We start from the raw sequence: 144,179 nt of genomic DNA, 5'->3' as shown, positions 1-144,179 counted from the left end.
CCCCAGCCTTCCCTCTGAGGTTTGACATTCTGTTCCATGTTTCTATGTCTCTGGTCAACAGAGGTCTGAAACTATTAAATGAAAAATTCCAGAAGTAAATGATTCACATATTTTAAGTTGCATGCTGTTATGGAGTAATGTGGTGAAATCTTACACTGTCCTCTCTGTCCCACGTGGGACATGAATCATGCCTTTTTCCAGCCCATCCACTCTCTAACTCTACCCACCTGTTGGTCAAATTAGTAGTAGTCTCAGTTATTAGATCAACTATCAATTGTTTGCACTCAAGTAATCCTTATTTTACTTAGTAATGGCCCCTAAGCACAAGAGTAGTGATGGTGGCAATTCATATATGCCAAAGAGAAACCATAAAGTGCTTCCTTTAAGTGAAAAGTTGACTACAGTAAAATATATTGAGAGAAAGGGATACCACTTTTACATCGTTTTTATTATAGTATATTGTTATACTTATTCTATTATATTATTAGTTACTGTAGTTAATCTCTTCCTGTGCCCCATTTTATGAATTAAACTTTATCATAGGTATATACAGGAAAAGCATAATATATGTAGGACTGGTGACATCCTGGTTTCACACATCCACTGAGGATCTTGGAGGTATCCTTTGCAGATAAAAGGGAGATGTTATACTAGAAAATTCATTAATTTGTAATTTCCTAATTAGGTCATCAAATCCAGGCCACTATATTCTGAATCCAAATGATTATCATTACAATAAAAAAGGTAGTTTAAATGCATTTATAAAAATAAGACTTTTATTTCATATTTTGACTTGAAGGTGCTCAATTTAGTGAATAGTTTAATGAAAACAAATTAATAAGCATTTCTTAAAATTTGGATCCTTTTAAAATTACATGCTATGTGAAAAACATTTTCCAAAAGGTCTCAACACTCACCAAGGTGATAAATTGAGTGTCAATATTACCAGTCACAGCTCAGGAGAAATAATTTACTCCTAAATATTTAACTGCTTCCTGGTTTTGTATTCAAAATAAGCAAAATTCACAGTATGTTTCTGCTCAGGTTTATATTTTCCACTATACATTTTAAAAATTAGTTTCTAGTATTTACATTAGAATAGTAAACTAAGTTTTACTGATTTTATTTAGCTTTTGGAATAATGACCATAAAATAAAAACAAACACAATACAAATTATAAAAGAAAGAACACACACACAGGAGCTTGTCTGGAGCAATTCCCCGTAAAGCTGCTACTCAGATGTTGTTTCTGTTATACTCCCAAGTGTAACAGGCTTGGAAAATAATTTTGTATATTTTGAATATTGATATTAAAGCCATATTGATATGGGTCTTCTGAACACATATCCCTAGCATAACTGCATTTTAAGCACATGTAAAAAGTTATTTGTTATTTTTCAAATCTAGGGGAAAATGCTGTTATTAAGGTGCACTTTGTGCACCTTACTAAAGTCCCCAAAGACTAATTATGCTTTAGCTTTAGTGCTACTCATATGGTTTTTTGTGTGTTTAGGTTGTTTGAAAATATTGTCTTCCAACGTGTGGAGGAATCATTTGGATGACATTGTAAGCTCCTGATGCCAAGCTGGGAAATTTTCTTCCAAAGTCAGCATCTGGTTCTTTGGCAAATCTATTGGTGGTTTTTCTGAACCTCTTGGTCTGTTATATGTCTGGCTGCTTTTAAGGACCTTTTTCTAGTTTACTAAAGTGAAGGACTCTATATAAATCACTGAAACAGTGTATGTTGTTGATTTAAGTGCTAGCTCCATACATGAGATAAGCATAACAGTCAAATCTGTATGCTGATATACTCCCAGGAACATCTGTTTCTGCAAATGCCTGGGACTGCCTAAATGTTTGAGATGAATAGGCATATTATGTTTTCAATAGAAAAAAAAATATTTAAAAGTCATTGATATTTAAAAATGTATTCTTCACACATTTAGAAGTTAATTAATTGAGAAGCACTAAACAGAAGAGAGTTTTTTAGAATCTGCTAAAGCTATCTATGAAGTAATAGAAAAAAAATGTCCTGTGATCTGAGTTAGTACTAACACTTTAGCATATTTCTGTATTTTCTAAAAATACCATTTGTGAATAATGATTCTTTAGAATACAGAATTCATAATCAACAGAGCAGTTATAAGGCAGAATTATTTTCTCTCTGGGTAATTATGAGTAATATAATTCACTAATTTCTGACATAATGATAAATAAGAGGGTATACAAAAACAAAGGTTAATTTATTAGTATGTTTTCCTGTTTTTTTTTTTCTAATCATTAACGCTTGCCAAGTAAAAATGAAGTAAACTACTCAGTTTTTCTTATAACTCATCTAACCTGTGTTTGTTCAGTGTTTTACAGTCATCACAAACTATTTTAAATCCTGTGGATATAAACTAAAATACATGATGACCTCAAATTAAAGGAGCTTGTACTTTTATGATGCTAATATAGAACTTGGGGAAAGAAGGAACTGTAGAGAGACTAGCTGGGAAGAGAAGTTAACACATAACATAGTAAGCAAAAATCTATGGTTTGATTGTTACAGTATTACAGATGATCAGCTCATTCTTCCTTGAAAAATCAGGGAAGTTTCAGTAAGGAAGTGCTAATTGATCTGTGTCTGAATAAAGATTAAGAGGTTTAAAAAAAGTTTTAACTGAATATTTCACAAAGATGGAAAGCAAGTTGTAAAGGGAATGAGTTGTGAAAGTTTATGGTTTTATTAGAGATCAGATTCTGTTGGCCAATCTGTTCTTAAACTATGTGGCAAAATAAAGGCTTGTAAAGGCATTTTTGTGTTTCTACTTGAATTGTTATGCATGTGAAATCACCAAGGGACTATGCCTGGGCTAGGTTGCTGGAGGATGCGGGATCTGTGGAGACAAACCAAGTAGTCAAAGTCCCTCTAGCTAAAGCCAACCCAAACTAGTCAATAGTCAGCCTCACTAAAACTATCAATCAGCCAAGTGGAAAATAAAAGCAAAAATCAACCCCATGGAATTCTGACAAAATTGCTTGTAAGCTAAATAAGTGTTTTGTATTGATGGATTATTATTTGCCTCATGTAGCATGATTATCCCATCTAATAAAAGGGTAATATGCAAATTAACCATCACACCACAACAAAAATGGCCATGCCCACAGCCACAAATATGGAACTGCTCATAGCCACAAAGATGGCAGCGTAGGCCGGAGCCATGGAGCCGGAAGAGCGGGTGGGAGGCCTGACTTCCTTTGTCGCCGGGTGACGAAGAAAGCCAAGCCTCCTGCACACCCAGGCCGGCTGCTGAGGGAGACATGCAGGGAGTGCAGTGGGGAGACACGTGGGGAGTGAGCGAGGTTCCCTGTCTGGGGGTTCAAAATCCGCCATTGGTTCCCTTCACCGCTGATTGCCCTCCACACAGGTATCCTCCACGCAAAAGTCATTCCATGCAAATATGTCATGTCCTAATGGGTGAATCCTAAACCGAATGAGTGTCACATCTGGGCAACCTAACTCCCGTTAGAAAAAGGACCTGGGAGGAGGGATTTAGGAATCAGGAAGCCATTGTGACCTGCTTGGTCTGCGGAACTGCTGTCAAACACAGGCAGTCTGAGACCCTCCCAAACACCACCTGAGCTAAACCTGAGAACCAAGATATTTTCACCGCCCAAAGTTGATGGGGTTAAGGGGGCAGGGGAGCAAAGCAAGCAGAACAGCCACCTCAACCAATGACACAGGAGCCTAAGATAAGGCAGAGAAATGTCCTGGCAACCAATGCTCTCCTGCAGATGTGGTGCCCACACCCAGCTGGGGGAAGGGGGTGTGTACGTGCAGAATTTAAGGCCACTGGCAGGAGGGAAGCATGCCTAGGATTTTTTGTACCTGTCCCACAGTCGAGAAGCAGAGTCAGAATCAAGAAGCGAAGTCTTACCTCAGCACTGGGGTGTTTAAAAGTATCTAAAATAGCAGTTCCATCCCCGAGTCCACTGCCATGTTTGCCACAGACAGGAGGCATGCAGAAGACTTCCAGGGCAGCCCTATAACCTCGAGGGCGACAGCAGCTCTTGAGAGGGAGAGACTGAAGCACTTACGGTGTTCAAAGAGCTAGCCCTGCAAACCTTGGCCTCCGGAAGCTCGGTGCTGCTGGAAGTTGCTGACCCCACTTTCTCCAGCATGGAGAGGAAAGGTGGATACCATGGCTCCAGTGGTCCAAATCCTGTTGTTGTTTCCGTTACCTAGCCTCTGAGCCCTCCAGGACAGCCTCAGTACCAGTGCTGAGGAGGCTTTGGAGAAGGTAGTGGTGAGGAGAATGCTTCTGACTCTAGATACCAGTGAAACCACTGTCAAGAGCCTTTCTAGGGCTGGCAGGAAAATGCAGCAATGAAGGAAGAATAATGTCTCAAAACAAAGAGGTTGGTGTGTTTTTTTTTCTCATCAGCAAAATGTGAATATTACCTAAACCTTAGACTTTGTGAGAATTAAGTGAAATAAAATTCCAGAAATTAAATAACAGCCAGGCTGAAATGGATAGGTTGGTTAAGCATGAACGTGATCCTGTGCACCGAAAGGTTGCAGGTTCGATTCCAGGTCAGGGAACATACCTGGCACATACCTGGGTTTCAAGTTGGATCCCTGGTCAGGACTCCTAAGGAAGGCAATTGAAGGGATGTTTCTTACATTGATGTTTCTCTCTATATATCCCTCTCCCTTCCACTCTCTCTAAAAATCAATGGAAAATGAATTAATGCCATATCTACAAATGTGGATAATCTAAAAAGAAAAAAAAAGAAGTGGGGGGACCCTAACCAGTTTGGCTCAGTGGATAGAGCATTGACCTGTGGACTGAAGGGTCCCAGGTTCGATTCCAGTCAAGGGCATGTACCTTGGTTGCGGGCACATCCCCATTTGGGGGTGTGCAGGAGGCAGCTGATTGATGTTTCTCTCTTATCGATGTTTCTATCTCTCTATTCCCCTCCCTTCCTCTCTGTGAAAAAAATCAATAAGATAAATTTAGAAAAAGAAAAAAAAAAACAGGGTAAAAGAGGTTGAATGTACTGTATAATTTAAAGCGTATAAAATAATATAACTTTTTAGGAGCATATATGTTATCTATACTAATAAAAGGGTAATATTCTAATGAGACCAGACATCTTTCTGACATCCATCCAGACATCCTTCCGAACAAAGCCACGGTGGTGGGGGCTGAGGCAGAGGCCGTTAGGGGCAATCAGGCTGGCAGGGGAGGGCACTTAGGGGCCACTAGGTTGGCAGGGGAGCAGTTAGGCATCAATCAGGCTGGCAGGGGAGTGGTTAGGGGGTGATCAGGCTGGCAGGCAGGCAAGTGGTTGGGAGCCAACAGTTCTGGATTGTGAGAGGGATGTTTAACTGCCAGTTTAGGCCCATGGGATCGGGCCTAAACTGGCATCAGACATCCCCTGAGGGGTGCCAGATGGAGAGGGTTCAGATTGGGCTGAGGGACACCCCCTCCCCCGTGCATGAATTTCGTGCACCGGGCTTCTAGTGATAGCTATCACTACCATAGATGGGATGCTATAGAAGCAAAATATAAAATAAAGTATATTTGTGTACCTGGCTGGGTGGTTTAGCTGGCTAGAGTGTCCTCCTTTTGACAAAATGTTGATGAAATGATTTAAAAAAATGGCCTGTATCTGAGTTAATACTAACATTTTAGCATATTTCTGTATTTTCCAAAAATACAGAAGGTGTGGGTCAGATACCCTGTTGGGTCACATACAGGAACAACTGATCAATGTTTCTCAATCATTGTTTCTCTCTCTCCAATCCTCTTTCTCTCTGAAATCAATAAATATATCATTAGGCAAGGATTACATTATATATATATATATATATATATATATATATATACACACACACACACACATATATATATGTATATATATATTTAAATTCTTTATTGTTTAAAGTATTTCATATAGTATTACATATGTCTGCTTTTTCCCCCATTGACCTCCCCCTTGCCACTCCCACCCACAGCACATGTCCTCACCACACTAGTGTCTGTGTCCATTCGTTATGCTTATATGCATGCATACAAGTCCTTTTGTTGATCTCTTACCCCCCTTCCCCTGCCTTCGTTCTGATGTTTGATAGTCTGTTCGATGCTTCTCTGTCTCTGGATCTATTTTTGTCCATCAGTTTATGTTGTTTATTATATTCTACAAATGAGTGAAATCATGTAATATTTATCTTTCTTCGACTGGCTTATTTTGCTTACCACAATGTTCTCCAAGTTTATCCCATGCTCTTGTGAATGGTAAGAGTTCTATCTTTTTTACAGCAGCATAGTATACCATTGTGTAGCTATACCATAGTTTTTTAATCCACTCATCTGCTGATGGACACTTAGGCTGTTTCCAAATCTTAGCTATTGTAAATTGTGCTGCTATTAACATAGGGGTGCATATGTCCTTTCTGATTAGTGTTTCTGATTTCTTGGGATATATGCCTAATAATACCTGTACTCAGAAAACTACAGGACATTGAAAAAAGCGATAGAGGAAGGCATACAGAAATGGAAGAATATACCGTGTTCATGGGTTGGTAGAATCAACATCATTAAAATGTCCATACTATCAAAAGCAATCTACAGATTCAATGCAATCCCCATTAAAATACCAATGGCATACTATCGCAGAACTAGAACAAACTCTCCAAAAATTTATCTGGAATAAAAAAAGACCCCGAATAGCTGCAGAAATCCTGAGAAAAAAGAACAAAGTTGGAGGGATCACAATACCAGATATCAAGCTATGTTACAAAGTAACTGTTCTCAAAACAGCCTGGTACTGGAATAAAAACAGACATATAGACCAATGGAATGGAACAGAACCCAGAAATTGGCCAAAGCAATTATGCTCAATTAATATTTGACAAAGGAGGCAAGAGCATACAATGGAGTCAAGACAGTCTACTCAATAAATGGTGTTGGGAAAATTGGACAGATACATGCAAAAAAAAAAAATGAAATTAGATCACCAACTGACAGCATTCACAAAAAGAAACTCAAAATTTATAGAAGATTTAAAAGTAAGATGGGGAACCATAAAAATCTTAGAAGTGTCCATAGGCAGCAAAATATCAGACATTTATTGTAACAATATCTTTAGGAATACAGCTCCTAGGAAAATGAAAACTAAGGAGAAAATAAACAAATGGGACTACATCAAAATAAAAAGCTTCTGCACAGCAAAATAAACCATCAACTAAACAACAAGAAAGCGCACTGCATGGGAGAACATATTTGCCAATGTTATATCCAATAAGGGCCTAATCTCCAAAATTTATAGAGAATTCAGACATCTTATCGAAAGGAAGATAAACAATCCAATCAAAAAATGGGCAAAGGACTTAAATAGACAATTTCAAAAGTGGACATACAGAAGGCCAAGAGACATATGAAAACATGCTCAAAGTCACTAATCATCTGAGAGATGCAAATCAAAATGACAAAGAGATACCATCTCACACCTGTCAGAATTGTTATCAACAAATCAACAAATGACAAGTGCTGGCGAGGATGTGGAGAAAAAGGAACCCTTGTGCAATGCTGGTGGGAATGCAGACTGGTGCAGCCACTTTGGAAAACTGTATGGAGTTTCCTCAAAAAATTAAAAATAGAACTCCTATTTGACCCAGTAATCTCACTTCTAAGAAAAAAAAAATAAATATATATATATATATATATATATATATATATATATATATATATATGTATATATATTTTAAAGTGCATTTGTGGAGTGAAGTAGGAAAGGGCAGCAGATGTAAAGAAAATTATTGTACAAAGATGGAAAATATTAAAAAAAATATATTATAACCCAATTAGTGTGTCTCAGTGGTTGAGCATTGACTGACTTATGAATCAGGAGGTCATGCTTTGATTCCTGTCAGCGCACATGTCTGGGTCATGGGTTTGATCCCCAGTAGGGGGTATGCAGGAGGCAGCCAATGAATGATTCTCTTTCATCATTGATGTTTCCTCTCTCTCTACCTTACCTTCCTCTCTGAAATCAATAAAAATACATAAAAAAGAGGTTCTCTCCCTCTGAGAGCATGCCCATGCCTTTCCCTTTAAAAAAAATTAAAAGTATTATAAATTCTTGGAAAAAGAGCAACAAGACTGGTATTTAATGACAAGAAAGTAGCAAACCATATTATTCATTGACAACATTTTTGGTAAAATTTATAAAATGACATGAGCCAAAGGATTTCCCAAAAGAATATACCTCCTTCATGCAAATCTGTTTCCTGGGGACACTGACCAATGGCATTGGTTACATCTATACTCATAATCATATGATATTACTAGATATTATGAAGCACTAGAAGTAATGTAAATGTGGTTATTTATTTTCAGTAAATGATTATGTATATTATTATTAAGAAAAATAAATTCCAAAATGTTTAAGTTGTAGTATTCTATTTGACAAAGAAAGATAAAAGCAGAGAAGTGTTTGCTTGGCAAATGCTGACATGAACTGATTCTGTCATTTCCAGACCCTGCAGGTACTCATGCTATCTCTTGCTGTCATGGAAATTCTCATGGATACTTTAGAGATATAGTCTATTCACATTCCGGTTTTTTCTGTGGTTCCTGTTATGTTATTTAAGATAGAAATTAAAGTGCAAAAAAAAAAGTGCAGTTAAACTCTTCTGGTGTATTCTCTCCCGTCCCCACCTAAAATAATTACACTGCTTTGCATCCATTGGTGCAATCATTGTCTTATTTTATTTTTAAATTTTTATTAAATTTATTGGGGTGATATTGGGTAACAAAATAGTATAGGTTTCAGTTGTAGAAATCTATAATATATCATCTGTATATTGCATTGTTTGTTCACCATCCAAAGTCAAATCTCTGTCCATCCACATTTATTCCACCTTAGCCCTCTCTATCTGCCTCCATCCCTTTTCTCTCTGGCAATCACCTACTGTTGTCTGTGACTATGAGAGTTGGGTTTGTGTGTGTGTGTGTGTGTGTGTGTGTTTTACTTAATCCCTTCACATTTTTCACCCAGCCCCCAAAACTCCTCCCCTCTGACAGACATCAATCTGTACTCTGTATCTATGAGTCTATTTCTATTTTGTTTGTTTATTAGATTCTACATAAAACTGACATCATAAGGTATTCAACTTTCTCTGGTTGGCTTATTTCACTTAGATAATACTCTTTAAGTCCATCAATGTTGTTACAAAGGGTAAGATTTTCTTCTTTATTACAGCCGATTAGTATTCCATTATGTGAATTTACTGTAACATTCCATTTTTTGATGCATTTTGAAAGACTGGCTGAACTGGATACCTCACAAAAGCATTGTGAAAAACTGATAAAAGTTATTTATTTGCTTTGATGAATATCAATATATTGTTTAATTTTATGGTATCACATATTAACTTTAAGGAATTGAATAGGTACCACCATATACAAGAATTAACTCAAAATGTATAAAAGACATAAATGTAAGATGCAAAACCATAAAAAATTTAGAAGAAAACATAGGCAGTAAAATATCAGATATCTCATGTAGTAGAATTTTAGCCAATACATCTCCTAGGGAAAGAGAAACAAAGGAAACAAATAAACCAATGAGACTACATCAGACTAAACAGCTTCTGAACAGCAAAAGAAACCGTCCTCAAAATGCAAAGGGAACCCACTGCATGGACGAAAATATTCACCAATGATGCATCTGATATGGAATTAATTTTTAAAATATCTAAAGAACTCTTACAACTTAACAAGAGGGAGACAAAAAATCTAATTGAAAAAGGGCAAAGGACCTGAATAGACACTTCTCCAAAGAGGACATACATACTGATGGCCAAAAGACATATGAAAAAAAGCTCATTACTAGTCATCAGAGAGATGTAAATTAAATCTACAATAAGGTATAACCTCATACCTTTCAGAATGGCTACCATCAATAAATCAACAATAAGTGCTAGTGAAGATGTGGGGGAAAGGGCACCCTTGTACACTTCTGATGGGAATGCAGATTGGTGCAGCCACTGTGGAAAGTATGGAATTTCCTCAAAAAAATAAAAATGGAACTGCTGTTTGACACAGTGATCCCACTATTGGGGTATATCCTAAGAATCCCAAAACAGCAATCAAAAAGAATATTTAATTCCTATGTTTATAGCAGTGCTATTTACAATAGCCCAAGTGCCCATCAGTAGATGAATGGATAAAAAAGCTGTACTACATTTACACCATGGAATACTATGCAGCAGTAATAAAAGGATGATCTGTTATCCTTTGTGGCAGCATGGAGACTTGGAGAATATCATGCTAAGCGAAATAAGCCAGTCAGAGAAAGACAGGTATCACATGACCTCATGTGGAATCTAATGGAAAAAAATAAACTAAGACACAAAATAGGTTCAGAGACATGGAAGCATGGAACAGATTGACAGAACTCAGAGGGAAGTGAGGGGGGCGGGGACAGGAAGAGATCAACCAAAGAACTTTTACGAATATATTCATAGCCCATGTACACAGATAATAGGGTGGTAAAGGCCTGGGTTGGGTTGGGAGCCCAGTTGAGGGGAAAGAGGGGAAAAATGGGGGACATCTATAATACTTTCAACTATAAAAAAAAACACCTCACTGAGCTGTATGAACATGTATACATGCCATGTCAATTTTTCTGTATGTATATTATACTTCAATAAAATTTTGAGGAAAAGAAAGGCTCTAATTTTTTTTAAAAAATTAGTTTGAATTGTAACTCTTCTCTAAGATTGTGAAATCAGAGTGTATTGAAGGGCTTCAGAACAGGTCTCCCCAAGATGTACTATTGGCATGTAGATTATTTTGAACTGAAGACAATTGAGATATTGTGGTCTCAAAAGAAACTTTTACCTCTTCTTTAAAGAATTTATATTATGGGTTGCCCATAATAAGAGTTATTACCAAAAATAACATTTTTATGACCTCTCTATTGAAGGAAACTAATTACTCAATAGTTATATTGTCCCAAGTAGATCCCGGAAAAGGATCTGGGGTGTTTATCTAAGACGTCCCTTGAGATAAACTTTAACTGTGCAGGTGTTGGGACATTCAAATAGTTGCTAATGAAGAGGCTACTCTACGCAAGCAGGACCAAGGGCAGGCCTAGGATCGAAAAGACCAGAAGCTTTAATTTCAATTTTAAGCATATGCAAAATAATTCAACTAACTGCCGGAGGAATTACACCACATGAAACATATGCAGTTGTAAATCACACAGCATTTTATTACTCACAAAAGTTTCTGATGCTGCGGTGTACAGGCTTGATGGGATCCCAGTGGTGCTGTCCTCTGGGGTCCAGCAGCTGGGCTGGTTCAGTCTGGCATGCAGGGGGCCGGTGTTCCTCACCCGAGCACTCGGTCGCATCTCCATCTGGAGGTACTAGCCGTTCTTCTGTTGCCTGTCAGGGAGCGAGGCGTGGAGCAGTGTCACTTGCCGGACTGACAAAAGGACATGCCTTTGTGGCTGCCTCAACAGGCAAGCACTGTTGGCTGGCCAGGACCCATTTTTAAAGCCTGTTTTGTACCCACAGCAGGTTCAAGAAGATTGAAATCATATCAAGCTTCTTCTCAGATCACAGTGGAATGAAATTAATAATGAACTACAATAAAAACACCCAGAAACATTCAAACACATGGAGGCTAAATAGCATGATATTAAACAATGAATAGGTTACCAATGAGATCAAGAAAGAAATCAAAAACTTCCTGGAAACAAATGAAAATGAACACACAACAACCCAAAATCAAATGAGGGAAATTCAGGTGGCTATCAGTGAATTACATCAATGCACACATGTTAATCTTAAACAGGGCGAGGGTATACATGTGGTTATCTAGGGAGAGTACATCACACACAAATGGTTATCTTAGCAAATCACTCTGAGTCAGTTACTGAGTTCAAATCCTTATCTATGGGGTTCACACGCTTCAGGGCAGTGGGGAATGTGTCCTTAATATCACACTTTAAGTTTCAAGAAAGTTAACTCAAACCTTTTAAAACCTTTTTAACATTTTTAGACATTTTTAAACATTTTAAAGATTTCTATATATTACTATAACATTTACTTATCATTCTTTCCTATGAAGCCTGTGTTAGTTTCTCTATAGTTAGAAAAGCTTCAAAATTTAGGTGTAAAACTATGGATGTGGTTAAAAAAATAAATTAACCCTAGACCATTAATCATTTTTCATATTGATATGCTCCCTTCCCCCAACTGGTGGACCGAGTATGACGTAATCTGCGGCCGGACATTCCTGAGACATTAAACCACCAATCAGCGCATGCTGAGTGCTCTGGGCCCTACCCCTTCCCGTTCCTCCCCTCAAAAGGCATGTTCACCTCTGCACGTGTTGCTGTTGCCCCTTCGAGACAGCCCAGCTGGGTTCTCCTTCTCCTCTAATCCTGGTTTTTCTACCCTCTTTTGTAATGAATCTCGCTCGTTAGTGCAGAATAAACTTCCTCTTTTAGCTTGTCTTGGTCTCTGACTCTGTTTCCTGGGCCTCGAACCTTACATTTGGTGCCATAAAACCCGGGAGGGGCAAGCATTCCATCTGACTGTTCACGTTCCGGGGTGCCCCCCTCTTCTCTCCTCATGGCTCAGGACCTTCAGGCCTCTCACCCCTGCTTGGAAGCATCAGCGCTAAGTCCCAGCCTGAGCTGATTCCTGGGGTCGTTAAACCACGGCCCGTGTCAGAGATTGCCTCCCAGGCATAGCCCTCTGGGCCCCTCCAGGAGGGTTTCCAAACCTGGGGAGGCAGCAGAGACATCCCTGTTGCCCCTCTCTAGCCTTTTGGCCTCCATCCAGACTCTGGGAGGTAGGGGAGACGTCCCCTGCTGTCCCTCAGGTTCCCCGTCCATAGCCTTGGCTCAATGACTGGGACGCTGGTCCTTAGCCTCCAGCTATTGACCCCAGGTTTTAGTATGGGTAATCAAAAATCTAAACTGGATCCTAGCACACCTCTAGGGTGTCTCCTCACCAATCTGGGTAAGCTAGGCCTGTCCCAGGATCTGCATCCTAAATGCCTCATTTACTTCTGCAATGTGGCATGTCCTCAGTATGAATTGGAATGGGTCCAGATGGCCCAAAAACACGACTTTTGATTTTAACATCCTCACTGACCTCAGTAATTTCTGCCAGCAAACCAGGAAGTGGCCCTTCTCTCCCACCCCTCACTTTACTCCTCATGTTCCACTCATCAGATCCTCCTCGCAAAGTCTTCTTCACCCCATCAAACCAGTCCTCAGCCCCTTTCTCTGTCTTCTGACTCTTTTGACCCAGCCGATCTTTCATCTCCACCTCTTCCACTCCTGCTGCCCCGCCTTCTGCTCCCTCTCTTCCTCCTCCTCCTTCTTCACCATGGCTGCCCCTTTTCTGGCCAGTGGCACCACCTCGGGCTGTAAGCCAAGCAGAGGCCGCCGCACAGCATGAGAGTTGCCCGCCCGCTGCCCCACCGGCCACTGCAAACAGCTAAGTGAGATTTCTGTTTGTCTGTAGAAATTTTGGTTTGCTCTTCCCTATTGTGAGCAGCCGCCATGTTGGCCATATGGCTTGCCGCTCCCATGGGGGCCGCCATCTTGAAACAACAAGTTCAACCCTCTCTTTGAATAAAGTTACTGAGACCTCCCACAGCCCGCCCCCACGGGCCTGGCCTGGTGTGGTCATCCGCCACCATGCTCCTCCTCCTCTTCCAGTTCACAGCCCACTGCCTGCTCCACCAGCCCTTCCCCTAACGCCTTCTCAGACCTCAGTCCGAGATCTAGTGAATACGGCTTTTAAGGTTTTAATGCCCGTGAGGAGCAGGCAGAGTCGAATCGGGAAGCCTGCCTTCGACAGAAGGTGAACCTGCAAACCCAAGCCTTGGTTGCAGCTCTGAGGCCGACGGCAGCCACGCACGGTCCCAAGGGGACTGTGCATGGTGGGGGTGCAACGAGAGGATGAATGCCACCTGGAGGATGCTTCAAGTGTGGAAATGAAGGCCACTGGGCAAAGCAATGCCCCTGGCCCTGGGCTCCAACCAAACCCTGCCCGGCGGCGGTCAAAGCGGCCACTGGAAAAATGACTGCCCCTGGAAAAGTGACAGCCTCTGTGTCTCAGTGTAGAGGGGCCGCCCTTACAGGTCATGACCCGCCACTGGCCATGACTGAGGACTGGCCGAAGACTGAAGATGCCCAGACTCAACGACCCCCATCACCGTTGCTGAGCCCAGGGTAACGCTCAAGGTAGCGGGTAAGCCGTTCTCCTTCCTGGTTGATACGGGGGCTACCTTCTCTGTCCTGCCCTCCTTTTCAGGGCCATTTTTCCCTTCCACGATCTCAGTCATGGGTATTGACAGCAAATCACCCTTTAATGCTCTGAACACTGCTCTGGCCTCAGCGTCTTCTCACCCCACCCCTCCCCCACTCCACCCTTCCTAAAGAACAACTTTCTTGCTGGCACAAGCTTAACAGAAACTTAGATCTTTATCTCTAGGAAAAAAGTGACAGTTTTAAAATTCAAGCGGCTAGAGGCCTGGAAACAGGCTGCAAGGTCTGCTCCCTCCTCCCCCTGCCTTTTCTAAATATTTTAAATAGCATACAATACTGAAACATTAATTGCTAGACATGTTTAGAAATATTTAATGGAAGGTACGTTGAAAGAAAGAAAGAAAGAAAGAAAGAAAGAAAGAAAGAAAGAAAGAAAGAAAGGAAGAAAGAAAGAAATTCTAAAGTTAACTGTTGACAAGAATTGTAAAAGGACCCAGACGAACAGGTATCCTGACAACTCACCTGGACGGTCCTGCCCCAGGGGTTCAGAGACAGTCCTCATCTGTTTGGCCAAGCCTTACCCAGAGACCTCTGACAATGCTCGTTAGAACCCACCACTCTTCTCCAGTATGTAGATGATCTCCTTCTCTGCAGCCCCTCCCTGGACATGTCTCAGAGGCATACAGCTGGCCTCCTCAACTTTCTAGGGGACAAAGGATACCGTGTGTCCCCTGCCAAGGTGCAACTGTCAGCCCCCACCATCACTTACTTGGGGCTCTGTCTGATGTCCAATTCCCGAGGACTGACAGTTGACCAAACACAAGCAATATGAGACCTACAGCCTCCCACTTCTGCAGAACAGAGGCCACTAAGGAAACACCAGTCGGCCCCCTCTCCTCACCCTCCCTCATTCGCCAGGCTTTTTCTAAGCTCCGGGATACCCTTCTGGCATCTCCCTCTCTCTTTCTTCCAGACATCTCTAGGCCTTTCAAACTATTTACTGATGAAAGACGGAATAGCTATGGGGGTCCTCACCCAGCCTCTAGGGCCAGCCTTCACCCCCATAGCCTACCTGTCCAGACAGCTTGATCCCACGGTTCAGGGATGGCAGCCCTGCCTCTGGGCTCTGGCTGCAGCTGCCACTCTCACCAAGGAGGCCCAGAAGATCTGCCTCCAGCAACCCTTACAGGTCTTCTCCACCCACAGGCTACAGGATCTTCTGTCCCACCGATCCTTATCTCTCCTCGTCCCCTCTCGCATGCAGGAACTCCATCTCCTGTTCCTCGAGAATCCTGACATCTCCCTGACCCAGTCCCCAGCCCTGAACATGGCCACTCTCCTTCCCGCTGCCTCCACCCAACCTGTGGCAACGCACTCCTGCCCCGAGTTCGTCGAGGCCCTCACTCAACCTCGGGCGGGACTCTCAGATTTTCCTCTTTCTAATCCTGACTTAACTAAACTGCACATACCCTACCACCCACAATCATCGGGTAAGATCAAGAGGGTCAACGGCCTCCTTAAAGACCATCTAACCTGCCCATGGCCCTGACCGGAATCTGGGCTACACCAAGGAGCCCCACCTTCTTAAGCCTTTTTGAACTCCTATATGGGAGACCCTTCTTGCTCAACCATTGTCTCCCTACTGACCCTCCTCTCCTGGCTACTTATCTTCCATACCTGCCCTTACTCAGGCAACTGCTCCAGGAACATGCTGACAGGTTTCTGCCCAGGCCAGAACCAGCCAATCAAGACTCCCGAGGACCAGCCCTCCAGCCGGGGTACTCAGTCCTCCTCAAGAACCTTACCCCCAGGTTATATTTCAGCTCCAGGCCCAGAAAAGCAGCAAAACCAGACAAGTGACGCTGTGGCAGCCTCAGGACCAGCTTTTACTTCCCAAGTGACTCAAAAGGATCACTCTCGAGACTTCACCAACCAGTCCCTTGAGGAAATCATGCTGCTACACCCCTCGTCCAGCACAAAAAACACTCCCTGTTTTTCGCTCACTTACACATGGCTCCTCCCATCATTATACCCACTGGTATCTATTCCTTTAATTTTGCTCTTTGGCCCCTGTCTCATGCGCTGTTTCACTAGTTTTTTGCAGAAAAGAATGCAGGAGTTCACCAACCAGAAGGTGGGAGAGATCTATCTGTCCTTGAATTCAGAACCGAGAGACACCTATGTCACCAGACCCCTGGTAGACGCCCCTGACTACGCCCTCTCAGCAGGAAGTAGCTATGGACCTTCACCCCCTGACCTTGCCCGGACTCTCAACTTTTTTTTTAATATCAACAAAAGCCTGGAATGATAGATCCTCCCTTCCCCCAACTGGTGGGCGGAGTATGACGTAACCTGCATCTACAGCTGTACTTTCCCGAGACATTGAACCACCAATCAGCACGTGCCGAGAGCCCTGTGCCCCACCCCTTCTGGTTCCTCCCTGGGCCCCACCCTTCCTGTTCCTCCCCTCAAAAGGCGTGTTCACCTCTGCACGTGTTGCTGTTGCCCCTTCGAGACAGCCCAGCTGGGTCCTCCTTCTCCTCTTATCCTGGTTTTTCTACCCTCTTTTGTAATGAATCTTGCTCATTAGTGCGGAATAAACTTCCTCTTTAACTTGTCTTAGTCTCCGACTCCGTTTCCTGTGCCTCAAACCTTACACATATTACTTGAAATAATATAATATGTTTTACATATTAGATCAATGTATAAAGACTTATAAAAATAGTTATGAGTATCAATTCATTTGGATTTATAAATTTAAGGGAAAGATGCTTTATTAAAAGAAGAACCTAGCATTTTTATCTAATCACACTACAGTATTTGGTATTTGATAGAAGGATAAATAAGATTCAATATGACAGAGAAAGGATAGGTTAAATATTAATTTAGAAAACAAAAATCTTGATATATTAATATATGCTTTCAATTAACCTTTGATATATAGGATATTTAAATATTAACTAACATATAGAATCTTTTAACTGTTTTGTGCATAGCAGATTTAAAGATTAAGATAATTTATTATTTTATTTCAGGAAATCATTGGCTGGAATTATAAGATTTTTAAAATGCATTTAGTTTTGCTTGACATAATAACGTGTAGATTAATTTACTCTCTACACCATTTAAAAAATATTCTTCAAGATTAAAAATGGTGGGTGAGTAAGTGGATGCTGCACAGATATGCTCCAAGGACCAAACTGGAAATATAACTAAAATACAGAAAAGCATCCTGAATAATCAACAGAAGACTTCCTGATACCCAAGAACTGAAAGTGGAGACTGTATAGAGACGGGTAGGAGGGACGGAGATGAGAAAGTCTGGCAGGACACTGACAGACAGCACCTGAAGTTCTGGAGATATATATCAGCTGTGGGGGTGCCACTGAGAACTCTGGCATCTAATCCCCAAGCTGGGGCCCCCAGCAGAGAGCACCAGAACTGAGAAGGATATCCACATAACATCTAACTGTGAAAAGCAGCAGAGTTGCTGTTGGCCAGGGAGAGAAGGCTGGAAATTCAGACACCCTCTTAAAGGGCCAATGCACAAAATTTCCTGTCAAGCCACCCACCTTGTGCTCCTGCAGAAGGAGGGCAGAGTAGACTGGAGTTGAGTGAGCAGAATCCAGGATTGGGGGCTCTGGGCTTAGAACTCAGAAGGCAGACACCCTGGTTTCCTGGTTTCATGACCTCTCATGCTGTGGAGGTCATCTTCCTCACACAGGCATTAGCAATACAGGCTGCTTTGCCCAAGGGGAAGACAGTTGATCCACCCTATTGGAAAACACCCTGACCCACAATACAGAGTTCCTCATGCCCATTAAGAAACTGAGAATAGCAATTAGGCTCAAGGCAAAAGCAATAGCCCACCCTATTGAAAAGAACTCTCACCACAGCTGTGGATGATTGCATGAGGGCAATTCAGACAAAATCTCAGAGGAGGTCTCTGGAGGCTTTGAATCTTGGTCTGATCTAATTAGTCAGAAACAGCTTTTGACACTGTCCTGCACTAGAGATTGAAAGGTGTAGCAGAGCTACCTAATACATAGTCACAAACTCAAACAGGCAGCCAAAATGAGGAGGCAAAGAAACAACCCTCAAATGAAAGAAAAAGAGAATTCTCCAGAAGAAGAGATAAATGAACCAGAGATAAAACATTTGTCTGTTACAGAGTTCAGAATGATGATGATGGTAAAGATGCTCAACAGCATGAGAAAAGATGCGGTAACTATGAAAACAGAAATAAAGAATGACATAGCACAAATAAAGAACACATCGAAAGGAATACACAGCAGATTAGGGGAAGCTGGGGATCAAATTAGTGAATTAGAAGACAGAGTTGAAATACTCAATCAGGGAATCAAAAAGAAGAAAAAAAAAACAATTAAAAAAACAGGAAGACAGCTTAAGGGAGCTGTGGGACAACCTGAAAAGTAACAATATATGAATAGCAGCTATTCCAGAAGAGGCAGAAAGGGAGAAAGGGATGGGGAATGTGTTTGAAGAAATAATGGCAGAAAATATCCCTAACCTGGTAAAGGAAAAAGTTACACAAGTTCAGGAGGCACAAAGAACCCCAAGCAAGAAGATTCCAAACAAGGAGACAGTAACTCTAAAGGACACACTGGATCAGATGGGTTTAATTGACATTTATAGAACATTTCACCCCAAAGCAGCAGAATATACATTCTTCTCAAGTGCACATGGATCATTCACAAAGATAGAGCACATGTTAAGACACAAAATAAGTCTCTACAAGTTCAAGAAGATTGAAATCATATCAAGCATCTTCTCAGATCACAGTGGAATGAAATTAATAATGAACTACAATAAAAACACCCAGAAACATTCAAACACATGGAGGCTAAATAGCATGATACTAAACAATGAATGTGTTACCAATGAGATCAAGAAAGAAATCAAAAACTTCCTGGAAACAAATGAAAATGAACACACAACAACCCCAAATCTCTGGGACACAGCAAAAACAGTCCAGAGTGGGAAGTTCATAGCACTTACAGGCCTACCTCAAAAAACAATAAAAATCAACAATAAACCATTTAACCCTACAACTTAAAAAACTAGAAAGTGAACAACAAGAAAAGCCCAGAGTAAGCAGGAGGAAGGAAATAATTAAGATTAGAGAAGAAATAAATGAAATAGAGACTAAAATAAAAAGTCAATGAAACCAAGAGCTGGTTCTTTGAAAGGATAAACAAAATTGATGAACTGTTAGCCAGACTCACCACGAAACAAAGAGAGAGGACCCAAATAAATAAAATCAAAAACAAAAGTGGAGAAGTAACCACTGACACCACAGAAATACAAAGGATTGTAAGGAAATACTATGAACAACTACTATATGTCATCAACCTGGACAATGTGTATGAAATGGACAGATTTCTAGAAAAATACAATCTCCCAAAACTGAATCAGGAAGACTTAGAAAACCTGAATAGTTCAATAACAACTGAGGAACCTGAAGCATTAATCAAGAAACTCCCAGCAAACAAAAGCCCAGACCTGGATGGCTTCACAAGGGAGTTTTACCAAACATTCAAAGAAGAACTAAAACCTATCCTCCTCAAAATATTTCAAAAATCCAAGAGGAAGGAACACTTCCAACCTCTTTTAATGAGGCCAGCATTATCCTAATTCCAAAACAAGATAAAGACACTACAAAGAAAGAGAATTACAGGCCAATATCCCTGATGAACATAGATGCTAAAATCCTCAACAAAATATTAGCAAATTGCATCCAGCAATATATTAAAAAGATCATAAACCTTGACCAAGTGGGATTTATTCCAGGGATGCAAGGCTGGTACAATATTCACAAATCAATAAATGTGATACGTAACATAAACAAACTGAAACAAAAGAAAATCACATGATCATATTGATAGATGCAGAAAAAGCAGTGGGCAAAATCTAACACCCGTTTTTGATAAAAACTCTCATCAAAGCGGGAATAGAGGGAGCATACCTCAACATGATAAAGGCCATATATGACAAACCTACAGTGAACATCATACTCAAATGGGCAAAAGCTAAAACCATTTCCCCTAAGAACAAGACAGAGATATCCCCTTTCACCACTCTTATTCAATATAGTACTGCACATCCTAGCCACGATGATCAGAGAAGAAGAAGAAATAAAAGGCATTAAAATTGGAAAGGAGGCAAAACTTTCATTATTCGCAGATGACATGGTATTATACATAGAAAATGCTAAAGACTCCACAAAAAACCTTTTAGATTTCATACATGAATTTGGCAATGTAGCAGGATACAAAATCAACACCCAAATTTGATGGCTTTTTTTATACACCAATAATGAATACTCAGAAAGAGAAACTAAAAAAGCAATCTCATTTATCATTGCAACAACAAAAAAAATAAATAAAATAAAATAAAATACTTAGGAATAAACGTAACCAAGGAGGCAAAAGATCTGTTTTCAGAAAACTACAGGACGTTGAAAAAAGAAATAGAAGAAGATATAAACAAGTGGAAGAATATACTGTATTTATGGATTGGTAGAATTAACATCATTAAAATGTCCATACTACCCAAGGCAATCTAATATTCAATGCAATCCCTATTAAAATGCCAATGGCATATTTCACAGTTCTAGAACAAGTACTCTAAAAATTTATATGGAACCAAAAAAGACCCCCAATAGCTGCAGTAATCTTGAGAAAGAAGAACAAAGGAATCATAATACCTGATTTCAAGTTATATTACAAAGCCACCATAATCAAAATAGCCTGGTACTGGCACAAGAACAGGCATGTAGACCAAGGGAACAGAACAGAGACTCCAGAAATTGACCCAAGCCATTTTGCTCAATTAATATTTGACAAAGGAGGCAAGAACATGCATTGGAGTCAAGACTGTCTCTTCAATAAATGGTGTTGGGAAAATTGGACAGATACGTGCAAAAAAATGAAACTAAACCACCAACTTACACCATACATAAGAATAAACTCAAAATGTATAAAAGACTTAAATATAAGCTGGGAAACCATAAACATCCTAAAAGAAAACATAGGCAGCAAAATCTCAGACATCTCTCATAGCATTATGTTTATGGACATATCGCCCAGGGCAAAGAAAACTAAGGAGAAAATAAACAAATAGGACTATATCAAAATAAAATGCTTCTCCACAGCAAAAGAAACCATCAACAAAAGGAAAAGGGAGCCCACTGTATGGGAAAACGTATTTGGCAATGATACATTTGATAAAGGGTTAATATCCAAAATATATAAGGAACTCATACAACTTAACAGAAGGAAGATAAACAATCCTATTAAAAAATGGGCAAAAGAGCTAAATAGACATACAGATGGCCAAAAGACATATAAAAAAATGCTCAGTCACTGATCATCAAAGAGATGCAAATTAAAATGACACTGAGGTATCACCTCACACCTGTCAGAATGACTACCATCAACAAATTAACAAATGATAATTGCTGGCAGGGGTGTGGGGAAAAGGAAACCCTAGTATACTGCTGGTGGGAATGCAAAATGGTCAACCATTATAAAAAACAGTATGGAGTTTCCTCAAAAAAATACATATGGAACTGTCATTTGACCCTGTGATCCCACTTCTAAGAATATATCCTAAGAAACCCCAAGCACCAATCAGAAAGAATGTATGCACCCCTATATTCATAGCAGCTCAATCTACAATAGCTGAGATCTGGGAACAGCCCAAGTGGCCATCAGAAGATGAGTGGATAAAATAGCTGTCCTACATTTATACCATGGAATACTATGCAGCAGTAAAAAATAAGGATCTCTTATCCTTTGAGACATCATGGAAGGAGCTAAAGAGTATCATGCTAAGTGAAATAAGTCAATCAGAGAAAGACAAGTATATGATCTCACTAATATGTGGTATCTAAGTAAAAAAATAAACTGATGAACAGTGTGGATCCAGAGACTCAAAGCATGGAACAGAGTGTGGAATCTCAGAGGTAAGACAGGGGAGGGTGGGTAAGTGGGAGGTAATCAACCAAGGACCTTATATGCATATTAGAGGCCTGGTGCATGAAATTCATGCACGGGTAGGGTCCCTAGGCCTGGCCAGCGATCAGGGCCAATTTGTGGGGTGACCAGCGGGGCAATCAGGGACCCCTGCTGACACTTGCCTTGTCTGGCCTGGGGCCTGCAGGCTGGGGGCAGCTCCTGTGTTAAGCATCTGCCCCCTGATGGTCAGTGTGCTTCCTAGTGACCGGTTGTTCCACTGGTCGTTCTGCAGTTCAGTTGATTTGCATATGAGGCTTTTATTATGTAGGGTATGCATGGCCCATGGACACAGAAAATGTAGCAGTGAGGTCCTAGGGTGGCAGGCAGGGGCGGGCTGGAGAGGGCTATGGGGAAAAAGGGAGACATACTTTGATTCAATGATAAATAATTATTTTAAAAAACTTAAAAAGAAAACAAACAACAACAATAAAGAGGCAAAGTAATTTTTCCAAGTCAAATGGCAATTAAGTAGCATAGCCAGGATTCAAACTGTTAGTCTAACTATTTAGTGCCATTACATTAGTTTTAATGTCAAATAATTTATTCTATATAAATGATATAATGTACTTTATTTGGTTAAGTATTTACCCCCTGGAGTGAAGAGCAGAATAGAATAAAAGTTCTATCAGTTATTAGAAAAAAATATTCTTCAATTGAACAAAACATTTCCAATGTGTTATATGAAAACTCTAAATATAGAATATCTGAGACATTAAACTCAAGATGGATATAGTTTTGCAGTGTCTTTTAGTAGCATATGCATTAAAAGTCATTGTATTATTAAATCACATTATTCAATATGAAATATATATATACTTATGTATACTTTTTGGAAAAACACTAATGTTTGCTAGAATGTCCATGCTAACATTATTTAACACAGAGAAAAAAAATGAAAACCTAAAATATTCTAAGATTTTTAATGGAAATGTACAATTAATAAAACTTTAGTGGCACTCAAACATAAAATAATCTAATTCCTTTCTATTTTTCTGCTATATATTTGATCATGCTAAATATTGTTTATAAATAAAAATAGCAAACATCAAGACGCTTGCTAATCATTTTACAAATGCACACTCATTTAATCCTTACAATAACCAATAAGGTAAGTATCAATATTAAATTTTGATTTTTCAGGTGAGAAAACTAAGACAAAGAAATGTTACATAGCTTTCATATATTCACATAGCTAAAAAGTATCAGAGCAGAAAAAACAAAATAAAAACAAACTAACTCAAGTCTATGCTCAATACTTACACTGTTACTTTCTGATATATTACAGATAACCATACAATTCTAGGCTTAGAATAATTTGATTTGGAAAATGCTTCCAAATTCAAAATTTTTTTGTATTCAGTGAAAATCTTTGGTCCTGAAAGATTTACTCCACGTTTGAAAAATATACACATGCACACACATCAATGCATAAAAATTTAATTTAAAAAATATTCAGCCCTGTACTCTTGAATTCATGCTTTTTTTTTACTTATTTATTTTTTATTGTATGTCTCCTAATTGTTCTGAAAAGAATAATGATTTAATTCTGACTTATTCAGAATTTGGAAAATATAGATGGATTGTCTAAAAATCTATTTAAAAAGTCAAATAGATTATGTTTAGTGGAGTCCTTAGTGATTTTCTTGATGTGAATTTGTAAATGATTATACACTTTGAAATGAATAAATGATAGATAACAAAGTGCTTTTAAAAGCAACCCTCAAAGTACATGTAACAGGATTGTGAAATAGTAAAAGTTGAGCAGGGAGTAGTGTTATGCAATCTCACCTACAAGAAAAAAATAAATAAAAAATGAAATTGAATTAAAAATGTATAATGATTTATTAAGAACCCTATTTCTTTTTTGTAAAAATATTTTTTATTGATTTCTGAGAGGAAGGGAGATTTCAGAGAGAGATAGAAACATCAATGATGAGAGAGAATCATTGATGGGCTGCATCCTGCATGCCCCCTACTGGGGATCAAGCCTGCAACCTGGGCATGTGCCCTTGACTGGAATTGAACCCAGGACCCTTCAGTCCACAGTCCTATGCTCTATCGACTGAGCCAAACCAGCTAGAATGAGAACCCTATTTCTACAGATGAAATTTTAAAAATATATATTTATTGTTGAGAGTAATACAGATATCCTTCTTTTTTTCCTCCCATTGCTACCCTCCAACTGGTTCTTGCCCCACCCCAGGCCTTCACCACCCTATTGTCTGTGTCCATGCACCCTATTATGCATATAAGATCTTTGGTTAATCTCTTCCCACCCCACCCCCTTTTCCTCTTTCCATTTTCATGCCTCTGATTCTATTTTATTCACCAGTTTATTCTGTTCATTAGATTTCTTATTAATTTATTTTTATTTTTAGATCCAAATGTTGATAGATATGTATTTATTGTCTTTTATTGTTTATATTTTTATCTTTTTCTTCTTCCTCCTCTTCTAAAAGAATACCCTTCAATACTTCATGTAGTACTGTTTTTCTGGTGATGAACTCCTTTAGCTTTTTCTTGTCTGTGAAGCTCCTTATCTGACTTTCAATTCTAAATGATAGCTTTGCTGGGTAGAGTAATCTTGGTCATTCTTGCTGCTTTTAATATTCTCTCTTTGTCTTTGGCATTTTAATTATGATGTGTCTTGGTGTGGTCCTCTTTGGATTCCTTTTGTTTGGGGTTCTCTGCACATCCCGGACTTGTAAGTCTATTTCTTTCACCAGGTGGGGGAAGTTTTCTGTCATTATTTCTTCAAATAGGTTTTCAATATCTTGCTCTCTCTCTTCTTTTGGCACCCCCATAATTCGGATGTTGGTACACTTGAAGTTGTCCCAGAGGGTCCTTACACTATCTTCATATTTTTAGATTATTTTTTATTTTTGTTTTTCTGGTTGGGTGTTTTTTGCTTCTTCGTATTTCAAATCTTTGATGTGATTCTTGAGATTCTCTAGTCTACTGTTGGATCTCTGTATAATATTCTTTATTTCAGTCAGTGCATGCTTAATTTCTGATTGGTCCTTTTTCATATCCTTGAGGGTCTCATTAAATCTCGGAGGTTTCTAGAAGATTCTTGAGTAACCTTATAACTGTGGTTTTGAACTCTATATCCAGTATTTTTCTTTCATCCATTTCTTTCATTTGTGACTTGTTTCTTTGTCTCTGCACTTTGACTGCTTCCCTGTGTTTGTTTCTATGTACTGGGTAGCTGCTAAGTCTCCTTGAGTTGACAGAATGGCCTTTTGTGTTAGGAATCCTATAGGGCCCAGTGGCTCAGCCTCCCCAGTCACCTGAGGTGGACGCTCTTGGTGCACCCCTTTGTGGGCTGTTTGCACAGTGTTGTTGTAGTTAAGCCTTGCTTGCTGTTGGTATCACTGGGAGGAATTGACCTCCAGGCCAATTGGCTGTGAGGACCAGCTGTGTCTACACTGGAAGATCTGTTGCACAGGAGACACCCTTATGGGGCAAGACTTGCTTCAGTGGGGCTTTGCTGCTCACTGAGTCTGCCCCTTGAGTGTGTCTTTTATGGATGTAAAGAGTTGTAATCCAATATAGTCTCACTGGGACCACTGGGTACACTGGCTCTTGGATCTCCAAGGAGGTGCAAGGTCAGCCACTGTCTGGGGTCACCCAGCAGGAGCTACAGAGAAATCTGCAGATTCCTCCTCTTTGTATGGGTTTGGAGGTGCCCAGATGAGGCCCAGCTGTGAAGCAAGGCAGGATGCTGCTGCCAAGCAGTGGGCCTTCTTTTGGGAGCTCTGGGGCTCTCCGACCCAGCTGCAGTTTGACAGGTTTTAGGCAGAAAAAGGACAGGTCATTCATATGCAAAAGCCGATGCGCACAGCTTAGGTGGGGTTGTAAATTGGGTGGGGTGGGGTCTCTGGGAATCACCAGGGCAGAGCAAACAGCAATGGCTGCCAGTCAGCCCTGCACAGGAGAGGTCCCCGGATCTCTGCGAGCACCTCTGAGAGAAAGCCGCCCTCGCGTTCCTGTCCCGATGCCAGACAGTCCAGTTTCTCCCCATATGTGTCTGGGTCCCCCAGAGTCTCACCCAGAACTGGAGTTCAGAGCAAGCGGGAGCTTGTATCTCCCGCCCAGTTAAAAGAGCAGCACATCCAGGTGCCAGCACTTTCCACACCTTCGCACCTCTTACCAGTCTCAATGCACTTTCTTCACCTCTCTAGTTGTGGAACTTCCACTCAGCAAGCCTTCCCGCGGTTCTGGGTGGCAATTGTTCTGCCTTTCAGTTGTAATTTTGATGTGGTTGTGAGAGGCAGCAAGTAAAAGTGTTTACCTATGCTGCCATCTTGGTTCTCTCCCTGTATATTATTCTTTATTTCAGTCAGTGTATGCTTAATTTCTGACTCGTCCTTTTCCATTTTTTTGGCATTCTCACTGACATCCTTGAAAGTCTCACTAAGTTCCTTGGAGGTCTTAAGAAGATTCTTGAGTAACCTTATAACTGTGGTTTTGAACTCTATATCCAGTAGTTTACTTTTTTCTATTTCTTCCATTTGTGACACGTTTCTTTGTCTCCCCATTTTGGCTGCTTCCCTGTGTTTGTTTCTATGTATTGGGTAGACCTGCTACACTTCCTTGAGTTGGTAGAGTGGCCTTATGTGGTAGGTATCCTATAGGGCCTAGTGGCTTAGCCTCCCCAGTCACCTAAGGTGGGAACTATAGCTGCACCCCTTGGTGGGCTGTGTGCACTGCCCTGTTGTAGTTGAGACTTGATTGCTGTTGGTGTCACTGGAGGGAATTGACCTCCAGGCCATTTGGCTGTGGGTACCAGCTTCGACTACAGTGGGAGAGCTGCTGTGCAGGAGACACACCTATGGAGCAGGACTTGCTTCAGTGGGGCTGTGGGGCTCGCTGAGTCTGCCCCTTGAGTGTGTCGCTTCTGGATTTGTAGAGTTGTAATCTGGATGGTCTCACACTGACCACTGGTACACTGGCTCTTGAATCTCCAAGGAGGTGCAAAGTCAGCCACTGCCTGGGGCCACCCAGCAGGAGCTACAGAGAGATCTGCAGATTCCTCCTCTTTGTATCAGGTTTGGAAGTGCCCAGGTGAGGCCCAGCTATGAAGCAAGGCAGGCTGGTGATAGTGCCAGGTCTTGGGCCTTTTATTGATAGGTTTGGGGCTCTCTGACTCAACTGCAACTTGTTTGAGAGATTTTGGCAAAGTATGAAGACTGAGCAAGAACAGACCATTCATATGCAAAAGCCACTGTACATAGGTTGGGTAGGGCTTCCAATTGGATAGGGCGGGGTCTCAGGGAATCACCAGGGAAGAGCAAACAGAAATGGCTGCCAGTCAACCATGAGATCTGGGAGGTCCCAGCATAGGAACAATGACACTTGCGAGCACTTCTGTTTGGGAGAAAGTGGCCCTCTAGTTTCTGCCCCGATGTCAGACAATCAGTTCCTCCTCATATGTGTCTGTGTTTCCCAGAGCATCATCCTGGCGTTGGAGTTCAGAAGAAGCAGGGTCCTGTAAGTTCAGTTCATGTGCTGGCCCTTTAAGAGGAACAGCTGGGTCTCCAGCAGCTTCCCTGCCACTGAGCCCCAATCCCCTCTGGTTTTTGCAGCCCATAATTATGAGGACTTCTTTTCCAAATTCTGGAAGGCTGGGTTGGGCATCTGGAGTGGGGCTGGGATCCCTTGCTCCTCACAGGCAGCTGCCGCAAAGATAATCTCCCTCCCAATTAAAAAGGTAGCACATGGCCGAAACCAGTTTGGCTCAGTGGATAGAGCGTCGGCCTGTGGACTGAAAGGTCCCGGGTTCGATTCCGGTCAAGGGCACGTACCTTGGTTGTGGGCACATCCCCAGTAGGGGGTGTGCAGGAGGCAGCTGATCGATGTTTCTCTCTCATTGATGTTTCTAGCTCTCTATCCCTCTCCTCTCTCTTCCTCTCGGTAAAAAATTAATAAAAGATATTAAAAAAAAAATAAAAAATAAAATAAAAAGGTAGCACATGTGGGTGCAGGTCCAGCCTGGCCCAAGCCTCTGCCCCTCCTACCAGTCTCCATGTGCTTTCTTCTTTACTTCTCTAGTTGTAGGACTTCCATTCAGTTCAGGTGGTTCTGGATGATGGTTGTTCTGTATTTTAGTTGTACTTTTGATGTGGTTGTGGGAGGCAGTGTACCTACTCTCTACAGATGGAATTTTATAAACCATATTTTCTTAATGTAAATTATACTTGTATTTTTATGTTCTTAAAACAAGTTAAAAATAAACAAACACATAAACAAATGAGAAATCCCTCTAATCCTTCCATCCTAACTTGTCCAACATTCTTAACTCTTCAAGGGAAATTTAAACTACAACATAAATAATTTTTTTAAAGTAGAAATACCAAACAATCCTACTTTCTGCTTTATATTAAGTAGCCTGGATAGACATATTTCATAAAAGTTTTTGTTGTTGCTTTATCTGATAGCAGATAATGGGAAATTAGAGGAATATTTTACTTATGCATATAATAGCTCATATATGAACAAGCTTGTGATTGATTATAGTATGTAAATGTGCTCATTTGACATGTCAAAGGTAATATTTTTTCTAAGTGTACATGACCTCATTAACTCGAGAATTTTTCAGTCTCCATGACACATTTTAAAAAATTATTTTTTAAATCTGTCCATAGTATGGAAGTCATTTTTTCCTGATTCTGTCATTTCCAGAATGTGCAGATTTAAATATTTTTAATAGTATTATAATAATGTGTCTCAGAGACTGCAAAAGAAATTAACTTTGACAATTGGTAATAGGCAGAATCATCACCCTCATTGCAAACAAGCATCTGGCTTATCCATTTTCAAGTTCCTTTAGCAGACATAAGATTCCTTAGATTTTTTTTTTTAAATAATCTTGCCTTTTAGTAGATTACATTTTTCCAAGTATTGATTCCAACATGAGAGAAAAATAGTATCATCATGGCTATTTTTGACACCTTCAATTTCTAAACCTAAATATAAAAACATGATTTCTTTACTTTCTATAATTATGGTACAGCATTACTACTAAACTGTGAAGTAAGCCATTTTTCAATTACTAGTATTAATTCAGAAATACAAAATATTTTTCAAAAATTTCACATTCTAGAAGTACAAATAAATGTATGTTATAAATATATTGGTATTTATTTATTTATCTCAATTAAAGTGATAAACAAAGAAAGTTCACAGAGGTAACATTGCTAAATTAAATGTGTTCAGATTATATTGTTTTATGTCAATAGCTAAGTAACTATCAGTAAAGTCAAACTCTTATAAACAACAACTACAACAAAAAAGATGACAGATCTTTTTTTAAGTCATGTTAATGCTTTGCAATATTAACTCAAGAAGCCTCCCCTGGCTACTTTCAGTTATTTGTGTGTCTGTACATGTGCACACTTATAATGCCTATAAGAATACTTTATTTATTGAAATTATTTGTTTAGTTACCACCTACACCCATCTCCACATCTCACACATACACATGCACACTGTCCATGAAACTATGCTGAGCAATCAAGTGATTCTTGTTCAAATTTGCATATCAAACACTAAGCTCAATGCATGGCATTTCAAAAATGCTTGGAGTACTGTAATTTTAAAGAAAAAGCTCAAAAAAAGTAACTTTAAAATATATAAAAAATGTAAAACCTTAGTAATCAATTCATAAATCTTACAAAGAATTAGTGGTGATCAGTGCTGGATTAATGGATATGATGCTGCTTATGTCTTTGTAAATGTCACTCTTCAATAGAGACCCCAGGTTGTATAAAAGGGACATGCCACTAGTTAGTTTGGATAATCTGACCATCTGGTCTCTGTCAGGTGGAATAAGGTAGTAAACAAACCTCTGAATAAATGGAGAATACAATTCTTTCCAGACATGTCAGGTAAAAGCAAACAATGTGTTTCATGGTTAAATGTGCAACAGAAATTACCCTTTCCTAAGGCAGAATTATTAAGTTTATAATGTTTGGATGAAAGATGTATTGGATATTTAATGTGTATATTTTATCTATTATAGATATGACATCTAAATAAACAAAGCACTTGATGGCAGTGAAGAGGAGGCAGTTGATGACAGAATATTGAAATAATCAGAATAAACATCACTTTAGTAGAAATAGTAAATCTGAAGAAAAGCAAATATCATGTGCTCAATCCCTATCTTTAAAATTACAATCTATATGAGTTTAGCAATTTCTTTTAATATCTATAAGAGTAACAAAATTTGATTCATATATCTGTTGGTGGTTTGGGGGTAAAGATAAAGTAGTTTATGTTTATAGGTGCTGAATAATTATAATTAGAATGAAAACAAGTAGTGATAACCAGAGAAATGATACAGTCCTGGTTTACCTAATCTGCTGATGCCAATAGTACGGTATTAGCAGATCCTAACTACCAAATACCCTCACAGTTCAAATCACAAGGTTTCTTAGAAAACCATAAATACTCATAATGCCCATGAACAGAAAGTCACTGGCACACAGTAAATATTTTTGTTTTCTTGTATAATCCTTGTGTTGCCTCTTCCTTCTGGTAGATGATAGTCAAACCCCAAGTGATAAATCTCATTCATATCCAAGTGAATCTCAGGACTACTTAACTACCTTAAATATACCTGTCTTAGTTGTTTCTGGAGGGTTTACAGATGTCTGCCCTCATGAGTTTCTTCATAAAAGTCACTAACACAGACAGCTTTAGTGTACCCTTCATTCACACCAATCCCATAGGATGTTTTCCCTCCGCCTTGCTGTTGAGTCTCTGTTTGTGGCAATAAATCTCTTGAGTTTCATATGCTGAATGTGGTACTGAAGATGTCCATACTGCTTTTTATACATCTAGCATTTATTGCCCCATGGTGGCTACAAAGATAGTAAGGTGGTTTGGGTAATCTGACCATCCGGTCTCTGTCAGGTGGAATAAGACAGTAAACAAATTCTCTGCAAAGGATCGATCAACTCTGTATGTAGTTCTATATTATTTGTCACTTTTGTCTTGAGAATTCCTATAATTGAGTTATCCATTGCCAGGAAACCAGGTCACAAAACAATAGTTTAGTTGGACTGTTAGCCATTGTCACTTCGGAGGTTGAGGATTTATTCATATAAATTTTAGAGATATTATTTTAACAATTGCTATAATATTCCATTTGTCTTATGATACTTATTTTTGTTGATTTTGTATTTGTCTTTCTATATATGTGTATGTGGAGGAGGAAAACCTTTCTATGTTGTTCTGAAGAAAAATTAATGAGAATTTCTAATGCCACATCAATATGGCTAATTTATAAATTAAACTTTATCAAAAGTATGTATCTATAAGAAAAAAACATAGTATATATCGTGTTCAGTGCTATCTGCATACACTTGGGTCTTGAATGTATCCCATATGGATGGGTGGGGGAGGGTTTCTCTATACTGTTTAGCTTAAGTATCTTTTTAGCATACCATCATTTCTCAAATAAAGCCTGAAACTCACTTTGCTAGTTTTATAATTGTTCTTCTTTAAATCATTCTTGAATTATTTTTCTGTACTAAAATCTATGTAATTGCTACATCTATACTCCTGTAAGTCAACCTTAGTGTGTCCTTTTCATATTCATTATGTTTACCAAGCAATCAAACTATTTAATTTGTTTCCTAAATATAACCAGTGTTTACTTTTTTCTTGCATGGGCTCCTGTTATAGCCCACCAATTACTCTCTCAATTAACTTTGACCCTTCTATAAACCATGCTAACCAGTGAAGCAAAAAGAATTGTTAAACAGCAAAACTAATTATATGATTTCCTTACTTGAATCCTTACATTGTATTATCGTTCATTTTTGCATAAAAGACAATATACTGTACTTTGCATGGTCTATGATCTCCTACATAATGTGAATACTCTTCATTCTCTTACCTCAATGTACACATGTGTGTCTTCTCAGCCTGTGCTTCATACAATGACTTTCCATCCCAGTTTCCCTTTTGCCTCTGAATTTTCATATGCTTAGAAGGACCTCATCCTCCCCATTTTTCTCTATGTTTCTTCTTCTCTTTTTACGTTCCCAGATCAATGCTATCTTTTTTAAGGTAGCCTTAGAACTAGATGGGACGTTCCTCAATGCACTCACATGTCTTAGTTTCAACTTATTTCATTATCTAATACATCTGAGCTACACCGGACTCCTTCTGTAAGTACAAAGTTTGTGTATATCTACAATTGTTCTATAACAGCTGTTTAATAAATGTTTTAATGAATAAGGAAGTTAATAAAATAATGCTTAATTTCTTTCAAATATTAAAATTTGATGCATACATTACTTAATTTTTAAACAGTAACTTGGGAATGTGTGCGTGTTTTTTAAAATTGTGTAGCACACATTTATGGGAAAATACAAGCCCACAAACAAACATAATAATGATGGAAGCAGCTAGTGATACAGCAATCATGAAGTATGTGCTACTTGTCATAGAAACTGTCTGGAATTTACATTATAGCTTTATGTAAAATTATAGTTAAAGAGTGGTAAGTTTAAATTACATTGATTAGTGACTTTATACTGGTCAGAATTTACATTCAGAATTCTCTATAAAATCATGAATAAATTGGTATACATAAATGAGTAAGTGACTTATAAAAATTACCCTGTGCCATTATTTTTCAAAATAAATGAAATTGCAAAGTAGCACCCCCCCCAACACACACCATGAGGTAAGGATTCTCTAGTTAAATTATTTCACTGCATAAATCACCTGATTTAGCTCCCAGAGATAATTGTCCTGAGGTTTCTTTTACTTATGGCTTATGTATTTTTAAAATTTTTGCTTGCTGTAGAGAATTGGAAAGAGTCCTAATTATGCAAGACTTATAGCTCATATAAGAGATACATACTGTTTTAAAGGGGAACATGGGATTTATGAATTTGCCACAAAGGAAATTCTGTCTGAAAGATTTAATGGAACTGGGATTTGAACAAAATGTATTTGTTCTGTTTTTTTGTTTTTTTCTGATACCATGTTGTCAGCACCAATTTAATTATTAAGTGCCATGGAATCTCAGCATAAAAATTTTCTTCACACCTTGTTTGTTTTTTGTTTTGTTTTTTAATTTAAATTCTTTATTGTTTAAAGTATTACATAAGTCTCCTTTTTCCCTCATTGATCTCTCCCTGGCTGCCCCCATTCCCCAGCACATGCCCTCACCCCCACCCCTGTCTCTGTTAATTGGTTATGCTCATATGTATGCATACAAGTCCTTTGGTTGATATCTTACCCCCTCACCCTCCACCTTCCCTCGTAGGTTGGACAGTCTGTTCCATACTTCTATGTTTCTGGTTCTATTTTTGTTCATCCATTTACTAGTATGTTGTTCATTATATTCCACAAATGAGTGAGATCATGTGATATTTATCTTTGTCTGACTAGCTTATTTCGCTTAGCATAATGCTCTCCAGTTCCATCCATGCTGTTGCAAATGGTAAGTATTCCTTCTTTTTTACAGCAGTGTAGAATTCCATTTAGATGTACCATAGTTTTCTAATCCACTCAGCTGCTGATGGGCACTTAGGCTGTTTCCAAATCTTAGCTATGGTGAATTGTGCTGCTATGAATATAGGGGTGCATATATCCTTTCTAATTGGTGTTTCTGTTTTTGGGGGGATATATTCCTAGAAGTGGGGTTACTGGGTTAAACGGGAGTTCCATTTTTAATTTTTTGATGAAATTCCATACTGTTTTCCACAGTGGTTTCACCAGTCTGCATTCCCACCAGCAGTGCAAGAGGGTTCCTTTTTCTCTGCATCCTGGCCAGCACTTGTCGTTTGTTGATGATAGCCATTGTGACAGGTGTGAGATGGTACCTCATTGTTGTTTTGATTTGCATCTCTCAGATTATTAGTGACTTTGAGCATGTTTTCATATGTCTTATGGCCTTCTGTATGTCTGCTTTCAAAAACTGTCTATTTAGGTCCTTTGCCCATTTTTTGATTGGATTGTTTATCTTCTTTTTGGTAAGTTGTATGAGTTCCCGGTAAATATTGGAGATTAGGCCCTTATCAGATATAACATTGGCAAATATGTTCTTCCATCCAGTGGGCTTTCTTGTTGTTTTGTTGATGGTTTCTTTAGCTGTGCAGAAGCTTTTTATTTTGATGTAGTCCCATTTGTTTATTTTCTCCTTAGTTTCCATTGCCCTAGGAGCTGTATTGGTAAAGATATTGCTATGACAAATATCTACTATTTTGCTGCCCATGGCTTCTCCTAGGATTTTTATGCTTTCCCGTCTCCATTTTGAGTTTATTTTTGTCTATGGTGTAAGTTGGTGGTCTAGTTTCATTTTTTTTGCATGTATCTGTCCAATTTTCTCAACACCATTTATTGAAGAGACTGTCTTGACTCTATTGTATGCTCTTGCCTCCTTTGTCAAATATTCACTGATCATAATGGCTTGGGTCGATCCCTGGGTTCTCTGTTCTGATCCATTGGTCTATATGTCTGTTCTTGTGCCAGTACCAGGCAGTTTTGAGAACAGTGGCTTTGTGATATAGCTTGATATCTGGTATTGTGATCCCTTCAACTTTGTTCTCCTTTCTCAAGATTGCTGCGTCTATTTGGTGCATTTTTTTTTTTTATTCCAGATAAATTTTTGGAGAGTTTGTTCTAGGTCTATGAAATATGTGTTGGTATTTTAATGGGGAAATGCATTGAATCTATAGATTGCTTTGGATAGTATGGACATTTTAATGATGTTGATTCTACCAATCCATGAACACGGTATATTCTTCCATTTGTTTATGTCTTCCTTTATTTCTTTTTTCAGTGTCCTGTCATTTTCTTAGTACAGGTCCTTTACCTCCTAGGTTAAATTTATTCCTAGGTATCTTAATTTTTTTGTTGTTGTTGCAATGGTAAATGGGATTTTTTTTTTTTTTTTTTTTTTTTTTTAGTTTCTCCCCCTTGTGAATCCATTTGATGTGCAGTCCAAGTAAAAAGGTGAGAAGCTTTGGGCATTTTGATGCCTATCTATCCCTGTCAATTTTTAATACTTAGAGAAAGTACACAATTTTAATTTGGTTTTTCTCATTTAGAAAATTTATTTTCTTTTTTTTTTCTTTTCTATTTGGATTGCACATGCATATTAAACAATACTTTTACATAAAATGCTAAGAGAACTCAATTTTTTTTTTTTTTTTACTGTTGACACTACTATAGATGTCCCCCATTCCCTGCTCCCTTTGCCCACCACCACACAGCCCCTGACTCCCTCCCCTACCCTTCACTACACTGTTTTCTGTGTCCCTGGACTATGTATATATGTTCTTTGGCTAATATCACAGAAGGACTTGAAATTTGGACTTTCTATTAATATTCATACCATAGCAGAAACAAACCTTAAATTAATGCATTAATAAAAGGGTAATATGCTAATTAGATCAGGAGACCTTTCGGACATCCTTCTGGACAAAGCCATGGGAGCAGGGCCAAGGCAGAGGCAGTTAGGGTCAATCAGGCCAGGAGGCAAGGGCAGTTGGGGGTAATCAGGCCAGTGGGGGGGGGCAATTGGGGGCAAGCAGGCTGGCAGTGGGGGACAGTTGGGGGCGAGCAGGCTGGCAGGGGGGGAAGTTAGGGGAGAGCAGGCCAGCGGGGGGGGGGGGGTAGTTGGGGGCAAGCAGGCCAGCATGCAGAGTGGTTAGGGGTGATCAAGCAGGCAGTCAGGTGAGCAGTTAGGAGCCAGCAGTCCCGAATTGCAAGAGGGATATCCGACTGCCCGTTTTGGCCCGATCCAGGCCTAAACGGGCAGTCGGACATCCCCAGAGGCATCCCAGATTGGAGAGGGTGCAGGCTGGGCTGAGGGACCCTCCTCCCATGCACAAATTTCATACACCGGGCCACTAGTTGTTTATAACAGAAAATATATAATAATTATACAGTTCTTAATGTTTTAAAGAGCCAGTTTTAAATTTTTTTCCAGCATGCTATTGATTCTGAATCATTCATATAGGTTTTATTAAAATTACACAAATAAAAGAAAGAAAGGTCTGATGTGAAGAAATCTCCTTCTTGGTACATACTCGGTTAACTTGGTATACTAGGTGTACCAGTTAATAACGCTAGTTTTTTTTTCAATAGATGAAGTTGTTATATTGGAAATCAGTGAGATGAACAGAGGATACCTTAGTAAGACAACTTTGGAGTCTTTATTACGCTGGCAGTCTCAGAGGAGTTGCCTCTCAAAGTCTGAGCCAACCAACAAGAAGGAAGCTCTCACTTTATACTCTCCTGGATTCCTTGTCTCCCAAATACGGGACCCCCAGACCCTTTACAGGCCCTACAAAGAGTGCCATGTACTTGGAGATATTTTTCAGGAAGTTTGTAGCCTTGAGCACAGCACAATTCAGTAACCTTCAGCATAACACAATTCAGATAACTAAAAGACACCTGGCATGCGGGTAACCAGGGATGGACCAGATCCTTATGTGTGTCAGCAGAGAGGCTTGCAAGGCCAGATAATTGAGCTTATTTTCCCTATTATTGGAACAAGCGTGTTTACAGAAGCCAAGAATAGCAGAGTTAATTCATAGAACAAAGCGCCAACTATGTTTAGTGGAAAATTTTAAACAGCAGTTTTTACAATATGGAGGTTATAGGAACAAGATGGAGTGCCTATGCTTCAGAGTTGATATAATTGCAATTTGATAGCTATGCTATTTTGTTGTATTGACAGCAACCTTCAAAACTTCATATGTCAAATGTGCTGAAGGTGTTAACATCATAGATATTTTTAAGCTTAAAAATGTCGAATTTCATGCCAGAAAAAAAGCATTTGCATGAAGTTTTAATTCATTATTTTGAAGAAAAGTGCTGCTGAATACTTTGGGAAGCTTATGGTGAACATGCTCCATCTCAAGATACTTGTAAACGCTGGTTTAAACACTTTAAAAGTGATTATTTCGATGTGAAAGACAAAGACATCCAGGTCAACCAAAAAAGTTTGAAGACCAACAATTACAAGCATTATTGGATGAAGAAGCATGTCAAACTCAAAAATAACTTGCAGAGGAGAAACCAAGATGTCGGCATAGGTAAACACCTGAAATTGCTGCCTCAAACAACCACTTCAAAACTACAACTAAAAGACAAAACGGACATCATCCAGAACCACAGGAAGGCTGGCTGAGTGGAAATTCTACAACTAGAAGGAAAGAGGAAAGCACACAGAGACTCAGAGGAGGTGCGGAAGTAAAGTGCAGAGGTACAGAGGTGCGAGCACGAAAAGGGCTGGCAACTGAGTACACGGTTGTCTTTCTCAATCGAGAGGGAGACACAAGCTCCCGACTGCTCTGAACTCCAGTTCTGGGCGAGACTCTGGGGACCCAGACTTATACGGGGAGAAACTGGACTGTCTGGCATTGGGTGGAACTCGAGGGTAGCTTTCTCTCAGAGGTGCTTGAAGCAATTACCACGGGACACTTAGACCTGGGCCTCTTAGGACAGGGCTGAGGATCAGCCATAGCTGTTTGCTCCACCCTGTGATTCCCTGAGACCTCGCCCCATCCAAGCTGTGTGCAGAGGCTTTTGCATATGAATGGCTTGGCCCTTCGCAATCTAAAATTACCTAACAAACTGCAGCTGGGTCAGAGAGACCTAGAACATCCAAAAGAAGGCCCAAGACCCACAGCAGCTTGCATTGCTTCACAGCGCCTCATCTGGGCACCTCCAAACCCTAACAAAGAAGAGTAATCTGAAGATCTCTCTATAGCTCCTGCAGGGTGGCCTCAGGCAGAGGCTAAATTAGCACCTCCTTGGAGATCCAAGAGCCAGTGTACCCAGTGGTCAGAGTGGGACCATCCAGATTACAACTCCTAAGATCCATAAGGGACACACTCAGGGGGCCGACTTGGTGAACACCAAAGCCCCACTGAAGCAAGTCTTGCCTCATAAGGGTGTCTCCAGCACAGAAGTTCTCTCATCATAGACACAGCTGATTCTCACAGCCAGTTGGCATGGAGGTCAATTTCTCCCAGTGATACCAACAACAATCAAGGTTTAACTATAACAAGACTGTGCAAACAGCCCACAAAGGGGTGCACCAAGAGAGTCCACCTCAGGTAACGGGGGAGGCTGAGCCTCTGGGCCCTATAGGACACCTAGCACACAAAGCCACTCTATCAACACAGGGAAGCAGCCAAAATGTGGAGACAAAGAAACAAGTCACAAATGAAAGAAATGGATGAAAGAAAAATACTGGATATAGAGTTCAAAACCACGGTTATAAGGTTACTCAAGAATCTTCTAGAAACCTCCGAGAAATTTAATGAGACCCTCAAGGATATGAAAAAGGACCAATCAGAAATTAAGCATACACTGACTGAAATAAAGAATATCATACAGATATCCAACAGCAAACTAAAGGATCACAAGAATCATGTCAATGATTTGAAATACAAAGAAGCAAAAAGAAAACGAATCCAAAAATATGAAGATAGTGTAAGGAGCCTCTGGGACAACTTCAAGCATATCAACATCAGAATTATGGGGGTGCCAGAAGAAGAGAGAGAGCAAGATATTGAAAACCTATTTTAAGAAATAATGACAGAAAACTTCCCCCACCTGGTGAAAGAAATAAACTTATAATTCCAGGAAGCGCAGAGAACCCCGAACAATAGGAACCCAAAGAGGACTACACCAAGACACATCATAATAAAATGCCAAGGGCAAAAGACAAAGAGAGAATATTAAAAGCAGAAAGAGAAAAACAATTAGTTACCTACAAGGGGGTACACATATGATTGTCACCTGATTTTTCAAAAGAAATTATGCAGGACAGAAGGGAGTGGCAAGAATTCAAAGTGATGAATAGCAAGAACCTACAACCAAGATTACTCTACCCAGCAAAGCTATCATTCAAAATGGAAGGTCAGATAAAGAGCTTCACAGATAAGAAAAAGCTAAAGGAGTTCATCACCGCCAAACCAGTATTATATGAAATGCTGAAAGGTATTCTTTAAGAAGAGGAAGATGAAGAAAAAGGTAAATATAAAAATTATGAACAACAAATACATATCTATCAACAAGTGAATCTAAAAATCAAGTGAATAAAAAATCTGATGAACAGAATAAACTGGTGAATATAATAGAATCGGGCATAGAAAGGGAGTGGACTGACAATTGTCAGGGGGAAAGGGGTGTGGGGGTGCGTGAAGAGACTGGATAAAAATCGTACACCTATGGATGAGGACAGTGCGGGGGGGTAAGAGCAGAGGGTGGGGTAGGAACTGGGTGGAGGAGAGCTATGGGGGGAAAAAGAGGAACATCTGTAATAATCTGAACAATAAAGATTTATTTAAAAAATAAAACAACTTGCAGAAAGATTAAACTTTGCTCAGCAAATAATTTCTGATTGTTTACAAGCAATGGGAAATATTTTAAAAGAAGGAACATGGGTGCCACATCAAGTGAACAAAAGACAAATGGAAAACCAAAAAGTCATCAGTAAAATGTTGCTTCAACAGCATGGAAGAAAGTCTTTTTTGCATCGAATTGTGACTGGTGATAAAAAGTGGATTTATTTTGAGAATCCCAAATGCACAAAATCATGGGTTGATCCAAGTCAACCATCAACATAAAACTGCAAGGCCAAATCGCTTCGGAAAGAAGACAATGTTCTGTGTTTGGTGGGATCAGGAAGGAGTGGTGTATTATGAGCTTCTAAAAACAGGTGAAACCATTAATACTGATCGCTACTGCTAACAAATAATCAATTTGAACCATGCTTTGATCGTGAAACGACCAGAATGTGCCAGAAGACACAGCAAAGTAATTTTGCTTCATGATAACACACCATCACATACTTCAAAACCAGTTAAAGACACATTAAAATAGTTAAAAGCTCTTGCCTCTGAAGTATTAACCCACTCGCTGTATTCACCAGACCTTGCTCCTTCAGATTACCACTTGTTCAGATCGATGGCACACGCATTTTCCGAGCAGCACTTCAAAACGTACGAAGATGTGGAAAATTGGGTCTCTGAATGGTTTGCCTCAAAACAAGAAAATTTCCTTTGGGACCGTATCCACACATTACCTGAAAGATGGGGAAATGTGTAGCTAGCGGACATTACTTTGAATAAAGCACTTTTGATGTTTCTTTTGAAATTATTGTGTTTTCTTTGATTACAAAATCCACCATTAGTATATGTGTTCATGTGCACACATGTGTTTTAGCTACTCATTATTTTTCATGTGTACATTCCTAGTATATCACCATCTTTGACATTCAAATAAATAGTATTCATTAATTCTGATTTGTCAAAAAACAAAAAACATAATTATCCAGTGCAAGAAAGCACATCTGCCAAATTGTATATTCCAGACATTTCAGTTGACTTTCTCAGATACTTAGTGATGCCCCTTTAGAATGTAAAAGCATACGCAGGCTGCTCCTGGAGCTTCCTTTGCCCAAAATTCATTATGGTGACTCCTAGTGGAATGTTTTTTAATTTCAATGTTTGTGTAAAAGTAGAACATTAAAAAGAAAAGTAATTTCAGTAGCCACTGTTGAAAAGCATTGGTGAAGAGTTTTCCTAAAAATTACTTAACTAGATATGTATTTTAAATATGGTATCATTTTCAATGAAGTTATTTCAACTCTAACCTATAGGAAAATAGAGGGAATATATATATATATATATATATATATATATATATATATATCCATATCTGAGAATAATATAACTCTAATGTCACTTTTATAACTATTTGCTTATGGTTGGTGTGGGTAAGTATGGCGTATATTTTCCTCACATTTGACAGTCTTACTTTGAGTAGATTTTAAAATCATAAATAAGCCATCCCGTTCAAGCTGAGGGTAAAATGGGAGTTACATATATTTATAAGGTATGCTTTCACCGCTCTGTGTTTCATATGTCTTTATTTGAAATTGTAATCATCCTTTAGTAGACTTGTTCTGTCAAAACCATGTCATGGTGTATTTTGATTGCTCAAACCTAAAAATATTCAGTCAAGAACTACAATTTTAAAAATCTTTGCAAATCAATTGAAAGTTATACGTGTGTATACAGATAATATTATGGCTGCAGTAAAATAGGAGAGTAAAATTACTTTAGATCTAATTTTGTTTATTCTCTCTGCTAAAATTTCAGAGGTTTTAAATATTATCTTTCAGATCAACTATATGTTAACAATAGATAATTGAAAACATTCCATTGCTAGTCAGCACCATATGCATTTTATTTTAATTATCTGCCATCATTTTATTGAATACCTTCACAATAGACCCCCTTACCTTTTAATTTCTTATGGCTAAACCCAGGTGGCATTGCTACTTAGCAATTTTCTCTCTGAATCTTTAGGGTAGTCTGAAGTATAGTCATCAAATCCTATACTCCTAAAGCCTTTTTCTCTTCCTTACACTTTATTTATGGAGAAAATTGTGACCCTGAAAAATAATCATATTATCTTAGCTTCAAAATTTCTCTCACCCATTTTTTTTTCTTTCTTATTCTTCATTCCAGTGTGCGTGTGTGTGTGTGTGGGGGGGGGGGGCACTCTTTTTCTAATTGATCCTGTCCACTCCTGGACTCCAAATTGAAAGCACATACATGCGACTGGCGTGGGAAGAAATCTCATAGGAAAGGGAGTTTCAGGAGTCCTTGGTGAGAAAATGCTTCAGAGAAGGGTGGAGGTGTCTCTTCCTGGCAGAAGAGCAAAGTGGCATTTGGAAGAGAGGAGAAACAGATGGTGACTGAAAAAGGGACATGATAACGTCTCCTTTTCATCAAATAAGCACTGGTTGAACATGAAAACTACAGTTAACAATAAATATGTTTGGTAAACTTCCAAGTGATGGTTCATGGTAAGTATGGATTAAGCACTTGATTTCAGAAGTGTAATATATATAGACCCCCAACTGAAGTTTTCTTTGTTCATGAAGTTAGCCAGAAATAAGGATACTCTTTTAGTGTCTAATAGGAAAGATCATTTACAGTTCATCTCAAAAAAGCGAAACAATAAGCATTTTAAACATGGGAAATTTTGTGTAAAAGAAGAGGTATATAGTCTAAATTTATAACAGAATATGTTGATATGTTATTTTATTTTAAGCTCCTTACTATAATTTTGTGACAAGAGTGATTCTGTAACATATAAACACATAAGGAGAATGAAGTGAGATTTACTTTACCAGATTGTCATTTTGAGCAGCCAAAGCTGATACAACTTTATGTTGTGTTTATGCTTCAATGTATTATCAATCAACTTTACATTATATATTTCTCCAGGAAGAGATAGCAGTATTTAATGTTCTTATTCTCTATTTTTTCCTCCACTTGTGTCAATATTTTAAAGTAAATAGCATTTTAAAATATATGCAACTGAATACATTTCAATCATTATTTCTCACCACTATTGGCAGTTCTAGCAACATTTAACATTATCTACTAACTAGTGGCCCGTTGCACAAATTCATGCACATTGAAAGGAAATCAATTAGAAGAAATATTTTAATATCACTATTTGCCTTTTCTCTATAATAGAAGTGCCAATCAAATTCACGATTGACAATGAAAGATCAAAACACACATGTGTGATTGGCACCAGCGAGAGCTTTATATGTATCATGCATGTGTGAGTCAACTTAGCCTTTTATATATGTAGAATAACCTTGCTTAATTAGATCTGCTTTCTGATGTAGCTAAACTTTTTCCAGCCCAGTGAAGCACCCCAACTTCTCTTTCAGATAATTGTCAGCAACACAGCAGTAAATATCAACATGAAGCAGATTATTATTGTAGATCACACAGGGAGAACAAAGGGTAAAATATTTAACTACAGCAGTGTTTGACTATATCCTGTGCAGTGACAAAACCTGAAGTCATTTTCAAGGTCCACCATTTCTTAGTTCTTTTCAGTTGGGTCAAGTTTCTAAACTTTCTAAATCTCCATTTTCTGGCTAATGAAAAGAAAATAGGATTCCACCAAATCTCCTATCTACCTACTCCAGGACTTCTGTGAGGATCAAACGAGATGAGTAATGTGAAAGTGCTTCATAGACATTTGGTTACAGTGTGAAATGTTTGCACCTGGCTATAAAGCAAGTCGTGTTCCTGGGCTGAAGAAACTGCAAGGAGACTAGTCACTAGTCACTAGGGAGAGGAAGCCGGGCATTGCTGTGTGACATCATTACCCAGTGCCAAGAGCAATTGTTTCTGGGCTGGGCATGGCAGTGGGCTGCATTTTGCACCATGGAGCGTCTGCTGCAATTTGGTGGGCTGTTGCTGCAGGGTGGTGGCAGGGCCTGTGTCCCACTTAGGGGGAGCCGAGTGTTGCTTTGTGGGCACCAGGTCCGTGGTGCCATTTCTCTGTAAATGGCCAGTGCGTGTCACAGCAGCTCCTGTGTTGAGCATCTGCCCCCTGGTGGTCAGTGCGCATCATAGTGACTGGTCAGACAGGCAGAGAGACACTTAGCATATTAACATTTTATATATATAGACTAGAGGCCTGCTGCACGAAATTCGTACACAAGGGGGGAGGTGTCCCTCAGCCCAGCTTGCACCCTCTCCAATCAGGGACCCCTCAAGGGATGTCCAACTGCCCGTTTAGGCCTGATCCCAGTAGGTAGGATCGGGCCTAAATGGGCAGTCGGACATCCTTCTCACAATTCAGGATTGCTGTCTCCCAATTGCTCACCTGCCTGCCTTCCTGATTGCCCTTAACCGCTTTTGCCTGCCAGCCTGATCACCCCCTAACCACTCCCCTGCCAACCTGATTGATGCCTCACTGCTCTGCTGGCAGCCCGATTGCCCCAACTGCCCTCCCCTGCTGTCCTGGTCCCCCCAAACTGCCCTTCCCTGCAAGCCTGGTCCTCCCCAACTGCCCTCCCCTACAGGCCTGGTTCCCCTCAACTGCTCTCCCCTGAAGACCTGGGTCCCCCCCAACTGTCCTTCCCTACAGGCCCAGTCACCCCCAACTTCCCTCCTCTGTCAGCCTGGTCCTTCCCAACTGCCCTCCCCTGCTGGCCTGATCACCCACAACTGCCCTCCCTTGCAGGCCTGGTCCCTCGCAACTGTCCTCCCCTGCTGGACATCTTGTGTCCACATGGGAGCAGCCATCTTGTGTGTTGGAGTGACAGTCAGTTTGCATATTACTCTTTTTATTATATAGGATTATATGACAGAAAAATATTAGTGCTCCTCCCTTTTAACTGACATGGCTTTCCCCAGTCCCACATCCCCAAACTTGCCTCTATAGATTTAATCTACATTTTTCACTTTAATCTTATTTTTACTTTCTTTTTTTACTTTTCAATTATAGTTACCATACAATATTATACTAGTCTCAGGTGATGAGAAATTTATAAAACTTACAAAGTTATAAATCTAGCACCTGACACCATATATTGTTATTATAATATTATTGACTACAATCCATATGCTATATTTCATATCCCCATGACTGTTTATATAATTGGCAATTTGTACTTCTTAATCTCTTCACCTTTTTCACCCAGTCCTCCAATGTTTCTTCACTGGCAACCATCTCTGTATCTATGAGTTTGTTTCTTGGTTTTGTTGTTGTTTATTTTGTTTCTTAGATACCACATATAATTAAAACCATATTATATTTGTCTTTGTGTGTTAAACTTATTTCACTTAATTTGCACTGTAGTCCTATTCAAGTATTTATTTATACTATCTACTGGTGGATCCTACATGTTGAAATAAAAAGAAAAGTCTTTAGATTGTACTGATTATGTAATAATTGTCAAACAGTGTAAATATATGTTTCCTGTGCTATTTATGATACTAAAGTCAGTGTCAAAATCTAAAGGACTTTGTTCTATTCTCTATTAATAATAAAATTCATACAATTTTTAGTTGATTATATATTTATCACATAGATTATGAAACAATTTATACTTTTTCCGGTGCATTGTCTTTCTCTTCTGTCAAATAATAGTTCCCTTACATAATTAAATCCTCTCAATGTCTTGTTTGTGTTTTTACTCTAGTTATTCAGACAGTTTTTCTCAAAAGTGAATGCTTGCTTGCTAACTCTATTACATAATTTGTACACTTCTGTTTTAAGTTCACGCATATTGTCTTTTAAATTCCCACTCTTTCTTGATATTTTCCAACTTTTTTTTCTAAAGTACATACCCAAATTATCTCAGAATAAATGGATTTAACATTTTCTAGTTCATTCCTACCTGAAAGTGGCCTTATTCACCTAATTTGTCAGAATAATAATGTCTAAGTTCAAAATAATTTTCTCCATATACTATGAAGATTTTTTAATTGTCTACTCTAGCATGAAGGAATTCTCATCAGTAGGCTGACACTGAAGAGATTCCTCTTTGGATTCTCTTTAGTGTTTATTTGTTTGTTTGTTTTCCCCAAGTGGTAGTTCATATGAGGTGTCTAGGGTGGTATCTAACTTCACCCTGATCAGCATAGGATATTTTCTTTAATTTTAAAACCTTCTATCTTCTTCAGCTTTATTTTCTCCATGTAAATTTCCTTCCTAGCAATACCATCATTCATTTTTGTTTTTAAGTTCTTTATTTCATGATCTGTATTTGAATATTTCCCCTACTCCAGTTTTTCTGTGTTGTGTTTTCTTCCAAATATTTGTCAATTTGCTTTATCTTCTGATAAATTAATTTAGGTTTACATTCTAGCCCTTCCATAGAATTCATCATTGTAAAAATCATAATTTTTATTTCTAATAAATGTTTCTCCTCCACTTTCCTCTTCATTTCCCTCTCCTCCACCCGCTTCCTTATTCTTTCCTGTTTGTTTCTGTGTATTACTTCCAAAATTCATCTGCATAAGATAATTTATTCTTCTTTTTCTTCTACCTATATTCTAATTTTTTTAATTTTATCTTGATTTTTATATTTTATAGTTTCAGTTTTTCTCATACAGCTGATGATAGTTGATGTTTAAATTTAATATATTTTGGGGATTGATGTCATTGCCTTATTTTGCTCCTTTGGAAAGATTGCTTTACACTTTCATTTTAATAATAATCTTTTATATCTCACAATAAATGCCATCCTTTCCATTTCTTATACGTTATCTACTTTAGTACAAGATTCACCAGCATCTCAGTTTAAAAAGTAGGGCTCAAAAGCCTTCTCTCACTGTTCCTTTAATTATTAACTATTTGGAAAAATCCAGAAGATTTTAATTCTTCACTTCATAGGTTATTATTAAGTATGTATCTTGCTTCTTTATTTTGAATGGATTTCAATGGCCACCTTTAAGCTCCATGAAACAGGCCCAAGATGTAGGTGATCATATGAATTTTTATGAAAATTTTACCCAGTGAACTGAGATAAAATTTATCATCACTGAGGCATGGCAGATGATATTAAAGATAGGATATTGAAGTAGATAGGTGGCAAAGTAACATTTCTATAAACTGTCTATAAAAAGAATGTAGTATGAAAATTTACCAAAAAAGAACTTTTCTGTTATTACCATAATCTGTGTTATTATGTACATGTTTTCTATACAAATCACTTCATAGATTTTCTTTATTATATAGAATTTCCTTAAATATCATGAAAAATATAATTTTATAGGAAATTAACAACTTAAAATATTATAAAATAAAAACTTAGTAAAGATATCATATCACCCCTAAAATTATGATATATTAGTATTTTTTTCAGTATTGTACAGAAATAATGTCATTGCAAATAAACAGACGGTAAAGAAAAAATGTAGAGAAAAAATGTGGTGCAATAAGATATTATGATTTTAGCCCTACCTGGTTTGGCTCAGTGGATAGAGCATCAGCCTGCAGACTGAAGGGTCCCAGGTTCAATTCCAGTCAAGGGCACATGCTTGGGTTGTGGGCTCAATCCCCAGCAAGGGGCATGCAGGAGGCAGCCGATCAGTGATTCTCTCTTGTCACTGATGTTTCTAATGTTTCTATTTCTCTCTTTCCCTCTCCCTTCCTCTCTGAGATCAATGAAAATATATTTAAAAAAAAATAAATGCTGCTTCTGAATAAATAAAAAACTGGTCATACTTGCAAATTAAACATAATACTCATAGCTTTAAAAAAGATATTATGATTTTAAATATAAATAATAATTTAAAGCAAGTTTTGTTTTCTTAAAATTGATTCCAATGAAATTTTACCATAAACATAAAAATCATTCTTTTTTAGATATGCTAACTTATATACTCCTTATCTATTGTTGGAAAAATACCTATGACATAATATAATAGTATATATACATATATATAATTTAATATAATACATATGATAATACATGATATCTATACTAATAAAAGCCTAGGTAAGCCCTCGCATGCAACATCATCACAAGATGGCCATCACAAGATGGCCACCACAAGATGCCCAGGCGCACAGTGGAGGCGGGGCCCAGCAGCCACTCTGTGTGGTGAGGCCTGGGGGTCCTGCAGCTCTGCGCAGTGCTGAGGAGGCTGGTCCTGGCATCTCCCTGCTTCATGCAGGGGAGGCAGGTCCAAGCAGAGGAGGTGGGTGGCATCAGGGGAGGGCAGTTGTGGGCAATCGGGCTGGCAGGGGAGCAGTTAGGGGCGACCAGGCTGGCAGGCAGGCAAGCAGTTAGGAGCCAGCGGTCCCGGATTGTGAGAGGGATGTCCAACTGCTGATTTAGGCCTGAACCTGCAGGGATTGGGTCTAAACTGGCAGTCGGACAATCCCCCAAGGGGTCCCAGATTGGAGAGGGTGCAGGCCAGGCTGAGAGACACCCCCCCCCCTCACCAAACGAATTTTGTGCACCAGGTCTCTAGTATATTATAATGTTATGCTTAGAAAACATCTTAAAGGTCTTGTATATCAAACTTCCTCCTAATGCTAAATAACACCTAGAACATCTGAAATATTTTCCTGATGAGTATAACTGTTCTGTTTTTTCTTATGCCTTTAAAATTTGATTGTACAAAATAGTTTTATTTCAAATATGTCATCCCTTTACTGCCCTGGATGGGTAGTGTCACTCTCATATGCCAAGGTTGCAGGTTTGATCCCTGGTCAGGGCACATATAGGACTCAATCGATGAATGCGTGGATGGATGGAACAACAAACTGATGTCAGAGCTTTCTCTCTCTCTCTGTCAACTCAATTTATATTACAAAAAAAAAAAAAAAAAGAAAGAAAGAAAATAATTGATTAACATTTGTCCCTTAGTGCTTGGAACCATATCTGCTACTCGGTACAATTATTATGCATGGATGAAGACACACAAATATTAGGAGGCATAAAATATGAGTTAAACTGATTAGGGTATCTATATCTGTTATTGTGCTCTTGCTATTTTTGTCATTAATAATTTATTGATAGTAACCAGTAGATTATGTCCTATAATTATGATTGCAGATATAATTTACTATGGATGATTTGCAAATATGAGAGACAATGCTTTGTTTTTGACAACATATCATTGATAGTAACTTGAAGGTATCATGGATGATCAGTCCATTATTTAGAAAATATTTATTAAGCACTCATTATATGCCCTACACCTTATATATTACATTCCGAAAATGATATGTGAATTAGTAATTTTTCTTAACCATATTGAGGGTATATAAGAAAACTGCAAAAACTATCTGAGCTTATTTATGAGTCATTGGAGAACAAAAAGTTTGAAGTAGATTCTCTTAAATAACATTCAATTAAAAAATGCTAACATTCAATTAACATTGTAAAATGTGACTTTGGAAGATACATTTGCATTCATGATACTGCGTAAAAAACTATGAATACCTCACCACATTCAGGTCCTGATTTTCATTTTTATATGGCTTTTGATACTAAAAATTATTCATGTATTTTTAGCCCCATTTGGAAATGCTAAACATTTTGACATTTAAACTTGGGGAAAATATTAGTTGAAAAGTAATTTTCTTACAATAACATTTTGCAACTCTATTTACAAATAAAGTACAAGGCATCCTTGAAAATATATTTTGTATTGATACTTTAGTGCTAAAGTTTCACATATCATCATGATTCATTGTATCATTTTGGCAAACATTATTGTTAGAACATCCTTAAAATACTATAATATCTTTTTCTTGTTCTTTAATAGATAATCCTATATAATAAAAGGCTAATATGCAAATCAACCAAATGGTGAAATGACCAGTCACTATGGCGCTCATTGACCACCAGGGGGAAGACACTCAAGGCAGGAGCTGCCCCTGGTGGTCAGTGCACTCCCACAGGAGGAATGTCGCTCAGCCAGAAGCCCTGAGCAGGGCTCACAGCTGGTGAGCGCAGCTGTGGTGGTGGGAGCCTCTCCCACCTCCATGGCAGCACTAAGGATGTCCGACTGACGGCTTATGCCTGCTTCCCGGGCGTCGGACATCCCCTGAGGGCTCCCAGACTGTGATAGGCTGCAGACTGAACTGATAGACCCCCCGCCCAAGTGTACGAATATCATGCACCGGGCCTCCAATACTTTAATAAGTTCCCAGGGGTTAAGTCAACACATTTTTAGGTAGCTGTGTCAGGAGATTTAATAAAAAATATGTAAAATTATGTTTCCATTATATTGGAAAAGTCATGAAGTGCATTATGCTGAAATAAGGTGGGTTTTTGTTTGTTTGTTTATAGCATTTTTTTTAAACTAGGGCTTTTGAGCATGTGTGTGTGTGTGTGTATGTGTTTCTTACCAAAGGAAAAATAAATTTACTGTAGATGTTTGTATTTCTATATCTTTCTTTAAGTTCAGCCTAGCTGTTGGTTTGAGAAAGGACTAGAATATAGACAAGTAAAGAATCAGATATTCTAGTTAGGGAAATAAAACAGAAATCTAGTCAAGAAAAGATGAAGTCTTGCATTAGTATGAAAGCCATTAATTTTCAGGTAAATGAAAAATTTTGAATTCTATTTTTCAGTAAATTCAATAGGCTTTTAGGATTTTGAAGTTAGTGTCTCATTTTAATTGGTACTAAATAGTGAATTGCATTGCATAGGTGTGTGTGTGTGTGTGTGTGTGTGTGCATTTAAATCTAAACTCAAATATTTGAACTGGAGAGAAAGAAAATAGAGTTTTCAAAAAATAATAAATTAAATTAAATTAAAAAAAAAAAAAAAGAAAATAGAGTTTTCAAAATGGAGATGATATAACAAGCAGAAAAAAAATAATACCTTTAGGAGAGGAATTACAAAGGAGGTCTCAGGCCTAAATTACAAAGATTCTGATATTTAGAGTTGTGGGGAGGAAGAGACAGAAATAAAAAACAATTCAAATGACATGAGAGAGAAGAAAAGAAAAAGTAGAGTGTTGCCCTGGTCAGTTTTGCTCAATGGTCAGCCTGTGGACTGAACGGAGGGTTGGGGGTTTGATTCCCTGTCAGGGGCATGTACCTCAGTTGCAGGTCCGATCCCTGGCACCAGGTCCAGACGCAGGCAGGAGGCATCCACTTGATGTGTCTCTCTCACATTGATGTTTCTCTCTCTCTCCCTCCCTCCTTCTCTTCTACTCTCTGTCTAAAGATCAATGGAAAAATTATCCTTAGGCAAGGATTCAAAAAACCAAACCAAACAGTAGAGTGTGGTATTAAAGGATCAAGGAAAGAGAGTTAGTTAGAATAATGGAAATGTGTCCATGAATTTATTATAAGAAGGATAGTGATGGCTTAGGAAAGTGCAATATCAGTGGCAATTTATAAAAATAATTAAATTCAGCCGAAACCGGTTTGGCTCAGTGGATAGAGCATCAGCCTGCGGACTGAAAGGTCCCAGGTTCGATTCCGGTCAAGGGCATGTACCTTGGTTGCAGGCAAATCCCCAGTGGGGGTTGTGCAGGAGGCAGCTGATCGATGTTTCTCTCTCATCGATGTTTCTAACTCTCTGTCCCTCTCTCCCTTCCTCTCTGTAAAATATCAATAAAATATATTTAAAAAAAAAAAAAAAAAAAAAAAATAATTAAATTCATTATGTGGTGAGGTCTTAGATAAAAGGTAAGTGATGAGTGTTGACATGTCTTTCAAGTGAGAGGGGAAAGGGTTTTGCGATTCCTGAAACTGAGAAGATACCCAAAGGAGTAACATCAGTGAATCGGGGAGAGAATGTGAGATAGTGCGCAGCGGAAGTGAAGCAAGGACCTTTTAAGTTGGATCAGTGGTTATGAGAAGAATGGATCCCAATCTGATGAAGTTTTTTTGTATAAGTGAACAGAAAGATATAAAATTTGAAAAAAGATAATATAGGGTATTTTATATGTGCACAAAAGAATGGTGCAAAAGTAGTCATTGCAGAAAAAAAGGTATTGAGCTTTCCAGGAAATGTGGTAAGAGCAAAGTTGTCAGCTCAATGATGATTTTTGTATAACATTGTTGCAGGTGTGCAGATACTCAAGAGGCAATGATGATTTTTCAGTCGAGATAAGCAGAAGGTGTGAGGTGGAGAATGGGGTGAAAAGAAAAGATGAGAGGTTAGGAGAGAAGAGAGGAAAGAAGATCAGGAGGGAAGAAGGAAGGCAAATGGAGGGAAGGGAAAGGAAGGGAAGGGAAAGACACTGAAGACCCACACTGTGTGTATGGCAGGTTTGGGAGTATTCAATTCAAGTGCTCAAGAAGGTGCTATAGCAGTGATGAACAAAAGTAAATAAGTGAAGGATTGTAATTGAGTGTGTATTTCTGTGGTAGAAGGTGAAAAATAAGATAAATATTGAACAGTTTAAGGTAGTAACAAAGTTTGGACAATTGAGATCAATTAGAAATATAATGTGAGCCATATATGTTATTTTAAGCCTAGTAGCCATAATGAAAAAAAGTTTAAAAAGTTGTAATTAACTTAAAATGTTTTTAACCAATAGATTAAAATATTACAACATTCAATCTGTATTAAAAAAAAACAATGAGACTATCTGCATTTTTTATTCATACTAACTTTTCAAAATTTATTATATATTTTTTGCTCTTACCATGGCGGATGTCAGATGCTAAAATTTTATCATGTATACTCATCTGTATTTAGGTTTACATATTTTTTAAGTTGAAAAATTAGATTTACATCCCAAAGTTTTTCTAAACATTTAATGATTGTTCAGCCCTTGCCAGTTTTGCCTCGACCCACAGACTGAAGGGTTGCAGGTTCAATTCCAGCCAAGGGCAAGTAACTCAGTTGCAGGCTCCAACTGAGGTCAGGACATGTGCAGGAGGCAACCAATAGATGTGTCTCTCTCACATTGTTGCTTCTCTCTGTCTTTCCCCCTCCCTTCCACTGTCTCTAAAAATCAGTGGAAAAAAAATATCCTTGCATGAAATAAACTTAAAAAAAAAAAAAAAAGATTATTCAATCACTGAATCAGCTAACAAAAATATTTGTGTTCCATTTATTTGGAAAAATTGCTCTGACTTTGGAAAAGAGGCATATCTGTTTCAAAATAATGTTTTCTTTAATTAAATTCACTATCTCTTGTGTAATATTAATTTTATAAACATTAAATTTAAATAAGTACTTCATAAATTAAATAATGACTCTAGATTTATCAATATCAAAAAACTTCTTGCAGTTTGCAGCCCTCAATTTAAATTATGCTGTTTGTACTTTCAACAATAAATAATTATTTTAAAAGTAAATAAATAAATTATGCTTTTTAGTAAAATTAAAACCTGAATGTGGATTCATACCACAAATTATATAAAATTACTATTGGTTTACATGATAGAAAATTTCCGTTTCAACAAAGATTTTTATCTGTGTCCAGCTAGATCACCTATAAAACTTTCCTTTTCTTGAAACTATACATTTAGCATTTTCTAAATATATCTGATACTAGTTAAGAAAAGGTAAATTACAATGACTGTTTGCCTTTGATTATTGAATATTTTGCAAGCATTAATTTTGTTTCAAGAAAAATTTGAATTAGGGTTAACAGTACATAAATTATAAAATGTTTCTATAACTCAATTATTGAGCCTTGGTAAATAATACAAAATAATTTTATGTTCTTTAATTTCAATAGTTTTATAAACCAAAAATAATTCATAGTGTTTATATAAATACGGCAAAAGCTGTAATGATTGTATCCATGATATTTTTCAATGATGCCAATTCAGAAAACAAAGCAAAAATATTTCAGATGTTCTATGAAGCAATGAAGGAAATCTCAAAATATTAGCCACTTGTTTTAAAATCCAAGTAAATCTTGATCCTGGACTTTACCATATCTGGCACAAGCATGATCAGGATAGAAACTAACATTTTATATATCAAACTGAAATTTTTCTTTGACAAATGTAGACTAAAATAAAATCTATGTCAGTTTTATTTTTTGTCCATAAAACATTTCATCATAAATTTAAAAGTCCTTTGATATAAAAAACACACAAATTAGTAATAATATAGCTTCTCAAATCACATGATTCATCTAAAACTAAAGAAATGTATTCAAATTTTATATTAATTGGATTTTAATGCTATTAGCAATATCTTGAATTCTATAATTGGTGATAATTCAAGACTTCATCTTTTGTAAAATATTATTTTACCATATTTCTCATTAATTTCTAAAATAATTTCTGTTCTTTAAATAACAATTTACCATGTCTCCAACTAAAAATTTGTGTGTATGTGTGTATGGTGTATGTGTGTGTGTGTGGGTGTGGGTGTAAGAATCCAAGCTCATTTTATAGCTGCTCAGTTGCAAACTCAGAATCACTTAAAACCATTTAAAATTTGTATTTGAACATTTAGTTCAGATTTCAAGTAACTGATTTCATTGAATATTTTATTTTTTTGCTCTTGAGAAGGAACATCTAATCAAATTTTATATAAAATGTGTCTTAATATTGTCCACATTAATATATTTTTAAATATTTTACACAATAATAAGTTTTTCCATTTGTTCTGCTGCAGCCAATTTCAGATCACATACATTATAAAATTTACTAAAAAACTCTTTGCCCAGTCCTCTTTTTTTTTTTTTTACTATTTTGGTTGTAGTATTAGTTTCTGTATCTCCTTTCAATCTGCATTATTAGTGTGCTTTGATTTTAAACTAAAAATTGTCTATGAAATGCCAAAGCTCCTCAATAGAGAAAGGACAATTTATTCAACTAATGGTGTTGGGAAAACTAGTTATCTACATGTGAAAGATTGAAGTTTAACTCTTATTTTACAACACATACAAATATTAACTCAAAATTTATTAAAGATTTAAACATGACCTAAACCTATAAAACACCTAGAAAAAACATAGGGGGATAGCTTTGTAACATTAAGAGAACAGGCATCAAATGCAAAAATAGACAAATGGGAGTACATACAATTAAAGAAAAAAGAACAACTTAAAACAATCTATAGAATGGAAGAAAGTATTAGCAAGTCATACATCTGATAAGAGGTCAATATCCAGAAGATATAAACAACTCTTACAACTCAGTGAAAAACATCAAATAACCTGATTTTAAATATAGACAAATAACTTGAATAGACATTTTTCCAAAGATGATATACTAGTACAAATATTCAACAAGCATATGAAAAGATGCTCAATGTCACTGATATCAGAGAAATGTAAATCAAAACTATAATAAGATATATCCTACCCATAAGGATGGCTCCCCAAAACAATAACAACAACAAAAGACTGGGCAAGAAAGCAAGAGATATTTGCATACCATGTTCCCAGGAGCACCATTCACAATAACCAACATATAGCAGCAACCCACGTTTTCATCAACTGATGAATGAATAAGCAAACAAACAAAAGAGTAGATATACACATACTGGGGATATAATTTAGCCTCTAAAAAAGGAAATTATGTCACATGGTACGAACAGATGAAACCTGAAGCTATGATGCTAAAAGAAATAACCCAGTCACAACAAGAGAAAAACTTATGATTCCACACATATGAACATCTAAAGTTGTCAAATGTATAGGAACAGAATGTACAGTGGTGGTGACTAGGGGCCGGTGGGAGAAGGAAAGGGGAATTGTTTTTTAATGGATATAAAGTTGTAAGATGAAAAAGTTCTGCAGATCTGTTTATCAACAATATGAATATACTTAACACTATTGAGCTGCACAGTTAAAAATGGTTAAGATAGTAAGCTTTTTTTTTTGTTTTCACCATGATAAAACAAAGAAAAGAGTATATACAAAAATGAGACCAAAGTGGTACATACCTTAGAATATCCACAGAAGAGTGTTACAGACCTTATCAGAACACTATCAAGTAAACAAAATTCTTCAGTAGACAGATACTTTTAAATAAAATGGTAAGTCTTTTTAAAAAGTATACTTTTTCCCTGGTCTGGATGCTCAGTTGATTGGAGCATCGTTCATACACCAAAAGAAGGTTGTGCGTGTGGGGGGCAACTGATTGATATTTCTCTCTGTCCCTCTCCCTTTCTCTTTCTTTAAAATAAGTAAAGGTAAGGATTAAAAAAAAAGAAGAAGAAGAATTTCATTTTCAAAATGGCAGACACAGTGTGGAGAGTAATTCCCTCAGGCTTTGATAAAAAAAAAAAAAAATGCTGACAAGGAAAGCCATGGCTTCCAGAAGTGTTTCCTCAAGGCATCTGGGCCTATGGTGGTCAAATTAACCTACCGTTCCCTTCAGAGCAACTAAACCGTCAACAGGCTTCTTCCTGATTTTAGGCCTCTGTCTCCCTTTTCTTATAGTATTTATTTCAAAACACTTGTAATTTTTCTCTCTGCCTCTTGAGGTATAAACCTCTTTCAAAGTGCCTTGCCCGTTTGGTAACCCAGAAATGACCTTCTCAAGGACCTGGCAGCCATCTCTTTGAAATAAAATCATCAGTGAAGATGGTGCCGCTCTCTCCCTGTTTCTGTGGGAAGGTCAGAGCCTAACATCGAGAGTCTTGCTTCAAGCTGTAAAACTACCTCCTGTCATAAAGAAATGAGAAACTTTACTTTTGTGTGGACAGTGCCAATTAGCAACAGAGATGGCCTATGATCCCACACCGCAGGTTTTAAAAACACTCCAGGCTTTTGTTTCAGTAGAGTTGAATTCTGAGTGAGATATGGCCTTGCTTTACTATTGTAAAAGCCTTGAATAAACCCTCCTTTTCTGTTTAATTTTGTCTGATGAAATTTTTGCTTTGACTGTGTCCAAGTAAATTATAGTGATAGCAGCATTCATTACATAGTATAAACTTTGCATCATTTAGCAAATATCCATATATACTGAGTGGCCAGATTATTATGATCTCTGAACACATAATAATCTGGCCACTCAGTGTATATCCTATATAATAAAAGGCTAATATGCAAATTATCCCCTCGTTCAAGAGTTCGACCAGCAGGCAGGCCAACCAACCACCTATGTCCCCTCCCACTGGCCAGGCTGGCCGGACCCCACCCATGCATGAATTCATGCACCAGGCCTCTAATATATATACACACACACACACACACATACACACACACACATACACACACACACACACACACACACATACTGAGTGGCCAGGTTATTATGCATTCAGAGATCATAATAATCTGGCCACTCAGTATATAATAAGCATTTAGAAAACACTTGTTGAACTGAATTTTATTTAAAAGCTCTGTCATTTGAATTTCCTTGGGCCTTTACATACAGGTCTTGGGTCACATGAATGGAGATTTATTAAATCATAATGCATGCTTAATATTAACTATAATTGCACAAATAATTTTATCATTTTTTTCACTCAACTTATTTTTATTTAGTGATTAGATCCAATAGTAGATTAGGACTAAGTGTATTTTAAGTTTGCCCACAAAAAAATTGCTCTGTAAAATAACAAATTTTCCCTATGTTTTTTTGTTTTATAGCTTTGAGAAAGATTTTTTAAATATGAAAATAGTGCTTATTTACAAATGCATAATAATTGGAAATATTAATTTTTAATTCTATCCAATATACAATTAAAACTTCAAGTTTTAGGTACCCACATTTACAATTGTGGCTTATTAAAAGTGAGGAAAATTTACCTAACTGGTTTGGCTCAGTGGATAGAGCATCAGCCTGCGAACTGAAGGGTCCCAGGTTTGATTCCAGTCAAGGGCATGTACCTTCCTTGTGGGCACATGCCCAGTAGGGGGTGTGTAGGAGGCAGCTGATTGATGTTTCTTTCTCATTGATGTTTCTAACTCTGTATCCCTCTCCCTTCCTCTCTGTAAAAAATCAATAAAATATATTTTAAAAAATAATAAATAAATAAATAAGTAAAAGTGAGGAAAATTGATATATTTGCCTTGGATTTAGCTTACCTATTGCCAGGATAATAAAACTCTGATTCAATTCATGTAACTTTGACGTGATAAATGTCACTACCATCAATTTCATACCTTAAATTTGAAATGTGCCTTATGTCATATTCAAATCTCCTTAAAATATTCATATATTTTTTTATGCTATCTGACAAATATATTTTAAGGGTAATCACCTTTGGATGGACAATGAAATTAGCCAGATAATTTAAGCAGTGAAGGAGGCAGCTCAGCACAATCTTACAAAATTACCCACATAGACTAACCAAATTGAACACTAATTGCCAGGTGCTATACAACAAGAAATAAATAAATAAAAACAGTGAAATTAAAAAAAAAAGCCTATTAATCTGTGCAGTGAATTAAAAAGGAGGGTCCCTAGAGATGACTTCTCCCTGACACATAAGGACTTATAGTCACAATCTTCTGAAGACAGGTGAGTGGAGCCAGAAGTGAGACTATTGACCCTTCTTCAAACATAACGAGTTTCTGAGCACTTGCTAAGGCTTTTGTTCAGGAAATATGAAGAAAATTCAAGACATAAAAGATACATGTCAACTTCATCCATTATGCTACATCCTCAGATATCTTACAATGCAGAAGCATATTTCTTATTGCCCTATTCCCCACCCCTGAGTCAGTCCCTCCACCTCGACCACCCAAACCTGCTCAAAGAAGTCATGAAAACCACTACTGGCAAATACTAGTACACATCATATGGCTCTTGCCTTGCTCAAAACCTCCCTGATGCTGTTCTTTCACTCATTGTGCTTCAGTCACTCTAGTCTGTCACTTCCTGGATATAACTAAAATTTTACCATCAGAAAGTTAATTATTCTGTTACCTTTTGATGAAAACCTTTGTCTTTTATTCCATACTTATCTGACACCTTCTGTTTTAAAATAACCTTAGAAAGTCATTCCATGACACCCACCAGTAGAGTACATTAACGCCTTGTGTTCTATAAGTAGACTCTCATGATTTATAAATCTTGTAAACATTCATAATTTTTCATTATTTTAGTGAATAAAAATAAGTTATATCTATATCTTCTAAACTATAAGCACTGTGTCTGTTTTGTTTATTCCTGTATACATAACACATTTAGAAGTGGAGCATTTAGGAGGTAATCTATATATATAAAAGGCTAATATGCAAACTGTCCCCTCGGAAGTTCGACCAGGAAATCCGGAGTTCGATCGCTCACCATGATGTGCGCTGACCACCAGGGGATGGCGTGGAATGAAGGAAGTCCCCATCCAGCAGCTGGCAGCCAAGGAAGGAAGGCCCCAGCCAGCAGCCAGCAGCCAGTGAAGGAAGGTCCTGGCTGGCAGCCAGAAGGCTCCTATCAGCCCTGATTGTCAGCCAGGCCTAGGGACCTTACTCACGCATGAATTTTGTGTACCAAGCCTCTAGTTAGGTCATAAGAGTGGAACCCTAATACAGTTGTCCCTTAACAACATGAGTTTGGACTGCTTGCTTCCACTTATTCATGGATTTTTTTTTTCAATGAATAATGTCCAGGTAACATGTGTGTATTTTGCATCCAAGGATTCAGCTGACTGCAGATCACAGATACAGAGAACAGACTGACAGCTGTCAGAGGGGAGAGGGGCTTGGGGGCTGGGTGAATAAGGTGAAGGGATTAAACAAAGAAAAAAGAACTCAGAAACACAGAAAACAGTATGGTGATTACTAGAGGGAAAGGGAAGTCGGGGGAGGTAGCAGAAGGTATAGGGAGGATAAATGGAGATGAAAGGAGACTTGATATGGGGTAGTGAACACACAATACACTTTACAGATGATATATTATAGAATTATACACCTGAAACCTGTATAATTTTATTAACCAATGTCACCCCAATAAATTCAATTAAAAGCAAAAAACAAAAAACCTTATATTTTTGCATCCTAAAACAGCAGTTTCCCAACTTCACATTCCCACCTGGGGATTGAAAATACTGTTTTCAATCCTTGGTTGGTTGACTCCATGAATCAAAAGGCCCACTGTACTTACATTTTTTGGGAATAAAAAATTATACCTGGATTTTTAACTGTACAGAGGGATTGGTGCCCCTAAACCCTCTTTCCACCATGTGAGGATCCAAGCCATTGAAAGTTTGCAACTGGAAGAGAGTTTTCACCAGAACTGAGCACATTGGCACCAGCCTTGAGAACTGTGAGGCATTTACTTCTGTAGTTTATAAAGCACCCAGTCTATAGTAATATGGCAACCCAAACTAAGACAATAGTCATGTATCTGTTATGTACTCACATTAATCACTATTTATATTTTCCCTTTTATATTGGACCCACATTTCTGATCCTTATAACACTTCACCTTACCTGGATCCTAATACCAATACAGAGTGCCCCGTGTTCAGTTAAATCAATGAGTATTATTGTAATTATAAATGTCTATATAAGTGCAATACATATATTTAAATTGAGGAACATGACATGGATCTTCAAACCCAATGTAGTGAATCACATAGACAAGCTATCAAATGGTTACAGTGTAGCCCTGACCAGTTTGGCTCAGTGGATAGAGCGTCAGACGGCGGACTGAAAGTTCCCGGGTTGGATTCCAGTCATGGGCATGTACCTTGGTTGCAGGTACATCCCCAGTAGGGGGTGTGCAGGAGGCAGCTGATCAATGTTTCTCTCTCATCGATGTTTCAAACTCTCTATCCCTCTCCCTTCCTCTCTGTAAAAAAATCAATAAAATATATTTTTAAAAAATGGTTACAGTGTAAACGCAATAGTGTGAATGTGAATTAAATCCTATTTAATAAAGACAGAATATGCAAATTGACCATCACTTCACAACAAAGATGGCGGTGCCCACATCCAATAAGGAGGGAATATGCAAATTGATGCGACAAAGATGGCAGCAGCCAGGGCGGGGCACTTGCATTGTCTCCATGGCAATGATGCAGGCATTCTGCCCCACACTGGCCGCTCCGGGCCTCTGGGCAGCGCACGAAGGCAGAAGACGGCTCTGTGCCGGAGCAAAGGCAGAAGGTGGTGGCCAGAGCGAAGGCTTGGGTCCTGGGTGCCAGCAGCCAGGGGAAGGAAGGCCTATTCTTTCACAAATCTTCGTGCATCTGGCCTTTAGTATCATATAAACAACTAACTCATCAGGGCAGGTATGCAGAGAGAATAAGAAGCTTTAAGCAGAATAACAATTTGGGATGAAAGTTTTAAAAAAAACATTTTACTTACTGATACAGGTGCTTATAAAATAGTAAAACATATAACTTGTCTAAACTTCTGTTCCCACAATTTCCTCATCATGATGTGAAGTATAATATTTTCTTGTAACCTTTTCCTTTTCATTGTTCACTGAGCAACTATTTACCGAAGCCACATTCTAGGCCCCAGAGAAAAAAAGAGACATATAGAGTGAGAGTGATGGAAATTGCCATTATGAAATTGACATTCTAGTTATGGAAAAATAAAATCACTCTCATTGGGGATTTTTATTTCATAGTCCTGATTTTATTTCACTTATCCAGTATTTAATTTTACAATTCTTATATATTACACAACTTGGAATTATCTCTTACTTTTCACATGTATTTCCTCCATGAAACTCCAATCAAAATATGACATATATTTTATTTTTCCTAAGTCTGAGCAGGGACAGAGATTAGAAGCAGAAAAAAGTATGCTGTTTGGGTCCATGGAAACATCATTCAGAACCACAAAGATATTGTCTACATAACTGGCTGTGATCATGTAAATGATGATAATTCCACTGTCTTTACACCTCAGCAACTTGGTATATTTGTTCATACTAATGACAATTTTATACTCTAAAGCTCTGGAAGACAGGAATCGTATCTCTAATGTGCTCCAGCCTGTGCATTGTACAGATGGGTATTTCCTTGTCAACTGAGAGATAAATATGAGAGTTGTCATTTTGGAAACTTTGTAAATGGAAAAGGGTTATTCTTCTACTCTGTAATAACTCAGGAACAACTGGTAAAATGTTTGTTTTTTTTTAAGTATAACAAAGAAATCAACCTGCAGGCTATGTCTAAGCATAAAAATTCCATCCTAAATTATATCTATAAAAAGGTGTGATTGATAGAAAACAGTAATGAGAGATGTCTCACAAACCTCACTTACATTTCCTACCACATGTTAAGGTCACATTTCTGAGTAATATGATAGAGTTTGCAACATAATATTATGGACATTGATTTATTAATATTGATTTCTAAGCTGTACAACCTAGTCAAAGCTGTTTTCTTTTACTTTCTTTCCTAAGCAGATCAAAGTAAAAATGTTGAATTATGGATTGTGACTTGTCTTGATTTTTTATAAAATATCAACAGAATGACTTTTCAATGTCATATTTCACCAACAGTAATTAATTGCTTTAAAGTGTGCATTCCAATAAAACTTACTCTGTCATTTTACATTTAAGCATAAATATATTTAGAAGAAATAAAGACTGACATTGAAAATTGTATGATTAAAATTACAAAAAATAATTTTACTTGTTATTTTTAACAGAGGCAATGTAGATGTAGCATAATTATACATATAATTATATAATAATTTTGCATCATAATGTTATCTCTAATTTTGGTGGGGTTTTTTGTTTGTTTTTTAAAGGATTTTAACGGTCAAAAAAATAGATTTTTAATACTTTCTATCTACCCGTTGTTTCCTAACAATTCAAGAGAAAATAACATGAATGGTTCTGTGTCTTCAAAAGTCTTGCCAAGGATTATTACACCTATCATTAATCCTATATAATAAAATTCTAATATGATGTCTGGTCATCCAGTCAACCAATTAAAGCATAATATGCTAACGATATGCTAAGGCCTCTCAACCGCACGCTATGACATGCACTGACAACCAGGGTCAGATGCTCTAACCCAGGGGTCCTCAAACTTTTTTAAACAGGGGGCCAGTTCACTGTCCCTCAGACCATTGGAGGGCCAGACCATAGTTTAAAAAAAAAAACTATGAACAAATTCCTATGCGCACTGTGGTCCCGGGACGAGTAAGCTGCTAAGCAGGACAGGCAGCGGCACCCTGCGGGCCGGGTAAATGTCCTCGGTGGGCCGCATGTGGCCCGCGGGCTGTAGTTTGAGGACCCCTGCTCTAACCAGTAGGTTAGCTTGCTGTTGGGGTCTGGCTGATCAGGACTGAGTGAGACAGGCCAGACATGACTGGAGCCCTCCCGTGGCCCCTCCCCAGCTGATCAAACTCCCGCATCCCTCCTTGGCCACGATCGTGCACCAGTGGGGTCCCATGGCCTGGCCTGCGGAATGGGGCCGAAACCAGCTCTCTGATTTCTCCCAAGGGGTCCAAGATTGTGAGAGGGCAGTTCCTGAGTGATGCACCCAGAATCGGGCTCCCTCCTCTCTGGTTCCAGATGTGTGACCCAAGAACCGCAGCTGCCAAGTCACCACAGCTCGCAGCTCCTGCCCTGAGCATCTGCACCCTGGTGGTCAGTGTGTGTCATAGCTACAGGCCAGTCAGCCAGTCAGCTGGTTGGCCAGTCACTTAGGTTTTTATATATACACTAGAGGCCCAGTGCACAAATTCATGCATGGGTGGGGTCTGGCTGGCCCACCCTGATAGTGGCCAATCAGGCTGGGTGGGCGGGGGAGGGGCCACGGGCAGTTGGCCAGCTGGCCCCGCCCCCTGGTCAAACTCCCAGTCGAGGGAATAATTTGCATAATAGGGTTTTATTATATAAGATATATATCGTATATAATAAAACCTTAATATGCAAATTGACCAAATGGCAGAATGACCAGCAGAACAACCGGCCACTATGATGCACACTGACCACCAGAGGGCAGATGCCCAATGCAGACACTGCCCCCTGGTGGTCAGTGTATTCCCACAGGGGGAGTACTGCTCAACCAGAAGCTGGGCTCATGGCTGGCTAGTGCAGCAGTGGCAGTGGGAGCCTCTCCCACCTCCACTGCAGGCAGGTGGTAAGGAATGAGGGGTCCCGGACTGCAAGAGGGATGTCTGACTGCTGGCTTAGGCCCTATCCCCGCGGGACCCCCCAAGGGGTCCTGGACTGTGAGATGGCACAGCCCGGGCTGAGGGAACCTTCCCCTAGTGCATGAATTTCATGCACCAGGCCTATAGTATTATATATAAGATTACACACTCTTAAAGTTACTGTTGCCAAAACCAGTTTTGCTCAGTGTATAGAGCGTCGGCCTGTGGACTGAAAGGTCCCGGGTTCGATTCCGGTCAAGGGCATGTACCTTGGTTGCGGACACATCCCCAGTGGGAGGTGTGCAGGAGGCAGCTGATCGATGTTTCTCTCTCATCGATGTTTCTAGCTCTCTATCCCTCTCCCTTCCTCTCTGTGAAATATCAATAAAATATATATATAAAAAAAAAAGTTACTGTTAACAAAAACAATTTTTTTAAATTTTTCAGAATCTCTTATTAACATAGTGCATATAATTAAGGAAAATTATAAAATATTACATTACACTAATAATTTAATAACTAAGATTATAGTTTTATAGGGATTAGAAATATTCTAAATGTAAACATGTTGCTACTAGTTTCCATTTTCCCCTTTACTTATTTTGGTAACTTCTCTTCCTATAATAACTGACCATTTGTTGAACACTGTATTCCTTCATCCATGTTTTCATTCATTTTCTTCATCACTATTTCCTGTATTGATTTGCTGTATGCTGTTTGCCTAGTGCCTTATTCTACCCAATCTGCCATTACAGTTTGGATTTAAGGCTTTATCAATCTCTAATTTCTTCTCCTTAATTTAAAAACATATTCTGTTTAATGTGCAGTTTTGTTAAAGACATATATAAGTGGTGAAAAAAATCACTAAATTCATTCCCCATTTCCACATGTTAATGCAGGTCAGTGCTACAATCTACTAGATGGCAAACTGCTTAAGAGGAATAACAATATATTTGGTTTATGTTGCTAGTGCTTAGTGTAGTGAATCCTTCATGGGCTTATATCTCTAAATATGTAATGTTATTAATGTTTAATATCATTCTAAATACTTTATCTAAATTTTGAAAGGTTTTCTCTGTGGTCAAAATCTTCATTCTCTGTTAAAACAACAATAACAATGTCAGCTTACACAGATTAGTTCTGTAAAGTTCAGAGTTTTCTTCTTTCCATGCTTACCTCTGCATCAATCAATATATTTAGTTTTCATACCATTGGTATTTTCATCAGCAAATATGAATATGGATTGATCACTTTTAATAAGCATAATTAATATGTCACTACATAAATGAAATTAGTTATGTATTTAGTTTTATATAAAGGTGATTTCAAGGAGCTCACATAAACGTGTCTGCAAACAAAGCAAGATATCTGCTGTAAATATTCCTTGCAATAAATTCCTCCTCTAGATTATGTGCGATAATTTAAAAGTATCTGGTATTATGCAGTTGACTGATTGACTCTTTGAAAATCTATCACCAAGAAATTAATCGGATGCTGCACAGTTACTCATAGTTGTTCTACTTATGTCATTAAGTCAACCAAAATTACTGGACCACAAAATGAACATTCTAGTTATTTGGCCAGAGTCATCTGAATGGAAATGATTATGCATTGATCAAGTCAGGTTCTCTGGGGCTTGGTTGTTATGAGAACTCAAAGTCTTGAACTCATCACATTTTTTGTTGATTCGTTAATTGTGTCCGTATAGTTTCTAATACAGAATTCACTGATTGAAAATCCCTTTAAGATGCAATATTTGTCCTTTTTTTCTGATTCATTAGACTTTACCATGAAAACTTGAATATATTAACATAGTACTGTTGAAATTTTCAGGCTTAAGAGCCTGAAGAAATGACAATATATTTTGTTTTTACCCAACTAAAAACAATTTGATTGATAAAATGACCACTTTCAGTGTGAATCAGCATTTTAAAAGTCTTCATTGCTAAACATTTCAATGAATTACTAAATACACTGAATGTGTGTTATTTCATTTGCAATGACTTTTATAGTTATTGTCAGCAGTTATAAATTAAACTAGTGGCCTGGTGCACGAAATTCCTGCATGGGGGGGGGGTGTCCCTCAGCCTGGCCTGCATCTTCTCCAATCTGGGACCCCTGTGGGATCGGGCCTAAACCGGCAGTCAGACAATCCCTTCGCAATGAGGGACTACTGGCTCCTAACCGCTCACCTGCCTGCCTGCTTGATCTCCCCTAACCACTCTGCCTGGTCGCCTGCTGCCCCCAACTGCACCCCCCCACCAGCCTGATCACCCCCAACTGCCTTCCCCTCCTGGTCTGATCACCCCTAACTGCTTCTGCCTCAGCCCTACCACCATGGCTTTTTCCAGAAGGACATCTGGAAGGTCTCATGGTCTAATTAGCATATTACCCTTTTATTAATATAGATAGGATATTACATACTGCCATAACTATAACATATCTACCAGTATTACTCTATGAGAATACATACTTCATGCAATAGGAAGGCATTTAACACATTACATTGTATATGTTGTAAGTAGTAGGAAATACTGTATTTGTAGCAATAATATACACCCTGTGACTTCCCCTCCTGATTTGGGAATGGTTCCCCAGTTCTTTGAACATTTCCTGGCCCCTAATGTTTTTTTGTTTGTTTGTTTTTTTGTCATTCAGTGTAACGTTATTTACTATTTATTGCACATGATTTAAGGTCTTTAATTTCTAACCACCAAAGATTCAAAGGACTAATTTTTCCATGAAGTTTAACATTAACATCAGTGAATTCGTGTATTCATGTGTTGTTTTTTTTTGTAAACATCTGAATTATTCACATTGTCATAGATCCTGAACTCATAAGTGTGGACCATGCACAGGCTGGCAGCAAGCCAGGAAGCCACTCTGCAAGCAAACAGATACTTTGCATAAGGAGAAAAGTCATAGCAGAACATTTAATGTCCAACCTGAGTCACCTCAGAATGTTAAATATATTGACTTCTTAATTCATATAGCATCGGGAACTCAACTGCTTGGTTGGTGATGGGGTTGACCTGGTTTTGGGAGGATTATTCCTGAAATAATTAAGGAAAGGGGGACTCAATCTTTCTTCTTGGTTGCTTGCTCCTCCCCAGCACCTTCATCTTTCTTCTCGTCCTCAGCTTCTTGGGCATCTTCTCCTTCACCTTCACCTATTCTTCCTCCTTTGCATCCTCAAATTCTTCCTTGGCACCTTCTTCCTCTTCCTCTCCTTCCTCTTCCTCAGCCACTTTCTTCTCCTTCTCCTCCTCTTCAGCTTCTCCTTCAGAGGGGGGTTTATCCTTAGCTCCCTCGGCTTTTGCAGCCTCAGTGGTCTCCTCCACGTCGATCTGCTCCTCCTGGATGTGGCTGGTGTATTAAGAAGGGAAGGAGCGAGCGGACATCAAGTAGGAGCTGGTCTGTAAACCACCTTAGGCGGATCGACCAAAGACCTGGGAACTCTGGGAGTAGCCGCTGGCTATGCTTCCCATGCTGGTGAAACTGAGCCGGGTCTCCTCACCTTCCAAGAGTTTCTTATAAGCTGCAATGTCAATGTCCAAAGCCATCTTCACATTGAGGAGGTCCTGGTATTCTTTTAAATATCATGCCATTTCACTCTTTGTAGTTCTCAACTCATTTTCTAATTTGTTGATTGTGTCCTACATAGCACTAACATCATAGTTCTGCTTATCCTTCAGCTCTTGCAGCTGCTTTCCCAGTGCTTCATTCATGCCCCAGCATGCTTTGATCTCCAGGGTCTTGGCCTTGAGCAGTCCTTGGCCCGCACCCTGTAGGTGTTCTTGGCATTGCTCTCGGTCAGCATGGTGAAGCAGCTCTTCTACCATTCTTCAGCATTCTGCATTTTATTGGCAACCAGCTTCTCGTACTGGGCGCAGATGTCCTTGAGCATAGCCGAGAGGTCAGACTTAGAGAACATGTCCATCTCCATGGAGATCTGAGCGTATTGGATCTGCGCCTGCAGCTCGGCGATCTCCTTTTCATGCACCTTCTTTAGAAAGGCAATTTCGTCCATCAGGCTGTTGATGCACTTCCAGCTCAGCGCCAGCAGAGCCGCCTCATCTCACCTTTGCTCGCCTCCATCAGCCAGCCCTCTGCATCCTCATGGTTCAGCACCTCTTCCTGGTAGCTTGCCTGCAGGTTGTTCCCAGCCACTTCGGAGCCCCATGCCTCCTAACTGCCCACTTCCCTCTCCTCTCCAGGGACGGGGCGCAGTGGGGCGGGGCACAGGCTTCCCATTTTCATTAAAATGTTCAACCTGGGCCTGCTCCACCGGTGTCCACAGGCGGCCCAGGGGCAGACAGTGATCCCGGAGACCCTGGCTGCCCCCTCCTAGGACCCCGCAGGCTACCTCAGGTGCTGTCCATGCCTCCTGCCCGGTCCTGATTGCCACCTGGACCCCGCGGGTGACGTCAGGCACTGTGCCACCTGCCCAGTCACGATCGCCGCCTGGACCCCGAGGGCAGCGTCAGGCGCTGTCCATGCTGCCTGCCCAGTCCCGATCACTGCCTGGACCCCGAGGGCAGCGTCAGGAGCTGCCTGCCTGAACTGCCCAGTCCCGATGGCCACCTGGACCCCCTGGGCATCGTCAGGCGCTGTCCATGCTGCCTGCCCGGTCCTGATTGCCGCCTGGACCCCGCGGGCAGCATCAGGCACTGCCTGCTGGAATTGCCCTGTCCTGATCACCGCCTGGACCCCGCGGACAGCGTCAGGTGCTGCTTGCTGGGCCTGCCCAGTCATGAATGCAGCCTGGACCCTGCGGGCTAGGTCAGGCGCTGCCTGCCCCACCTGCATATGCAAATTTACCCACTATCTTAGTTGGGTTTATTTGCATATCACTCCTGATTGGCTGTGGGAGTAGCTGAGGTACGGTCAATTAGCATCTTTCTCTTTTATTAGTGTAGATGTTTTGGAGAACTGAATGTATCAAACATAATTATACCACTTGGAACTGAATATTTTTTTAGGTAGCTCTTTTGAAAAAATAATAGATGGACATTAAATACCTTTAAAATGTAGTTACATAGGATATGTTAATTTTATTGCTGCCAGCTTTGCTTTTCATTGTAGCATTACCGTTAGCTAATTTAAAATATATACATATATAACTTTTTGAAATTTATTTAGTCCTACTGTGACCATTACAATAATCTACATAATATTTAAGGAAAACCAGAAGATCATATTCACCATATTCATTGATACTATAAAGCTGAAATACAATCATATGGCTTACACAATAATTTTGGTAATTCTATTCACAAACAAAAAAAGGATGGAACTTCTTTTTAAATCAGCATAATTTGACATACACATTGAAAACTTTTAGACATTTCTCTTTTCCTTCAGCTGCTTTGTTTTATTTGTTCTAAATTAATTATACTCTATTTCATTCAAGAAATGATTTGAGAAAAAATATTAAAATACAATATGTATATTGTGAAAAAGTCCTATGAAGAGAAATATTTAACTTGGCAAAACAAGTTAAAATATACAGTTATATATGGAATGTGATTTTCTGTGGTTGAGTTGCACTTTATACCTGACATTGAGGATTCTAGGTTCTAAAGAAAAGAAGTAAACTCAGTTAGTACAAGATTCAAATTACAAATAAATGTATGCAGCTGTTAAATGGAAGCAATTCCTTGTTTGATTTTATTTTGTATTGTTTCCAATATTCAGATATAAAGACAAAAAGAGTTCCACTGACTTTCTATTTCCATGGTTTATAAAGGCCGCAAGTCCCTGTGTCCAGATATCCCTTCTGATTGGTCAATATTCCCTTTTGAAATGGTTACTATAGTAACTCTCAAGGCCCTCTTTCCTCATTGTCCTCCTATTCCTTCTGAGCTTTCTTAGTCCTTCTTTATTTTGTAAATATAGACCTTTTGGCAACTCCCAGTTCCCTTATCTTATGTAAATGTAACTGTTGCAACTCCCTTGTGTTATGGAAATGTACCTTCTCCCAGTCTGTAGCCCTGTGTTTTTTCCATGAACCCCCAATTCTAAAAATCCCCTAAACCTGCCTATATTCCCCTAAAATTCCTTTTTCATAACCACTATGCTGTACACCTGAAACCAATATAAAATAATATTGAAAATAAACAGACACTGGGACCGTGGGAGCTTGCCTGAGGTGGGAATGGCTGGGGGTGGGAAGTCAACTGGAAAAAAAAGAGACTTGTAAAACTTTAGACAATAAAAAAAAAAAAAAAGAAAAGAAACTGTACTTTAAAAATAATTAAACACAATGTAGGAAAATTGTCTGTGCTTTTTGGTCATTTTTTAAATAGTCAGAGCATGTTAATGTTCCTGACTTAGTAAATGTCCCAAAAAGTTATTAAATATATAAATAAATTCACAACTTTCATATGAAAATCCAAGCACAAAATTTAAAGATCAATTTAGTAACAGTTCTACAACGGGTTATGGCATTGGGGTATAGATGTATGTTAAGCTCTACCTATAAAATATTAAATATCTAACCAATTTTATCATAATATTTATAGCAGAGTGGGGAAAGAAGAGAGAATCTGAGTGTATATGGAAGATGGCAAATTCAAGTTATTTTCTCTTGGGAAATCTCGGCTTGGGATATTCACTTCTCATTTTAAAAATAAGACATTTAAGGAAAAGCTAAATTATAACAAAAATGTTAGACAGTGATAATATATATGGCTACATAAGGGAAATAAATAATTGTAGAAAAAATTAAAATTCTAAAAGTATTTTCTTGATATGAGGAGGAAACTGGTCTTGCAAGGCGTGTCAGGCCATAAAAACTGTGAACAATGCACTGCCCTGGAATCTGTAAAAGTGCCCAGACTGAAGCTGGTCAAATGTACTGAAAGGGTTCGGTACCTGTTGCTGCTAGCAGAGGAGGGGCTGATATCCCCTTCCAGTGCACTCCCTTGTGAAAGGCCTGATCGCTGCTCTGCCACAGGGGACGGGTACGAAGGCAGGGGCCTGGTACCCAACCCACTGCCACAGGAGCGCTTTGTAATATGCAGGGCTGTTTCTAACTGCAGCTCTGGCTGTTTTGGACTGCCAGCTTATGGCAGGACCCTGTAACTAGTAAACAAGGTTAACAAAAGGGCAAAGGAAAGGCACTCTCCCTGGACCTGGGAGGGAGCCTTCAGGACTTTGAGATTCTCCAAGAGAGGAGAAGTCTGACTGAGGGACTGGCCGAGACCCTGTTGGGTTGGGAGGACCGGAGGCTGCATATTGAACTTGTAGACTGCGGTTTGCTAGGCAGAGGTCCAAGCCCACTTGTATAGGGATTAAGCTACCTGTATACAGCGAAGTAACTTTCTCCCGTGCCAGAAAACATTTTGGGGAATTGGACAGACTGTGATTGTGGCTGGAAAGAGGAACCAGCCGCCATGCACAGCCCTGACAGTGGCCTGCAGAAAACTGTATAATAAACTTAGAAGATGCTGCGTCTTCATGGACATGGCTCCAGAGAGACAAGGATGTTGTGACTCTTAATATTCTAATTGCTGCAGTTTGTCTATGCCAGGTCACAAGCCCACATCCTTCTGTGCCCAGGCCTCATCGTCCCTCTCACAGACAGCAAGGATCTCTTGGCTCTGAGAGAAACTTCTGACCCATCTCAGCATGGAAGTAATTACAGAAGAGAATTTCAATGCCCATTTTCCCTGAAAGAATTCAGAGCCAGGATCCTTGAGGTAATATATTAGGCAGTAAGACAGACATGAGCAGAGCAAGGATGATGGGCCAACTGGCACTACCCGATGTGTATGCGAGACAAGGGACATAGCCAAAGGGATCCTCACCCAGAGTCTTGGGCCTTGGAAAAGACCAGTAGCCTACTTGTCCAAGAGACTCAACACTGTTGCATCCAGTTAGCTTGCTTGCTTCTGGGCAGTAGTGGCCACAGCTATGCAGTTGAGGCCACAGCTATGCAGTTGAGGCTTTGCTCAGGAGCACACCAGAGCACTGGATGTCAAATGTTCGAGTCATCCAGTTTTAGGCTCTTCTATTACCAGCTTCCTTCCTGATGATGATCCTGAGGAACCTCTAAATAACTGTTAGAGGTCGACGACTTTGTAAAGACAGCCCACCTGGGCCTCACTGGCATCGCCGGATGAGGTACTATTCATGGACGGGAGCAGTTCTGTCCAGGGAGGAATCAGGTATGCGGGGGCGGTGGTGGTTGCTTTGGACCCGAACCATCTGACCTCAGGCGCTCGCCCGCAGGACTTCGGCACAGAAGGCCCAGTTGATTGCCCTTATTCAGGTTCTCTGGTGGGCAAGGGAAGACTCAGTGACAATTTGTGCTGATGGCCGGTATGCGATTGCAACAGCTCACGTGCGGAGTGCTGTTGCAGGGTATGGGGACTCCACAGAGGCAAGAGGGAATGGGGCCGCAGAAGAAGAGGCCCGGAAGGCTGCCCTGGAAACCAGTGGGGCCTCTACAGATTCTGGTGGGAAAAGGCTGAAATCCATAACTAATTTTTACTCAAGTTCTTACAGGCTTTACAGTTTACCCAGAAAGCAATCCAGAAGCACATCCGACACGTTCTGCCTGTACCAACTTCTGATCCGGTCCATCCCTTCCAACCTGGTGACTCTGTTTGGGTAAAGACCACCCAAGGACTGACTCCTACCTGGAGGGGACCACATACTGTCATCCTGACCACCGCCACCACTCTCAAGGTTGCAGGAATGAACACCTGGATACCAGAAACATCCCATGGTCATTGCTCCACAAGGCTAAAAGAAGCTTGTGGGACAAGGTGGGGGGTGGGGATGAGGAGGAAACTGCTCTCGCAAGGCGTGTCAGGCCATAAAACCTGTGAACAATGCACTGCCCTGCGGTGGGGGGAGGGTCCTTATAGCTGGACCCTCAGATCATCAGATATGGCCTGGGGACCCCCAACACCTGGGGGCCTTCCTGTAAGCCCACAAAAGGGGGCGGAACCATATCTGCAAGACAAAGACCCCAGAATGTTACAAAAAGTGAAGCCCTCTGCGTGTTTCTCTGATTTGGAAATTATTCCCGGAGTCCACTAGTGTTAATAAACAGGGTCCCTCCCTTTCTCTAGGAAATATGCTTGGTATTTCTTTGGTCTTCTGTAACAGATGTACTAAAAACCCCTGCGAAGATCATATCTCCTACAGTGAAAGAGTTTATTGCTATAGAAAAAGTTTGAAATTTTGGTTATAAAAATTTGATGCAATATGTTTTTGAAATTTGTGAAATAATTAGCATTAGCTGGAACTAACCATGGAAAGCTTTTTCAGTGAACTGGACATGTTCATATATACTGCCTGAGCAAAGGACAACACACTGTCAAAAGTGAAGCAAATATTTTATATGTGCTTTTGGACAATTTACACTGAGACACTTTGGACTTTGTTGTTGCTTTCTCTTTCTTTGCCTTTCTCAGGTGCCAACATCTATAGTTCAGTAGAACATCAGGTCATATTTTAACTTCAGAACTCATGTTGATTTCTGTTTGGGGCAAATTTCCACTATTTCAAAGAAGCTATATAAACCAGACAATAATACTAATCATCTGGGTTTTCATCAATCAATGGTTAAGGTATAAATATTCATGTTTAATTATGATTTTTAGGTAAAGTTATATGAATATATTGTATATGAATTTTCAATTGTTCTAGCACAGTGTTGAAAAGACAATCCTTTTGAAACAGGAATTTTAAGGGAACATAGGCAGGTTTAGGGAATTTTTAGAATTGGGGTCCATGGGAAAAAAAAAAAAAACAAACAAAACATAGGGCTACAGATGGGGAGAAGGTACATTTTTCATAACACAAGGAAGCCAGGTGCAACTACATTTTCATAAGACAAGGGAACCAGAAGTAGCCAAAAAAGGTCTATATTTACAAAATAAAGAAGGAGGAAGAAAGCCCAGAAGGAATGGAAGGACTATGAGGGAGGAGGGCCTCAGGAATCACTATAGTAACTAATTCAAAAGTGAATAGTGACCAATCAGAGGGGATATCAAGGCACCAGGATCTGCAGCCTTTATAAGCCATAGGAAAAAGGAACTCAGTGGGACCCTTTCCCCCTCCCCACGTGGGAGTCCATTCTGTGGGACCCTTTTCCCCTGCTCATGTGGGAGTCTGTACTTGTTCATCAATAAATCTATAAATCTCCACTTTTGCTATACTACCTTCTGTCCGTGAATTGATTCTTCAACTCCGATGGACAAAGAATCCGGGTTCCATTCCAAAAATTCTGTATCACTTTCTTCACTTCATTGTCTATATTCCTTTGTCAAAGATTAGTTAGCTTCACTTTTGTAAGTCTATTTCTGGACTCCCTTTTCTGTTCCATTGTTCTATCCAAATGCTCTACTTGAGAATTTGTTTGTGGATATTCACAAATAACTTGCTGGGAATATGATAGCACTGATTCTGTAAATCAAGTTGGTAAGCCCTGACATTTTAATATCAAAGTTTTCTATCTCTGGACATGGAATATCTTTTTTTTTTATTTATGTCTCCTTTGATTTCTTTCATCAGAGTGTTATAGTTTTCCTCACATAGTTTTTGTTCGTATTTTATTAAATTTAAATCTAACTATCATTTTTTTCTAGGAATTTGTAGCCTATTGTTCCTAGGCCTGTACAGCATGCTATTGTACAGAATAGTGGAGACTTAATCAAACACAAGAAAAATGATGCAATCAAGAGATACGATAAACACGAGATGTATAAAGTTGCTGCCTTTGTAACAGGATATCCTATTTTACAGCAAACTTGTATTTTTATAAGTAAAAGCAGTATGCTTTAAAAAAATAAAAAGTTTAGTAAGTATATAAACCAGTAACATAATTATTACATCATCAAGTATTATAGGCTGTACATAATTGTATGTACTATACTTTAAAAAAATATTTTCATTGATTTCAGAGAGGAAGGAAGAGGGAGAGATAGAAACATCAATGATGAGAGAGAATCATCGATTGGTTGCCTCCTGCATGCCCCCCACTGAGGACTGAGCCCACAACCCAGGCATATGCCCCTGACCTGAACCGGACTCGGGACCCCGCAGTCTGCAGGCCGAGGCTCTATTCACTGAGCCAAACCAGCTAGGGCTGCATTCTACTTTTATCCCACTGACAGCGCAGTAGGTTTGTGTACACCAGCATTACCACAAACGTGAGTAATTCAGAGCACTAGACACTACAATAGCTACGATGTGACTAGGCAATAGGAAATTTTCAGTTCACTATAACTTTATGGGACTACACCATAAAATACGCATCCCTTTGTTGTCTGAAATGTTATGTAACATGTTACTGTGCTCTCTGTATGAATGGCTGAAATTTTATTTGGTATCTTTTTTTATTTTTTGTTCCTTTATTGTCTTTGGATTTTCTAGAGACGCCGTTTTAAATAAAATCCATCTGATTCTTGCCGTTTTTTAGCTGTAAAGCATCATTATACAGGAACCTGCTTGGTGTGGTGGTAAAGTGTTCTAAAATTACAATGGTTATGTCCCAGTTTTTAGTGAGACTGCCTCTGAGCTGTGACCTTCACAGGTGCTTCTCAGCTTTTACCCACCTTAGAGCAGACACAAATATTAGAGGTATTGCAATTGGTTATGTTCCTTCCCCAATATCAGTAAGTTTTTGGAAAATTACAAGTTTCCTAGGCTACAATAAGATGGTTTCTTTTGAGATTGGTCCTCAATTAAGAGAGCATATTTCAAGGTGGATACTTTTCCCCTCCCCTTACTGAAATACAGAGGGATTTGTTCCTGACCTTCACCCTGAGCACTTGGTGGGACTTCTGGGGTAAAATCCATGGGAGTGCGGAGAACATACCTAATATTGGTTTTCCAGTGTTTTTATCAATCAGATAGCCCACACTGAACTCCTACAATTTTCAACGATAGCTTCTGTTCCTCCAGGACTGAATCCAGCAGGTTACCTGCCCCTGAGCTTCTGTCCCAGACAAAGGCAACTCCTAAATAATGCAACTGTTTAAACACTTGTATCTTTTTTTTTATTATCTCTTATTTGCTTTTTCTCCAAAGTTTCTCTTTCAATAGCATTAGAAAACTGTTTTATTAACTGTAATTATGTATTGTATTTATATAATCAAAAGAATTTCCTTGTAATTATTCTTCTTTATCAAAAACTTAACTAGCTCTTTGGGCCTATTTTACTCTTTCAGATAAACTTTGGAACCTGTCAAATTTCACTTAAAAATTCTGTTTGAATGTTAACTGAAATTGTAATAATTATAGATGAAGTTATATTAAAATATACTGACTACTTATTCAGTAATACTATATATGGTATATGAATATGTGTGTGACTAGTCTTTAATAATATATTACATGCACTTTCAATTAAGTTGAATTAAGTTATTTTTATCTGTATTATTTGAGTCATTTTCAATTTTTCTTTGTTATTTTGAGTGAAAACTTTTTTTATTATATTTAATGCTTATTACTGGTGAACAGAAAAAAATGCATTGATTTTTATTTGTTGACATTACTTCTGGCTCCCTTGTGTAATAACTCTCATATTATAGCTCATCACTTTCCAGTTGAATGCCTTGAATCCTCTGGTGAGCAAATCCAAACTTTTGCAAATAATGAAATGCTCCTGCTCGCCCTCACACAAGTATGTCTATGGAATCTGTACATTCGCCCACAGAGTAAGCAGGAACTACATTTTAGTAACTGTTTTGCCAGAGGAAACTGCCTTGTTCTTTGATACACCATCATTTGAAGTACTGGACCAAAGTAGTAGGCACAATGGACCATCTCCTTAAATTATGGTTATTTAATCCATTCTGCCCCATCATGTCTATGATGATATTGCCCCATCGTGTCTATCATCATATTTTAAATCCTTTCTATCATCTATGTGTAACAAAAGACCATGGCCCTGTGTATCCCATCTCCCAGCACTTCTGCTCAACTAACCTTTCCACTAGGCCTATTCTAAATCATCTGCTTCATGATCGTCAAATGTACCTCCTTGCTTTACTATTAGAACATATACTAACCTCCCTGTTCTGATGAAATATGGCTAATCCCTGACAAAAATCTCACATTTTCCCTGACTTATTTTCCAACTCTTAATAGATTAATTTTATCAAAGCCATCTGACTTAAATATTTCCTAATCTAAATGTTTTCTTTATTAGTTTCCCTTATATACATTTCACTGAACTTTGTCCAGTTGGCAGTCAACAGTAATAACTGTGATTGTGTCTATCTGTTAGAGCACTCTTTCCTAAGAGAGACCAAGATGGCAAGGATCATACCTCTTTATTCATCACTTTATCCATATAACCAGCATATGGAAAATATGCTTTCATTTATATTCTCTTATCTTACTTATAATTTACTTCACATTTGTAACTAACATTAAGCTTACACTTGCCATGGACATATTTTTCATAGATTATATTAGGAAGCATATAATTTTGAATATCTCATATTGGTTTGTCATATTGTTTTTAATGTGTATTCCAAATATTAGTCCCTTTATGCGTAGACTTTTTAGAAGTAACCATTACTCTGACATTTGATAGATAAATGTCTCCTTCCTATATAGGTTTTCTACTTATATTACTTAGTGCATAATGATACAGAATAGTGCTATATTTTTATATTCTAAATAAATATTACAAAACTGCTTAGTCTCTATATTTTGAAGTAATAGTCCCAAATTAAAATATATCTTTATTTCTAAAATTCTGTATAAGGTTTTGTCCTCAAAAATGGCTTAAATACATTTTAAATGTGAAAAAAATAACTTATCATGAAAAATACAAAGTAGTATAAAGTAATAAAGCTAGAGGAAAGTTATAGAAATATAATACAAGTTTGAAAATGATCATGGCATTTAGAAACAAAATAACCTAAAAGCAGCCAGCCATAATTATCAATTTAGATGTTCAGAAGAGGTAATGATCAATCTAGCTATTCTGATTAATAAACAACTTGCTATAATGCTTTTGTAGTAAGATGCTAAATGACTGCCTTTATAGTTTTCTTTTTTTTTTCTGTTCAAAAGTTTATGTCCTGAAGCTCATTGCAAATTATTTTTTAAGTAACCACCTCTTAATATATCAACTTCTATCACTTTTGTTTCTCACCTGGATACCTGACATACCCTCCTAACACAGTTCTATGCTTTCCATTTTACCTCCAGAGTCAATACTCTAATCTCAATCAAAGTGATCCTCTAAAAAAAAAAATCAAATGATGTTGTTCCCTACTCAAAACTTGCCAGTGGCTATGCACACCACTTAAAATAATATCTCAAGTGCTTATAGTTGTTTGCAGGACTTTGTATGTTGAATAGTTTTCCAGTTTCATTTTCTATCACTCTACCATTTGCTCTTCCTTTAAGTCATATTTTTAAAAAAGCAACTACCCCATCCTTTGAATCATTAATGCAATTTAGTTTTTTCTTAAAAACACTCATCATTGCCTGCCATTGCATTAAGTACTTTTTTCATTAAAAGTTTCACAAGGATTTGACTCAATCTGCACAATCAATATTCTATCCACAGTTTTTGAATTGGCACCTGCAATATAAAGATGCCAGTAATTAGGGCCTGAGCTGTGTGGCTCAGTAGTTGAGCATTGACCCATGCACCAAGAGGTTACTGTTTCAGTTCCTGGTGAGGGCACAAGCCTGGGTTGCGGGCTCAGTCCCCAGCAGGGGATGTGTAGGAGGCAGCCAATCAATGTTGATGTTTCTCTCATCAATGTTTCTATCTTCCTCTCCCTCTCCTTTCCTCTCTCTCTAAAATCAATAAAAATTTGTTTTTAAAAGATGCCAGTAATTATAGATTGAGTAAAATGAGTGAGTGGATAAACTGTCATAGCATATGTCTATAGGAAAACATAATACAGAATGAACATATAAGATTCTTTTTAAAATATATTTTTATTGATTTCAGAGAGGAAGGGAGAGGGAGAGAGAGATAGAAACATCAATGATGAGAGAGAATCACTGGCTGGCTACCTCCTGCACAACCTCTACTGGGGATTGAGCCTGCAACCTGGCATATGCCCTGACCTAGAATCAAACCAGTGACCTCTTGGTTCCTGGGTTGATGGTCAACCACTGAGCTACATCCAGCTGGGCCATATTAGATTCTTAAATTTTAGCTTGATAAATCTAATAAATGTGGAAAATATTAAAGAGTAAGATTTTAATGTGGAAGCAAAAGTGGAAAAATAAATTAAGAATGATTCAGGAATAGGTGGAAAGAAATGAGAAGGGGAGAAAGCAGTATATAAAAGTAGCCTTATTATAATGCATAATAATTTAAAGATACAAGGAGATAATATAGGAACTTCACAGAAAAAATGCTGAGGCTTTTGTTATTGTGACATTTTTGTTTTTATATTTTAACCAAGGCTATTTTAAATGGACTTTACAGAATTAATTATAATAATATCCATTGACTCTTAAATTTCATATATTATCTATTAACACCATAAAGATTAATATGTAATCCTAGTTGTTGGATACCCTTGTAAAACTGCAGAAGTAAAATAGCAAACATTTTACAGTTGTAGCTTATAAAAATGCAAAATTATATATGAAGAAATCATGAGGAATTATCTAAAATTACCAAGAAAATATAAAGAACTTTGTACTTAGTAAATTAAGCTTGGCAGTGCCCATTTTCAGATTATTTCCTTTACTTAATGGCTCATTTATTTAGGTAGCCAAGCTAAATAAATACTTTGTGCAAAGTATTCTGATTAAAATCCTTAAATCATTTCTGCTCCAACACACTTGAAAACTAGTTTTGCAATTTAGTGTCTGTCTTGGTTATGTTCCCAGCAGGTTATTAACAATTAATTAGCAATACTTCTCAAATGCTATCTGTGTTAGTCTACTAATTGCAGGGCAGGAAAATGGAATTTCCCTTTGTAAACAAATTGCAATCATGATCATTTGTTTTAGATAAGGCAATACAAATTTTCCTTATATTTTTGTTGTTGTTACTTAGATTTACAGCCAGAAGGCATAAATTGTATTTATGAGTATTGGATGAAGCTGTTTATAACTTATATAGCAGATATTATAATCATATAATTTAGACAACACTACCTCACTTTTACTCCTGCTTGCATCTTTTTCTTTAGAAGGAATGTGTGTGTGTGTGTGTGTGTGTGTGTTTAAACAAATGAATCAAAAGAGAATCTTAACAGAACTTGTTTAGATTAGCAATTATAACTTGAGAAATAGCATACTTTTCATATTTTCTATCAAATGTCTTAATGATTTTTTAAAAAATCAATTTGCTCATGTTTTAAAGATTCTAAGTTAAAATTATAGTTAATGATTATATATATATATATATATATATATATTTAATATTTATAGTCTTCATTACTTTCTTTGGTACTTGCTGTGTTTGACTCATTTTATTTCTAGCTATAACCATGTCTTACTATGCTTTTTCATACTGCTTATATTCATAGAATGCTTCAACTGGCATTAATCTTTAATATTTTCTAGTCCAGCCATCTAATTTTATAGCTGAGTTAGCTTAGGATCAGAAGAAGATAATTTGAATTTGGAAAGGTCACTATAGCAGATACAATAGATAGACTCATTCACATATTTCCCAATCTCTTTCTGTGTGCCTTCCTGGAGTGCAGAGGCTGCAAAACTAAAAACGAATCTCCTTCACTTAAGAAGTGTATATGCTCAGATACATCCAGGTGAGACTTAACATTTGGAGCTGAGCAAGTACAGGAGGAGGTTGTGCACAAACCACTTGTTGTTGTTGTTTTTAATCTTTATTTTTGAAAGTATTACATATGTCCCCTTTTCCCCCCCCATTGACTTCTTCTAGCCAGCCCTCCACCTCCCAACCCCCACCACAAACCTTCATCACCCTATTGTCTGTGTCCATGCATATATGCAAACAAGTTCTTTGGTTGATCTTTTCCCACCCACCCACACTTCCCCACCTTCCCTCTGTGACTCCACAGTCAGTTTTAATAGTTTAGCTTGTGGCAGGTACTATGTCACTTGGAGCCAAAATCTTAGTGGTGGCTAATTGGTCCCTACATTGTTGCAGTGGGTATTTTATTCTGGAGTGAGATAAGACAGAAGAGGAAGATTCCTTTATGTGTCAACTCTTTGGTATTGGTCAGAGTTATTTCTGGACCTCTCTGCCTGCACAGACACTGCTTATGAACTAACTTCAATAAATTTGGAAGTGGAGAAAATGTCCTGTATTAAATTTTGTTCTGCTTAAACTAGATAGAATGGTTTGTTATCTGAAACTGAATCTGACTAATACAGTAATGAGGAGAGTAAAATGAATAGTTACTGACAAAATAACAGGTTTGGAATATAACCAAGAACTCCTAACTTGCCCATCCAGCATGGTTTAGTGGTTGAGCATTGACCTATGAACAAGGAGGTCAAGGTTGGATTCCTGGTCAGGGCACCTGCCTGGGTTAAGGGCTGGATCCCCAGTAAAGGGCATGCAGGATGCAACAAATCAATGATTCTCTCTCATCACTGATGTTTCATCCATGCATTGGAAATGGATAGGAAAATAAAAAGAGATCAGTTACACACCTGAACAGAAGTAATTTGTCTATGTGTATTCATGTAGGAAAAACTAAATGCTCTACATTTCTGTCTGGTGAATGGACAAGATAGGCAGAAGGAGTCACTGTGTTGTATTGAGATATCGTCTAAAGTTACGATTAACAGAATGAATGCCATAAATCATATATATTTAGGGCCAGATTCAATTTAAACTTCACATTATAGCTATCCTTTTGCATACATCTATAACTCAATAAAGGGGGGATTATAATGATATTTATTCATACAATTATTTGCAAATTAAATGATACAGACTTCAAGATGTTCTAAGATTTAAGCCAACACATAGAACACATTAAATAAGTACAAATTACTACAGATTTTAACGAGTCCCCTCAAATGCCTCTTAAGACATGTTTATATATAATTAGCTAAAGATGAAAGTTTTATTTTGATTAGATTTCATCTTTACTTTTATGAGATTATTGAAAAACTTGGAGCTATTTTTTTTTCTTTTTATAACAATAGATGGTATGATCTGTTTTATGGTTTAAAATGAGTAATGTAGAGTAGATTTTTAAATATTCATTTAAAAATACTATTTAACAAATAAGCCATAAGTGGGTGTTTTGTATATTATGAGAAAACACTTTTTTCTAATATCAAATTTAAGAATCAATGAAATAGTATTCAGTATCAGCATCATTTAGATTGCCATATATAAATATGGACATAGCTATTATATACATACTAGAGGCCTGGTGCATGAATTCGTGCACCAGTGGGGTCCCTCGGCCTGGCCAGTAATCAGGGCGAATCAGGACCAATCGGGGCATCTTGCCCAGTCCCCAATTGGGGCCAATTGGGACTGGCCAGCCAGGAGGAGGGACCACAGGAGGTTGGCTGTGGGAGCGCACTGATCACAAGGGGGCAGCTCCTGTGTTGATCATCTGCCCCCTGGTGGTCAGTGCATGTCACAGTGACTGGTCGACCTCTCGTAATGGTCACTTAGGTTTATATATATATATATAGATACACACACACACACACACAGATATAAGTTTTGCATGTTCACCATTATTACTTAAAAACATGATATATAACAAAACTAAAATAAAATATATATTAAAATATAGTTTTATCTAGTGAATTATACTGTAAAATTAGGTAAATAATTAGTTTCAACTGAAATTAAATATTTCTATGAAATTACAGAAAGGCCATCAAAAGTTACCCTGTTTAGGAAAGAATTGTGTATAATTTAGTTAGAGGTTATTTTATTGAATAAAATGTTAAACATTTTTCAGCATTGATCTAACTTTAGTAAACATTTTCACTCAAATATGTCTTATACATGAAAATCTTCAATTTAATATAGATTCAACTCTGTGTAAAGTTATATATTATTATGTGTTAACTACTTATGCAAATTCAAGCTATATCTATACCCCATTTTAAATGCCCATTTTTGCCCATTTATAATCTTAGCATCAACTGCTAAGTTTAAATATTTCTAAAAGCAGTATAAAAACTTATTAAAAACATTTTTATTAAATGTTTTTTATCTACCATCAGTTTATTTTAAATTAAGGAACACTAAAGCCGTAGAATCAATAGCCTTTAAACATAATCTTTAAGGATAATTTCCAGCCTTGCTGGCCTGGCTCAGTGGTTGCGCAACAACCTGTGAAACAGGAGGTCACGATTTGATTCCTAGTCAGGGCACATGCCCAGGTTCTGGGCTTGATCCCCTATTTGGGGCATGCAGGAGGCAGCAGATTAATGATTCACTCTCATCGTTAATGTTTCTATCTTTCTCTTTCTCTCCCTTCTTCTCTGAAACCAATCTATCCTAATATATATAAAAACCCAGAGTCCTTAACGACTGACCGAAGGTTTGACCGAACACCGGAAGTCAGTCCTGCAGTCAGTGCTAGGTTGCCGTTGCTGGCATGGTGACCCAACACTGACTGCCAAGGGGGCTGCGGATCAGGCCTGGAGAGAGGCCCGAAGAGAGAGGCAGGGTCTGATCCGCAGCCTCCATGGCAGCTATTGATCAGCCATTGCCTCTCTCTTTCTTTCCGGGCTTCATCAGCAGCTGCACCTCTGTTTTTCTCCAGGCCTCCTTGGGCACTGCTGATCAGCCCTGCCACTCTGATCAGGCCCGAAGATAGGCCCAGAGACACTGACTGGCATAGAAATCAACCAATCAGAACGAAATCTGAGTGAACTGTGAGAAGCCAATGGCTGCCTAGGAGGTGGAGTTTTTGACGCTGACTGGCATAGAAACCAACTAATCTGAACCAAATCTGGGTGAACTGTGAGGAGCCAATGGCTGCCTAAGAGGTGGAGCTTTTGACACTGACTGGCATAGAAACTGACCAATCAGAACCAAATTGGCCAGCATGGAAGGGCAGTTGAAGGCAACCAAGTCAGCAGGGGAGGGCAGTTGGGGGCAAGATCAGCCTGGCAAGGGACGGCAGTTGGGGATGAGATCAGGCCAAAAGGGGAGGGCAGTTGGGGGTGAGATCAGGCCAAAAGGGGAGGGCAGTTAGGGTTGATCAGGCAGACAGGCAGAGGCAATTAGGGGCTATCAGGCAGGTAGGCAGGCAGAGGGTTTAGGGGCAATCAGGCAGGCAGGCAGGTGAGCAGTTAAGAGTCAGTGGTCCCAGATTGTGAGAGGGATGTCCGATTGGAGAGGGTGCAGGCTGGGCTGAGGGACCCCCCCTGTCTATGCATGGATTTTGTACACCGGGCCATTAGTATATATATATAAAAGCCTAAGTGACCAAAAGACCAAATGACCAAATGACTGGCTGAGCAGTCGCTATGATGTGCACTTACCACCAGGGGGCAGGCATTCAATGCAGGAGCTGCCCCCTGGTGGTCAATATGCCCCCATAGTGGGATCGCCACTCAGCTGACGGATAGGCACCAGATGTAGGGCTCATGGCTGGCCACCACAGCCCAGAGACCACAGCAAAGCTCAGTGAGCTTACCGAGTGGCAGCAGCGGCAGTCACAGGGGGACCGGGATGAGCAGGAGTGACAGACAGGAGCAGCAGGTGGCATTGGACTGCCAGTTTTGGCCCAATCCTCACAGGCTACACCGAGGGACCCCACCTGTGCACAAATCCATGCACCGGGTCTCTAGTAATAATATATTTAAAAAAGAGAAAACTTTCCAAATTAGCATTACTTCAATAATTATGTTATAAAGTTTATTTCACTGGACAATTTCAAGCCACTCATAAAAATGAAATATATGAAAAGTTTATTCTTCACATATAAACCTTGTTTTGGGTTGTTTTGGCTTGTTTATTTGTTTTTAATAAAACGATGTACTACGGGGCTTTACCCAGTAAGATACAAAAAGAGTAATAATACAATTTAAATAGAAAACTAAGAACTCAATCAACTCTGATGACATTAAAAAGAATTCCTGCCCTAGCTGGTGTGGCTCAGCAGATAGAGTGTTGGCCTGTGGGCTGAAGGGTCCCTGAGTTTGATTCCAGTCATGGGCTTGATACCCAGTAGGGGGCGTGCAGGAGGCAGCTGATCAATGATCCTTTCTCATCATTGATGTTTCTATCTCTCTCTCCCTCTCTCTTCCTCTCTGAAATCAATAAAATTCATTAAAAAAAAGAATTCCTGCATACATTCTTTGTGAATATATATATTTGTAAAATGCATGCTGTAAATTTTCTACCATAGGAAATTTAAATTTTTAAATTATAACACACTAAAACCATATCACCAGTAGCCTTTAAAAAAATCACATATAATAAAATACATTAAATTTTTAATTTAATAAGTACCTTGAAATGTTTAATTTTAATCTATGTTTCCCTTAGTTAGTTAGGAGACTAGGTTATTCTATCATTATATATAAGTAAATATGTAATATTATAATATTAATATATTATTATTTATATTTTATATTATAATATATTATATTTATTATATTTTCCAGTAAGTGTTAAGCCAAAACAAAAACAAAATAATGTGAATGTGTCACAATGAATTTCGGTAAGTACTATTTCATTCTTTTACAGCTTTTTAATTATCTTGCCAATAATATAAAATAGGTGCTATTGGCTGCATATTATTATTTTTCTACGTTTATTTCAATTAAATATATGTATTGTCAGAGTATATACAAATGCAAGACTAAATTATATGTTGTCTATGAAAACAAATTTTAAATATATAGAGACAAAGAGTTTAAATATAAAAAGGATGGAAAGAGATATACCAGTCAAATACTAATCAAAAGCACTCTTGGGAGGCCATGTTGGCAATAAATTATATTTTAGCCAAAAAGACATTTTTAGAGATGAAGAAATATATTTAACTAGTGGCCCAGTGCACAAAATTTGTGCACATTAAAAGGGAATTAATTAGAGGAAATATGTTAATATTGCTATTTGCCATTTCTCTATAATAAAGGTATGAGAGATGAAAGGAAATGAGTAAAATGTATATGAAAATAATATATGAATTTATTAATAAATAAACAATAACAAAATGATATAAGAACAACAAAGACATGATATAAAAATAACAAAAACATCATATGAAAACAGCAAAAATATGATATAAAAACAACAAACATATGATATAAAAACAACATTGATGCAAACAATGACTGATAAAGTGATTAAACTTATTCTAATATCTCCCTGTATACCACATTAAGAGTGAAAACACTTTCAGAGTGCTTGACTAATTTCCCTTGGGATGAAGTATTTACAACTTTAACTTTAATATCACATGTTCTTCGAACTTGAGAGAAAGCAACATATAACTGACCAAATGCGAAAACAGGTTTAGGTAGGAATATTCCTACTCTGTCTAGAGTTTGTCCTTGTGATTTATTAATAGTCATTGCAAATGCTGGCATCACAGGAAACTGTCATCGACTTAATTTAAATGGGAGACCTGTGTCAGATGGGGACAAATCAATTCTTGGAATCAGAACAACCTCTCCTTCTGCAGATCCTGCTAATACTTCAGCTTTGAAAATGTTAGGCAGTAATCTTTTGATAATAAATCTGGTACCATTACAAAGACCCCATTTACTATTAAGATTTCTCAATAGCATGATGATTGCACCCACTTTCAATTTTAATTTATGACATGGCATTCCCGAAGGAGTAACACTATTAAAAAATTCAATGGGAAAATTTTCCTTTTCAGCATCATCTGTGGAGTCAATGGAATCATCACTCAGATAGGTGTGAAAATCTCCATCGAGTATATCCAAAATTTCTTCATTTAATTTTTGAACATGCTCATTTTTTGGACAAAGAATGCACCTTTAGATATATTTTTAATATCATCTATAGATATACTATTTCCAAAGGTGGCTTCAATAATAGATCCATTACAAATCATTTCATGGGGAATTTCAATAATATCTATTCCTAAATGAAAACTGCTATCAAGTTTGCCATCTCCAAGTTTTACTAACCATTCACTATAAGCAGAATCCTCTGGTCTCATATTTGTTTTAAGAGACAACTTTCTGAAACATCCCCAAACATCACAGTACTTTAAACTCGTTTGTACTATGGCCAATCGCATAGCATGCGGCACAATACTGAGACATTGTCGAAAATCCCCTCCAAGAAGAACTTTCCCACCAAATGCAACATTCAAATTCATAATTTCTCTTAGTAATCTGTCTATGGCGTTTATATCATGACTGGATGCCATGGTGCACTCATCAATAATGAGAAGTTTGGCCTTTTTAATAGTTTTAGCAACTTCACTCTCTTTATATCGAGTCTAGAAATTGAAGTTTCATTTAATGGAATTGGTCATTTATATTGGGAATGAAAGGTTCTTCCACCAAGAAGTAAATTTGCAGCAATTTCTGTAGACGCTGTGGGTAAAACAGTACCACCACGGCCTCTAATATAATGTATTCAAACTTTATACAGATATGTTTTTCCACTACCACCTGGACCATCCAAGAAAAAGCATTGGGGTGTACAGTTTGATCTTCGACGGCTGAAGTTATAGTCTGAAAGGCTGCCAACTGTTCATCATTCAGAGAATTGATCAAAACCTCTGCCTGTTGTCGCTTGTACTATTCATCACATGTATTTGCATTCATTAATAAAGGATAGTCTGGAAGTTTGAAATGTGAACATTTCATTCCATGCAATGTCAATATCTCCTGAATTTCATTAAGGGCATACATTTCACAGTTTACACAGGCACCTTCTTTTTGGTGTAATTTCCAAAGGAAATCTTCAATGAAATGGGATTTATTCTCATCCCATAATTTGTCTGCAGCAGAAGGACACCCAAACACACATATGTATGCAAAAAGTTGCCGTAGTTGTTCAGGCATATTAAGGATGATTGCATCATCAATCGTCTCTTTCCAGATAGTGTCGTCAAGTAATAATCCTCAGTGTTTAGCAGCTTCACAAAATGTATCATAAGTTACACATCCTACACTTCGCAGATCATCAAAACTTATCTCACCTTTTACATGCAGAAGCAAAAGTCTAAGGTAATAACGTTCTGGTTCTCTAAAGCTCACAGTGAACAGTCTACCTAATACTTTATTCCCACCCTTTTGGCGTTTTGTCCACAAAGTATTATTAAACACATAATGCTGTGGAATCTCCCAATAATAATAATAATTACATGTGTCAGAATCTTCTCTGTTCAATAGGAACCAAACCATCAAAGTTGAGTTATGCCTTTTAGCCCTATCTATAACTTCAGCAAAATCATCAGTATGAAATTTTGTTTATTTGGCAAATGAATAGCTGATCTTGTGATTGCATGAGATTGGTCATGCATTCGCATTGCAAAAAGTCTCCAAACAGTCTCAGGACCGCTCACATACTTGGAGTCAATGAAGTCCTGTACTTCATCATGATTGATAACATTTTTTTCAGAAATTTGAATATTTGCACAATTGTGCCCTTTATAGATGTATTTAAATAAATATTTGACACTTTTAATTGATGCACAGACTTCAACATTTATATTACAGTTATATTTAAGGCATAATTACGGATTATAAGGGACAATCCAAGTGTTATTGACAACTTTATTTCCAATAGACATGGTGCTACCAGATCTTCGTTTGTATTTGGGATATCCATCAATATTTCCAATGGTTGCATTTTGAAATTCTTTTGGATATCCCTTTGAACATTTTCCATTTTCCATACACGGACTATTTGGACTATTCCACATGGTCCATGTACCATATTTGATTTTACAATTTGAAAAAGTCGAGAACACTGGTCTTCATCCAGAATTTCTGCCTTAACTATACGGTCAATGTCATCTTCCATTCGTAATTTGGACTCACTATCTAATATCAATAATATATGAGCGTGAGGCAGTCCACGTTTCTGAAATTCAGTGACATGAATTTTAGCTATTACTTTGCCAAATAAATGGAATTTACATGTATCATTTAAAAGAGCATTCAGCTTGATATTAAAAACTCTGGCTACCAAGTCAGGTCTGTTTTCAACTTTTTTGCCAGCATTGTAAATTGTTTGTAATATCTGCCCATTTGGGGTTGCATGTCATGGTTATGAATAAATCGGGCTTGCCATACTTTGTTACAATTGCCATAGCATCCTGATATCCCTGCTGCCTATTTCTGTGACTACCCTCAAAAGATGATGGAAGTATTATCATTTTACCAATCGGCACATTGTCATTTTCAGATCTAGATTTGAGATGATCCATCAAACCACTATATTTTTCAACTCTCAAGTTGGTTTGCTTTAATGAAATTTATTAGATTGGCTTCCATTTTTTAATATGAATTGACAATAAACTGTTGAGTTAACTTTCCTGCATTTAAAATAGGATTGAACGTGTCCCGCATAGAGAGATGAAATCCATAATACTGCATTTGTGTGACTCGTGTCCTTACATTTTGTCTAGTATTATTGTTGAGTACACTGTTGTCTCTGAGTCTTAATGCAATATCTGTTCCCCAGCCTTTTTCACCATGTGGAAAAAGAATAGGATATGTCATTGCATCTAATGTAGGAAACAGGATACTGATTTGTTTCATTTTAGTGGCAGTTGGATTATTGGGACCAGGTTTACAATGAATGAGCAAGTCCCTTTCAAAAGGAGGTTCTCCACCTTCGTTTCTGAATATGATGGCAAGCTTGGTTACACGGGGAGAATTATATCTGCCCAGATCACTGTTACAATGGTATTTAATCACCATTGTTACTTCCGTGGGAGCAATACCTTTCGCCGCTGCTTCAGATTGGGCTTCCTTTTCTACCTCATGTAGCATCTTGTGTGATTTTGTTAATTCATTTATTTCATGCATGAGGCTGTTGATGTTGATCATGAGTCTTTCTGGGCAGCCCTGGTTTTCTGGCATTGCTAATCTTTTACTCATTGCTTCAGCTATATCTAAAATATAGAGTTGAGCAAACTTCCAAGAAACACCATCCGAAGGATGTAAAGTTCCAGTACGGTGATAAACTTGTCTGTGTATTCTAAAACAGTATGGCCCATATCCTGATGGCGATGTAATATTTGTACCCATAGAAGCAAAAGAACTATTTATGGAACGAATATTTTCCATGAAATTTTTACTGTCAGAATCTTCGTTTGTCATTAATCTTTTTAAATATGCCGGGTATTCTGGAAAATGTATATTATTTGGACAGACTTTCCCTTTGCTACAACATCGAGTAAATTTTCCATCAGATGGTTTTTCATCAGAGAAATTTAGTGATAGGCAAAATTCACATCTAACAGTCATTCCACCACAACTATGTTTGAGAATTGCATCCTCATGTACTCCATTTTCGATGAGAAGGCAGTTCCTACCTGTATTGGTAGTATTTGTTGATGACTGTTCTTTGGACATATTCTGTCGACACTGCCGCCTTCTTTCAAGTTCAGAGGCACGTTGGTCTTTAGACATTTTCTGTCGATGACGCCGGCTTCTTTCGTCTTCAGAGCAATGTTTTTCCAATAGCTGCTTTTCAGATACATTCTGTCGTAGGCACCTCCTTCTTTCAAGATCAGACACTCATTGGTCTTCAGACATTTTCTGTTGATAATGCTGGCTTCTTTTGGCTGTAGAGCTACCTTGTATCAATAGTAGATGTATAGACATAGACCCACCTCCCTGCTGTCAGCTGAATGAGAGTCCTGGCTGTCAGGTGGCAGAGAGCTGTCTGACCAGCGGCTGATTCTGGCTGATTCTGTGGGGGTGGGACTTCCTCCTCCCTGCTGTCAGAGTCTGGGCCAGCACAAACGGGGACATAGCATCAAGTCCCCCTTCACCAGAAGACCCAGAGTCAAGTCCCCGCCCACTTGCGTGTGCCCCCTGGACGCAGCATCCACCCTTATGGAGGGGCTGACGGGCCCAGACACTCCAACGGGGGCAGATCCAGCCTCGCCACTCAGCTCCCATGGTCCCCGGCCAGGCTGACAGGCCCAGACACTCCAGAGGCGGCGGAGCGGCAAGGCTGGATCCGCCACCGGAGTGGGCAGATCCAGCCTTGCCACTCATCCTTCCCCCACCCCCTTCCTGGCTGATAGGACTGGACACTCCAGTGGCAGGGTTGAGGGGACTGGGCACCACCATCTTGTGGCTATGGGCACTGCCATCTTTTGTGATGGAGTGATGGTTAATTTGCATATTACTCTTTTATTAGATAGGATAAGAAAAAGGTGTGAACTTATCAAATGCTATCAAAAGAGAATGTCAATGCTAAATGTGGATGCATTTAAAACAGATTCAAAATACATGAAGACAAGATAATATAAATTCAAAGAAAATTGATAAAACTACAATTATGATTAGAGATTTCAATATTCCTTTCTTAGTATCTAGAACAGGGGTCCTCAAACTTTTTAAACAGGGGGCCAGTTCACTGTCCCTCAGACTGTTGGAGGGCCAGACAATAGTTTAAAAAAAAACTATGAACAAATTCCTTTGTGCACTGCGGGCCCAGGACAAGTCGGCTGCTAAGCAGGACAGGCAGCAGCACCCGGTGGGCTGGATAAATGTCCTCGTTGGGCCGCATGTGGCCCGCGGGCAGTAGTTTGAGGACGCCTGACCTAGAACATGTAGACAGACAGTCAGTAGGTATATGAAAGACTTGAACAACACTCTAAAGCAACTAAATTCAATTTTTGAAACATCCCTTTCCCCAAAAAGCAAAATCCATATTCTTTTCTAGTGCACATAGAACATTTGTCATGCTAGATTATATTCTGGAAAAAGTCTAAATGAGTTTAAGGGAATTAAAGTCACAAAGTATTGTTTGTTGCCAAATATGAATTTAAATGAGAAATCAGTAACTGAAAGATGTTTGAAAATACCCAAATATTTGGAAACAAATAATTCCTGGGTCAATAGCTAAATCAAAATGGATATTAGAAAAATATTGAACTAAATTAAATAAGCATACAACATGTCAAGGTGTACAGCCATAGCATTAATGTTTATATTAGAAATGGAGCAAAGTTCAAATCAACATTGAGGGAAATTAAAAAGAAAGGCAAAAGCAGGAAGAGTATTGTATTTTATTTTTATAGTAAACGTTTATTGACAATTCTTTTTATATTAAGGAGTAAAATAATTAAAATAAATTGAGATGAACATATACACAGATGTCATAGGAAATTAAAAGGGATATATCTTGTGATTGAAAACAAAATATTTCAGTTCTACAGAACAATTGGGTCTCATATGTTTTTCTGATAGATTCTAGGCAGCATGTCAATACAATAAGGGGAGATATGAATGCTGCATGAATTAACTAATTTGAAATCAGTATAAACTCGATATTCACAATACCAAGTGATTGTATTTATAGTAATAGGAATATTTACTTCTAAGTTCTCAGCCCATTTATGACAGACAGGCAATTAATTGATTTCTGGGTTTTCCTCTGATCATGTCAGTAATTTCTCAGCCACTTTTTTTGTTTTTTCATTTCATGCTTTTTATGTCACCTCATTCTTATGGTCTGTTCTTCCCCTTATTCTAAATCCTAGTTGCAAACAGTTGGTGTTGATGTAATGACTGCTCAGTATGAGCCTGAAGGGAGCAGTTGGCTTCTCTGTCTCATCTGCTTCATGGGATGGGCAACCCCAGTAGGGACTCCCTGCTCTGAGGATCAGTGATTGAATTCAAGCGCAGCTGCCTGGAATTTAGGAGTCCTCATAAATCACCCTGTCCTCCTCTGTCCCTCCCTTTCTAGGCTCCATCAGGGCACTGTTACTTTGTCTGTTTTAGACTTCGCTTTATAAAACCAAGGAAGTTCAATGAGAAGGCAATGGAAGCATCATTATAATTGCCACAAATAAAATTATTATTTTACAGATTAGAAAAATGAGTAAAAAAAGATTTAATGATTGATTAATGAAGATAATGTTTGCAAGGTGGTTCCCCCAATCAACCCAAGGTACATAAGATGCTAAAATTTTTAACCATCACCTAAAGTCATAATTATATTTTAATATGTTTTCTGAAAATTAAAAAAAAAGTTTTCTTAAATTTTAACTTTTGGACCTTTATTTTGAACCTTTCTTAATTATATTAAATAAATTATATATATTTTAATGCACTATATCAAAATTAAAATGCTAAAATATAAAAGTAAAATGTCCCACCTGTGTATGTTTAGATGGACCTCAACTAATAAGTAGTACTTGGTATGTTTCTGAAGTATTCTTCATTTTGTCTGACAAGCTTTCGAAAACACCAGATTGGGGTCTCAGCTAGTATTTGTATATCTCTGAATACCCTATGTGACATTTAGCAGTCTTCTCAGTATCACTCCGGAATCAGACGAAACCCAGGGGTGACCTCTAGTTTTCTATAATATATATCATGTCTGTTGCTCTTTCTGTGACTAATGGCACTGATTAAAATGGCAAGCATAAAATACTTGAAAGACAGGAAAACAGACAAAATAAACATTTGCATATTGGGAACATGATGAAAGACCTTTTTATTCAAGTATGTCCAAACATAAAGTATATTTTCTTGGGTAACTTTTCTTTTCAAAAGAGACTTATATTTTATGTATAAATCAGAGGAAAAGGGAATGCCAAGGCTTGTCTTCTATTATTGCCAGAAGCATCATTTAGAATCAATGTGTTAGAAACTAAAAATGAGATAATGATACAGAGTAGCCACATAGTAACACATCAAATAATAACTTGAAATATCCAACACAATAATATGGAGTAATTGAATCTGAGAACAGTTCATAAGATAAGAAAAAAAAAATCAGGAATGAAATGCCCAAAACTTCAATAAAAAAAAAGCATTTTGCCTTGACCTATTATCAAATATAAAGTCATTTTGTTTTGTATTTTATGAAAAGTGGAAAGCCAAAATTATAATTTAAAATTATAGCATAGCATACTCAGATAAAATATTTCAAAGCAAATACGCTAAAAGTTCACATCATATGAACATTGCCGAAAGGATAGATAAAATTTGCTCAGATAAAGCATAGGTTATTGTGCTTATTATACTTATTTAAAATAAATTGGTCAGACTGTTGTGGCCACTGTGGAAAACAATATGGATTTTCCTAAAAAAAATTAAAAATGGAACTTCTTTTGACTCAGCGTTCCCAATTCTGGGAATATCTATATATATAAAAGCCTAAGAGACCATTACGACTGGTTGACCAAACGACCCATAGCTATAATGTGTACTGACCACCAGGGGGCAGATGCTCAATGCAGGAACTGCCCCCTGGTGGTCAGTGCGTTCCCACAGCCAACCTCCCATGGCTGGCCAACCTCCCACGGTCCCTCCCCCTGGCTGGCCACTCCAATTGGCTGTCCAACCTCCCGTGGCTCCTTCCCCTGGACTGGGCTAGACGGCCCCGATTGCTGGCCAGGCTTAGGGACTCCACCTGTGCACGATTTCGTGCACCACGCCTCTAAGTATTCTAAGAATCCTGAAACACCAATTCAAAAGGACATATGCACCCCTATATTCATAACAGCCTTATTTACAGTAGCCGAAGTTTGGAAACAGCCCAACTACCAATCAATAGATGAGTGGATGAAAAATATGTGATACATTTACACCATGGAATACTACACAGCCGTAAAAAGAATGAACTTACCTTTTGTGACAGCATGGATAGACGTGGAGATTATTATGCTCAGTGAAATAAGCCAGTCAGAGAAAGGCAAATGCTATATGATCTCACTTATGTGGAATCTAATGAACAAAATAAAGTGATGAACAAAATAGAAACAGAGGCATGGAAACATGGAACAGACTGACAGCTGTCAGAGGGGACAGAGGAAGGGGTGTGGGGGACTGGATGAAAGAAAGTGAGGGGATCAGCCAAATAACATATATGCATAACCAGACAACAATGTGGAGTTGGCCAGAGGGAAGGCATGGGGGGCGAGGTGGGCAAAGGGGGAAGGGGTGGAGACATCCGTAAAAAAAATAAAGTGAAAAAAAAAATAGTCATACTGGCCCGTGTCACTCAGTGGTTGAACATTGATCCATGAACCAGGAGGTAGAGTTTGATTCCCAGTCAGGGCACAGGCCCAGATTGTGAGCTCAATCCCCAGTAGAGGGTTCTCCCTCTTCCTTTCTCTCTCTGAAATCAATAAGTATATAAAAATAAAAATATAATAAGTAGATCATAGATTTATATTCCTTCTTATAATGTTTTGGTAAATTGTGATCAGTTCTTCTAAAATTTGATTTGCCTAGAGTTTATTTCTTCTTAATTTTGAATACACAAAGTGCATATGGCTTCACTAAACATTACTTTTTTTCCATTGTATTTTATACTTTAAGATTGCTTTTTGCTGTAATGCATTCTCTAGTTATTCTTTGGAAGAGACTATATAGCTGATAAAATTTCTAGTTCTTTATGTCTGAAGATGTCCGAATTTAACTCTATAGAATTTATCTTTTTTCATTTTCTTTTCTGAAATATTCAGTGCTAAGAACATCTGATTTCAATCAGAATCTGCATTCTTTGTGGGGAAATTAATAATTTTTAACTATCAGATCTGCTCTTTAAAAAAAATATTGAAGTATGTGTGTTTATATGTAGGCTTTAAAAATATATATCCTGTTTGTTATTATTAATATTTTACTCAGAAGAATGTTTTTAAAATTTTTGTTATTGGATATATTGGACTATTTTTTTCTTTAAATATCTCTTCTCTTCTTTTTACCCTATTAGATCTTTATGCTTTACTAGAGCGGGGGGGGGGGGGGGTAGGGGGGGTCGTCCCTCAGCCTGGCCTGTGCCCTCCCACAGTCTGGGAGCCCTCAGGGGATGTCCGACTGATGGCTAAGGCCCACAGGGAGTGGGCCTAACCAGCCGTGGGCAAACTATGGCCTGCGGGCCGGATCCGGCTGTTCTATCCGGTTCTCTTGCTCTCCCCTCCGCTCCTTTACTTTGAATTTATATTAGTTCACACAAACACTCCATGCATGCTTTTGTTCTGGCCCTCCGGTCCAGTTTAAGAACCCATTGTGGCCCTCGAGTCAAAAAGTTTGCCCACCCCTGGGTAGGACACCCTTACCGAGGAGGCGGGAGAGGCTCCCGCCACCGCCACTACACTCCGCAGCTGTGAAGCCCAGCTTCTGGCTGAGTGGTGTTCCCCCTGTGGTCAGTGCACATCGACGACTGCTCCCTCATTGAGTGTCTGCCCCCTAGTGGTCAGTGCACATCATAGCGACCAGTTGTTCCACTGTTCAGTTGATTTGCATATTAGCCTTTTATTATATAGGATTATTATTTTTTTCTACTGTGTCTTAGATGGCTTTTGAAACTTTTGACCTATTCTCAATGTCTCTTAACTTCCTTTCAAGCTGCATTCTAGAAAAAAATACTGGTTCAATTTTTATTAATTAATTCACTATTAATTTTTTCCTATTACTATTCATTGTGAATATGATTGATAAAAATAATTGCATTTTTAATCAATGTGGTTTGATATATAACCATCAATGTGTTTTTCAATGTGTTTCCTTTATATAACCATCCTGTGTGTATGTTCCCCATTTCTAGTTAGTAATGGCAGCTATACAGTGTATCTCCATGCCTAATTCTCAAACACTCAGTATCCACCTGGAGAGAGACCCTAGGGTTGCTATTGCTTATCTGAGGAAGACAAGACTTTCAAGACCTACTGCTTCCATGGCAGTGCTCAAAACGATTTTTCCTGTTTTTGTTGATATTCTTCCTCAGATTTACATATTTTGCCCACTGCTAGTCCAGAGTATTAATCTTTAATCAGCTAAATCTCTGCATTTGAGTCTGCCTTCTCAAATTTATAGAAAATACTTGGATTCCCTGAAACTATAAGAATTGCCTGTATTCTGCTTTAGACCTAAGTACTTTTTGTATAATTTTAATAAGAGCTTATAGATTTTTTAAAATAAATTTTATGTGGAAACAGAAAGAATGCAGGAATACATTTAACCCATGCATTTGAAAATGAGCATTTTGTTAAAATTCTTTTGGTAATAAAGTCCATCCAATTTTTTTCTAGTGATATGAACTTTTTACATCAAATTATATCTTGTATTAGACATAATTATAAAAGATATTGTCCAATATTTGTGGGGTGTTTTATTTTTTTTTAATATGTTGTTATTGATTTTAGAGAGAGAGAGAGGAAGGAAAAAGAATTAGAGAGATAGAAGCATAAATAAGAGAGATACATTGATTGGATGCCTCCTGGATACCCCCTACTGAGGATAGAGCTAGCAGCCCAAAGAATGTGCCCTGACTGAAAATCTACCCTGTGACCTCTTGGTTCATGGGTTGATGCTCAACCACTGAGCCTCACTGGCCGGGCTATGGGGTGCTTTAAATCTAGGTATTTTGGTTTTCTCTCCCATTTAGCTGAAAAACCATGCTCAGAAAATGAATCAAAAACATTATGTATCAGGATGTAATTTTTGGCTGTAGTAAGGCCAACTAAAGGGGAAAATAAATAAATTGCAGAAAATGTCAATATCAATTTTACTAAATGAATAGTGAATCTAAAAACATCATTTAAAAATTATTAGCATAAAATGCATCTTTTTATTCTTCCAAAAGCTTGTTTAAATACAGTATCAAAAAACTGCAGAATGGAATCATGTTGCCTATGAAACTGAAGTCTGACAAAGACTCTGCAATCTCAGGCTGTAATGAAATATAGGATGAATAAAAAAACATTTATTTTGCATGAGACATTGGTTTAAAATAGGGTCATTTTGAAAATATGTATAATTCATTTTAAAATAAGCACTTGTGCTAAACTGACCATTTTAATTTATAAAATTTACCTTCAATTGCCCAATATTAACATTTGCAAGTGGATAATACTCAATAAGAAATTCAATATATTTATTTCTAAACTCAAAAATGCTATGCTTAATTTTGCATTACTTTGATATGTGTTCTTATGAAGGCTTAAAGACTGATTATGTAACATTTATGTCAACTTTCCTAAGTGATCTTAATATTCTATGCATTTTATTAAACTAGTTAGACATTAATTAGGCTGTCAAAGAAGGTTTTAAGAAAGAACTTTAGGCTGTGTAGAAGACAGAGTTCTCCAAACTGGAATTCTCCTTTTGACACATATGCCAGGAATGGTAGAATATGTATCTAAACTACAGGACTAGTATATAAATATACTCTTGCATTTAAAGAAATGAATATACTGTTGGAAAAAATGGAATAAAAATAGATATTTGAAGATTAGCTTTATTATTGGATTACTTTTTAAAGTTATACATCAAAATTGTGCAACATTGGGAAATGAAAGTAAAATATATTAAGACTAAAATAACTCATGAGGCAGAATTAATACTTCTGCAATTATCTCCCAACATCATTTCTACTAATTATTTTTATACTTAAGCTTTCACTTATAATGAGTATATGTCCTACTTATGTTCACTAATTATGTTTGCTATAATACAATCCTGTAAATTATTACACATATCCTATATAATAAAAGGCTAATATGCAAATTGACCCCTCAAACGGGAGTTAGACCAGGAGTTTGACCAGGGGCTGGGCTGGCTGGCCAACCACCCACAGCCCCTCCACCTGGCCGGCCCCGCCCCCAATCACCACCCCCCAACTGCGATTGGGGGCAGTGCCAGCTGGCCAACCTCCTGCATCCCCTCCCTCTGGCCAGCCCTGCCCGATCAGCCAGGATCAGGGTGGGCTGGTGGGACCCCACCCATGCACGAATTCATGCACCAGGCCTCTAGTGTAAATATACATATAATCTTAGGTTGTTAAACCCAACAGAAAATCCTGTATAATAAAAGAGTAATATGCAAATTAACCATCACTCCGCTACACCCACAAACCATGCCCACCAGCCAATCAGGAGCGAATATGAAAATAAACCCAACCAAGATGGCTACGGCCACGAGAGCAGGAGGGAGGCTTGGGTTTCCCTGGCAATGGAGGAAGCCAAGCTTTCTGCCTGCCCTTGCTGGCCTAGGCCTCCACTCAAGGCTACAAAGCTTCAATGATAGAAGATACATAAATCCAAACAGAAATGGCAGCAGCCACAGAGCTGGAAAGAGCAGGAGGCTAGGGTTGCCCCCGGTGATGGAGGAAGCCAAGCTTTCCGCCTGCCCTTGCTGGCCTAGGCCTCCACTCAAGGCTACAAAGTTTCAATTATAGAAGATACATAAATCCCCCAAAAAATGGCTGCTGACTAGAAGTAAGCAGAAGGCTTGGCTCTGCTCCAGGGTACAAAGTTTCAATTGTAGAAGATAAATAAACCCCAGATACCAGGGCCTCCGCTTGGGTCACCAGGGGGCGTGGCCGGCCTGCAAACCACCACAGGCCCCTCACCCAGGCCGCCCCATGCCCCAAGGGAACCCCCACCCTGATCGGGGACACCATTCAGGGCAAACCACCTGGCCCCCACCCATGCACCAGGCCTCTATCCTATCTAATAAAAGAGTAATATGCAGATTGACCATCACTCCAACACACAAGATGTCTGCCCCCATGTGGTCAAAGATCCTACCCCCATGTGGACACAAGATGGCCACCACAAGATAGCCAGCAGGGGAGGGCAGTTGTGGGAGATCAGGCCAGCAGGGGAGGGCAGTTGGGAGGGACCAGGCCTGCAAGGGAGGGCAGTTGGGGGCAATCAAGCCTGCAGGGAAAGGCAGTTGGGAGGGACCCAGACCTGCAGGGGAGGGCAGTTGGGAGGGACCAGGCCTGCAAGGGAGGGCAGTTGGGAGGGACCCAGACCTGCAGGGGAGGGCAGTTGGGAGGGACCAGGCCTGCAAGGGAGGGCAGTTGGGAGGGACCCAGACCTGCAGGGGAGGGCAGTTGGGAGGGACCCAGGCCTGCAGGGCAGAGCAGTTGGGGGGGACCCAGACCTGCAGGGGAGGGCAGTTAGGGGAAAACAGGCTGGCAGGGGAGGGCAGTTGGGGGTGACTGGGCCGGCAGGGGTAGGAAGTTAGGGCAATCAGGCTGGCAGGGGAGCAGTTAGGCCTCAATCAGGCTGGCAGGGGAGTAGTTAGGGGGTGATCAGGTTGGCAGGCAGAAGCAGTTAGGGGCCATCAGGAAGGCAGGCAGGTGAGCAGTTGGGAGCCAGCAGTCCTGGATTGTGAGAGGAATGTCCTACTGCCTGTTTAGGCCCGATCCCAAGGGTCCCAGATTGGAGAGGGTACAGGCTGGGCTGAGGGACACCCCTCTCCCCCGTGCACGAATTTCGTGCACCGGGCCTTTAGTAATTTTAATAAAAATACTGGATTATGATGCAACTATGGCAAGGGGACATTTAGATCGTAAATACTCATAGTTTAAGGACCATTCAAGAGTTTTATCTGAGCAAGTGCTTCTTTGCTGATCTTTTTAAATAGCTTCTCCAAACACCTGTGGGGAGTTAGCTCCTGCCCCAGCAAAGACTACTCTCTTATGGGCAGTGGGAAGCCTGGCAGTGCCCCTTGACATGAGGTTGTGTGCCCAGCAATGCCAGCTCCACCCTCCCCTACAATGTGCTTTAAAAACCAGGGACTTTGTGCCTTTTCTCTCCTAAATTTGGACTTTGTGCCTTTCATCTTCCTTTGCCTGGAACAATAGTTTAGTTGATCTATCATGGCTTTTGGAGTATTTTTATTGGCTTATTAAGAGGTATTAATTTAGTTTGCTATTGGCTTAGAATTGTTATAATTCCTCCAGTGAGCCTGAATTAAATAAAATACTAGTAAAATTAAAGAAAAATTGAATTATGTGGATATAACATGGTATGCTTAATCATTTTTTTGAAAATTACCTAGATAGATATTTGGCTCAGGCGGGTGGAGTGTCGTCCCATACACCAAAAGGATGCAGATTCAGTTCGCGGTTAGAGCACATACCTAGGTTGCAGGTTCAATCTCTGGTAATGGTGCATACAGAAGGCAACAGATTGATGTTTCCCTCTCACATCAATGCTTCTCTCTCTCTCTCTCTCTCTCTCTCTCTCTCTCTCTCTCTCTCTCTCTCTCTCTCAAAATCAATTGTAAACAGCTAATTAGCTGATAGACTATTTCTATTCCAGCATAATTGTTCAAAGTTATAAGTTTACCTCTAAGTATATTTGAACTGTAATTTATCTATCACACACTTTAACGAGTGGCTAATAATCTTGAATTTGTGATGAGCTATTAATTGCTTTGTAGAGCAGGGAGTATCAAAACCCAAAAGTCTTTCTCTTTACCTTGTGGGTATTACAACTCCTATGTCTTTCCTGTGTAGCAGCAGCAGAAAACTCTTTCAAATTAATTAAGGCTTCTAGTTACGGCTTTCCACATGACTTCTTGAATTCAATGTTACACAATCATGATCTTATTTTAGTGATTATTTTCTAATTAGTAGAACCCATTCTTATTGTTTTTCTCCTTTGTCTATGCTACTTGTATTTATTCTTTGTCCATCAAGGGAGTTTTGTATAAGAAATTAGTATTTCCATATCATGCAAAAAGTGAGAAATGTTGTCCTATCATTTTTATGATCTCCTTCTGTTCAAATGCTGTATTTGCCAAACAGTTTAGTTCAGCCATTTAAATCTAATGGGACCACTTTTGGTTTTCTTTAAGTCAGAGTCTACTAATTTCAAAATCAGAAAAACATATGTATTTAATTTTATATTTTCCAGATTCAGGGTCACATTTTTCCTGCAGCACCTTGACTCATAATTTACATTTGCACTGACCATTGTTATTGTTGTGTTGTATAGATCTGGATTATCATCTTCTATGATCAAGAGTTGGATTTCATTCAGGCAGGGAGGTAAGCTACTAGCAGATGACCTTGATGCTGTGTGGTTGATAGGAGAGATTTAGTGCCGTTCGCCTTGTCTCCAAGAACCTTCAGTGTGACCGTAGGTACTTGTGTCCTATAGCATGACCTCTCTAGGTTTCCATGAAAGCTCCCGTTGTTCAGCAAATTCTTCTAAATGTGTCCAACTTGACTCTATCTTCAGAGCAGCTAATAAGTGCTGAAATTTAAACTCAGATCTTTCAACCTTTCCGCCATTACTTTTCCCTAGAATTCTCTGTGTCCAAATCATGAGCCAGTGAAGGATTGAAGAGAGTTTTATTCATATTTGGGGCTTGCCCCCTGTGGTTCCTCCTTTCCTTCATTTTCAAGCTATTGTGCAGTCCCAAACCCTGACCTATGATATTACTACCCAGGAAGACTGCTGACTTCTGCTTAGCAAAATGCTCTGTGTTAAGCAGACTAGTAAGTGTCCTTATGGAAAAGCCAGTTAAACTTCAGTATCACTCTGTGGGTTTCCCTTTTCTCTAGGGTCATTTATTCTCCAGTTTCATTTGGATTTGTACACTCTAGAGTGTCTTTAAAAAGTTAATTGTCATGGGCAAGGATATTTTTTCTGGTGAAAGCTACTCAGCAATACTTAGATACAGGAAGGCTGCGCTAGTTATATGTGTTTTTAATTGTACATATGTTCTTTTTGATTACCAGAAAATTTCTAACACAGGATGTCTACCAAAAATATTTAGGAGTATTCTTCCTCAATCCTTAAGAACAATGTTAAAGTGATTCTTAAATGTATATAGGTATATATAAAACAAAAAGCGGTATTTGTATTTCAATTTTATTATTATTTTTGGCTACTAATCAATTTGAGTAATATCTTTTTACATGTTTGCTAGACATATTTTTTGTTCTTCTAGTATTCTTTTCTTTTTCATATCTATTTTCTAAGGAATTGCTTGTCTTTTCCTTGTTAACTTGTGAGAGCTTTTTGGTAGTACAAAGCTATGATTTTTACTATCAGAATTTGTTGCTTAATTTCCCTGCCCCTGTCCCCTACTTTCTGAGTAGTGCTACCTCCTAGAATATTTTCTTCTAGGCCTTCTTATTGTCTAAATGTCTAATAGATAAAATGCCCACATTGGGAAAAAACCTGCATAGCAGACAGATAGCCTGTTTTTTATATCTGTCTCTACCACTTCATGGTGATGATCTTAAACTCACAATGTCTTTTTGCCCACATAAGTAAATTATAATTTGTCATAAGTTGTTATACTATTCAGTGTACTTATGTATATACTAGTAGGACATTCAGGGGAGTTCCTAACTCAACACATGTTAACTATGGTGGTCAATATTTTTGTACATGCTGGTACGTCTCTATGAATAGCTCTATACCTATCACCCACAAACTATTATTTTTCAATTCTTTTTTTTTAATATATTTTATTGATATTTTACAGAGAGAAAGGGAGAGGGATAGAGAGCTAGAAACATCGATGAGAGAGAAACATCGATCAGCTGCCTCCTGCACACCTCCCACTGGGGATGTGCCCGCAACCAATGTACATGCCCTTGACCGGAATCGAACCCGGGACCCTTCAGTCCACAGGCCGACGCTCTATCCACTGAGCCAAACCGGTTTCGTCTATTTTTCAATTCTTAGCATCTTCTGCTCCAGATGCCTTTTGAAATCCTTGGTATGATTTATTGAAGTATAAAGAATAATAAATAAAATTACAATAAGATGAGACATTTATATATGTGTTTGTACTTTTTCCTTTTGAATTTGTTTCTCAAAATAACTTTGAGTTAGAAATCCCACTAGGAGAAAGAATGAGGAGCAAGGGAGGATCCAGCATTTCTGTGTTCTTGTTGTTAGCACAATCATATAATAGCCATTTTCTTACTTCAACTTCTTTTTCTTTAATTATTACTTTCTGTTTGTATTTACCTTCTACCAATTTTGAATTTCTATTCATTATTTTTATTCTTTAAAATTTTAATCTAAATAGTTTACATGCATACTTAAAGTAGCAAAATCTAAGTTATTTAATACTTTTACGAGCTTAGAAGTCTTTAACTTCTTGTAAACATGCCTTCCCTAATTAGATACCATTTCTCTTTAGTTTTAGTACTATTATGTTTCCAAAATATCAACTTAGATTCCATTATGTTTTATTTCCTATGACCTCTTGTTTATATTTAGTTTATATTTTTTGTTTATATTTTGTTTTAGGTTAACATTTATTTGTAATTAACATTTTCTCTCACTACTGTCTTCTGTCTTCCATTGTTGATGGTGAATGTCAATTGTCTCTCTAATCTTTGTGTTTATTATGGTCTTTTCTTTCTGATTCATGTTTTTCTATGAATTGTTAGTTCACATTCCTTAGAATATTTTTTTTTCCCCTGAGGAAATTAATTGAGTCCTGGGTTAAAGGTGTATAGCAACATAGAGAAACTCCATTTGTTTTTGCAGGGCAACTTACAGTTCAAAAACACTGGACGTAATTCAGGGGATAAATTCAGTGGATAAATTCAGTGGAGATTATGCTGCTTTATCAAGAGTAAAGGTAGAAATTACGTATTTTCTAATATTTTCTTTAAGAGTGGCCTCTTTCAAGTTTACATACTTTAAACATGGCCAAGGTTTATGCAGGGTCTTCTCCCTAATTCTTGACAAACCTAGTTTTCTCCTTTGTTCTTTCTCTCTCTCTCTCTCTCTACTCCTTATGCGTTAAAACTGAAGCTCTGGAACACAATATATTAGCATACTTCCTTACTAGCATCTAGGGGAAATGCTAGCATCTAGATTTACTTACGTTTCTGGATTTTGGCTTCATTATAAGTCTTGGACTCCAACAATTTTTTATTTCTAAACAGTTTTGTATTATATATATATATATGTATATATATATATATATATATATGCTCACACATTGTGTATTTATTTATATTTGTATTTTACATATATAGTTTTCATTTAATTCATAATTTTTAGAATTTTAGAGCATGAGAGTTTTTTAAGGTATTTAGATTTTGATGCCATATTACTCTAATATCCTATCACTTTTGACTCTCTTTTGTCTATAATTACTGTGTTGTAACATGGTGCTCTTTATTTCAAGGGACATACATTTGTTTATTAGTTTATCTATAAAACTGATTATAATTCATTTTAAAACAGACAGCATTGTTTACTCATATTTCATTCTCACAATGAGAAAGGAAAATGTAGCATTGACTTATTACATATGGTAATTTCTTTAGTAAATCAATATATAAAATTTGGTTTTCAGGGATAATGATTCACTAAAGTATATCTATGTTCACCTTTATAACAAATAATATATTTTATAATTCATATTTTTCCTTTGCAGGTATTGGTTTTTTTGGTATATATTTGTTACATTGAATCATGACAAAAAATGAGAAAAAAGCAAATACCTCTCTTGTATGGAATTATGCCAATTTTGCTAATGCAATCTACAGTTTTACATTATACATATAAGAAATATTAAAAAATGTTAATATATATATAAATGCTAATTATATTAGACCACATATGAGTAAATCTGAAATAAAATTCACTAATGAAGTTGCATCACACAATTTTATAGGAATAGACCTGGAGAAAATTTATTAGCCAAAAGTAAGAATTTGAGTTATTATATAAATGTAACTTTAAGTTAATGTTTATTTTTCAACTTGACTTCTGTAGTACACAAGGAATACAAGCTCCCCAAAACCATTGAATATCTCAGATATTTAGTTTAAATAAAAATGACATCTACCCACCTGAAGAAATAGGCATGAAACTTTGTCTCAAACATCTTTCCATCCTCCAAATTGAGATTGTATGTGTGCATCCTTATGTTGCACAGTTATCATTATCTTTAGCAACAGCAAAATGGGGAGGGGGGCTTTTAACAGAAAGGTTTCTCTTTGTTTTACATATCAAAGACTAAGTGATCATAAGATAAGATGGAACTCACAGTACACATCATGCATTCCTCAAAGCCCTGGAATTGAGTATAGTCTAAGAATGCGCTACTTGCATTAGGATAATGGCTACTATTTCCACCACTGCCAAAAGCCATTTCTCTTCTATTCTGTGAATCTGGAGGCAGCTCTGAAGATTCACCTGAGAGCCAAACTTTAATTGAAGCTAGCCTTGATCAAAATCAAATTCTGGGGGTGAAATGTGGGATAATGTAAGTCTAAACATTTAATTTATTTCTTTGTGAGAGAGGGAAAAACATATTTTGAAAGCAATCTAAGCTACCACATTCAGAGATAAACCAACTATGGTCAGACTTTAGCAAATGTTATTTTTAGAATATAAACTAAAACTTTGTTTTATAAAATAGCCCTTTAACATATATGCACCCAATATAGGAACACCTAAGTATATTAAAAGACAAATAAACAAGAACACTTTTGGTGGACATTAAAGAAGAGATAAGCAGCAATACAGTTATAGTAGTGGACTTTAACACCCCAGTATCATCACTGGATAGATCTTCCAGACAAAAAATCAAGAAGGAAACAGTGACCTTAAATGACACACTGGATCAGACAGAATTAACTGATATTTACAGAACATTTCATTCCAAAGCAGCAGAATATACATTCTTCTGATGCACACATGGAACATTCCCAAAGACAGACCACATGTTAGGACACAACATAAGTCTTCATGATTTCAAGAAGATTAAAGTCATACCAAGCATATTTTCAGATCACAATGGCATGAAACTGAAACTGGAAATCAACTAAAATAAAATGTAAAAAATTATAAACACTCAAACACATGGAGGGTAAATAACATGTTAATAAACAATGACTGGGTTATCAATGAGATCATTTAAGAAATATAAAATTACCTGGAAATAAATGAGCACACAACAACCCAAAATCTATGGGACACAGCGAAAGTAGTCCTGAGAGGGAAGTTCATAGCATTACAAGCCTACTTCAAAAAGAAAGCAAAATCTCAAATAGTGATCTAACTCTACACCTAAAAGAACCAGAAAAAGAACAACAAGAAAAGCTCGGAGTATGCAGAAGGAAGAAAATAATAAAGACCAGAGAAGAAACAAATGATATAGATTCTAAAAGAAAAAAATACAAATGATCAATGAAACTGAGAGCTGGTTATTTGAAAAGATAAACAAAACTGATGCATCTTTAGCCTGACTCACAAGAAACTGAGAGGATTCAAACAAATAAAATCAAAAAGGAAAGAGGCAAACAGAAATATAAAGGATTGTAAGAACAACTGTATGATAACAAATCGAACAACCTATGCAAAAGGAAAAATTCCTAGAAGCATACAATCTTCCAAAACTGAATCAGGAAGAATCATAAAACTGGAATAGACTGAAAACAACTAATGAAATTGAAGTAGTAATCAAAACACTCCCAGCAAACAAAAGTCCTGGAAAGAATGGCTTCACAGGCAAATTTTACCAAACATTCAAAGAAGGACTAACACCTATTCTCCCTCCCCAAGCTATTCCAAGAAGTTCAAGAGGAGGGAAGACATCAGAGCTCTTTCTATGAGGCCAGGATCATCCTCATTCCAAAACCAGATAAAGACACTACAAAGAAAGAGAACTACAGGCCAATATCCCTCGTGAACATAGATGTTAAAATCCTCAACAAAACGTTACCAAACTGGATTCAGTGATACCTTAAGAAGATCATACACCAGATCTTAGCCATTTTAAATTGTGCTGCTATGAACATAGGGGTGCATATATTCTTTTTGGGATAAAGGAAGGTTAAGGGATTAACTAAAGAACATATAGGTATAGCCCATAGACATAGACAATAGTGTGGTGAGGGACAAGGGAGGGATAAGGTGGGAGCTGGGTGGAGTTGCACAAAGGGCAGGAAATGGTGGATATCTGCAAAAGTGTCAATAATAAAAAATTAAATAAAAATAAAATATAAAATATAAATAAAACAGTCCTTTACTTATATTAATCAATATTAAAAACTGCAAAAATTTAAAATTTAGAATTGTTATAAATTTATTAGAAACCCAGTCATTTTTAGTCATTCCTCTTAGACCTATAACATAACTTATATCATGTTCTTATTATACTGATTTATCTATAATCTTAGGTCATGACACATTAGAAACACCAACTGAAAGGAGTATAATAGTAGAGTCACTGGCATAAAAAATAATAGTTAAAATCAGAACAATAAACAGATAAGAATATTATAAAACAAAATAACTATATTCAAACATCACAAATTACATGGTGTTTTATATGATCTCTTTAACAAAGAAAGAAAATATTGCTTATGTTTTTATGTAATATATATAAATAAAATAACACAAGGAGGAATCAAGATGGAGGAATAGGTAAAGGCGATACTCACTTCATCCCACAACCAGATCAAAATTACAATTAAAATATGGAACAACCATTGAACTGCATCCAGCACGGCCAATGATGAACCTGAGGAGGGGTGGTAAAGGATTAAAGAAAACAGACAAGAGAATATAGTTGGGGCCAGGTGAATCACTGCACCTGGATGAGAACACAGTGACACAGCCTGTAAGCCGAATCTTTAGTTTATAGTCAGATCACACAAAGCAAAACAAGGGAGTGGTCAAGATGTTTACAATGTTCTTGCGAGTTTCAAATCTGCTTCTTTCCTGTTGTTGCAATTCTCTGAACCCTATCAAGCTTTGTTTTGGCAGCACTTGCTGCACCTCCCGCAGCCCACATCCCTCAACTACCTAGGATGACAAAGTCGTACTATAAGGTCAAGCTTACATACAACCATAGCCTTTGGCTATAATTGTGCTGGGATGGCTTTGACTTCCAAGCTGGGACTTGTATGTGGCTTTGCCACAAGAGGACAGTGCCCTCTTGTGAGTCTGAGGCTTGATCCTGTCCAAAGGCTATAGCTGCTCTCCACAAACCGTCATTCAGAAATGCTTGAAATCTGGCTAAATGGAAGCCCTAAAAACTAAAGAATTAAAGAAGAAACCACAATGAGACTGGTAGGAGGTAGGGAGGTGTGGACAGGCTGGTCCTACACTCACATGTGGTGTGTTTTTAATCAGGAGGTATATCCTGGCTGAGGAGGCCTCCTGTGATGAGCAAGAGGTCCCAGACTGTCAGCCTGGTGTTCCAGTGTCAGAAAGAGAAGTTCTAGTAACTTAAGGCTGTAAAAACCAGTGGGGATTGTGGCAGAGTGACACAGAGGTAGCCACAGACCCAGGCAGTTTTTCTTAAAGGGCCAGCATCATTCCCTCTGAGCTCTAGCACTGGGGGAAGCAGCTTAAAAGGATCTAGGGAAATATGAAGAGGAACCAAATTGTCTGGCATCAGGGCAAGAATTGTGGGTCAATGTTCTCTCAGACAAAAGTGCTGGCAGAGGTTATTGTTTCTCTGCTGAGACCCCTCCTCCACAGAGCTGACTGGCAGGTGCCATATCTGATTCTCCATCAAACTGAGCCATACTGTTTTCCCTTCCCTGGTGAATCTCTAAAACCCCACACCACCCATTTTGAAGTCCCACCCAAGCTGTTAGTAGTTGCTTTTTATATGAATGGCCTGTCCTGGCTCAGGTTTCTGACTTTCCTAAATTCTCTCAAACAAGTAGCAGCTGGACTCAGTGCAACCCATACCTCATGATACATGTCCCCAGGCCCATTACTAGCAGCAGCTTGCCAAGGTTCACAGCTTGGCCTCTCCTGGGCACCTATAAGCCCAACACAAATAGCAGCCATCTGCAGATTGCTCTGTAGCTCATGCCAGGTGATTCCAGGGAGTGCTGACTTTGCAACTCCGGGAGGCTCCAGAGCCAGTATAGCTAGTGGCCAGCCAGACTACAACTCTACCACATCAACCAGTCACACAATCAAGGGCAGACTCCAAAGCCCTACTGAAGCAAGTCCTGCTCCATAAGGGTGTCACTTGCACAGCAGCTCTTTTGCGGTAGTTGCAACTGGTCCTCACAGAAAATTGGTATAGGCTCAATTCCTCCCAGTGACACCAATAGCAATCAAGGCTCAACTACAACAGGACAGTGCATGCAGCCCACACAGGAGCATACCTAGTTGTCCAGCTCAGGTGACTGGGGAGGCTGAGTCATTGGGCCCTATAGGACACCTACTAGACAAGGCTTCTTTACCAACTCAAGCAGACATAGCAGCTCTAACTAATACATAGAAACAAATACAGGGAAGAAGCCAAAATGTGGAGATAAAGAAACATGTCACAAATGAAAGAACAGAAGAAATCTCCAGAAAAAGAACTAAATGAAATGGAAGCAAGAAAACAGTGGTTAAGGATGTTCAAGGAACTTAGTGATAATGTCCAGACACTTAGTAAGAATTTCAAGGAACTTAGCGAGAATATCTAAGAAATGAAAAAGGACCATTCAGAAATGAAGAATAATTTATAGGCAATCAACAGTAGAGGATGCCAAGAATCAAATCAGTGATGTGTAATATAAGGAAGCAGAAAACACCCAATCAAAATAGAAAAAAGATAAAAAAGAATCCAAAAATATGAAAATATTATAAGGAGCCTCTGGGACAACTTCAAGCATTCCAACATTTGCATCATGGGGGTGCCAGAAGGAGAAGAGAAGGAGCAAGAAATTGAAAACCTATTTGAAGAAATAATGACAGAAAAATCCCCCTGCCTGTTGAAAGAAATAGGCTTACAAGTCCAGGAAGCATAGAAAATCCCAAACAAAATGAACCCAAAGAGGCCCACACCAAGACACATTATAATTAAAATGCCAAATGTTAAAGACAAAGATAGAACCTTAAAAGCAGCAAGAGAAAAGCAGTTAGTTATCTACCCATACAACTGCCAGCTCATTTCTCAACAGAAAATTTGCAGGCCAGATGGGAGTGGCAAGAAATATTCAAAGTGATGAAAAGAGGGACCCACAACCAAGATTACTCTACCCAGCAAAGCTATCATTCAGAACCTAAGGATAGATAAAGAGTTTTCCAGACAAAAAAGAGCTAAAGAAGTTCACCACCACCAAACCAGTATTACATGAAATGTTGAAACATCTTCGAAGAAGAAGAAGAAGAAGAAGAAGAAGAAGAAGAAGAAGAAGAAGAAGAAGAAGAAGAAGAAGAAGAAAATATGAACAATAATATGGCAATAAATACATATCTATCAACAATTTGATATAAAAATCAAAATAAATGAACAGGAATCTAATGAACAAATAAACTGTTCAATAAAATAGAACCAGAGACATGGAATAGACTAATGTATCTCAGAGCAAAGGTGGGGGGGGGTGGTGAGAAGAGATTAACCAAAGAATTGGTATGTATATATGCATTACCCATGAGCACAGACAATAGAGTGGTGAAGCCTGTGTGGGTGGTGGGGGGGGGGCACTAGAGGAGGGTAATTGGGAGAAAAAACGGAAGACATTTGTAATATTCTCAATGGTAAAGATTAAAAAGAAAAAAATATACATAAAGAAAATATTTACATCCCGGTGAGCATGGCTCAGTGGTTGAGCATCAACCTATGAACCAGGAGGTCACGGTTCAATTCCTGGTCAGGGCACATATCTGGGTTGTGGGTGATCCCCAGTGTGGGGCATGCAGCAGGCAACCAATCAATGATTCTCATCATTGATGTTTCTATCTCTCTCTCCCTCTGCCTTCCTCACTGAACTCAATACAAATATATTAAAAAAATAAAAATAAAAACATATGTATGTGCTTGTTATATAGCATATATACATTGTTATTTTAAAAAAGGTATAATTTTAAAACAAATATTTTAGGCTGTAATTATATGCCAGTGTTAAAGTGTTTTAAAATTCCTTCTTAACTGACATCATGAAATATTTTAGAAAACCTTCTTTCCCTTTACTCATTCTACTATCACAGTCAACACTTTTGACACCAGACAAGTGAGAGTTTTTCCCACACCATCCAATTCTCTGACACCAGCTGTGTAGACAGATAAATAAATGATAGGTAGATAGATAGATGATAGATAGATAGATAGATAGATAGATAGATAGATAGATAGATGATAGATAATAGAATTTCTATTATCTCAAAATATCTATATAATAGAGGAATATGCAAATTATCCTGTAATGTCATGACCAAACAGCAGGGACCTGAGGCTGCATGGCGCCTGATTGGGGCGAGGGACCTCAGGCTGTGCCCCCCACCCCACAGAGCTTGACGGGGACCTCAGGCCATGCTCCCTGCCCCAGTGCTGGGCTGCGGGACCTTAGGCCATGCCCCCCACCTGGCGGGGCTTGATGGGGGACCTCAGGCTATTCCCCCCTTCCCAGCAGAGCTTGACAGGGGACCTGAGGCTGTGCACACCCCTCCTCCCCCCAGTGCCAGGCTGCAGGACCTGAGGTTGAACCCCCTTCCCGGAGGGCCTTGACAGGAGTGGGGCCTGCTGGGTCTGGGTTAAACCCCAGTGGGGGTGGGGATGGTTGGGTCTGGGTCTCCTGCTTTTTCTAAGCGCGTGCAGGTGGTGGGCTGGGACTTGGACTCTAGGTCCCATAGCAAGCCCCAGACTCTGACAGGAGGGAGATTTTCATATACATTTTACTATTTTTCTTTCAGCTCTGACACTTCTATTATAGAGAAAGTGCAAACAGCAATATTAAAATATTTCCTCTAATTAATTCTCTTTTAATGTGTACAAATTTTGTGTACTGGGCCACTAGTGATTATATAAAACTAAAAATGGGATAATCATACAAGTACAAATATAGCAATTATAGTAGTATAAAATATTTGGTATTTGTTTTTCTTAACTATTTCATGTCATTTGTTGTGGTATTCTTTAGATTTGCATGCATGTGCAATATTTAAGCTTAAACTGACTTTTTTTTTTTTAATATATTTTATTGATTTTACAGAGAGAGGAAGGGAGAGAGATAGATAGTTAGAACCATCAATGAGAGAGAAACATCGATCAGCTGCCTCCTGCACACCGCCTACTGGGGATGTGCCCGCAACCAAGGTACATGCCCTTGACCGGAATCGAACCTGGGACCTTTCAGTCTGCAGGCCGACGCTCTATCCACTGAGCCAAACCGGTCAGGGCTTAAACTGACTTTTGAAGCCAATGCTTACATTTATTGATAAGAGGATGTTTTTAGTTTCACTTTTGTAAATGTTATTAAATATTGTATAATCTTTTGAGAAGCATATGGACAATTATTCACTATTCTACTGTTTATATTCATATTGTCAACAAGAGGATAGAATATTTATATATTTTTAAAATATTACCAAACTAGAGGTAAAATAGTTTAAATAAAATAGCTGAAATAAATTTATGATATCTGAACATCATTATGTGACAGAAATAATGGCTTTGGCTAAGTTGATTTTGCAGTAACCATAATTTCTTAACAAAAGAGCACGATGCAAGTATGTATTGCTATGAAATCTTCAATAATTTTATCTCTATAGTAAAAGTAATTTACTTAAAACTATGTTTTAATGTATTTTTATTGATTTCAGAGAGGAAAGGAGAGAGAGAGAGCTGGAAACATCAGTGATGAGAAAGAACCATTGATCAGCTGTCTCTTGCACACCCCTCACTGGAAATGGAGCCGGCAACCCGAGCATATGCTCTGACTTGACCCAGAATCAAACTGTGACCTCCTGGTTCATAGGTTGACACATAACCACTGAACCTCGCTGTCCCAGCTGGAGAAATTTCTTAAAGTTTATCTAATATCTTTGCCCTTTAGAGGGTTCTAACAAAGCAAACATTTCCATTAAATAATGCCAATACTAGATTACATCATTTGAATTTTGCTTGGGTTAGATGTAGCCATTCAATACAGTTTTCAACTCACATTTTGGTCCCTGAGCCAAATCTCTTAAAGAAAAACAAAATATTTCTCTCAACTTTTGAGGCTATATGTATATTAGTTGTATTTTTTAAGATATATATATATATATATATATATATATATATATATATAATATGTGTTTTATGTAACCTTATTGTTTGTTAGAAATTAACCCCAAAACAAAGAACACTGCTCTCTCACCCAATAAATTTCAAGGGATTGGGAATGAAGTAAAACGTTGACAGCAAGTCCTTTCAGTATAACTGGGGCATTAGAGGCCCACAGAATGATCATTTCCTTTTCTGTGAAACACATAACTCTGACACACTATTTACAATTAAATAAGTTCCATATATTTTGACATTTTACAGCCCTGGAAAGTTACATATAATGATCAGCAAAGTGAGAAGATGAAAAGATTTTTAGGCTTTTAAAGATTTAACTAATTTCTGTCTAGAAGACAAACGAATTCAAATAGTGATGGTTTTATTGTCCTATAGGACATTAGCCAGATTGTATCTAATTTAGCAGCTTTACTTCAGGCTTTCATCTTTGGCAATCTCTTTGAACAGCACTATCATCCTGCCAGTCCCTTCACTGAGTTAAACAGAACGTGTGCATCTGCTATTATGTATTTGAATAAGAATTGTGTATTTAACACATGCAAAATTTTGTTTTGACACAATAAAACAAAATATCATTTGATTCTTCCCTGGAACACAGAAAAGCACAAACTTGAATCATTGGTGTGGCTTAGGCTAATTTTCCAAAATAAAATTCATGTAGGGATCTTCTCAGAGCCAAGAATTGTCTCTTTCAGGCCTACATATTCAGCATCTCCAAGGAAGAGGCCTGTTATTCTGTGTTTTGTTTTATGTTGTTTTGTTTTTTAATACTCACCAGAGGATATTTTTTCATTGCTTTTTAGAGAGAGTGGGCTGGAGGGAGAGGGAGAGGGAGAGGGAGAGGGATGGGGAGAACGAGAGGGAGAGAGAAACATCAAAGTGAGAGAGACTGGTTGCCTCCCACACTTGCCCTAACCAGGGGAGGGCAGCGAACCTGCAACCAGGTAAGTTGTACCCTTTACCGGGAATCAAAACCGGGACTCTTTAGTGCACAGACTGGCCAGGGCCTGTTATTCTGTATTTTTAAAGAGCGTTCCAAGTGAATTTATTATCAACTTTCTGTTGGAACTACAGATCCAGGACACTGATTGCAAAACTTTATAATCCACAATTACTCTAGGCTGTCAGAATTTTAGGAGCCTTTTCATTTTCTCTCTCACTCATTTTACTTGGAAGGATAACCCTTTATGCCATAATGAAAACAGCTAATTTTGCTAAAATATAAGCATTAAAGCTGTTTGTTGATAACAATGACTTCAGATGAAAGTAACTCAAGTATTTGTAATCTCAAAGGTTTAGCACATGTGACAAAATAATTTCTATATGTTTTATATATTCTACATATTGAAAAAAGTCATCCATTGCTTTAACAAAATGCTTAAGCTATAACTGACTACCTCCAAATGTATGTTAAACTATCTCACTTTACCTATAATGTACTATGCTTCTAGATTGAGATTATCATCAGAAATAAACAAAAACTCTCAAAAACCTTATGTTGTATTTTCTGTACATACACTAACTTGGAATTATTATAGTCTTGTAAGTCAATGGTATTGGCTCTATTTACAAAGGAGAGAACTGTAACTCAGAGGGATCAAACAACTTGCTTAGTTCACATTGCTAATAAACAAGGAAGCAGAGAATTTTATCCTTGATCTGTCTCCTCAGCTCATGCTTTTACATACTTACTATTCAACTATCTCAAAGTAATTCTTTATTAGAATCATAAAGATGGGATTTCATGGCCACAGAATTCAATCAAACATCTGGGTCTTATATGATGACAGATAGATGATATTCTAGCTATACATCATAGAGAAAACATGACATTTCAATAAAACCCTTTCTATTTTGGAACAACTCCCAACCCACACCACATTAGCCAACATTTAGAGATATCTTCTCTTTATTGAGTGGAAAAGTATAATAAATTAGATAGCTTTCCAAGAATGTGGTCTGCCAATATTTCAACCTTATCCTCTCCTCAAAACTCTGACAAATCTATTAAATTCTTCTTCATATAGGATTTTAAGACTCTGAACTTTTTCAAGCTCTCTTTTGAATATATTACATAAAATTCTTTATTTCACATTATCTCATAAAATGTTTTCTTCGGTTTTTATCCCCACACCTTCTTTCATTATTTCATTGTCCTTACTAGATTTTTTTTCTACATTCACTTGTAGCTCCATCTGAAAGTTTCCTGACTTTGCATTTACTCTCTCATAACAATAATTAGGATATTAAGACAACCCTAATCCTTGTTTTGTCCCCAATTTGCCCTGTCTTATACTAACAAACCTTGTTAACAGATTCTTAGAAAATTTGCAGTATCTGAGCCAAAATGTATTGAAATTACTGGCTTAACTGCCGTGAATTTTATAGCTTAAATTCCTAAGTTCTTAAATAATTGTATTTTCATTGACTTTACATATTTTTCCAATACTGATTTATTAGCAATTTCAGGTGAAAGAAGACATGCAAAATTACTTACTCTTAAAGACATTTTTTTCTGAGCTCATAGTATTTGTCTCAACAGTGAATTGCTAAATCATATATTAAAATTTGTACCATGAGTTAATATAATCTATATATATAAAAGCCCAGCAACTGAACAGCGGAATGACCAGAATGACCAGTAGACCAGTCACTATGATGCGCACTGACCACCAGGGGGCAGACGCTCAATGCAGGATCTGCCCCCTGGTGCTCAGTGTGCTCCCACAGTGGGAGCGCCACATGGCTGACAGGAATGAGCAGCTGCTCCCACAGTGGAAGCAGCCACTAGTAGGCCCAGGATGAGACCAAGTCTCTGCACCCATCAAATAACTGAGACAATCCAGACTCTGACCTGACCCCACCAGCTGATGCAGGCCCTCTAAGGTGTGTTCTAGAAAGAGCATGGGGAGCTGGCATAGGGAGATGGCAAGAGGAGACGTGACTATGGACCCCCCGGGGAGTCTGTCCTGATGGCTGAGGATCCTGGAGCATGGCTGCCCTGAACATCCCTGATGGTGTCACCAACCTGGCATCACACATCAAGGATATTCATGGAGTGGCTTTGGGGTGCAAAGCTTTCTGCCAGGTTCCTCCAAGACACAGAACATGCCTTTACCCAAGACATTACCCCAAAATATCAGCTCAGACTAATTTCCTCATTCAGCAGCCACTCAGAAAGTGGGTCCACAGCCGATCAGCTGACCAGGATGAGTGGCGCTCCCATAAGGGCCGATCTCTGCAGGCCACGCTGCCGCCAGTTCATGAATCCTTGCACTGGGCCCCTAGTAAAGGAATAAATCACACACCACAATGCTTCATATTAATTAAAAAATTATTTGTTGTTAATTATTATGAAGTGGATAACAAAAATGACAAGAGACCACAAGAATCATAACTAATAATAGACAAACATGTAAATTGACCATACCTCCGTTACGCCCACAGCCAATCAGAGTGAGTATGCAAATTAACCCAACAAAGATGGAGGTTAATTTGCATACAAAGGTGCCCAGCAGCCTGGGTCCTGGGAACTTTCTCAGCACCCAGGTCCCTCTGATGTAGTCCCCCTGTGAGTCCTGAGCAACCTGGGAAGGGCCTGAGCCAGGGGGCTCCTGGGCAGGGGTGGAGCCGGGCGATCAAAGGGAGCTGGGGGTCCCCTGCCCAGGCCCCAAGCCCGGGCCAGATGCTTGGGGCCTGGGTAGGGGCGGAGCTGGGCAATCGGAGGGAGCTGGTGGTCCCCGGCCCAGGCCCCAAGCCCCAGCCAGAGGCTTGGGGCCTGGGCAGGGGCGGAGCCTGGCGATTGGAGGGAGCTGGGGGTTCCCTGCCCAGGCTGGGATGCTTTAAGCCTTGGCAGGGGTGGAGCCGGAGATCGGAGGCCATCGGTGTGAACTACAGAGGAAACACCTTTTCTGACCGCTCATTGGCTAAGCTCCCTGTTTGCCACTGGTAATATTCTTAGTAACTTGGGTATAAGAAACCAAAAAGGTGATCTAGGGTTTTTCCACCACACTCCTGGAGAAAAAAAATCAAGGTCTGCTGCTGGAGGGCTAGGAAATGTCATATCCTGCCCTAGCCGGTTTGGCTCAGTGGGTAATGCCTAGGCTTACCGACCGCAGAGTCCGGGTTAGATTCTGATCAAGGGCATATACCTAGGTTGCAGGCTCCTCCCTGTCTGGGGACCAGGTCAGGGCTCATGCAGGAGGCAACCAATTGAAGTGTTCCTCTCACTTTGATGTTTCTCTCTGTCTTTCCCTTTCTCTTCCACATTCTCTAAAAATCAATGGGAACATATCCTCAGGTGAGGATAAAAAAAAAAAAAAAGAAAGAAATATCATATCCTATGAAAGATATCTTGAAAATGCCTAAAGAAAGTTGTCAATTTTTATGGTGAAGGGACTGGAGTTCGTGTTGATGAAAACACCTTGGTTGCTGTGCTGACTGGCAGTGGCTGCAGCAGCGGGGTGATGGGGCTGGTGCCTTCCCCTGATCAGCCCGGTTGCCTCAGTAGGACATCCCCTGAGGGCTCCCAGTATGTGATAGGGGGCAGGCTGGGCTGAGGAACCCCCGTCCCAGTGCACAAATTTCGTGCACCGGGCCCCTAGTTCTGTAAAAGATTTGGTAAAGAGCACTTGTAGGGCATTTGGGCAATATTATAGATGAGAAAAAGTCTGGTATGTTAAGAAATTGATTACTTCTGGTTTAATTTAGTCACCTCTAAATTAATGTAGTATTTCAGACTTATTTATCTTTTATTTTTTATTTCAGCCATACTCTCTCAATGTGGCATTTAGGTTTAGTAGAAACTAAGCTTATTTTGTGCTGGATGCCCAGTCTCCTTGGCATATATTGGTTCTCACACACTTCTACTGTTGGAGTTTATATTTTAAGTTGTTTAGATGTCAGACTATTTCCAGCATTTCTTTCTTTTTTTATTGCATTTATTGGATGACATTGCTTAATAAAATTATATAGGTCTAGAATGTATAATTCTATAATATGTTCTCTGCATGTTGCATTGTGTGTCCAATACCCCAAGTCAAGTCTCCTTTTGGTAATTTTTTAAAAATATATTTTTATTGATTTCAAGTGAAAGAGAAAGGAAGACAGAGATAGAAAAAATAAGAGAGAATCATTGATCAGCTGCTTCCTGCACAGACCCTACAGGGGATCGAGCCAGAAAGTGTGCATGTTCCCTGATTGGGAATCGAACCATGAGCTCCTGGTTCATAGGTAGGTGCTCATCCACTGAGCCACAGCAACCAGGCAAGTCAAGTCTCCTTCTACCATCATATTATTAACTAGGTGATGCACCATGACTGCTCAGAGCGAATTTTCTTTTAAAATTTAATGTCTTTACTGCCCACAACATTTCACTAAGAACAGAGTTGTTTAGCTCACAATACTCTTCCAATTACAAAATCTAAAAGAGATTCTCTAGTTTTTATCTTGTTGAACAATAATTTAAATAAAATGAGCATGTACATAGTATGAACTTCAATCATAGTAATTTCTTTTTTAAATTTTATTAAGGTATTATATGTGTACATATCTTACCATTGCCCCCCCACCCCACTCCCATACATGCCCTCACCCCCCAATGTTTTGCATCCATTGGTTATTCTTATATGCATGCATATAAGTCCTTCGGTTGACCTCTTATTTCCCCCACCTCCCCTAACCTTCCCTCTGTAATTTGACAGTCTGTTTGATGCTTTACTGCCTCTGTATCTGTCTTTTTGTTCATCAGTTTATAATGTTTTTTATTATCCACAAATAAGTGAGATCATGTGGTATTTTTCTTTCATTGACTGGCTTATTTCACTTAGCATAATATTCTCCAATTCCATCCAGGTTGCTACAAATGATAAGGAATCCTTCTTTTTTATGGCAGCATGGTATTCCATTGTGTAGATGTACCATAGTTTTCTGATACAGTCATCTGCTGACGGCCACCTAGGCTGTTTCCAAATCTTAGATATTGTAAATTGTGCTGCTATGAACATAGAGGTGCATATATCATTTCTGATTGGTGTTTCTAGTTTCTTAGGATATATTCCTAGGAGTGGGATTACTGGGTCAAATGGGAGTTCCATTTCAGTTTTTTGAGGAAACTCCATACTGTTCTCCACAGTGGCTGCACCAGTCTGCATTCCCACTAGCTGTGCATGAGGGTTCCTTTTTCTCCGCATCCTTGCCAACACTTGTCGTTTGTTGATTTGTTGATGATAGCCATTCTGACAGGTGTGAGATGGTATCGCATTGTCATTTTGAATTGCATCTCTCGGATAATTAGTGACTTTGAGCATGTTTTCATGTGTCTCTTGGCCTTCCTTCTGTCTTCTTTCGAAAAGATTCTTTTTAGGTCCGTTGCCCATTTTTTTATTGGATCATTTATCTTCCTTTTATTAAGTTGTATAAGCTGCCTGTAGATGTTGGAGATTAAAACTTTATCAGTGATAACATTTGCAAATATGTTCTCCCATACAGTGGGGTTTCTTGTTGTTTTGTTGATGGTTTCTTTTGCTGTGAAAAAGCTTGTTTATTTTCTCTTTGGCTTCCATTGCCCTAGGGGCAGTATCAGTGAAGAAGTTCTTTCGGCATATGTCTGAGATTTTCCTGCCTGTGGATTCCTCTAGTATTTTTATGGTTTCCCATCTTATGTTTAAGTCCTTTATCCATTTTGAGTTTATTTTTGTGTATGGTGTAAGTTGGTGATCTAGTTTCATTTTTTTGCATGTATCTGTCCAATTTTCCCAATACCATTTATTGAAGAGACTGTCTTGACTCCATTGTATGTTCATGCCTCCTTTGTCAAATATTAATTGTGCATAGTGGTTTGGGTCGATATCTGGATTCTCTATTCTATTCCATTGATCTATATGTCTGTTCTTGTGCCAGTACCAGGCTGTTTTGAGAACAGTGGCTTTGTAATACAGCTTGAAATCTGGTATTGAGATCCCTCCTACTTTATTCTTCTTTCTCAGGATTGCTGTGGCTATTCGGTGTCTTTTTTTATTCCAGATGAATTTTTGGAGAGTTCTTTCTAGGTCTGTGAAATATGCCATTGTTATTTTAATGGGGAGTGCATTGAATCTATAGATTGCTTTGGGTAGTATAGACATTTTAATGATGTTGATTCTCCCAATCCATGAACATGGTATGTTCTTTCATCTGTTTACGTCTTCCTCTATCTCTTTTTTCAGTGTCCTGTAGTTTTCCATGTATAGGTCTTTTACCTCCTTGGTTAAGTTTATTCCTAGGTATCTTACTTTTTATGGTGTGATGGTAAATGGGATTGCTTTTTAAATCTCTCTTTCTGTAAATTCACTATTGGTGTATAGAAATGCCATAGATTTCTTGGCATTAATTTTGTATCCTGCTACATTGCCGAATTCATTTATTAAGTCTGTTAGTTTTTGTTGGAGTCTTTAGAGTTTTTTATGTACAATATCATGTCATCTGCAAATAAGGACAGCTTTACTTCTTCTTTTCCAATTTGGATGCCTTTTATTTCTTCTTCTTGTCTAATTGCAATGGCTAATACTTCCAGTACTATATCAAACTGGAGTGGTGAGAGTGGGCATCCCTGTCTTGTTCCTGTTCTTAGGGGAAATGGTTTTAGTTTTTGCCCATTGAGTATGATGTTAGCTATGGGTTTATCATATCTAGCTTTTATTATGTTGAGGTATGATCCTTCTATTCCCACCTTGTTGAGAGTTTTTATCAAGAGAGGGTATTGGATTTTGTCAAATGCTTTTTCAGCATCAATTGATATGACTATGTGATTTTTATCTCTCAATTTGTTTATATGATGTATCACGTTAATTGATTTGTGGATATTGTACCATCCTTGCATTCCTGGGATAAATCCTACTTGGTCATGGTGTATGATCTTTCTGATGTATTGCTGGATCCGATTTGCTAGAATTTTGTTGAGGATTTTGGCATGTACGTTCATGAGTGATATTGGCCTGTAATTCTCTTTCATTGTGTTGTCTTTATCTGGTTTTTGTATTAGGGTGATGCTGGCTTCATAGAAGGAGCTTGGAAGTGTTCCTTCTGCTTGAATTTTTTGGAATAGTCTGAGGAGGATAGCTTTTAGTTCTCCTTGAATGTTTGATGAAACTCTCCTGTGAAGCCATCTGGCCCCAGGCTGTTGTTTACCAGAAGCTTTTTGATGACTGCTTCAATTTCTTCCATAGTTATTGGCCTGTTGAGATTCTTAGATTCTTCCTGATTGAGTTTTGGAAGGTTGTATTTTTCTAGCAATATGTCCATTTCCTCCAGGTTGTCCAATTTGTTGGAACAGAGTTGTTCGTAGTATTTTTTAACAATCCTTTGTATTCCGGTGGGACCTGTTGTTATTTCACCTCTTTCATTTCTGATTTTGTTTATTTGGGTTCTGTCTCTTTGCTTCTTGGTGAGCCTGGCTAGAGGTTCATCAATCTTGTTTATCCTTTCAAAGAACCAGCTCTTGGTTTTGTTGATCTTTTGTATTGTTTCTTTGGTCTCTATGTCGTTTATCACTGCTCTGATTTTTATTATTTCCTTCCTTCTGCTTACACTGGGCTTTTCTTGTTGCTCTTTTTCTAACTCTTTGAGTTGTAGGGTTAATTTATTACCATTGTTTCTTGTTTTTTGCAGTATGCTTGTAGAGCTATGAATTTCCTTCTCAAGACTACTTTCGCTGTGTCCCATAGATTTTGGATTGTTGTGTTTTCATTGTCATTTGTTGCCATGATGTTTTTTATTTCTTCTTTGATCTCTCTGGTAACCCAGTCATTTTTTAATAGCATGTTGTTTAGTCTCCATGTGTTTGATTTCTTTGGGTTGTTTTTATTGTAGTTGATTTCCAGTTTTATGCCACTGTGGTCTGAGAAGATGCTTGATATGATTTCTATCTTCTTGAATTTGAAGAGACTTTGCCTATGTCCCAACATATGGTCTATCTTTGAAAATGACCCATGTGCACTTGAGAAGAATGTATATTCTGTGGCTTTGGGGTAAAATGTTCTAAAGATGTCAATTAATTCCATCTGGTCTAGTGAGTCATTTAGGATTAATGTTTCTTTGATGATTTTTTGTTTAGAGGATTTGCCCAATGGTGATAGTGGGGTATTAAAGTCTCCTACTATGATTGTATTGCTGTCAATCTCTTCCTTGATATCCTCCAGGAGTTTTTTTTATGTATTTGGGTGCTCCTGTATTGGGTGCATATATGTTTACCAGAGTTATTTCTTCTTGTTGGATTGCTCCCTTTAGTATTATGAAGTGGCCTTCCTTATCTCTTGTTATGTCCTTCACTTTGAGAACTAATTTGTCAGATATAAGTATTGCTACCCCTGCTTTTTTTCATTTCCATTCACCTGGAAAAACTTTTTCCATCCCTTCACCCTCAGTCTGTGTGTGTCTTTTTTTCTGAGGTGAGTTTCTTGTAGACAGCAGATATATGGGTCTTGTTTTCTTATCCAATCCATTACCCTATGTCTTTTGATTGGGGCATTTAATCCATTTACATTTAAAGTAATGATTGATAGGTACTTATTTGTCACCATTTTTATTCTGTACCCCTGTGTTCCTTCTTTACTTCCTATTTCTTTCTTTCTTTCTTTCTTTTTTTTTTTTTTTTTTTTACAGCAGACCCTTTAGCATTTCTTGCATTGCTGGTTTGGTGGTAATAAATTCCCTTAGTCCTTTTTTCTCTGTGAAGCTCCTGATTTCACCTTCAATTTTGATTGATAGCCTTGCTGGGTACAGTATTCTTGGATTCAGACCCTTCCTTTGCATGACTTTGTATATTTCATTCCATTCCCCTCTGGCTTGATGAGTTTCTGTTGAGAAATCAGTTGCTAGTCTGATGGGGGTTCCTTTGTCTGTAACTTTCTGTCTCTCTCTTGCTGCTTTTAAGATTCTTACTTTGTCGTTGGTGTTTGCCAATTTAATTAAATGTGCCTTGGCATCGGTCTTTTGGGGTTCATTTTGCTTGGGACTCTGTGAGCTTCTTGTATTTGTGTGGGTTTTTTCTTCCCTATATCAGGGAAGTTTTCTGTCATTATTTCTTCAAAGAGGTTTTCTATTCCTTGCTCAGTTTCCTTTCCTTCTGGAACCCCTATTATGCGGATGTTGTTTTGTTTCGTGTTGTCCCAAAGTTCCCTTAGGCTCTCCTCCTGCTTTTTAATTTTTTTTCTAGAAGCTGCTCTACTTGGGTATTTCTTCCCATCTTGTCTTCTAGCTCACTGATGCAGTCCTCTGCTTCTTCTAGTCTACTCTTGATGCTTTCTATTGAGTTCTTTACAGCAGTGATGTCATTTTTCATTTCTTCTTGGTTCTTCTTCATTTCCTCTCGGTTCTTACTCATATTGTCGAATTTGTCTTCCATTCTTTTCAGCCACCTTATGACCATTTCTCTGAATTCTTTCTCTGGAAGGTTGCTTGCCTCCATTTTGTTTACTTCCTTTTCTGGTGATGCCTGCTTTTCTTTCATATGCGGGCTGTTTCTTTTTCTCCCCATGGTCTCTCTTCTCCAGATGTCTGGTTATGTAGTTCTCTCTCTCCTTATCCAAGGCAAAATCTGACCTTTCCGTGGTGGAGTGTAGAGCTCCTCTGAATCCACGTGTTTGCACCAATTGGGGACCAGTGTTCTGGGGCTCGCAGCTGTTTGGTGGTTGCTATATTAATTTCTTTTATAAAGTATTTCTAAAGTTCATTACCTAATATGGTAATTAAATTAATTTAATCTTCTACATTCTATAAATAATGTTCTTTCCACAATTATTTTGGAAAGCATAGACCCATTACTGTAAAAATAAAAATATTTCCAGTCTAAACACAGTTGTTAAGAAAATCAGCTTTTAATATATCTTTAATTTTAAGAATATAATGTAGATTTACTTTATAAAGATAAACACTTTAAGAAGAAAATATGATGTTTAATTTTAAATGATAATGGCCCAACCTCTTTTCCATGTTAAACAATTAACCCTTGGAATGCCATAAAGATATTGACTTCTTCAGTTTACAAGTTAGTTGTGAAGATATGTGAAGTTTAGTTTATGTCAACTTGACCAGATCACATGGTGCCCAGATAGTTGTTTAAACAATATTCTGGGTGTATCTGCAAGGATGTTTCTATATGAGATTAAAATTTGAATCCTTAGACTGAGGAAAGCCCTCCCAAATAAGAGTGGGCCTCATCCAATCATTTGAAGGCCTGAATATAATCAAATACTTAGTAAGAAAGAATTTTCTCTCTCTGCCTGACTGTCTTTGAGCTGAGACATTCTTCATCTCCTGTCTTTGAACTTGGATTCAGGCTGAAACTTTCAGTTCTCCTTGGTCTCCAGCTTGCCAAGTGCAGATATTAAAACCTCTCAGCTTCCACAATCACATATATATGAATTGCTTCAGTTTCTCTGGAAAACACTAATATAAGATGCTCTATTTTCTGTACTTTTAATATTGGAATCACAATTGAAAAAAAATACCATATTGGTAATTTTCTTCTCCATGGTGCAGTTTGCCATGAACTCAGTAATACTTACTATTGAATATACTTTTCTAATAACTATTATTCAAGGGGTATAGCATCAAATGGGCACATAATGCAACAAAGATAGATGCAAATTTAAAAGGTTAAAAAATAAATCAATGTTCAGTGTTAGAAAAATCTTTGAGGTAAATTGAGGGATTGAATATGCCCAAAACAAAGGTTGCTACTCAGGCTCAAAGTCAACCCTTAAAATAAATTTAACATTGTATGTGTTTATTTATAAAAATTTATGTAATAGCCTGTATGCAAGTATCATTGATTATAAACTCATATAATTTCCATTGAACACTTTAAAAATAATTTTGGCAACAACACAACTTAACAGTTTATATATTTTTATCTAATAATTTTGTTCATGATAAATAAAGTCTATCCTATCTAATAAAAGAGTAATATGCAAATTAACCATCACTCCACTACACCCACAAGCCACACCCACAAGCCACACCCACAAGCCACGCCCACAAGCCACGCCCACAAGCCAATCAGGAGCAAACATGCAAATAAACCCAACCAAGATTGCTACGGCCACAGAGGGCAGGAGCAAGGTTTGGGTTTCCCCGGCAATGGAGAAAGCCAAGCTTTCCCCCTGCCCTTGCCGGCCTAGGCCTCCACTCAAGGCTCCAATGTTTCAATGACAGAAGATACATAAACCCAAACAGAAATGGTGGCAGCCATGGAGCTGGAAAGAGCAGGAGGCTAAGGTTGCCCCTGGTGATGGAGGAAGCCAAGCTTTCTGCACACCCTCGCTGGCCCAGGCCTCCGCTTAAGGCTACAAAGTTTCAATTATAGAAGATACATAAATCCCCCCAAAAATGGCTGCCACCACAGAGCAAGCAGAAGGCTTGGCTCCGCTCCAGGATACAAAGTTTCAATTGTAGAAGATAAATAAATCCCAGATACCAGGGCCTCCACTTGGGTCGCCGGGGGGTGTGGCCGGCCTGCAAACCACCACAGGCCCCTCACCCAGGCCGCCCCACACCCCAAGGGAACCCCCACCCTGATCCGGGACACCCTTCAGGGCAAACCAGCTGGCCCCCACTCATGCACCAGGCCTCTATCCTATCTAATAAAAGAGTAATATGCAGATTGACCATCACTCCAACACACAAGATGTCTGCCCCCATGTGGTCAAAGATCCTGCCCCCATGTGGACACAAGATGGCCACCACAAGATGGCCAGCAGGGGATGGCAGTTGGGAAGAACCAGGCCTGCAGTGGAGGGCAGTTAGGGGTGACCAGGCCTGCAGGGGAGGTCAGTTAGGGGCAAACAGGCTGGCAGGGGAGCAGTTAGGCATCAATCAGGCTGGCAGGGGAGTGGTTAGAGGGTGATCGGGCTGGCAGGCAGAAGCAGTTAGGGGCAATCAGGAAGGCAGGAAGGCAAGCAGTTGGGAGCCAGCAGTCCTGGATTGTGTGAGGGATGTCCAACTGCCCATTTAAGCCTGATCCCACTGGGCTTCGGATATCCCTCGAGGCATCCCAGATTGGAGAGGGTGCAGGCTGGGCTGAGGGACACACACACCCATGCATGAATTTTGTGCACCTGGCCTCTAGTTTGAATATAATAACCACACTTTCTCACAAAATGACCAGAGTAGCCCCTCCCTTACCTTTGGTTTCATTTTTCATAGGTTCAGTTAACTGTGCTCAACAAGGGTCCAACAATATTCATTTTGTCTCCATTTGTGTGAATGTATGTAGAAGTAAAATAAAAATTTCCAAAAATAAAAATGTTATGCTTTAAATTGTGTATTGTTCTCAGTAGCATGATGAAATGTCATGCTGTTCTACTCTATCCCACTTTGTTCAGCCCTGGATGTGAATCATACCTTGCCCACCATTTCCACCTACCTATTAGTCACTTAGTAGTGATATAAGTTATCAGATTGACTGTCATGGTATCACAGTGTTTGTGTTCAAGTCACCCTTATTTTACTTAATAATGGCCCCGAAGTACAAAAGTAGTATAAACTTTATCACAGGTATATATGTATAGGGAAAAACAGTATATATATAGTGTTCAGCAATGCTCATGGTTTCAGGTATCCACTGGGGGTCTTGATACTTATTCACCACTAATAAGGGGAGGTATACGTTATTTCTTTTAACTTGAACTAGAGAGGTACAGAATATTAATTAGCTATGTTAGATGAAGACTAAACATGCCATTTATTCTGTACATTGTTCTTCCTCTATTTTCTTGTTAAGTTGGTTATTTAGTAAATTATCACATAGGTGTTGTCATAGTATCAATGGACATTATATATGTATATAATCAATAGATGAGAGTTAACATTGACAGAAACTTTCAGGGATATATATATATATACATATATATATATAATTTATTTTTGCATTTTCTTCAAAATATGCAAGTCTGGTATAAATTGACACTCTAAAACCCAATATTGGAAAATTAATGCAATTAAGTAAGTCTTGACATTTAACTAAGAAGAAAAATTCACTATTTAACAGTGCTTCTAAAATTTAAACTTTTTTTATTGTTGTTAATCCTCACCCAAGGATATTCTCCCATTAATTTTCAGAGAGAGTGGAAGGGAGGGGGAGAGAAAGAGGGAAAGAAACATCGACGTGAGAGAGACACATTGATCTTGGAGATCGAACCTGCAGCCCGGGCATGTGCCCTTGACCATAATCAAGCCCAGGACCCTTCAGTCCTTGGGTCGACACTCTATCCACTGAGCCAATTCAGCTAGGGCTTAAAGTTAAGCATTTTGATTCAAGAAACAAAGTTACAGTTATGACACTATCAGTACACATATACTCATTTATTTGTTTCTTAAACTAAAATGTGAAAAAAGTATTATAATTTCTTTTTTAAATATAAATTTTCCATTATAAGCAAATTATAATGTGTAGTTTTATTTTTAAATCTTCACCATAATATGTATCATTTGCATATGATTTTTCAAATATGTTTAATGGTGAGATCCAGAATTAACTTCATTCAGAATATGGCAGTTACATTATTTTCCTATTGTTAGAAGAGTATGAACAAAAAATGATTAAATATATATCCAATTATCAATTATTTTCACCAAGGGAGGGGAAAATATGTATGTTGAAGAAAATCCTAATTCATTTTTACCTTTGGATTATAATTTAACATATTTATACTTTTCTGTAGATCCTCACACTTCATATCATTCCAATGCAAAGTCCTGTTCCTCTGAGCTTTAACATAAGTGATTCAAAAGACCAGACCAGAATCTTTTGAGATATCAGGGGTGCAAAAAATAATTCAGAAAATTACACTTTATAAAATGTAAATTGGAATTACATCAATAAAAACTTACCTTATCTTTGAGGCTTAGTATTTCTGCATTTAGGATGTAAGAAAAAACTTCTTAATAGTTTTGTTTGTGTTCATTAATTTATCACTAAATACCTATAACATATACTAGATGCCTATATCATCCCAGGCAACTTACTATTTACTGGGAATTCAGCATTGAAGTAAACATAGTTCCTATTCTCATAAACATACATTCTAATAGTGGGGATCAAACAATAAACAAAAAGTAGGTGCATATCAGTAGAGATGATGGCTAAGAAAAACCATTAAGAGTGATGAGTGTGCTATTATAGACAGGGTTATTGTGAAAAATCTACATTTTATATATCATTTAAACAAATAATTGAAAGAAATGGACAGTGATCCAAAGAAATGGTTGGAGAAAGAATATTGAATATAGAGGGAGCCACAAGTGCAGAGACCTGTGGGGGCTTGTGCTTGCCATGTTTGAGTCCACATGTTATCTGAAGATGAGTGAGCAAAGCGGATTATGGAGGACAATGTGGACTTGGAGTTTTATTGGAGAATTTTTCATAGAAGTGATGCGGGCATCCCTTAGCTTAGTAAAGTTGACACAGAATATAACCATCACTGACTTCATACTGCATTCCCAATTCTTGTTTTTATTTTGTTTTGTTTTGCTTAGCCAAATCATTATGTATATTTTATTTTATATTTTTTCTAAGATTTTAAAAGGAACATATTCTGATTTTACTTCTGATAATTCCTTTTTTAAAATATTCTTTAACCTGTTTTTGTCTTAACTTTCTTCACTTGTTTTATTTCAGAATCTCAGTGAAAGCACTGAGATTTCTAGGGTCTTTGTTTCTGCACATAACCTGAGAAATGCTGGAAACAACATATAACTGCCACTAGTTTATGCCATTTGTTGCAGGCTTATCCTGAGACAAGAAAGCAACTGGGTTCCACTGGTCACATAACAAATTCTTTGTTGTCTGTGCAGATAAATCTGGTTCTGCCTGATAGGAGGACATGGGCACCAGAGGCCTCGGCACTTGTTAAAGCTGCCTCAATGGTTGCATATTTATAAGATGTTTTGTACCAGGGTTTGGGTTTCTCTGACAATAAATTTTGTTAGAATAGTGTGCAAATTATATTTTAAATTTCTGGGCATAAAATATCTAGCAACCCAAATTAGATGTTTTTTTGGTGTGTGTGTGTGTGTTTTACATGTTGAGTAAGGGACTTTAAATGTGAACATTGTTCTTATTTTGTACTTATCTTAGCAGCAAATCTCTAAACTTTGCCTAAAATGTGATTGTTTGACTACATTTATGGCCTTGGTTTTGAAACAATAAACTGATATAGAGATGCATGGCTAATCTGGCCCTACCCCAACCTGCACCCTATTGGAAGATGCTTCAAAATAGATAGGGCTGGAGCATACCAAGACATATTACTCACACTTTAAGGAAGAGACTGCAATGAAAAAGGTTTTCATGAAGCAATGAATTCAAATTTTTGCTATTATGATAAATCCTCTCAGGTGTCAATAATATATTTTCTTATTCTTCCTGACACCTTGAATTTAAGCACTGGCTATAGCTTGCAATTGTTAACTTTTGAATTTTATCAAGCCATGGGATCATCTGATACTCAGCAATCATGGGTGTTGTCTCTAGACCAAGCATGTCAAACTCATGGCCCACGGGTTGCATAAGTCATTTGTTTGGCCAGTGTTAGCCTTTGAGTTTGACATGCTTGCTCTAGAATGAAAAAGACTAACAAAATATATATTTTTTACCTATGCTATATAAGAGTTTCCTGAAATCCATAAGAAGTAGCTACATCCCTCCATGTGCCTAATAAATTTCTTAAATTCAAATCTCTACGAACATGTAATCTAAGCTTCCACTAATACATACACAAATACAAAGGTCCATTAAGAAAATATCAGGACTGTGGCACATTTATTTCAATAGAAGAGTCCCTGAGCTTCAATTAATTGTTATCATGTTTATTTGCAAGCTCAGTTTTCTGTTTTTTTTTTTTTTTTTTTAATTTTCAAAAAGAAGCAGGGAATTTGGATTTCTACAAAATTTTAATATTAGTAGTTGATTCATTTAAAATGAAACTAGGTTCTTTGCCAAATTAAACATATCTGTGAGCCAAATGTAATAGATGAACTACTAAATTAAAATTTCAGAACCATCAGAAAATCCATTTAACTTCAATGAATAAACCAATGGACAAATTAATGAATGAGTTTCTCAACCAATTTGGCATGAAGAATAAGGATGACAAAGAGATACGATTCTGTAGTCAAAAGCATGGTTGGATAAACAAAATGCCTGGGGTTACCTGAAGGGTAGAATAATATGTCACCCCAAAATATAACTGTTGAAGCTCATGACATGCCACCCCCAAATATCCCACTTTGTTATATAGCCTATTTTGAGCTTTTCAAACAAGCACTTGTAAAACAGCAAATTTACAGAGAAGCTTTCTCTGAATGAACTTTCCTTATCTGCCTAAAGATAGATTTTCAAAACAAAAAAAAAAAAATAAAGCAACAAAAACACCTCACTTATTATAAATCCCCTCCCTGGAAGTTTCATCAACCAGGGAAGACTGACTCTTATTTCAGGCGTGGAGACCAGAAGTGACACCACATCCAGACAAAGTTTGTCACAAACTATCACACCTTCCACCTAAAATGCTAAGGGTCCATTTATCTTTCTAAAAATAATGTATTTTTCTCTAAAAGTATTACATCCTCCCTCCTCTTTCCTTAAGAAGGTGGTAACTGAATTCTAAGTTACTTTGGGAAGTCCTTATTTTCCCCTGTCTATCTCTCATATATACATGAGGTACTAGTATACTTAGAACACACACACACACACACATACACACTTACTTGTTTGTTTTCTCTTACTAATCTGTGCTTCATTACAGGGATCTTGTTTAATGAATCGGAAGGTAGAGGAAACAGTTTTTCCTCCATTGATATCACTCATTAGATATCTGACTTAGGACAAATTACATATAATTTCTCCAGCTTGGATTTCCTCATCTGTAAAGTGAGAAAAAGATTATACCTCATAAAGTTATTTAAAAAATTAAGAAATGGCATCTTTGTAAAATAAATAGTCCTGCTCTAGACAAATAAGTGTTCATTAAATATTAATTATAAAGGAGATTGTAAAAAAAATTCTGAAAGAAGAAAATTACTAAATATGGAAATTGAATGATAAAAAGTAAAAGTAAAAGAGGACTATAAAATGATATTTAGTTTTTAATTGCACCTAAACATTCTGCCGTTGTTTAACTCAAATTTCATACAAATATTTATTATTAACATGGCTTACCTTTATAAGAGGCTAAAAATAGAAGCTAATCTTCAAAATAGCTGGGCCTTGATATTTTTATTGCCTACCAAACATTTCTCCTGTTGTCACAGTTCACTTCTTAAAAGAACTGTATAATTTACATTTCTGTGCTATCTTTTTGTAGGTAATTGAGAGACTGATAATTATTAAATACTAGAGGCCTGGTGCACAAAATTCGTGCATGGGGGTGTGTGTCCCTCAGCCCAGCCTGCACCCTCTCCAATCTGGGAACCCTGGAGGGATGTCGGACATTCCTCACCCATATAAATGAGCAGTCGGACATTCCTCTCACAATCCAGGACTGCTGGCTCCCAACTGCTCACCTGCCTGCCTTCCTGATTGCCCCTAACCACTTCTGCCTACCAGCTTGATCACCCCCTAATCACTCCCCTGCCAGCCTGATTGATACCTAACTGCTCCTCTGCCAGTCCGATTGCCCCTAACTGCCCTCCCCTGCTGGCCTGGTCACCCCTAACTGCCCTCCCCTGCCAGCCTTATTGCCCCTAACTGCTCTCCCCTACAGCCCTGGGTCCCCCCCCAACTGCCCTTCCCTCCAGGCCCAGTTGCCTCCAACTTCTCTCCTCTGCCAGCCTGGTCACCCCTAACTGCCCTCCCCTGCAGGCCTGGTACCTCCCAACTGCCCTCCCCTGCTGGCCATCTTGTGACAGCCATCTTGTGTCCACATGGGGGCAGCCATCTTGTGTGTTGGAGTGAAAGTCAATTTGCATATTACTCTTTTATTAGATAAGATTAGCAATATTTTAGCTACCACAAAAATAAATGGAGCATGAAAGAAGGAACTGTTGGAGAAAAAATATATATTTATCATACCTTTGTGTTCAGAGCCATGCATATTTTTTTGCATATATTTTCCTTCAGTAACATTAATTTCCTGTGAATATTCATAATAACTTTGTAGAATTCTAACACTGTTAGTGTTAGTGAGTAATATCAACTTTAAAGAGACACTAATAAATCTGAAATTCTGAATGATAATTCAAAATGTATTGCTCATGCAAATTGTTTGTAAAAGGCAGTTTCTTTATTTGTTTTCAAATGACAAAACAATATGAATAATATCAGAAAATTCAATACTGAAAGTTACCACACAATAGGAAAAAAAAAAACATTAAGTTACATTTTAATTTTATATTTTTAATATGTAGCATTATTAAATACTAGAGACCCAGTGCATGAAATTCAGGCACAGGGGAGGTGGCCCCCTCAGCCCAGCCTGCACACTCTTCAATCTGGGACCCCTCAAGGGATGTCTGACTGCTGGTTTAGGTCCGATCCTGCCTGCCTGCCTGATTGCCCCTAACCTCCTCAGCCTGCTGGCCTGGTTGCCCCCAACTGCCCCCCCCCCGCTGGCCTGGTAGCCCCCAACTACCCCCTACCAGCCTGGTCACCCCCCAACTGTCCCCCCAACCAGCCTGGATGCCCTTCACTGCCCCCCCTTCTGTCCTGGTCGCCTCCAGCTACCCCCCCGCCATCCTGGTTGCCCCTCATGGCCCCCCTCTGGCAGCCTGATCACCCCCAACTGCCACCCCTGCTGGCATGGTAGCCCCCAACTACTCCCCTGCCAGCCTGGTCACCCCCCAACTTCCCCCCCATCTGGCTTGGATGTCCTTCACTGCCCCCCCTTTCTGGCCTGGTCACTCCCAACTGCCCCCCTGCCAGCCTGGTTACCCCTAACTGCCCCCCTCTGCCAGTCTGGTTGCCCCTCACTGCCCCCCTCTGCCAGCCTGGTCGGCCCTCACTGTCCCCCCCCCCTCTGCCAGCCTGGTTGTCCCTCACTGCCCCCCTCTGCTGGCCTGGTTCCCCCTCACAGCTCCCCCTGCCAGCCTGGTCACCCCTACTGACCCCCCTGCTGGCCTAGTCGCCCCTCACTGGCCCTCCTTCCGGCCTGGTCACTCCCAACTGCCCCCACACCAGCCTGGTCACCCCTAACTGCTCCCCACTGCCGGCCTGGTCACCCCATGCAGTCTGCTGTTACTGTGAGGGTGTCCTGACCAATTTGCATATTACCCTTTTATTAGTATAAATTGCTACTTAGTTGCTGGACACAATTTGCTATAATTGTTGTAAACTAAAATATGAAACTGAATTGAAATATGCATTTGTAAAAATATAAAAATATATATAAGTAAATAAATTTTCTTCTCACATATTGACATAATTTGCCTGTATTCTTACTCTGTGGTGACTCAAGACCTTAATAATGTTTACATTTTTAATTGTAAATAGTCATTTATTATGGTATTACCATAATTTAGTTTAAGGTAAATTATAAACTATTTCCCATATCGATGCATTAGATAAGCTGGATTTTAAGAGTTTTCATATATCTCATTAATTAGGGGACAATGATTTAGGAGACAATATTAATAAAACTTTCCTGTATTTTTGTATTTAAAACTAGAAGCCTGGTGCATGAATTTGTGCAGGGGTGAGGTCCAGCCGGCCCACCCCAATGGGGGCCGATCAGGTTTGACTGGCAGTGGTGAGGGGACACGAGAGGTTGGCTGGCCGATCGGGGCCAGGCTGGCCAGGGGGAGGGACCACGGGAAGTTGGCTGCCGACCTTGTCCCCCACCCCTGATTGGGGTGTGGTGGGCTGATTGGGGGCTGGGTTGGATGGGGGAGGGCTCATGGGAGGTTGCGGGTGAGGTTGGGGGGGCCAAAAGGGGCCCAATTGGGCCAGTTGGCTGCCACAATGCATGTTCCAGTCATTCCATCGTTCTGGTGGCTTGATTTATATATATATATAAGATATCTAATTGGGGTCTAATTTAGCATGGCACATCATTCCATTTGTCAATTGACTACTAAGGGGTCATTTAAGCAGTCATGCTTCCGAAAGTTACTATAATTAGTATCTAATACTCCACATAAATACTGCTCTACACAAAATTAGCTAAAATTATGCATGCAAAAAGAAGTAGGACATTGGTGTTTTGATAAAGAAGTGGGACACTGGTATTTAGTTATTGGCTCACATTTCACACTAATGGGTAAATTCTGGGGAAAAAAATAAAGTAAAAGAAACAGGTTAGCTAATTCTACAAGTAACCAAACAAATATCCTGGAAGCAATAATAGATCCCAAAACTCATTCTACTTATGATCATTTATCTACATTTAAAGTGCCTGACTTTATTCAATAGTGCTGTATTGTGACAAATTTCTCTTCCAATAGACAATTTTGATTACCCTTATGTGTCTGCAAAACTCCTCAAATTCTTCATTGTTATTGACTGTTGTGTATCTCAAACTTGATATACAAGTTTCTCTTTCTCCAGGCCTCACTAACAAATCTATCTATAGATTTTTTACACTTCATTCAAGCCTTTTAAACTTCAGAACACACTGAAATGTGTCTTTTTATCATTCACCCCCTACTCTGACCTATTCAATCATGTTGGGAGAGATGATGGAGGATCGAATAGACACCACAACAGTGAATTATAACAGGAATATGGGGACAAAAAACGATGATAGAATCAGTACTGGATATAATAGGCAAGTTTCTGATGTCCAGAAATAAAAAAGCTGATACTCAGATGCCAGTAGGAAGATCTAAGAATCAAACTAGAAAATGTATTTTAAAAAATGTATACAAGGAATATTTTCAGGAAGGAAACTAAAGTTCAAAAATGAAAAAAAAAATGCACACAGAAAACCCACAAAAACATCTAAGTACCAGTACAAAAGAGGGAGGGGGCAAGCAAATAAAATAAGTGAATCAACAAAGTCTTCTGACCATGGGATGTTTAAAAATGATGTCATGTCGGTTATCACTCCTTATGTATCTGAGTTCTTCATGCAGTTCAATGATAGTTTAAGCATTTGTTGTATGTATTTTCTTCCAATTCCATTAATAAAAGACCTTATTAGCATAGTAAGCAAGGTGAACATCATTTAATCCTCAATGAATCATTTTAAAGTAAAATTGACACCCAGAAATCTATGACTTTTTTATACACCAATAGTGAAATTACAGAAAGAGAGATAAAAAAAACAAAACAAAAAAAAAACAAAAACACAACAATCCCATTTACCTTTGCACCAAAAAAAAAAATTAAGATACCTAGGAATAAACTTAACTAAGGAGGTAAAAGACCTGTACTCAGAAAACTACAGGACACTGAAAAAAGAGATAGAGGAACACATAAACAGATGGAAGAACATACCATGTTCATGGATTGGTAGAATCAACATTATTAAAATGTCCATACTACCCAAAAATGCACTCCCCATTAAAATACCAATGGCATATTTCACAAACCTAGAACAAACTCCCCCAAAATTGCTCTGACATAAAAAAAGATCCTGAATAGCTGCAGCAATCCTGAGAAAGAATAACAAAGTAGGAGGAATCTCAATACCAAATATCAAGCTATATTACAAAGCCACTGTTCTCAAAACTGCCTGGTACTGGCACAAGAACAGGCTTATAGACCAATGGAATAGAATAGAGAACCCAGAAATTGACCCAAACCACTATGCTTAATTAATATTTCACAAAGGAGGCAAGAGCATACAGTGGAGTCAAGACGGTCTCTTCAATAAATGGTGTTTGGAAAACTGGTCAGACACATGCAAAAAAATAAGTATGAATCTAGCTGTAGGATTTTCAAAAATATCTTTACCAAGTTAATAAAATTTGCCTCTATTCTTATTTTTCAGAGAGTTTATATCATGAATTTTTTTTTTGCCTCTTTTTATACAATCATGTGATTTTTCTTTTTTGACCAGTTGATATGATGGATTTCACTGAATTATTTTCAGATGCTGACTAACCTTGCAGGTCTGGAATAAAGCCCTTTGGTAACAGGATATAATTACCTTTTTACATTGTTGGAATGCATTTATTGATATTTTTGAGGATTGTTGCATCCAGGTTCAAGATCATTACTTTTCCTTTCTTGTGTTGTCTTGGTCTGGTTTACATAGTAGAGCAATGCTGGTCTCATAGAATGAACTGCTAGGTGTTCCCTCTGCTTTGTTTTCAGGAATAGATTGTGGAAAATATCATGACAGCAGGTCCTTGAATAATGTCATATTGTTCAATCTAATTTCATTATAATGATGAGAGAGAAAAAAACCCTGCAAAACAACTGCATGGGTTTTCTCCAGGTGCTCTGGTTTCTTGTCACATCCGAAAGATGTGCATGTTAGGTGAATGGCATGTATAGATGGTCTCAGTCTGATTGAGTGTGGCTCTGTGTGTGAGTGCACCCTGCAATGGAAGGGTGTCCTGTCCTGGCATGGCTCCTGCCTTTTGCCCCAAACTTTTTGGAGAAGCTCTGTCACCCTTGACCCTGATCTGGAATAAGTGGGTTGGAAAATAATTATTTCATTTGTTTTATTAATCTTTCTTAAACGTTTGTATAGTTCACATTTATTTCAATGTTTAATATTAAAAGTGCTTTGCATTTTTATTTATAAGTTTAGTAATGTTGCTTTTTTTAAACAGAACTATGCCATAGGTACTTAACTCTTGTTTACATCTATTAGTCTATGATAAAATAGGTTTTGTTATATATCATTTTGCTTAAAGTTTCACTTTCTAAGAACCTATCAACATTAAGTGAGTACTTATTGTATTTTCTTAAATGTTCAGTAGAAGTCAACAGTACATATGTTTGGGCTAGATGTTTGGAGCTATTTTTGAAAGTTATTAAAATTTGATTTAAATTATTTTATACATATGCATCTATATGTCATTTAATGTCAGGAATATACTCTGAGAAATGCACTGATTTTGTTATTGTGGAAACATCATAGAGTGCAGTTACACAAATCAAAATGCTCTAGTCTACCACAAACTAAGGTTATATAGTACTAGAGGCACGGTGCACGAAATTCGTGCATAGAGTGGTGTGTCCCTCAGCCCAGCCTGCACCCTCTCCAATCTGGGACTCCTCGAGGGATGTCCGATTGCCTGTTTAGGCCCTGTCCCATTAGGATTGGGCCTAAACAAACAGTCGGACATCCCTCTCATAATCCAGGACTGCTGGCTCCCAACTGCTCACCTGCCTGCCTTCCTGATTGCCCCTAACCACTTCTACCTGCCAACCTGATCACCCCCTAACCACTACCCCGCCAGCCTGATTGATGCCTAACTTCTCCCCTGCCAGTCCGATTGCCCCTAACTGCCCTCCCCTGCAGGCCTGGTCACCCCTAACTGCCCTCCCCTGCAGGCCTGGTCACCCCTAACTGCTCTCCCCTGCAGGCCTGTCCCCCCCAACTGCTCTCCCCTGCAGGCTTGGGTCCCCATACAACTGCCCTTCCCTGCAGGCCCAGTCACCCCCAACTTCCCTCTCCTGCAGGCCTGGTCCCCCTAACTGCCCTCCCCTGAAGGCCTGGGTCCCCACCAACTGCTCTCCCCTGCATGCCTGGGTCCCCCCCAACTGCCTTTCCCTGCAGGCTCAGTCGCCCCCAACTTCCCTCCTTTACCGGCCTGGTCACATCTAACTGCCCTCCCCTGCAGGCTTGATTGTCCTCAACTTCCCTCCCTTGCAAGCCTGGTCCTTCCCAGCTGCCCTCCCTTGCTGGCCATCTTGTGTCCACATGGGGGCAGCCATCTTTGACCACATGGGGGCAACCTTCTTGTGTGTTGGAGTGACAGTCAATTTGCATATCACTCTTTTATTAGATAGGATAACCTAGTGGTCAGCAAACTCATTAGTCAACAGAGCAGCAAACCGCGGCTCGTGAGCCGCATGTGGCTCGCGAACCGCGGTTTGCTGACCACTGGGATAACCTATTGCTCCCACACTACAATTTTATACAGCATGTATAGTTACTATTATTATTTTAAACATATAGTTGCTGTTTATTTGGATCTATTAAGAATAAGGAAAATAAAATATTTAATTTTGTTATTTTTATTCTTTCTCTAAGGTTCTTGCTTTATTTAAGTTGATCCAAACTTCTGACCTACATGGTTTTCATTCTCTGTAAAAACTTTCTTATATCATTTATTGTAGACTACACTGGTGAAAATTAATTCTCTCTGTTTTTGGTGGTTTTTTTTTTTTTTTTTTTTTTTGAGAATACCAAAATATTTTTCTTTCTTTTACTTTTAAAGGATAATTTAGTTGGATATATAACTTTAGGTAGGTGGAATTAGTTTTGATTTTAATATTTTAACATCTGAAATATTTTGCATCACTCTCTGCTTGTGTAATTTCTAACTAGAAGTCTATTGTAACTCTTCTTGCTATTTCTCTACAGTTAAGGTGTCCTCATTCCCACTGCTTTCTTTTGGAATTTTCACATTGTTTTTGGTTTTTTGCAGTCTGAGTATGATATGCCCTGGTGCAAATTTTATAGTATTTATCTTTGAGAGTTCCATCTCTGTGGTTTGTTGAATAATTATTGTCTGTCATTAATTTTGGAAATACATTGGCTACTTTATGTCAAATATATCTTATACTCAGTTCTCTCCTTCTTCTCCTAATAGTCCAATTAATTGGCTTTACCCTTTTGTAATTATTCCACGGTTAACTAATATCAACATATTTGCAATAGTTATTTAAAATTCCTGACTTATTATTTCCAAAATGTGTCATATCAGAGTTGGTTCTGGTGCTTACTGTCTCTGTTGACTGTGTTTTTACTTGTCTAATAGCATATTTATCATTTTGTTGTTGTTGTTGAATGCTAGACATTTTTGGGTAATAGAAACTGAGTTAAAAAAAGTTTTTTTGTGTTTTTGTTTTGTTTTGTTTTGTTTTTTGGTGTGAGGTTTTATGATCATGAAAGTAGGATTTGGACTGTGTTTAATTTTAGATTTAGGTATGCATGTCAAAAAATCCGAATACATTATTGTCCTTATTTTTGCCTGTTCTGTTGCTTTGGGTTACTATAAGAGCTTCTTCTTAAGTAGATTCTGTGTCTTGCAGTTGTTTCATCTGCAACCCACTGTTATTCTACTGCAGCTGTTTTGATATGGTGGTAATGTGTTAGGAAAAAGAAATATTTTGTAATCTTAATAAATCTTCGTCTGTTGATGGGTATGTGGCCCGGGGTTATTATCTCCACAAGTGTTTCCTAGCTTTTATTTCCTTTCAGGTTAGATAGAAAGAAAAGAGCTAGATAGAGTTTGATAAATGGCCTTCCCTTTGTGTAGAACAAGGCTCTGGTAAATTAATTTCCTGTAGAGAATAGCCTTTGTTATGGGAAATACTGTGAATTTTTAAATAGTTTCTTTTCCCCTCCCTTACCAGAGTCAAGTATTTTCTCTCAGCCTTCATGTCAGAACACTGAGGCGTTTCAGGAGGTAAACCCCAAAAGTGATGGATCTCTTTATATCTGTGACCCCAAGGATTTTCTCAGTCTTACACTAGTGTAAATCAGCCTCCCAGATTGGTCAAAATTACCAATTATATGTTCTTAACTCATTTATAGTTCCAGTGACTGGTGCTCCAGGTGAGCAGATCTCAGCGTGATTCTCTGTATGTGCCCATCTCTCTAGATCCTGAGATGGTGGTTTGCCATGCAACCGTAATTCTCTGAAGAGTTTAAGAAAAATCATTGATTTTCAATTGTCTTATCTTTTTTTGTGCTTAAGCACAGTAATGGTAAATTCCAAGATATTTATACATCAGAGCTGAAACTGGAAATTTAAAACAATTATGTCTTAAAGGTACAATATAAAATTCAGAGATCCTTTGAATCAATATTGTTCTAACGCTGTGTATGTACATCACCCAGAATAATCTGCATTGTGCTTATTTAGACAAAATTTAAAATAACTTTCAGAACTTTACAATGAAGGTACCACAATGTTGCCACCCTAAACCTGTCTTTTGATATCATGATTTTAAACTGGTTATTAAAACACAAAATAGTCAGAAAGAGCCTTTGACAAGGCTTATTTCACATAGAAAAACTTAGTATGTTCACTTTAGCCTAATTTGAATTTGAGTATGGTACAAAGAAAGATGCCAAGCAGGGGCCTAGTAGCTAGAGCACCCCTGTGTCCCATTTAAGCAAGAATTTACCTGACATGTATGTTCCACTTTTCAACTACCTGAATTGCCTACTTCTTTCAAAATGCCATTACTGCACCCCACTTTCTCCTTAATCCAAAATGATGTGATACCCCATTTTATCTCACTGTCTTTGTAATTTTTGTGATGTGAATTACCCATGAGCATGTATTAAAATTTGATTTTCTCCTGTTAAACCAACTCTGTTAATTTGATTATTAACTCAGCTAGAAGAGCTTAGAAGGTACAAGGTAAAGTATTATTAATTTTTAATTCCTACAACAACAACAACAACAACAACAAATGTTTACTCCTTGCTCATGTTATAGGTGAGTCAGTTCTGTCTCTACTCTTAAATTTCACTATTCAGAAATTAAAAAATAGCCCCTCAGTGTGATGTCGTTTGTCTTGATGTGAGAAAGAAAAGATATATTATTTAAAAATATTCTGCTTGGAATTGGCCCATGTTGCTTTCATATTTTATTAACCTAAATAAATTACAGGGGCAATGTTGTCAATGGTGAGGATAATATATCCCACTACCACTGCTCTCACCTTTACCAAAATATAAAACAAGAATAAAGCCAACAATTTCATGACCAGCCTGTTTGCCACAATCATCTAAAATAGGATGAACTACATAGATGCATTAGAAGCATGGGGGCTGCTATACAAATGCCTGTATATGTTGTATATGAGTTATATTAAGAAAAGTGCCCTCAGTCTTAATCAGCACTGCAGGAAATATTTTATTGCCATTTACATGCTCTCTTTACAAAGTGGTGCTTGCTTAATTAACTCCACTCTTATGTAACAAAAGTTAGTTTACAAAACAATATTAAAAGAAATTCTAAAGGGAGCATTTGTTGAAATAAGTTGGTTAGCCATTACTGCAAGAACAGCTTTGTGCCTAGTAATGATTGGATTTATAACTGATGCCTACTACTTTTAATGTGATACTATATTTTCCTAAATGTTTCTCAGCATAGTAGCTAGATGCAAATTAAAAAAAAAGTTATCCTACTTTCTATTTCCTCTGTAATTTACAAATGCAATAAAAGACTAGTTTATTAATGCAAAGCACAAATATGGGCAATACTTACTGCTATATATACTCATACACAAACAGAAACATGCAGACTATTATGGCAATAAATATAAAATACAGGAGATTGTATAAAGTACAAATTTCCCTTTTTAATAGAAAATCTGTGTACTGCATTTTAGTGCTGTAACTTGTCAAGCCTTCTAACCAAATTCATGGAAGAAAACAGAATAATATGAGAATAACAACTAACAGTAATTCCAATTAGTGTGTGCATCTCAATGCAAACTCATTCAAGAAAATATAATAAATGAGGCCATGTTTCTCTAGAATAGTGCAAACATAATCTGAATTATCCTTGATTAGACAGCAATGGATCAAATAAATTTGATGTAACATATGTATTGTTCGAAAAACATATTTTTAATTTATCAGTGGTGGTAAATGTGAGCTGTTAAAGATTTATAATACACATGTAAGAAAAGGAGAATTTTGCACACAAAAAATATTTTAACAACTATTTTCATAGTCTAGATTGCTGGGGAATAGAAAGAAATGCTTAACAAGATACAAGGTCAATGTAAAAAGGGTAGAGGATGAGGCTTCAGAAGTGTGGGAGTGACATACTAATTGATAACAAATATTTTGTTCAAAATGTAGACAGATAATAATATCCTATCCACATTATATGGATATATTTGTGTAGATATACAAAAGCTTTTTTTGAGTTTTTATTTTTCCCCCATCATTTTAGCCTCTTTGAATATTGTTTAAAAATATATTTTATTGATTTTTACAGAGAGGAAGGGAGAGGGATAGAGAGTCAAAAACATCGATGAGAGAGAAACATCCATCAGCTGCCTCCTGCACACCCCCTACTGGGGATGTGCCCGCAACCAAGGTACATGCCCTTGACCGGAATCGAACCTGGAACCCTTCAGTCCGCAGGCCGACGCTCTATCCACTGAGCCAAAGGGGTTAGGGCTTTTTTGAATATTTTAATTGGTAGTTTTTAATGAAATTACTAACTTAATGTGTGATAATGTATATATTTATTTATTGCAGTACTAGGCAATTTTATTTTTCTTTAATGGGTAATATAGATATTGGAATTAAAAATGCAGGCACTTTTTATTATCACATTTAAAACCCAAGTGGATATATTTAAAGAGCTATTGTTCTCAAGATTAGGATTCAAATTTTCTCACTAGTTGAGGAAAGACAGGCGTTCTCTTAAAAGAAAACTTAAAAATATGTGATTTTTGAAAAGGTTTAATAGCATATAAGTCAGGTAAATGTATGAAAATGTAAATTTAATTCATAGATTTTGCATTGAATTTATGTTGTAATATAGAATCTTATAGCTGACCCCATCTTTGTAATGAATTCATTAACAGAATTTTTAAACCAATTCACTTTTAGACAGAAAGGCCTAGTGTTAAAAGAAGAAAAGGAGTGGGGGGAATCCTCTTCAAGAATATTAAGATAATTTTAATCTCAAAGTAAAAGGAAAATGTCTTTCCAAATAGAGTATAATCTCAATTATTGCTTTCATAATAGTTTTTATACTCATCTAAAATATACTATAATGATAACCCAAATTATATACTGTATTAGATTGGAGTTATTATATGAAATCATTAACTGACTTCTTGGTAAGAAATAATAAATGTAAATCATAAATAATAAATTACAATTTAGGAAAATGTAAGATTAAGTTAAAGTCTATATATAGATTCTCACATAGGACATTCCTTTGTAAACATAATATAGGGACAAATTTTAGAAAGCACATTACAACATTATATGTACATTATAATATCACAATGTTAAAGTTTAAATGAATAAGGCAAAAATGTGAATAAATAAAAATATGAAATGGTATGTAAAATTACTGAAAATAGAAATTATTGATTTTTTTCTGTTATGATATTAAATTGAATTTTTATTATAAATAATTGAAATATATATTATTCTTGATTAATATCTTTTATATATGAGCTTGTATTTGAAGAATTCTTAACATAGGAGATTAAAATTATAAATAAACTAAGTAGCAACTATTATTCAGAACAATCTGAATTCTAGCTCCATGGTTGGCAAACTGCGGCTTGCGAGCCACATGCAGCTCTTTGGCTCCTTGAATGTGGCTCTTCCACAAAATACCATGGCCTGGGTGAGTCTATTTTGAAGAAGTGGCATTAGAAGAAGTTTAAGTTTAAACAATTTGGCTCTCAAAAGAAATTTCAATCATTGTACTATTGATATTTGGCTCTGTTGACTAATGAGTTTGCCGACCACTGTTCTAGCTGAACAGAAGTTCTATGATTAAAGATATAAAGAAAAAGCCACATAGCTTTCTCTGGTAGGAGAGGTGGAGATGTGGAAGGGGCTGGTCCCATAGTTAGGCAAGGTGTAAAAATTAGGAGGGATATCTCCACACTGAATGTCCCCCCTGAGATGTGAGGGTTTCCAGCCCCACACCAGACCACTTAGCCCAGGTTTCTAGCCAGAAAGAGAAATCCTTATAACTTTGG

This window comes from Plecotus auritus (genome assembly GCF_963455305.1).
Source record: "Plecotus auritus genome assembly, chromosome: 3".
NCBI lineage: Eukaryota > Metazoa > Chordata > Mammalia > Chiroptera > Vespertilionidae > Plecotus > Plecotus auritus.
The sequence above is the reverse complement of the archived record's forward strand: the minus strand, read 5'-3'. Positions refer to the sequence as shown.